The sequence below is a fragment of the Ananas comosus genome, linkage group 21, assembly GCF_001540865.1.
Source record: "Ananas comosus cultivar F153 linkage group 21, ASM154086v1, whole genome shotgun sequence".
NCBI lineage: Eukaryota > Viridiplantae > Streptophyta > Magnoliopsida > Poales > Bromeliaceae > Ananas > Ananas comosus.
The window spans coordinates 96,885-237,664 of record NC_033641.1 but is presented as its reverse complement, the minus strand read 5'-3'; the positions used below and the strand labels follow the sequence as shown (position 1 = coordinate 237,664).

The following is a 140,780-nucleotide window of genomic DNA, read 5'->3' as shown; positions in this document are numbered from 1 at the left end:
TTGGAGGGACATAATATTAATTAACATGTGACAGCAAATTAGAAATTCCCCGCCAAAGTTTTAACCAAAATTATCTATTAACATTGATCATTAAAAGGTCGCCTTATTCCATATCATCAAACAACAATACACTCTACAAATCATATGTTACATGGACACCAATAAAAATTATTCACACCTAATTAAATCTATATATTTTTGTTGGGGACATTATTAATAATTATTTATAGGTGTGAGAAAAGTCGTAATAATTAATTATAACCCCAAGGAAAATGAGCTAATTCATTACGTGGACAGTGAGTTTCATATGTTGATTTTTATTCAAAAAAGTAATTAATTTGTACTTTGGTGTGAATATATATATTTGTATTTATATGGATTGGGCAATGCACCAAATCAATTAAGTCGTTTTCGTGAATAGACCAATCACTGCATAAAGTTCACATTGAAAAAGACCATACAAATTATATATATATATATATATATATATATATATATATATATATATATATATAATGATGTGGATGGCTACTAGCTATCGGAGCAGAGCCTTCAGTGCTTCACAGCTCGTTTTCGATGTAGCGAACTTTCGAATCGTCGATCGGCTCGTTTAAACTTGATCTAGAGTATTTGGAAGTACCTAGAAAATAAATTTTATTATTTTTCGATATCATTGCTTGCTAGTGATCGAATGAGCTCAAAATCAACGGAAATTTTAATGGCCACGTAGTGAGCCGTTTGCAAAGTTTAACCGTGTAGAAATATCCAATCACGTGACAATTTTTTGATAGAAAATTCTTATCACTATAAAAACAAGTCAATATCTTTGATTTAAAATTTTAATTCATATTATAATTACATTTTGTAAGATTTTTATTTTCACCGTGATTTGAGCCCCTTCGTGGTCACGTTAAGCAAATGATATCGTAAAATCATAAAATTTATGTTTCTAGGTACTTCAAAATACTCTAGATCAAGTTTTAACGGAGCCGATCGAACGCATGCGAAAGTCGCAACATGAAAACGAGCGGAAGGCACGAAAGGCTCGCGTGCTTCCGATAGCATAGTAACCTGGCACTCTATGATATAATATATATATATATATATATATTATATATATTATATATATATCATATATATATATATATATATATATATATATATATATATAGAGCGCGGCTAGGATGCTTATGGAAGCCCGAAGGGCTCCGTGTTTCTACTTTGTTTTCGATGTTCGGACTTTCGAATCGACGATCGGCTCCGTTAGACTTGATCTAGAATATTTGAAGTATCTAGAAAATAAATTTTGCGATATTTCGATATCATTTGCCTAGTGATTGAAGTGGCTCAAAATCAACGGCTAAAAATAAAAATCTTACAAAATATGATGATATGACATTAAAATTTTAGATCAAAATTATTGATCTTGTTTTATATGGTATAAAAAAATTTCTATCAAAATTTCATGTGATTTGAATATTTCTACACTGTTAAAATTGCAACCGGCTCACCACGGCCATTAAAATTATTGATTTTGAGCCCCTTCGATCACTAGGCAAATAATATCGAAAAATCACAAAATTTATTTTTTAGGTATTTCAAATACTCTAGATCAACTCTAACAGAGCCAATCGTCGATTCGAAAGTCCGAACATCGAAAACAACTTGGAAGCACGGAGCGCTCCGTGCTTCCATAAGCATACCAGACGTACTATATATATATATATATATATGGAAAAGGACAATTTTTACTGGTAAAAATCTGTGGAGATCCCTCAAATGTAGGTTATTTTGAAATTTTGTAAAATTTATTAATGATTCTATCAAATTATATAATAATTTTAAGGTAAAACTGTACAAAATTTATTTGAATTCCGAACTATTTTAATTTATTGACTATTCAAATTTTCAATATTTGACTTTACTTTTTAATCTTCTAATTTACAATTGATTAGAGTCAGTTAGTGACACTTTACCTTTAAAATTTGAATGTATTATTTATCTTTACAGATTTATATAATTAGTATACCTCATTAAGGGTCAAAGTAATTCAAATCGAACAAATTGAAAGATTGAATTAAAATTAAAATTTTAAAAGATTAGACAATCGACTTAAAGTGGCCTATTAAGTTCTGTATATTTTTACCTAATTAAAAATGAATAAGTTAATAAAGGGTTACATATTAGTCAAAAAAAGAAAAAGAAAGAAAAATCAGATTACTTGAGGAGCCTATATATTTAATTCCAATATATAGGGACAAATCAAAGCTAGTTGAGGGGTTGTTATCTAGTTAATTAATTCTTTAGTTTTGGCCTATTTTATTACATGCATGTGGATGGAAATGACTAGGAGGCTACACCTACAAAGGCTTATTAATGTCCACATAAATATATATTTTAGGGTTAAATGCATACAGGTTCCTACAAATATAATAAATTATATATAAATATATTTCTACAATCTTTAATTTTTATATGTTCTCTGTACAAAAGTTCTAATATTTTCAAATATGTCGTTCTGATTTATTACCGTTAAAGAATTGTTTATATTTTAACAGTAAATAAGTAAAATATCAATTTTGCCATCACAAATATATATGTCACTTTAAAAGCCACAACAGTAAAATATAAAATAGGTAAAAATATCAAGTTATCTCATAAACTAATTAGGATTAAATATTTAATCTATGGTTAACTATATTTTTTTAACGGATTCTAGCTAATGGCAGGAACATATTTAAAAATATTAAAATTTTTATAGAAATATATTTATAATTTAATATATTTGTAAGGACCTGTATGCAATTAATCCTATATTTTAATTTTTCTCCCCTTTCCCACGTACGTCAAACAAAGCTGCTATTTATTTCACGAGGGTGCATGCATGGCCTTAGATTTATTCAGTTGACGTGTTCAGCAAACGAGGGCTAGGGCTTATATAACTCATATTTAATTTAGTAGTTGGGAACTTTGTATTCATTTTTGCTTCATGCATTATCTTCGGAGAGAGAGAGAGAGAGAGAGAGAGAGAGAGAGAGGGAGAGAGAGAGAGAGAGATTGTGAACTCGTTCGTGTTAAATTACATGAAATATATAAAATAATCTCTTTTTTTTCTTTTAAAAGTTTAAGCTATTATAACTTTATTAGAAATGTGTAACATGCGGACTGAAATTAAACGTGAAAATGTAAAACAACTATTGTTCTCGAAGAACTTAAGTTATCAGAAAGTAAATATTTAGATTTAATAGTTTGAGTTTTCGTAAAAGTTTAAGCGGGTAGGTGGAGAAATGCTCTAAACTCACATTATGTACAGATAAGATGAAATTGTTAAGTTGCTCGAATTAAAGAAAAATTTAAGCTCTTATAGAGATGGAGAAACTCTCTCTCGTGTTGTATGTAGTGAGGAGAAATTGCTAAACGGCCGCTCGAACAAAAGACAAAAAGTTTAAACTGATAGATAGAGAAACGCGCTTACGCAGAGTGTAACTATTGCCTAGCTAGATTTGGTGCATTCGCGCACATGATCTCACACACCGTGCATGTTTTATCAGCCTTTCATCGTAGCGTATGTATATTTTAGATTAGTTTAGAGTTTTTTTTTCTTTTAATCTTATTTAAAAGTTGAAACTGTGAAACAACCGTTGTACTCTAAAAGCTTAAGCTATTAGAGTACAACGATTATTTCACATGGTATCAAAACAGGAAGTCTTGAGTTCGAGTCACGCCAGGCTCTTAGCATATTAATTTCCTCCCATTTAATTTAAGCCCACGTCATGGGCCGACTAAAAAGTCTCGAACCCAGACGTGAGAGGAGTGTTAAATATAAAAATGTTTAAACATCGTTTTTTAACAGCTTAAATTTTTAGAGCACAACGGTTGTTTCACAGAAACAGCTAGATCAAAAATATGAGATAGAATGAAGGGCATATTGAGTGTGGTTGGTAAAATGGGGGGAATTCAGTGAATGTAGGCAATAACTTAGAGAGAGAGAGAGAGAGAGAGAGAGAGAGAGAGAGAGAGGAATAATCATACTTGTTTCACTACCCTATTTCAATACTAACTCCCACCTTATCTTTTCTCAAAGAAAAGAATTTAAAGACACCAACCTTATCTAGGTGCTATGCTAGGAGAGGAATATCTAGGTGCTATGCTAGGAGAGGAAAAAAAAAAAAAGGCTAAATTATATAAAATCTTTCGGTCAAAACCGATTTTTCGTTTTCCTCCTCTGTCATTTAAAAACCTACACTTTGCCCCATTGTAAAATAAAAAATATTCACAGGAAGATACGGTGTTAACTGTAATGATAAAATGACCATTTTGTCCCTCATCATTTTTATCTCTTTCCTCATCTTGCTCATTCGCCGTCTCGATCGATCGCGGTTCGTGCCTCAATCAGCTGCGGTTCCACTCTATTTTCTTCTCCACCTGCTCCCCTTCTCCTCCTGTACCCTCGTCGCTCCTCCATTTCGGTGACAATAGGGAGAAAATTGAGATGAGCGTGGGTGAAGAGGTGGGCAAGGGCAACGAGAGCGAAGGCGAGGTGGCAGAGGAGAGCGAGGGGGTGTTTGTAGGCTCGAACGGAGATGTGGGTGAAGGCGAGGCAGTGGATAAGGGCGAGGCGGCAAGGCGGAGAAGGGCGAAGCAGCAGTAGAGAAGGCGGAGGATATTTTTGGCATAAAAAATATCTTATAACCGAAACCTAACGGATCACTAACGGTAGAGGATGAAGTGAATATTTTTTACTTTATAAGGAGGCAAAGTGTAGATTTTTAAATGACAGGAGGGAAGTGAAAAATCAGGTTTTGACAAAGAGTTTTCTGTAATTTAGCCAAAAAAAAAAAGAAGAAAATGATGGAACTGAAGCTTAAAATATGAAATTAAAGAGACATAAGAGAGGAAAAAAAAAAAAAGGATGAAAAGAGAAAAATGAGAGAGAAGATACACAATTACTACACTAGAATTAAGATCCACTATTTATATATCACCACAAGCTTTTGTAGAAAAATGAAACATGTACACTCTGTTAGAATGGTGTAAGATTTACGCGAAACCAATCTAAAATTTGATAATAATTCGTAAGTATTAATCTTTAAATTAGGGTATAAAATTTACACCGTACATATAAATGTAGAGGTAACATTAACTCCTCTTAATAATATGACCACATTATGTCATCGATTACGTGTGACTATCTCCACTATTGATCCAAAAAAAATACAATAAAAAGATCAAATTGATCACTAGTAATTAAATAGTAAAAATAAATTAAGTAATCTAATAAATAATTAATGGACCGTTAGTGACAATAACCTCAGCAGTGCACGTTGAAAAAGCATAAACAAAGGAGTTGTTTAGAAGCAGAAAGTTGAAAAGTGAGAAACTCGTGAGTGTCGCAAATTTGACTTCGTCCTCCACTCCATGAAAGTCGAGAAAGTTTGAATTAATGATATTACGACTTCAGTGTCAAAACAAATGCCGACGATTAATTTTTTCAGAAGTTTAAGCTCTGAAATTCAAAAAACAAACACAACCTACCTTTCTTGAATATTTTGTAGAATCCTACCTATTCATTTTCATTTATTGACACAATTGAAATACTAATTTTATATATATATATATATATATTCTCAAAACTACTTATAAATTTATTCACTTTTGTGGCCAATAAATGTGTGAAAATGATGTGATCACGTCCCCACAATTTAATGCTTGCTTTAGTTTCAACATCATCATATTTAAGATGAGAAAATTTTACAAGTTGGTGCCCCAAAAAAGTGGTGTATATATGTGGACGTCCACTTGGATCAATCTCGGCCGTCCATTCGGTACCCCATGATCATGATCCAAAAATCATATACAAATTAAATTTGAAGGCTCAATTATACACAAAAAAAAAAACATAAATTACTTAATAATTAGTGCGTCTTTTGCCTTAGTGGTGAATGCGATCATAGCTATTTTACTAAAAATAGATCAAATTCATTGTATGCGATGAAATTTAGTAAGTATATAGCATCTAAATTTAATGTATTTATCCGTTAATAGTAAAATAAACTCCATTGGTTAAATCTCTATCATCAAAATTTTACCTCCAAAGAAATTAATTGTTACAATTTAGCTTACCTATGTTTGGCTTTTAGAAAATATCTTAAAAAATAGTTTTTTGACTTGAAAAATAACTTTCATCAGACCAATTTTTAGAAAAAAGAAATATTTCAATTTTTTCCCAAATTTTATAGAAAAATAATGTTTTTGTTTTCCAAAATTTTGATCAAAAATAGAAATTGTAAATATATATATATATTTTTTGATTTTTTAAATAGTTTTTATGCTTTTTTTTGAGGAATCTATCATTATGGGTGTCAAAGAGCCAAACACGAGCGAGCTGAGGCCGGCTTGTATTCGGCTCGTTTCATAAACAAGTTGAACATAAGCTGACTCGTTAAAGTATCGAGCTAAAAAATTCAGCTCGTGAATAACGAGCCGAACACGAGCTGACTCATGAACAATAAGTTAAAAGAAGCTAAACATGAGCTGACTCATAAACAATAAGTTAAAAAAAGCCGAACATGAGCTGACTCATGAATAATAAGTTAAAAGAATTATAAAGAATACGTATAAAAAATAAATTTATGAGATCTTATCAATTTGATTTTGATCTAATAGTTGAAATTTTATATATAAATAACTTTTTTATAATTGAGTTGGACTTTACATTTAGATTAAGCTAAAACCAAATAATAACAATAGTAATAATAATAATAATAATAATAATAATATGAAGCAATTAAATTTCGAAGTTGAAATTTCGAATACCAATCATCAATTTCGCAACTGTATACTCCAAAAATTATTTTTAAAAGAAAGATAGCATGTTATACAAATCATTCATTTTTTAGATATGAACTCAACTAAAAATATAAAATAATTAGGCATCAAACAACTACTAATAATTAATTTCTTAGCCAACTACACTAGGTACAATCAGTAATAGTCATATGCTTCAAAAATAAATTTATTTTTTTATTTTTTATATGTAAACTTAATTACAAATATGAAGTAATTGGGATCAATTCCACAATCGTATATTCCAAAAAATATTTTTTTAAAAAAGAGATAGAATGTTACACAAATTGTTCATTTTTTAGATACGAACTCAGCTAAGAGTATGAAATAATTAGGTATCAAATTTGGAATCTCAACTATTAATTATTAAATTATTTGCCAACTACGCTAGATACAATCAGTAATAGTCGTACACTTTAAAATTTTAAATATAAACCTAGCTAGAAATATAAAACAATAATCAATTTTTATCTAACTGCGTTAGGTACAATGGACACCCGTATGTTTCGAGAGTTTTCTTTAAAAAAAAAAAACAAAAGACAGCATGCTATTCGCTTCGCAGTTAATATTTTGTTATATTAAAACAAGCTTGGAATTTCAACTATCAAATTCTTAGCCAACTGTTCTACGTACAATCAGTAATAGTCGCATACTTCGAGAATTTAAATATAAACCTAGCTAAAAACATAAAATAAGAAAAACTTCAAATACCTCCCTGTGGTTTTGTACTTTTTCGCTTTAATACTTTATGATTTAAAGTGTGTCAAGTTGGTACCCTGTGGTTCCACAGGATACTAAAGTGAGAAAATACGAAACCACATGATACTAAAATGAGAAACTGTGAAACCACATGGGGTGTATTTGAAGTTTTTCTTATAAAATAATCACTCATCTTTATCTAACATTCTAACTGTGCTAGGTGCGATAAACGCACGCATGTGTTAAGAGTTTTTTATTAAAAAAAAAAGAGATAGCGTGCTGTTCGCTTTGTCGTTAATGTGTTGTTACATTAAATTTAATTAAAAAAATAAAATAATTAAATTCGAAGTTTCTCCTCGTCTCTATTCACCCCCTCTCTCTCTCTCTTTTATTTATTTATTTATTTATTTATTTATTTATTTTTTAATATTTTGTATTATATAATATGCCATGGATCCGTAGCCACACCTCCGCATTTGCTCTCCTTGTTGCGACGCACACGCACACGCACACGCACACGTATCACAATCGAAGGTCCTCGTCCTCGTCGCCTTCATCGTCGTCGTCGTCGTCGTCGTCCTCGCATCGACCTCTTCGCCATTTCGCCATCGCCTCGAGGTTGGCAACAATGGTGGGCTCGAGGTCGACGCTCCTTGCCGTGTAAAAATGACACCTTTTTCTTTTAATATTACCAGAGGAGTAGGTCAAAAAACCCCTACCTTCGGGCACCGTCGCGTTTAGGGGTTGTTGACCTCGTAGCCCTTAAATTCGAAGCCGAGGACGCTTCGGGCACCGTACCCTCGCCTTTTCCCCCCTCCAATTTCGCTAGGGTTCGCTTCGAGATTAGGGTTTCGTGGGGTTCCCCTGTTTCGCCCCCTGTTTTTGGGTCCCGGGAAAGGGGAGAATTTTCTGAGGGTTTGTGGATAAGGTTGTGGTGAAGGATAAGGAAATGGGGTTATAAAACGGTTGGCTAGGGTTTGAATCTCGTAATATTGGCCCTTGTTCGCCAAAATTTCCCAAATTTTTGGGGGGGATTTAAGTGTTTGATTGGGAGGTTTCGCTCAGTGGTAATGTCGCCGACATTGTTAGCTCGGAAGGGCCGCCACCGACAACGCTACGACAACAATTATCGGCTTGTCGCAGGGTATAACTTTTGCCCTATTTTTGCCTAATTTAGTTTCTTTTGTTTTGATTACTTTGATTAACATTTGTGTTTGTAATTTGGTTATTGTGATGTTTGTTTACTCCTCAATATGGAGGTTTATGAATGAAATGGTTGTGAAGCAATGTTCTTCAATCAATTCAATGTAAACGTAGTAAAAGTTATGGAACATAGTCAGTTTGATGAAATATTATGTTCCTCGCGTGTAGTTGAGGTTCTTCTATTTCTTCGTTTTTGCAGAAGTGCTGTTTGAAGAAGCACTTTCTCATCTGCGTACCCTTAACAACTCTGCACTGTAGCAAAAGTAGAAGCTCCAAATTAAAGCTTTTGCTTTTGTGGACTCAGAAACTCATTTTATCTAGCCACGGACAACAAAATGTTCCAAAATTTTTGTTTACCAACAGTTTAATTAACTAACGACTGCTTTTGGGAGTAGAGAAGCTACGAGTATTCCTTTTTTTTCATCTTTTTTCAAGTTATATAGCGTATGCATTGATGTATAAAACATTGACTTTTCATGTTCTTTCCCTTGTGGAATTGAAGTAGAAGAAGCCATTGTTCTCTCTCTCTCTCTCTCTCTCTCTCTCTCTTCTTTTTTTGTGCCTTATGATATAATCTTTGGAGCTATTTTCTTAATATTGGTCGCCTTTGGGCCACGCAGATGTATTCCTTATAGACTCAAGGAAGAAGGGGAGAGTCCCTGTTGCAATTTGGTTGAGAAGTTGGAAGTGCTAATGATCTCTACGCCGAATAGGAGTGATCTCGTCTTCCCGAAAGTAAGAAGAACACAACTTGTCACCTTCTCTTCTATAGTTTGTGTTCTATAATTGATTCATTTCGTATAAAAAGGGCGTTCTAAAATTGGTGGGCCTATTTTTGCCAGGGTGGGTGGGAGGATGATGAGACTGTCCACGAAGCAGCTTGCCGCGAGGCTTTGGAGGAAGCAGGAGTTAGGGGTAATATCAATGTATGTACTCTTTTCTTTTCTTCTTCTTTTTCTTTCTTGGAAGATGTATTTTGTTTTATTTAGATATATGACTTTAATTTGAAACCGTGGAAACTGAGAAATGATTTTTGATGGGTGAGAAAATGGGTTCTTGTTTTTGTATTTTGGTCATGATGATGTGAACTCTACATAGTTAAGAGTATATTTTCCTGATTGAATTATGCGTTCGTTCTACATTAGAAATATTTTTCATTTGGATAAGGCAGTTTCGATTTGATAATTTAGATTTGATAATTTAGCAGCTGAGAGAGGATTGTTTATAGGTTAATAAATACAGTTTTCTCTTTCCCTTGGATTTTGGTTGTGATCAATTTACTCGTTCATTTGGTAACTTGATAAGGAGTAGATGGCGAGAAAATTAGGGCATTTGCTTAATTGGGATACTCATATATTTGTATCGCAATTCATTTTCATACTATTCATACCATAGCTACTGAGAGAAGCTTTTGGTAGGTGAACAAATGTTCTTTTTTTTTTTTTTCCTTTTGGAATTATGTTAATAATCATTCATTCAAGCTTTGTCCGACATTTCGAAAACTATGGATGATTAAAGCAAGGGCTAATCAAGATACAAGAGCTCAAAACTTATCTCTCGTTTGTCACTTCAATAATACAAGCATCATCTCTAGGCTTAAAACGACATTTTGAATTATGCGGCCATGAGTTTTAATATTCTCTCTTAAGCTTTTAAAACACTTTAATTAGGCTAAAGTGTAGTATTTATCAAGTGAGGTGATCTTTCTCTCTTTCCAATAATAATACAACCTACTATCTAGATTCTCGAAGCAGTTTCCGGAAGAAAAACGAGAGGTTGACTTTGTCCACAAGTGGATTAACATCCAAATAAAGTACTTAATCAAACTCAAAGTAGCCATTCTAACTACGAAATTTTGCTTTAACACATAATAATAATTTGTAGTGATGTCTCTCTTAGCCTATTTTGACATGTCGTATTCCAAATCAAACGAGGCTTATCCTCGGAAATTATTTCTTTAACCTCTTAGTCAAAGAACCTCTTTGTCATTGATATGCTGACTCACCCAACTAATTTTCATGTTATATGCTTCCTGAGCTACCTGTATTTGTTGGGTGATGATGATGTTCTTGTTGGTTGTTGTAATGCCTTTATTTTTTTCCTTAGTTTTCGGCGCTGCAGTTGTTGTTTTTCTTTTTCTTTTTCTTTTTTTTTTAAGAACCATCGGTATCTTACAAGATGAGGAAGTTTCCTGGAAGCTTCATCTTGTTTTTTTAAGTACAATATATGGGACCAGAAAAGCTCTATTCAGTCTCAAAGAATAGTAAACTTATCTATCTTCTTACTAATAGTTGCTGATTTGTCAAGGAGGGTGACACAGCGATGTCGATCCCTTTTTTTAAAAAATCCTGATATAACTTTGAAACTTTCTTTAAGATTATTGATAGTTACGTGAAACCAGAAAAAGAAAAAGAAAATACAAAAAGAGGACTTGTCATGAAACTTTTGGTGATTACATAGTAATAATTACCGCCTTCTGTCGTAAGTTATCAGATATTACCGTCCATTGTATAGTAAAATTTTAATCAAATTAAGTTAAATTATCAATATAATAATGTCCTAAATTTTTTGTTATTTTTGTTGGCTTTAGGAAAATCCATTAGGAGAATGGATATTCAGAAGCAAGAGTAGGCAAAACAGCTGCAGCTCCGATGGAGCTTGTAAAGGTTATATATTTGCGCTAGAAGTTACGGAGGAGCTCGAGTATTGGCCTGAGCAGGCGAACCACGGACGACAATGGGTCGGTATTTCATAAATTTTCATCTTATATTGTAACCTGATATGTGCCTTTCCTCTCATGGCAAAAAAGTGAGAAACCCCAAGTTACTGTCTGTTTGGCTCGTCTGGGGTTTATACAGTAGCGCTTTTTGAATAGAGCTGGTAAAAGTAGCACTATAGTTTTTCTGGTTAATAACCTCATGTAAAGCATTTGTAGTGAAAAAAAAAAAAAGCAAAAACTTCAGATTGAAGCTTCTACTAGGCTTTTGCTTTTGGAGTAGAAAAGTTGTTCCAAAAGCCAGACCAAAAAAAGCATTGAAGCCCTTCTAACGTTTCTCCTCCATATCAATAGGTCCCTGCAGCCGAAGCCTATGACCTGTGCCGGTATGACTGGATGCGACAAGCTCTCGACTCATTCAAAGAGCTTCTCTCGAGGAAAGATCAGCTTCCGACTTCTAACCCTCCGGAATTTCTGGAGCTTCTGTCAAAGAGGGAACTGCAGTCTTCTGCTGCCGAAATACCCGAACCGTCGAGCTTGTACATGCTGATGCCTTCTGCCACAGCTGAGCACGCAATCGCGTTGTGCTGATGTAACACCTGCTTAAGCCAAAAACGCTTTTCTTCGAAATAACTCTGTTTAGCTCGCTGATGCTGGGGGGTCGGAAATGGGTGTGTGTAAAGTCTCAGACTCGCAGTCGCAGGCATTTTTAAGTCAGTCAGTTTGGAATTGGTCTGGTTTCATGGTGAGGGGCAAACTGGTGATGTTGAGAAGGCTCCAAACCATTTGAATGGTTGATCAATCCAATGCCTGTTACTGGGAGTCCATGAGAATCCTAATTGTGGTGGAGTGTGTTAAAAATGTTCACTGAAACATTTATTACTGTATCAGGCCATGTTGTATCTTATCTCACTATGTCTTTTAAGAAAATATTTCACCTAATTGCTACTGAAATGTGTATAAAGTTCTCCATTTTCGGTGTTTTATTTTGCTGCTTCTCATTTTTCTTGTTGAGTTTTTATCTCTTTTATGTATGTCCAGTGCATCAGCTAAGCTTCTACAATGCAATTCGATCCACTAATTTCAATTTGGTTCAAAATGACCCTCTTGTTTCTTATGTCAATTTGTTTTACTATTCTTGATTTGGCGAAAAAAAGCAAGTCACTAATTATGCAATGTTGCTACCTAATGTGGGCCAAAGTTTATTTGTTTAAATCAAATCAAGCCTAGTGGTATTAAACAAAATCCAGGAAGGTTTTTTTTTTTTTTTTTTTCTCCCACCGAATCAAGCTTTGTGCGTCACATTGCAAAAAATGGTAGGTATTTTTGTTGCATCAAGTTTAAGTTAGCGTGTCAAATTACAATTAGGAAAAAATAGCTTTGTTTGAATTTTAGTGCCCCTTTGGTATTGAGGGCCCCCTAGAGCTATAGCACTGAAGCGAAAGCATATAAAAATACGCTTCTTTATTTTTGGTGGGACCGCTGAGAATATATCTTAACCAACTCATTGCAATATGCACAATATAATATAACGTACAAAAACAAATAGAATAGTTTCCATCCCAAACAACGAAGCCTTAATTAACTGAGCACGAAAATCTAAAAAGGATTTCTCCTACTGGACTTGGAGTAAGTTTTGGGCTTCCAAAGCCTCATGAGGGCCCAAATCTAGGCTCTTGGGCTTTGCGTATTGGGCCGTTGACTGGTCAAAATCTTTTTCTTTTGGGCCCCCCCACCCATTAAGGGCCCGAATCGGTAATGTCGAAAAGTATTTTCGGTTCAAGCAATGTATATATAGAGGACCGTGTATAGTTAATTTCTAGTATGGCTCGAATTTGAGACTTCGGATGCGTAACTCAAGAGTTTCAGAGTGTTTTGCTTGTCCTCGCTATTATGTTCCAAGTTCCAACAAGGAATCTTTATAGAGAAATTGCTTTTGATCTTGGTTTCACATTTTCCTCCCGAATTTTTACCATTTCCGTAGTAAAACTTCTTATGTTCAGCTAAATCATATAATCCTTGATGCTTCTCTACGGAGTGATTTATGTAGTTTCTCTGTGTTTGCTGTTAGCGTGATTTACGTTCGTGTTCTTATGGTGCTCTTTAATTTTTTGGTTTCAACAAAGATTGATAGTGTGAGAAGCTCTCTAGCAGGTATGGATAGATTATTAATGATTAGATTGAGGGGACTTTTTAAATAAAATTGCATCACAAGGGATCAAAAGCTTGTGGTGCCTACTCATTGTTTTTCTATACAAAATAAAGGCAACAAAGTTTCCCCTCACATGCTTCCCAATTTGGTCTTTTGACTCATTCAGGCTCTCATGCTCCTCCCAAATCATTATAAAACATGGAATTTTTAATCATGTCCTTTTCCTCTTTTAAGATTATCTCTAAATCATTTTCAATCATACATGTTCAATAACAATATGGTATCTAAGTTGGTTGTAAGCCGCTTGATCGAAATACCATCTAATGGCATAAATCTCGCTATTTTCTGTCCTATTACCTCTCTTACGACTTATACAGCTTTTCATGCGATGTACGTGGTATGAGTCATCTGATTAATTTCTAAAATTCATGCGAGCAGATACACTAAGACTAGTCTTGAGTTGCTTCCTATCAGATTGATTTACTGGATAGCATCCTTCATGAACTTAAAAAGATTGAAAAGAACTCACTGGCTTTAAAAAAAGTGATGACTTACGGCTTATGGGACATATCATTGATTCGGGCTCAAAATGAAAGCACATGGATGGATAATTTTAATCATTTAATTAACCTAACTAATTAAAAAAACTTATACGTGGGATTAGGAACATGATCGGTATTCGCGCCCTCGTAAAAAAAATCACTTAAATGTACCTAATATATCTTTAATTCATTTCCTAACTACCAATTTCTTTGGGACCTAGCCAAAAATTGCTATGAATATGGTTGCTAGGTCAAAAGGAAAGCAATTAATCAATTTTCTCTCCTCATTATCCATATACAAAGTTAAAAGTAGGGATAATGCATCACTCCACATGATCTAGGTAGAGAAATCATAAAGCTAGATTGTTTCCCCCCACCTTAAAAAAAAAAAAAGAAAAAAAGAAGAAGATTGAAGAGAGAGAGAGAGAGAGAGTACATAACACAAGGAAAGAGAAAAACTAAAAGGAGCTAGAAGTTAATCTATATGTATATTATTTTTTTAGTTGGGTACAATGAATCAAAGGTTAGTTTGTGATCCAAGTTTGGACTTGCTCAAGTGTCACTTTAATTCACACTTTAATATATACTAGTGGGGACACCCGCACGATGCGGCGGGTAGATAATAGAAATAAAATTTTAAATTTTTTTTGAGGTAAAAAATAATAGGAAAAATTAAAATTTTAAAATGTACATGATAACGTAATAAAATAAAAAAAAAGATTGATTGTTATCTTTTTGAATTGAGGGTGCTACTGTATTTTTATGGTTGCAATATCTATCTCAAAATTGTACTAAAGGCCAACATTTAGAAAGATAAAAAAAAAAATTGTCTATTCCTTCATAAATAGGGTTGCTGTATTATTCAATTCAAAGGGGAAAAAAATCCAGAAATATCAGTCTCCTTTTTTTTTCTATTTTCTTCCATTACAAACTTTGAGAGGAAGAGAAAATAAATAACATTAAAACTATCATAAAGAGTTTTTTTTTCAAAAATAAAATGAAGTGGATAGTCTAAATTTTAAACCTACCTTTTAATGAAACTCATGAACTTTTACCCAACAATAAAGCAAATAAAAAAAAGTAACTTATAAACTTATAAGAATTTAGCCAAGAAGTGAAACAAAAATAAATTAAAAAAAGAAAAAAAGCAAAGAGAAGTAGGGAAAAACAAAAAAAAAAAAACAAAAAGGCACGCTCCTCACAAATGTATATAGAAGCAATAATCAACCTTTTCTATTCTATAAATCCTAGTTTGAATAAAATCATACAACAACGTTCATTTATAAACTTATTTCTCTATTGCCTCTAAAAAAAAGAGAAAATAAAAGCGAGAAAAAAAAAAACTCTGTAAGTTTCCTATTATCTCATAATATCATTTCATCTAATGGGGGATGTTGATGGTGCTGGCGACGACATCGACGATATTGTATTTAAAGTTGTTGCAATCGTGTACATTGTTTTTTATTGAGCTCATCATTCTCCTAAATATTGTATTTGTATTTTTCTCTCCTATTATATTACAAAAATAAAACAAAATAGAGAAAAAAAAAAAGACACTTTAGCCAATTCAAAAAAAAAATAAAAAAAACTTAATAATTTTTATTTTAAAATAATCTTACCTTGAGAATCTAAATATGGTTTTGTGGATAATAAACAATAGATGAGAGTTGAGGTGATAATGGTGAGCAAAGCCCAAAACCTGTTTAACCAAACCTCCCATCCTGCGTCCGCCTCCGCCGCCTGCGAGAGCAAAATTATAGGTTCAAATTATTTAGGAGTTACTGTATATATAACTTGAAGTAATTTTAAGAATGAATGAAATTTTAAAAATATAAATAATAGAAATAATGTTCCGTGATAGTTACTAAATAAGATGCAGTTTTAGAAAGAAAGATGGTGGGTCATTAAATAGTAACAAATAATAAATTAATTTGTGAAATATATTGAGAAAAAATATGGTAACTTGAAAAGGCTTATAATAAATTAATTTGTGAAATGTAATGAGAAAAAAATATGATAACTTGAAAAGACTTTCTTAAATGACAACAACTACGGAGCCTATTTTGAAAAAGAGAGATGGACTATATTTGGTATAATTTGACAACTAGTTATCATAGTTTATAATAATCTATCAATTGCAATTATGAGGATCCGTTTTCTAATTTAAAAAATTAATTGCCAATAGAAACGGCTAGTATTAAATGTAGACTGTTATGTGGAATTTGAAATATTATAATAATTGTCAAAATAAAAAAAAAAATCAGAAAAAAATTCTAAAAAAGAGGTCATACCACCTCAGCTTTTGTTATTAGTTATTATAGTTTACTAGTGTAGTGACCCGCGCAATGCGACGGGTAGATATATTATAATCTTTTAAAATTTAAACCCAAAATTTTAGATCTTATATTTCTATAAGTTATTTTGTAAAGAGTAGAACATATTTACTTTAAAAGTTTTAATAATTTTAAAATATATTGAAAAATATGAAGATTATTTTTTTTTTGAATATTCTGATTTTTAACACTAAAGCATCACGATAGGTATCAAACCACATCTATTTCCGAGAGCTTTATATAGATGTCTTATTATATAGGTAGTGACGTGTAGGTTTAATTAGAAACAACAGAAAATATATTTAGCAAATAAATTCCAACATATCCATTAGATTTCGCTAAATATGGCATTAGTCTGCGTAATAATTAATCATTTCAAAAATTCTAAACCCTGATATAAACAAATCTATCAAAATTTTCAATACAATCAAATCATTATATAATGGAGACAATATAATTTGTAAACAAAAATGAATATAAAAATTTATAACATAGTAACCAAAATAACAAAAATAAATATTAAAAAATATAGTAATTCTAAAAGAAACTTACCTTAAATTGAAAGAGTCGAATCCCACGTAATTTAAAATATACTATACGGTAGAAAAATCTAAGTAAACAAATAAAGCATCAAATTCAAATTAAAGAAGAACCTGATAAATATGGTTAATTGTTGCAAGTAGATGCGAACAATTTCTTGAGACAAAATAGATAGTATTTAGTATATCATTTCTTATTCATTCAAAATGAGTATAAGTGCAATCATTTATATAGACTATAAATGATCTTTCATATTCTAAGATGTCTTTTCATTTTCTTCTATTAATATATACGACTCTTTATATTCCAAGCTTTTTAAATAGGAAAAGAAAAAATTCAATTAATTAAAACAATAAAAAAATATTAATGAAATTTATTAATATATATGACTCTTCATATCTTCAAGCTTCTTAAGTATGACTTTTTATTTTCTTCTTATATATATATATATAATATTATATTATACTATTATATATATATATATATATAATATATATATATGACTCTTTATATTCCAGCTTTTTAATGAGAAAAAAATCAATTAATTAAAAAAAATAAAAAATATTAATAAAATTTATTAAATATATATGACTTCATATTCTAAGTTTTTAAGATGATTTTTATTTTTTTTTAATTAATTATATTATGACTCTTCATTATTCAAGCTTTTTAAATAAGAAAAAAAATTTAATTAATTAAAAAAATAAAAATATTAATGGGGAATCAATTAATATATAGACTCTTCATATTGCAATGCCAAGCTTTTTAAATTGAAAAAAAAAAATCAATTAATTAAAAAAAATAATAGGACCACATTTCCAAATTAAGGGGCGTTGCGTCACATCGCTTAATGAATATAAAATTTATAAATTTATATAGATTTAAAATAGGGAGAGGACATGTTTATAGAGAATTGAAAAATCACCAGGAATCCATTCATGGAGAGTGAAAAATATAAGATGGGCTCATATACCCTAATTATTAAGCTTACACATGGCCACGTGACAGAGATTAGAGAATTAATATAGGTTTATGGATAGATAATAAAATAATTTATCAATTGCAATTATGAAGATCCGTTTTCTAATTTAAAAAATAATTAATTGCCATAGAAACGGCTAGTATTAAATGAAGACTGTTATGTAGAATTTGAAATATTGTAATAACTATCAAAATAAAAAAAAAAATCAGAAAAAAATTCTAAAAAAGAGAAGGTCGTGGCCCTCAGCTTTTGTTATTACGGATTAATAAAAATAATAATTATATAATATATAGGACATGGCTACTTATACTATTATAAGTATTGGAGCCCTCGTATTCATAAGTTGTTTTCGATGATGGAGCTTCCGAAATCGACGATCCACTCGTTAAATATGATGTAGAGTATTTGAAACTTTTAAAAAATAAATTTCGTAAATTTTGAAATCATAATAAAGTCTATCAAGCGGGCATAAAGATGAACCGTCAAAAATCGAACGATGTCCTAAAAAAGGATGATCGGATCCTTCAATTCAAAGATCGGAGTTATTGATCTTTATCTAGGTAGTAAATAGAATTTTCTATCAAAATTCACAAATTCTGATTTTTTACACTGTTAAACTAGCAAGTATCCATTACGGCCATTAAAAATTGTCAAATTGTGACTCTTGATCGTTAGGTAAATGATGTCGAAAATATATAAATTTGATTTCTAGAAATTTTTAAATGGCTGTAAATAACGGTAACGGTATGGATCGTTAATTCGGAAGCTCTATCATCGAAAACGATTTATAAGTACGAGAGCGATGTATTCATAATAGATTATAGTAGCCGTACCCTATATATATATATATATATATATATATATATATGGGGTTGGGTGGATACTATGAATAATATTTAGACTTTTTTGTTATCAATTTTTTAGCCGTTAAATCTATATTTTAATCAATTTCTACCTTTTATATCACACTATTCAACCAACTACCCACTAACCCTAGCAGGACCACAACTAAACTCTGGGGGACCATTATCATCCTAACATATAATTTTTCATATAAGAATTTAAAAAACTCGATAGCAAAAGAGCCAAATACTATTAATAATATTCCAGTCCATATTATTTATATATAATATATATATATATATATTATATATATATAGAGCTTAGGCTGGGTATATATCAGGTAGCACGGAAGCTCTGTGCTACCAATGTTGTTCGATGATGCGGCTTCTAAATCGACGATCGGCCCGTTAGACTTGATCTACACTATTGAAAGTATTGGGAAACTAAATTCATAATTTTTCGACAGCATTTGTGCTAAGTGATCAAATGTATCAAAATTGACTATTTTAATGGTAGATGTAATGCGTTTGTGAATTTAACGGTATGTAAAATAATCTAAATCTGATGAAATTTTTTATAGAAAATTCTTTTCACTATTTAGAGTAAGATCAGTACTCTGATCTTAAATTTAAGTCTTTTATCATCATTTTTTATGAGATTTTTATTTTCAGCCGTTCATTTTAGACTATTGTTTGATAGGTAAATGAATGCCCGAAATTATGAAATTTAGTTTCTAAATATTTCAATTATATAGATCAAATCTAATGGAGCATCATCGATTTGGAAGCTGCGATCATATCGAAAACAACTTGGTAGCCCGAAGGCCCTCCGTGCTACCGATAAGTATACGGCGCCTAGTATTATATATATATATATATATATATGCTGGGGCTACTTATATCTTATGAGTATAGGCCCCCTTGTATCATAAATTTTTAACTGTGATTGATTTAGAATAGTTGTGGTTAGGTAATGATGGTCCCAACTTAAAATGATAGTGGTCTCCCATGGTTGAGTGGGTAGTTGTTGAATAGTAATGCATCTAACGGATGGAAATGATCAGTGTAACAAATCTTAAGGGCTGAAAAACTTATGAGTATAAAGGAGTCATACTCATAAAAGTATAATAGCGGACTCATTATATATATATATATATATGTAGGCGGTAGAATACTTTACAAGTGATACACCAAGTGATACTTGTGTGTTTTTACCTTGGATGGAGAGATGTGAGGTTGAGATGATGCGTGTGTAGGTGCGTGGTAGGTGGAATAGTAGTTTGATTCAAGGGCTATTTGTAATCAAAAAGTAGATCTAATGTTAAAACTGGATAGCAATAATGGGAATGATACTTGTAAAGTATCCTAGATCAACTCTATATATATAATATAGTTGAATGTACGTGCAAATGCACGTAACATTATTTTATATTTATTTCAAATCGAATAAATTTGTACATTATATATATCCAAAATTTTACAATAAAATTATATTTAAATTAATATGTTATATTTTATTAGAAAATATTTACAAATATCCTATAGTGTTCTTTTTTATATACATCGAAATTTTTTATATTACTCTTTGATTTTTGATGAATCAAATTAAATATGTGTTTTAACTAAGGCGTCAAAATTTAATTCACATTTACTTTAAAACTTAAATTTTAATTTTGATCCACTGTAATATAAAAATTAATTGCACTATTCAAATTTGATATCAAAAATTAAATTTAATTCATAATTTTAAACTCAAATTTTAATTTTAATGTAAAATAGATGAATAGGAATGCTATTTTTTAACAAATTGTTCATAACAGTTTGTTTTTATTTGAAATATTTTTAACAATTTGATTATAATCATTCGTAAGAATGAATTTATAGATGAATAGAAATGCTATGTTTTAAAAGATTGATCATAACTGTTATTATTTGAGTATTTTTTTAACAAATTGATTTAACCATTCGTAGGGAATATATTTTATTATAATATAGTAGAGATTTAATAGATTGTTTATAACCGTTTGTTTTATTTGAGTATTTTTAACAAATTAAATACCATTCGTCAGGAAATATTATTTTATACTTAATAGGGATCATAATCGTTTATTTTATTTGAGATTAATTAATAACCATTCGTAGATAATATTTTTTTATATTTAATAGATTGATCATATAACGCTTCGTTTTTTATTTGAGATATTTTTAACAATTAATCATAACCATTCGTAGGGAATATTATTTATATCCTTTTTGGATTCCGTCTGTCATTGTTGGAATTTCTACACGCTTTTATATATGTTTATTATATATATATACATATATATATATTATATATTATTATATATATATATTATTCATATATATATATATATATATAATAATAATAATAATACATCACTTTATCTATTTAATTTAATGTATACCTATAACAAGGAAAAGTATATGATTTTTTTTTACAATGCAAAGCATTCAAAAGGGCAGAGAGAATGCACATGCTAATCATTACAATGAGCCCATCTAATCATGTGGAAGCACTTCTAAAATAAAAGCCCCCTCCCCTCATCATGGGAAACTCCGTTAGTTGCATTATGAGAGAATAATCACAAGAGAGACTAACAAAGAAAATAAAATAAAAAGCTCAACTCCATCACCCCATTATTGCCTTTTCCCATGACATGCGCATTTGATGATGCAAACCATAGATTTTGTTGTGACAGTTTGGAAAAGTAGTTGATTGGGTTTTAATAAATCAAATCTTTTTATAATTCATATCTTTCCCCCTTGATTTATGTTATAAAAGTTAGGTAAAATGTATTAAGCGTTACTATATATATTTTTGGACTTATTTTTTGCGAGACCAATATTCTGATTAATATGGTATTAGAACAGTTTATTCTAAATTCCTTGTTATTGTAAGATCGCAGTATGACGATTTCTCTATTTACTTTAATCATACTTTACAAATAAATTATTATAATAATGAAAAGCTAACATTATCATTAAATTGAAAAAAAAAATTATTTCAACTAAGTAAAATGAGTCGAAAACCAAAGGGGAAGCAAAAATGATACGGATTTGTGTTGGACCTAATCTGAATCCAATAAGCCATTGCGCTAGTACTTGCAAATCAGAATTCCATCCAAAACGTAAAATATCGAATCCTTCTATCATTATTTTTTTTCGCCAATAAGCCAAAACTAAAGGTATAGGATCCAAATTTAAGTACCCGAATGCAAAAATTAAGGTCAAATTCAGTTTGGATTCGCATGTTAATGGGTTACACCTACGACCTTTATTTATAGACCCTAAACATCTTCAGGTGACTCAATATATGAGTGAGTGCATGTGCTTGGATTTAAATTTAAAAATTATAAACAATGTTATATAACAATATATATTTATATGTATATGCTCTTCAACAAACCAATATTATAAGAATTAGAAGTTTTGGTCGGTTTTGAACTTATGGTCCACTTTAGGGCTTCTAATAATTTCAAATTGGTCTTTGGTGGTCCAAGTTTTTGGTACAAGATTTAATATTAGGGTTTTCCATTGGAGTTGGAATTATGGCATCTAGGGTTTGATGCAAGTTTACCAATTACACGCGAGGTGTATCTGATCGGAGCGCAGTTTCTCTACAATTGTTGTACTCTAAGAGTTTAAGCTCACATCTGGACTCGATACTTTTTATAAGGCCTATGACATGAACTTGAATTAAATAGGAGAAAATTAATAGGGTTGAAGTCTGACGTGGCTCAAACTCAAAAACTCCTGCTCTGATACTAAGTGAAATATATAAAACAACCGTTGTACTCTAAAAAGTTAAGCTGATATAAATAGATATTCATATATTATTATATTTAACAGGATCACAATTTACAAAAAAATTCTCCTCAATTAAGTGCGCAAAATTTTTTATATAAATATAAAATTTTTAACATAATATTAGAGTTTGGTCTGTGCCGCATGTTAGTAGCATGTGACATGTTAGTTAGATTTATGTTACGTAACATTAATGATTTATAACATAAATAGAAAAAAGAATTTGATACCTTTGCTAACCAGCTTAAACTTTTGGCGAATAATCCTGTAAATTATTCATTAATTAAATAGTTATCTGTATTAATATGTACATAGAATATTATAAAATGTGTAAGTAGTTTTAGCATTACTCTGCTTATCATTAAATAAAACCTTATAAAATATTTTCACTTACAAACATCACACAAGGAAGACACTTGGCTAGTCCACGTGGCATTCTCACACCTGTCCAAATCATTTGCTTGACTGTGAGTGGAACCCCACCTAGTGGACCACACCAGCCACTCAATTATATACCCCCACACACACAAAACCAAAAACAGAACCAAAACTAATCATACAAATCATTGTTTTCAACTCCAAAAAAAAAAAAAAAAAAAAACTCCAAAAAAAAAAAAAAAAAAAAAAATCACACAATTTATATCATAAAAAACCCTGGGGATATTTTAGCAATCCACACAAACAAGTAAAACACTATAACTAACTAACTACTCTCCACATTTCCTCCTCACACCTTATATATTATATATATACAAACTATCCTTCGCCCTTCATGCATCTCCCACTCTCTCTCTCTCTAGTTTCTCTCTCTAAAACTAATGGACTTCTCCTACTTTTCCTCGTCGTCGTCGTCATCGCGGTCTTCTGTTTCGGCCTCCGATGCTTCTTCCTCTTCTGTGAAGAAGCAGTCGAAGCGCCGCGACGATAACCGTCGAAAACAGCAGTTGCAACATCACTTTCACAGCAGCAACACGACTACTGCTACTGCTACAGCTATTGCTGCTGCTACTAATTCTGAAGCTCGGTATCTGGGGGTGCGGCGGCGGCCGTGGGGGCGGTACGCGGCGGAGATACGGGACCCGGCTACCAAGGACCGGCACTGGCTCGGCACGTATGACACGGCGGAGGAGGCGGCGGTGGCGTACGACCGCGCGGCCCGGGCCCTCCGCGGGCCCCGCGCCCGCACCAACTTCGCCTATCCCGACTTGCCACCTGGCTCCTCCATCACCCCCTTCCTCTCCCCTGACCTCAAGATCACCACTCACCACCACCACCACCACCTCATGAGTGTGGTCGCGTCTCCTCACCCCCCAGTAAGCTTACCACCCCACACCACTCACCCCCAATATTTATGCAATGAGGAGGGGGAGGAGGATATGTTGACAAGTTGGGTCGATGAGTACACTCAATTGGGGGGCCCAATTGAGCCTTGTGAGCCAATAGGAAGTGGACACGTGCAGGCTGGTGGTGCGTCGGAGTCGCTGGACACCGGGGCCGGTCCCGTGGGGAATGCGGAGGAAGAGGCCGCGATGTGGTGGGACGGCGGGGGGCCGGAGCCGGGGTTCAACGCAGCGATGTACTTCGAGGAAGGGTATGTGCATAGCCCGATGTTTGGGCCGATGCCGGCCGCGGAGGACTCCGCGGCCGACGGATTCCAGCTCGGCGGCTCGGCTTCTTTTTTCTTTTAAATTAATTATTTATAGAGTAGATTTATTAAATCTGATCAAATAAGCATATATGGACATAAATGGTGTAGAAAGTCACTCCTGCGATGGATGGTTCAATATGTCTGCATGGACAATATATTAAACAATTTCATCGTTGAGAAATTTTCTATTAAATTTTATTAAAATAAACTTGATCAAATTTAATGCATCTTATCTTTTTTCATGAAATTTTGGTTTTGGTCGGCGCCCGCTGTTGACTACGGCGTGGTGTTCCTTCAGTGTGTTTTTGTGATTTTTTTTTGTTGGGCTTTTTTTGTTTTTTTGGTGTATCCCTGGGATCTGTAATGGGTTTTGCACATGAATATAAATAGTCGGCATTGTTTTTGCTGGCGCTACACATATGTTGAAATAATATAATGTAATACATACATACATACATACATACATACATACATGATACATACATACATACATATATATAATTAAAATTGCAACACTTTAGAAGTAACATTCATCAAATTAGGTTACATGGAAGTTAAGACAATTAAACTAAATAAGCCAATTAAACATCATGAATCATATACTATGCATGAAAATGTACTCTCCATGAAGCTCACCAGATTCAGAGTTCATCACCACTTGCATAAAACTTAATTTGCATCATAGCAGAAGTGCAAAATCCTGGGAAGGAAAGGAGAAAAGAGACAAAGCAAGAACCCGAATACAAGATGCTGTTCCTAAGGTTGCATTAAATAGCAAAGATTCCAATATGCAAAACTATTTTCTCATTATATAAATGATCTTACTGTGAATCCATCTTAGAGAGAAACATGAAATGACGAAAAGCTACAACCACAGATAAAGCCATATGAACAAATCCAGGTGTAGCTGCACCAACTGCGAAACAAAACAATATAGCCAACTTAAAACATCTCTTACTGAGTCGGAAAACCAGCATCAACACGCCAATAAGAAAACCAGCATATCATATTTAAGTTTCAATGTTGTTGAATCAGAATTCAATCAAACCACCAAGCTAGTTATTTACTACTGAAAATATAACGAGACGCAGAATCGAAGAAAGGTGCTGCATTGTCCAAAAACACCCACCACTAGAAGAAAAAAAACCAGTTAATTTTTTAAAAAAAAAAAGACAAAAGGAAATGAAACTGGAGACACTTTCACTTACACATGCACGAGGCGACTAATAATAAGTTCAGATAACAAGACCAATTATCTAGGGTTAAGTTCGAGGCTTCCTCAAAGTCCCACAACAGAGAGTTGACATATGTATTATTTGCTTCAGCTCTAGACAAGCTCTCTAACACCAGCTTTTCTACTGGCCATCCCTTCCGGGCACATCTCTTCCCTGGAAACCAGGTGGCCCTCCAGCATAGCCGGGACCTCCCTGTTGATAGCTAGGCCCGCCGCCCTGATAACCTGGGCCGCCTCCTTGATAAGGTGGATTACCTGGTTGATAACCAGGGTTGCCACCTTGGAAACCAGGTCCGCCTCCCTGATAACTAGGGTTGCCACCTTGGAAACCAGGGCCGCCTCCCTGATAATTAGGGTTGCCACCTTGGAAACCAGGTCCGCCTCCCTGATGATTAGGGTTGCCACCTTGGAAACCAGGGCGGCCTCCCTGATAACCAGGGTTGTTTCGTTGGAAACCAGGGCCGCCTCCTTCATAACCAGGGTTGTTCCCTTGGTAACCGGGGCCACCCCCTTGGTAACCAGGGCCGCTCCCTTGATAACCAGGGCCGCCCCCTTGATAAGGGGGGCCAGAAGGCGTGCCGGCTTGATAGCCCGGACTGCTGCCTTGATAACCATTTTGGTTAGGCATGTTCGGCGGCGGAGGGGGCGGCATGGCGTTGAAGTCGCGGTTGGGCGGCGGAGGGGGCGGCATGGCGTTGAAGTCGCGGTTGGGCGGCGGAGGGGGTGGCATGGCGTTGAAGTCGCGGTTGGGTGGCGGAGGAGGCATGGTGTTCTGTGTATTTGGCATAGGGGGGCCATCACGAGGGGGCATGGGAGGAGGTACGTCACGATTCTGGAAGTTCTGCATGTTTTCCCGCCTCCTCTCGAAGTTCCTCGACCTGTCAAAGTTGCGCGGGCGGTCAGTATTACGCCTGGACCTCTCATTCGCACGGGCATTGTTCCGGACCCATTCCTCATGGTACTTGGGGTCATAAGGAACGGCTTGACCATCAATGAAAGGTTCCCCTACAAATAAATAAATAAATAAATAAAATAAAAAATCAGAGCAAAGTAAGGATACCATCTTCAGAAATACAGTATCTATCATTGCTGTAGTGTGCATCAATGTGGGAGACATAGAGTTACATAGTAAACAAAGTCAAAAAGAGAGAAATATAGAATAGGCTCAGCAATATGGTCAAATAAGTTAAAAGCTAGTCGTTAGCTTAACAAAAACAGAAAGGATTGGCAGATTGACTATCATTCCTAAAATGTTAACAGGTCCGAGAGACATTAAAATAGAAGCGCCAACTAAACATTTAAAAGAAACCATCTTCTCATCAGAAATAGCAAATATATAGATGAGTAATGAGGATATTATTTCTCATTTCCAACATCTCAAAGGCATATGAGATACTACAGGCCTGAAAAATAATTCAAGCTTGGTTGAATCAACAAAAGTTTTTACCAGTTCAACTCTTAACTGTTTCAGGATATGTAACGAGTGATGGATGGAAAAGTTGGATTTTCCCTGATGGAGATTAGAACATTCTACACCTATCCTTAGTTTCATTCCAACACTTTCTTGTTTTGTTAACAAAACACTTCATAATCTTTCCATTTCGGCAGGTTCTATGTATTAGCATTTCCAGTGTTCCTGGTGGCTTGAGACACAGACCAACAAATGACAGAGAAGGACCATTAGCTCGGGCTAGTTTACCAATGGGTAGGTTACTAATGCTCCTAACCAAAATTCTATCAGTCATTTGTCCTGTTATAAACTATGTGATCAAGATATCTTCAGAAACCCAAAAAGATGAATATGATACAAAGTATATTCCAAAAAGGATATTGTGATTGCCGCTCACCTCCGTAATCCTTATTCTTGACATCCAAGTACGAATCAGGAAGGACCCAGCGCACCTTCGGCAGCTCTGCAATGTTGTGCAATGAGAGGCAACAATATCAAAATCTATTGATATATATGACGATACAAAGTTACGAAAAGAAATTTATTGCCAAACTAATACCTTTGATCTTGTAGGAAAGCTCCTCAGAGACTAAGCACCCAAAAGCAAAGTAGTGTCTTGTTGACACAGAGTATATCTTCTGCCTTGCTTCTTCCTCGCTGCAACATAACATCGATCGGAACACCAAGAAAGAGAGAATATACAAAGAGATGCAAGTAAAGTTAACTCAATTAAACCAGGTAACATAAGAGCCCTTAAATTAAATTTAACTCCATTAGTACTAGAGATTTAGAGAAAATATACACAATTTATGCCAAAATAAGTAAATAACCAGATAAATCAAAATTAACAAACATTTTACCTCAATAAAATCTCTCTATTCATCTATTACCGACACAAATGGCGAGTTCTAAACAAAAGGAAAAACTTTTTATACCTACTTCTATAACATAAAGCAAAGATCTCCCCTAGAGGATTTAACAAGAGAAAAACACCAGGAAAGCAACTTGACCACAATACATGAACAATAGGGCAAAATTAACAATCATTTTACATAAATAAAATCTCTCTATTCATCTATTACCGACACAAATGGCAAGTTCTAGACAAAAGAACAAACATTTTATACCTCCTCCTATAACATAAAGCAAAGATCTCCTCAAGAGGATTTAACAAGAAAAAAACACCAGGAGAGCAACTTGATCACCATACACGAACAATAGGGCAAAAAAGCACTGATAGTATCCCATTTTGATTCATATTTGCAACTAAAAATGCTTGAGAACATAAGAGAGGAGTTATCAACAACATCGACAAAGAGAATGATGAGAGAGATCGATCGAACCTCCCCACGACCATGGCGAGGGTTTTGATGTAGCTATCGATGATCTCGTCGCGGGGGACATCGGGGTTGCCCCCGGGGCCGGGGGGTGGCTCCATGACGACGAGCCAATGCTCGAAGTCGCACCCGTCGAGCAGGATCGTCTCCTTCGGGGGGCGGTTGCTCCAGTTGGGGGAGGAGTCGCGGAGCGAGGAGGTGGTGGGCTGGGTCGAGAAGCTCCGGGGCGCGGCGGCGGGATCGGGGAGGAGGCGGCGGCGGTGGAGGAGGGGGTCGGCGGCGAGGAGGGGGCGGAGGCGGAGGAGAGGGGAGGAGGAAGGGAGCGGGGAGGAGAGGCGGTGGAGTGAGGAGGAGAGCTTGGAGATTAGGGTTAGGGTTAGGGTTCGCGTCGCCATTTTTGCGGAGGAGGAAACGATGAGAGGAGAAACCCTAGAGACAGATATATCGGGGTTTCGGGGGAACGCGGCGTTTAAGAAATATCTAGGGGCACGTGCGAGTCACGTGGCAGTAACTGGGCCTGCTTGGGCCGGGGCTCTTTATTGGGCCGGATTAATTTTTTTCTGAGCCCATTTAATCCCACAGATAGGGACATCAATGTGCGCGGATACCGAAGTTTTATCCGAATCCGAACCCGAACCCCAATGGAGTGGATATATCTAATGCTAAACGGATATAGTTTCGAATATAGATATCAAACATGAAAACCCAACGAATTTGAATTTGGATATGGAATTTGACTGTACTCGATCCGAATCTAAACCCAACTGGAATTTTGAATTGTGTTTTGAAATATTGTAAAGAGAAATAATTGTTTTGGATTCGGATTTGCACGTTCGGGTTCGGATATCGAGTTTAGTAGTTGGGCTCGGGTTCGGATTTTTGAAAATCCATCCCGAATCCGACTCCTTGACATCCCTACCTATAGATATTCCGAAATAATCGGATCGGGTCATGTATTAAGGGCGTGTTTGGATGCGCCGAACTTTTAGTGCACGAAACTCGAGATCTTGTCCAAGTCAGTAATCCGAGCTTGGTCAAGTAAAGAAATGGAAAAACTCGAGTCCAAACTGGATTTCTCGAGGTCCGACCTGAGTCGACGAACTAGGTCGAGCCTGACATGACCCGCAAAAATCAAGTCGAGCAAGTCGGGTCGAGCTGCACTGGCCGAGTCGATGATGTTATGGGAGTTTTATGAGAGGTTTTCGCACTTACATATGTTCAATAATGTGAATCGTCGATTTAGATGCTCCATCATTGTAAATGACTCGATAATAAGTATTAATATATGTTGCCCAAGTCTATGCATGTAAGCTATAATTTGAAGGTATATATCAGGTGCAAGTTAAAACTTTTATGAGAGGAGATAAATATAATCTACATGTTGCAGAGAAGCTTTTGTGTGATCGCTTTTATGGTGTCTAATAAGAGATAAAGATATGTATTAATCTATGGCTACCATGTATTAAATTTGGCGTAGGCGTAGTTTGGCATTGATTAATTCCTCAAACGCAGCTGCTCTGATATTTTTACTCAACAGTAACATACACTAGAAGAAGCTTGAATCAATCTCAAAAGAGATACAAAAATTTGCACCACAAAAACATTAATAATGTTTACTTGAAAAGTACACCAAATAAAAACACAATCCTTAACACAAACTCATTGTTACAATCTTTTAGCCACAACAAAAGCCATGCACTTGTAATCCTATTGTACATGTGCTTCAAATTAACACCTCTATACTCAACAATTCATAAAACAACATGCAAAGGACACACACACACACACACACACACACACATATATATATATATATGTTTGATACCATAACTTAAATTTAGCACCATAGAGAGAGAGAGAGAGAGAGAGAGAGAGAGAGAGAGAGAGAGAGAGAGAGAGACTGAAGAAAGGCATGACCTTCCCTTTGCCTGTAGACTTGCCGAATAATTGTTGCAGTGTTTCATAATTATCACACCATGCAATATCCTCTTACCATATATATATATATAGATATATAAAATTAACTTGTAGAACATATAAGAGGAATAAGAGGCATGATATTATTTGGATTCAACTTATTCTGATCTATTCTTTTCTTCTTCTTCCTCCACATCCTTGAATGGTTGAGCATGAGAGATGTAGAGAGAGAGAGAGAGAGAGAGAGAGAGGCTCCTTTAACCCTTCATGAAGCTCTTTGTCTCCCCTTATAATAGCAAGGTACGTACAAATTAATGTGCTTAGACCCCCTCATCTATGTGTCATTCTAAGATGGGCTCCTCAACTCTAATTTTTTTGAGCAATGCTATGTTTACACTGTTGTACTCACTTATTTTATCATTTTTTTTTTTAAATACTAAAAATCGAAAAGGTTGTGTAAGCCCTAGGATCATTGGGTGTATTATGTACACCCTATAACATGGTGTACATGTAGCATTTTTTAAAATTTTTTTATTGGCATTTTCTTAACTTTTGGTGCTTCTTTTTATTTCACTGATTATGTATATTATATATAGTTTATTAAGTTGAAAACTTTATTAAAAATTTATTGAACTCATTAAATTCGAAGAAACCATCAAAGAATCTAATAAAATTTCCAATCTAATTAAATAAAGAGGCCAGTGTCAATTATAAAAGATAAAAGTTAAGATACCTTTTGCTACCGTTTGGTTCGGGGTTAAGGAAAAACTAGTTATTCCAGAAATAGGATTAAGTTTAGGGTTAAGGTGGGGTTAGAGTATTTTTTTGTTTGATTGGGGGTTGGAGTTAGTCCAGGATAGTGAAAAATAGTGTTTGGTTGGAGTAGGTGGGATAAGAAGGATAGTGGGTTATTATGAATAGAAAATAGTGTTTGGTTGGGGTTTGGTGGGGTTAAGTGGGGTTAGCTAATCCGGGATAACCCATTTGAGATGGGGTTAGCTCGGGTTAGCTAACCCTATCCATTTTTAGAAATGTTTGGGGATAAAATGGGAGTTAGAAAATAGTGAAATTGCATGTAGTGGGGTGGAGGGGTCTCGAACTCTCCATACATTTTTTTTTTTAAGTTATAAGAGATGCTCTTCTAATTTTTTTTTTCCTAATTTGGTTTAAATATACTTTTTAATAGTACAAAACTCATATGGTGGATTCTAACATATCTACACCCACTTATCCTTGAGCAATCATACTCCCAAACTTTTGGATTGTTTATTAGCCATTAGTGCATTAAAACTTGGCAACTTTTTCACTACNGGTTATCTCGGTTGTGTTACTTGAGATAATCATGAGTACGAGAAATAACGGTGGGGTCGAGCCCTGTCATTACAGGAGAGGGACTTTGTGATGCTTGATCCGGTGTGTGTTGAAACGTCTAGGGCATAGACGAATTAAGTCAGTGATGTGCTATATTAGTTGGGTGGTGACTTAATTTAGCACTCCTGCATGTGGTTCTTTTCGTCAGGTCGCACGCTCTATTACCCGTATGAAGAGACGAATGAGTGAGAGAGAGTTGGCCAATGTGGCCAAGTGGGAGATTGTTGCCATATGGTGTGTCCACATTGGCGGGTTATGATTTGACCCGATCCACATAAGTTATGGATCATGATTCATCCTAACAAGTTTAGGATAAGTATGAATTATATGTTTCTTATCAGTTAAGAAACATATCTTATAATGGATATTTATTATATGTTAATAAATATCCCAATCCTTATCCTAATCTATAGGAGATTCAGGATATTTAGGGGTTCCGTTATTTTATATATATGCCCCCGTTTTCTCCCGTAGGGACGACGATCGAATACGATCTAATTCGAGGATCCAGAAGCATCGAGACAAGGACGATCCAAGAAGGCTTGTAAAACAAGCAACCCGATCCGATTCCGGTTCCCGGATACGTTGGCTATCCGGTTTGTAAGTTTCCGCTGCTTATTATTTCCAACAATAGAAAAAAAAAGAAGAAAATTACTAGAATTAGTTTGAGAAATTGTGTGTTGCCTAGACCAGATCCACCACGTCAGCTGTGAATCGCTCATAGACCTACTTCATGTTATCCGAAAAAGCAAGCTAATAGAAACAAGTTCAGAAATAATTTTAACACTCTCGCTTGCTTTTATGATAGAGAGGAGGTGATAAGATGGCAAATATGGATCTCTTAAAAGAAAGTTGACTTTAATTTATAGAAAATGATTTGGCAAATAACTTAACACCGTCGTTCATGTGATTGGTGGAGATCAGACAATAAATGGTTGATGTGAGAATTGAATGTAGGATTTCATCGAGGAAAGCCGGTAATAAAATAGCATATGTAGAAATTTAACTTAGAAACTCTTAAAAGTGAAGGCGTGGAGGATTACTCTAATACCATGTTATGCAAATGATTGTTCTTACAAAAATGATTCAGAAACAGTGTTGATATATCCGATCTTTAAGAGAATTAAACATATAGAATTTCATCAAGGAAAGCAAGACAATGAAATAGCATATGTATATAAGAATTAATTTAACTTAGAACCTCTTTAAAATTGAAAGCATTGAGAATTGACTCTGACACCATATTATGAAATTAATTATTCGTATAAAAAAATAATTCAGAAAAAGCATCAACACATCCAATCCATTCCTACCTTTAATCCCAAGCACCTAATGACTAATCTTATCCAAACTAAAAATCATATCTTAGGATTAAAAGTATTTGTGGGGGCAAGACAATGCCTTGTGGGTGTCAATCACATATTTGGCTTTTGATCCCCCTAAAAAGAAAAGTACTTGTAAAGAAACCCTAACTAGGGCATAGCTCATATCTTGGAGATGGCCCATAGAGTAGCTATTGCATTCCAACCAAACTTTATCTACTTGTTAATTAACTATAATTCCAACTTGCTAAACATAAGCTAAAAATACTATCATTTTATTTTTTTCAATCTTATTGTCCATACATATCCTTCCCTTTTTCTTTAAATAACAATCACTCCTTCAAAGCATGCACTTCTACTAAATTGTACTAAAAAGTGGCCTTCCATAGTGGTCATCAATCATGCATGCCTAAATATAATATTCTTTGTTACATATCTTCTTAATTTTGATCTTTTATGTTGTTCATTTTTTTGTTTTGTGGTTTGTAAAATGTTATCTTGTTTCTTTGTTTCAAGTGGTAACACAATATTGATATGGAATACGCTCACTTGGATTTAGATCAAAAATGCTTCCTTTTATTTGTGACACTTCTATTTCAAGTAGGATTGGTTGAATTGTGATTGAATTAAGTCTTGTCCCCGCGTAAAATTTATTATTTATAACCAATTCTGCTGAGGATATAATGTTTAAAACTGAAATTTTTTTTTCTTTCATAGAATATTTTTCACTATCGCTGTAACAGGATTACTCAAAATAGAACGCTATATGTTAAGTTTGCTAGCCTTGTTTTACCTAATTAATGATATTTTTATAAACTTCACTGAAAATAACATTTTCAGTGAAGTTTACAAAAATATTAGTACACTGCTTCTTTTAACATCGCTGTTTAAATAATATTTTATCGAACAATACTACACTCGATAGTAAGCTCAAAGAAGCGGAAAGTATGTGGAGCAAGCCGCAAACTGCGATTACTTCAAATTACCAAACTACCCTTTGTGTGCCTCTTTCGGGTACCCATAGTGGGTACAGCACACAAAATCACACACTCTCTCTCTCTCCCAAATGCAAGGCGTGCCCAAAAATGTCCCCCACAACCTCACCCACCACCACCACCACGCCGCCGCCGTCAATGGCGGCGCCGCCGCGAACCCCTTCGATCCCGGCGCCTTCCCGTCCCTCCTCTCCGCCGCCGCGGCCGCGCGCCGGCTCCCGCTCGGCCGCGCGCTCCACGCCCTAACCCTAACCCTCGGCCTCCTCCCCTCGCGCCGCAGCCCCCTCCTCTCCAACGCCCTCCTCGCCGTGTACGCCGCGTGCGCCGCCGCCCCGGACGCGCGCCGCGCCTTCGACGAGGCCGGCGCGCGCGACCTCGTCTCCTACAACACCCTCCTCGCCGCGTACTCCCGCGCGGGCCTCGCCGCGCGCGCCCGCGCCCTGTTCGACGAAATGCCCCGCCGAGACCCCGTCTCCTGGGGCACCCTCATCTCCTGCTACGCCCGGCGCGGCCTCCCCCGCGAGGGCCTCGCCCTCCTCCGTCGGATGCTCGCCACGCGTACCCCTCCCGACGACGTGGCGCTCGCATCCGCCCTCTCCTGCTGCGCCCAATCGGGGGCCCTGGACCAGGGCAAAATGATACACCGATACGTAGAGCGCCACAGAGGCTCCCCCAACGTGTACGTAGCTACGGGGCTCGTCGACATGTACGCCAAGTGCGGGTGCATCGGTGAAGCCACACGGGTGTTTGAGTGGAGCCCACATAGGAATGTGTACACGTGGAACGCCCTCATTGGCGGGCTCGCCATGCACGGCCACGTGGACACGTCGCTGGCCTACTTCGCCCGGATGCGCCGGTCCGGCGTCCGGCCAGATGGCGTCACACTATTGGCCCTCCTAACCGGGTGCAGCCACGCGGGCCGGGTCGACACGGCGAAGCGGTTGTTCGGAGAGATGGAGAGTGTCCACGGCGTGGCCCGCGAGCTGAAGCACTACGGGTGCATGGCCGATTTGCTCAGCCGGGCGGGGCTCATAGCCGAGGCGGCGGAGATGATCGAGCGAATGCCGACGAGAGGGGACGCGTACGTGTGGGGCGGGTTGCTCGCCGGGTGCAGGATACATCACGGGAACGTCGGCGTGGCGGAGGCCGCCGCGGAGCGGTTGCTCGAGTTGGATCCGGAGGATAGCGGGGTTTACTCGATCATGGCGGAGATTTATGCGGCAGAGAAGAGGTGGAAGGATGTTAGGAGGATGAGGAGGTTGATGGAGAGGGTGAGAAGGGATGCAGGTCGCAGCTCGATCGAGGTGGATCGGAATGGATTGGTTTCGATGGACGACGACGGTTGATTACTAAGATGATGCGTCATTGTGTGATTGGACTGTAATACATTCTACGTAAAGTACTCTATAAATCAACAAACACAGCAGCATCAACGAGAAAGTTTGGAGCGTCGGCTCACTGCAGCAATAGCAGTTTCGACGAGAAAGTTGATGGCGTGCTTTTCAATAGCTCTGCTTAAACAGCATTTCTACATAGAGAGTTTGTTCGCAAAAGCAAATTTAGAAGAAGAAGAAGAAGGGGCAGAGATAGGCTTGGCTATAACAAAGAGTTTATTATAAATTAGCACATGTTTCCTAACAAAATTCCAATATTAAATAACCGGGATGTACAAATATATTAACAACCAAGAAGGAATGTGAATATATCTCTCAATGAAATAATGCCCTCGACGATTCTGGTTCTCGCGTCGACGACGACGAGCCGGCGAACTCCTGTTAATGGAGAAGTGTTAAAACAGTAGACAACTTAAAAAATGTATATTTGTGTATATGTATGTGGACATGCATGTCTCTCTAAATACTTGTAGAAGCAAACTCTAAATGGTTCTGCTCCTTTAACCGCTAGATTCGTCTCGAGATACACAATCTCAATTCACATGAAGATGGAGAGAGAGAGAGAGAGAGAGGTTTCTTTTTTTCGCTTTTTTGGTGGTGAGGGTGAATAGAAAGGTACCTGGATTAGATAATTGTTGCAAAATCTCATGGAAAGTTGTTGAACGGAAACAAGTGTAACACCGCCTGTGACCATTTACCTGGTACACCTGTTCCAGAGCCTGGGAACACAGATACATGGAGTGGCCTCATTATCTCAGAGACCCAGAGAGAGAGAGAGAGAGAGAGAGAGATATCATCGAGACAACGCAAGAATTAGTAAATGTATGTATATGCAAGGAGTGTGTGTACACTTACATGCTCCACGGTCATTTGTTCAAGCTGAATTCGAGCATAAATATTGTCCTTCGCTAGAGCCATAATGTCACTGCATAAAAATTAGATAAACAAATGCTTTAGGAGTTCTAGAGTTTAACAAGTTGTGGCACAATCTGGATCCTAGCTTCAATCTCCATCTTCCTCTTGAGAGAATACCCAACTCCAAAAGAAAAAAAAAACTTTATAATGTTTTCCTTTTGTTTTTATTAAAACATTGATGACTATCACGATTTGCACTTTACCCTACTCAAAAATCAAAAGCTGCGTATAACCACTCGATTTATAAGAGAATCATTCACTTTTCCCTGCGACAAGAGGAATAAGGCGCAAACATTGTAAAAATCTACAGGTCTATAAGTAGGTTATGATTATCGAGGGAGGTAGATTTCATATGGCAATATGTCCAAGCAGCTTATCGCATCTTAGACTTTTTTTCATTATCACCTAAAGAAAAGAAGACAATTTATGAGGAACACTATAACAGCGAAAGCATGTGTAGATATATCCATAGGAACAGCGGAAGCACTGATACCTGCGAGCGTAGACATCAAGCAACGAACCATTCTCATCAACAATCGGAATTGAGCTTACTCTAGCTGGATTAAATATAGCATTCGTCAGAAAGCATATCAAACAAATAAATATACAACAACTTCAGATTTATATAGCTGTACGATACAACAGCACAAATAAGCTCACATAGTAACTGAAGTAACAAGATTGATAGTATCTTGTGAAACTTGGTAGAAGAAAGAGATTTCTATGATCTAGCGACTCAGTTTAATGAACTTGTGCACTTCTAGCCTTTCATTTTAAACAGTCTTGATTTGTCTGGATTTTCAATACACATATCCAAAGTGATTTTGAGTAGAAGTATCAGGACTCAAAGGGCTGTAGGTTTTGATTACCGAGAAGGGTAAAATGCGGAAGAACAGTATGCCTAGAAAGTTTTTTTGCATTTTAGTTGTTAATTTACCTTCAAGAAGCAAATTAAGTGCAGAACTTAGAAGGGCATCCCGTCGCAGAATCGACAGCGGGCGACCGCTTCCCCTACCAGTAGTTGGCAGCCATGTGCCGAGAGGAATGGCAGATATTTGAAATTGCAGAAGCGGGAACAGTTGAATAAGTTCCGCAGAATTCTTGCAGATGACTGTATGATGCAATCATACAGGAGTGAGAAGTAATGAATCTGAACATGTGGCTGATAAATTAAAGAAAAGGAGAAAGTAATTATTGTACATCTCAAGATCCCAGGGAGGCTTGCGAGATTTAATAATGGCATGGATGATGCGTCGTCTAGCGAGGATTTGAATATAGGAACTGAGGATATCTCATTCTGTACAATCTTTAGAGCCACATCTTTTAGACTCTCCAAGTCGCCAACCTGTAAAAAAGAAATTACGACGCTTAATAAATAGACAAGTAAGAAACAGGATCAAATTAGTGAATCATCAGAATTTATGCGACCCAACAAGAGAAAACATTTAAAACTCAAATGCAAGTTACTCTTTCTCACCTGAACTGTTTAGTTAAGTGGTACTCTTTTGTCACTTCCCAGTTGTTTTTGCTCTTATCACTTTCATTTTAATGGAGTCATAACAGGGCGGTCAAGTTGGCAAACTGACACCCGTTGACCGACAAACATAACAGTGACCAATCAACCATCTTCACATCCAATATAAAAAACAAAATGTTGCCTACTTCTAAGACGAGAAAAAAAATAAAAGAAAATGAAATGAATTAAAAATAAGAAAAAAAAAAAAAGCATCCAAGTTAGAGGAAAGTAAAATATTACATGAATTAGCGGCCTTCTATTCACTCCAACAGCTGCATCAGGTTGGCCATAAAGCTGCAGCTTGCCTTCTTTCCAAGAAGAAATAGAATGCATTTCAAGCTCTTCATTGGCGAGAGCTCGCATGTTGTTCTGCAACTGCAAAAGTGACAGGTATGATTACAATCTAATCGAGAAAAATAAAAAAATCATAATTAAAAGAAAGAAGAAGTTTCTGGTGGCTATAGATACTGAAGTTTCAAATTTATGGCATCACATGAAAAGATAGAGAATAAACGAAGAAAGTAAAGAGTAAGAATGTATTTCGTAATGATATAAAGTTTGCAACTAAGTAAATCATACCTCTCTAAGTATTAATATGAAATCAGAAGGCGTAAGCATCCCAGTTATGTTTCCCCTGCTATCATCCCAAAGAGGGACTACAGTGAAGCCCTGTAAGCAGCAGCAGTGTCAAAGTCAAACAAAACCGCAATCTCCCTTAGCAAACAATATTTGAGCGAGACAGAAGTTGGAAACTTTAAAATCCTTGGTGAAAATCTTATACCAACATAAAATTGTTAAATCGGAAAACATAGAGAGAGTACCAGTAAAGAAAATGATTCCTCAGATGCTTGATTTTTGTTTTTTTTAACAGAAGATTACATACAGTTACAGTCATTTTGATCGACTAAAAGACTGTTTTGTTAGCTGTTAACATAATCTTTTCGCATGTAACAGAAGCATCATCCCAGCGAGAGAAAAGGAAAAGTTTAATCAAATAAAAAACATTAAAGGCTGATTTAGAATCATGTGTGCATGTGGTTTCTGTTTTCAAATAAACAAAGGAACAGGAATCAACGCCACTTGGAATGTTTGACCGCATTATTTAATACTCTTGGTTTGCAACTTTTATGATTACCCATTATTCAAGTAGGAAACTAAAGTGGTGCCAGATGTGTTTTCTTTCTTTCTTTCTTTCTTTTAACCAACAAAACAAGAAGAAAATGTATTGGCACCGCAGTATATGTATATATACATATAATAAATACAAACAGAACATGAATAATGACTAAGAAAGAAGAAAATCAATTAACGAGATTGCATACTTCTTCTGCCATTATATGGAATGCTTGTTTCACAGGCAATTGAAGATCCATAACTGAGACCTGAGAAGTGAAAAAAACTGTGTCAAATTATGCATGAAGTGTTAAATATAAAAATGTTTAAACACCGTTCTCTAACAGCTTAAGCTTTTAGAGTACAACGGTTGTTTCACATGGTATCAGAGCAGGAGGTCCTAAGTTCTAGTCACGCCAGACTTCTAGCATATTAATTTTCTCCCATTTAATTTAAGCCCACGTCATGGGCCGACTAAAAAGTCTAGAGCCCAGACGTGAGGAGGAGTGTTAAATATAAAAATGTTTAAACACCGTTCTCTAACAGCTTAAGCTTTTAGAGTACAACGGTTGTTCCACATGAAGGTCCAAAATGTTTACCGATAAAAGGAATTCATTCTGACCTTGCTTGACACCGGAATAATGTCAAAAATGTTTTTTTCGGACAACATTGCAGACACCCAATGACGAAAACTCTCTATGCGTATATCTGATGTCTGAAGCAGTGGCTCTGCAGGCATCTGTGCAAGGAAAGAATTTAAAAGTTGAAATGACAAAAAGGAACAAGGTTTTGGGTAGATAAAAACAATAATCCTTTTGCATACACATTCCTATAAGATCATCTTTTTAACATAAATTCTCTTATAGAATCCGATTTTCCATATTACCCCGGGAAATGCAGTTTTGACAAAAAAATGAAAAAAAACCCTTATTGAGAGTAGAGAGTCATCCAATTTGTCTGGACAAAGTTGATTTGTTATCAGAAGGCATTTCTTGACAGAGTCTGATTATCATGAGCACAAGGGTGCATATGTAAGAAATTAAGTTTTTTGAAGAGAATACAGGAACGTTCAAATTTTGCATATCTACATAATATAAGTAAATAGATAAGTCCTCAGGGGTATAATAGTAGAAATGTTCAGAAAAAGAAAAAAAAGTTGTTCTGAGGAAAAAAGTTCTAAGAAGAAACATAAATTGTTGGAACGTACTGTTGACAAAAGAACACCATCATCCATATCCATGCCTCTGAAAGCTTCATGGTGAATAACCGATGTCATAGGTTCCTCCACGAATATAACATTGTTCAATATCCCATATTCATTAGTAGCACAAAGCTTCTGTTCGTCACACCTCCACATACCATCAACCAGAAACCGGTACTGAAATTCACCATTATTATTAGTATAACTAGGCAATTAAGACATACCAGGCCAAAAAAAGAAAAGGGAACTGAAACTATCTCACGGTCCAAAAGAGCAGGCTCACCAACCAAATTATGCGATTAGTCAAGTCAGTAGAATTGTACTCTACAAATGCTGTATACCAAATACTAACCTTTGGCAAGTCAACTTATCTCGTAATAGCACAAAATTAGATGAAGAGTGAGCAACTTTTTGATTTAGGCGTCTACTACCATTTCAACTGTATAGCCAGAAAGTCGGAATTAACACAATAGAGAGATGAAAAGTTAAGATCCTTTGGGTATAAAGAGAAATCACATAGTATTTACTTCAAATAGATTTTTTTTTTTTGGATTGTAGATAGTTGGTAGGTTAGAGTTGCGACAAATACGTCGCATTCTCCCTGTTAAGATACTAGCAAAAATTACTTACTTTAGATGGAACATCGAGGTCACCCTGTGTTTTAATTTTGGATCCTTAATTCGCTCATGTGGGCCATAAATTGATATTGATATTGACAAAAATTTTAACAGGTCTTGACAAAATAACACTCTAAAAAAAGAGGTATTCGGGTTATTTATATTCCCAGTCTGTCGAGATTAGATGATGACCGATGAGAGCTATAAGTGTTGAGGTTTTGACACAAAAATTAAAAGAGCTGATTACATATGATAGGAGGAAGAGAGAGGAAGAGAAGGGCGATGGTTATGGACCTTATGGTGACATATCACATTATCTCTAGAGGCAATTAACTATATCAAGTTTACCAAGGGTTACAGTTAAGTAACATTAAGTGACTAAGACATGGTGTAATAGTTGATAAGGAAAGGAGAAATTGGGCAGCCATCAATCAAAAAAAGGAAATAGAGACCACCTGAACGTGCGAGGGAGAAGAGCGCTTCACTCTCATCGCTTCTTTTAGAACAAAAGACACACTTCTGCAGTTAGCTCGAAAACTCTATCAATATTAGCATATTGACTAATGTCATAGGAGAGAAATCGCACTAACGGGTTGGGCTACAACTGACCTAGACCAAAACCTATTACAGACACCAAACAAAACCTATCTGACAGGTAATTAAATAATAGCAAATTAGTAATCAGACCATTAACATTTTTTGCAAAAATTTGTACCATATACGACATAATCGGTCAGACAAGTCAAAGCCCAATTAAATGAGATGCCTTAATGACGTAGCTTTCGGAAAGGAAAAGTATATGTGGATGCAAGGCATATCTGTGCTTTTAATGTCGAATTTAAGTAAGCGGTCTCTTCTCATCGTTGCATCCAAATTTACTTCACTGTTATTTTTCGTCCTGGATCCATCTAAACAAGGTGAGGGTTGATCTTCAAGTTGCATCTCAAATACCTTACAACTAAAGGCCTGCAGTGAACCATGCCTATTACTTATTAAAAGCTCCGAATTGATTTAAGATGTCCTTGAGACGGAACAGAAAATCTACTGGGCCTATAATTGAGAGACATGGCATCTAAATCCAAAAACAAGAAGCAAAACACTATTTTTAACCAGTAATCTAACAGTACGAAAAATTAAATTCTATAAGTAATGTTCTCAACATTGAAATCTTTGGAACCTACCATAACCAGCCTCAATAATGTGCCCTGCCCAAGTGCCCATGAATGGTGGAAAAAAATCACTAAAATTACAATCACAAATAAGCAATTATTTATTGTCCAAATTCGCCATTACCGAGCTTCCTGTTTCTCTTTGAAGCATTTCCCCACGTTATTAACTCAACAAAACTCGCATGCAACACAAAATTACGAACTTTTGAAACCTAAATCACTTGCCACACCTGATAAACCCCAGGGGGGAGATCGAAAATCGCCTGGTACTCCCCCATCGAGCCCTCGACGAGCGCCATTTGATACTGATCGACCCACCTACACAAAAAAGCAACCACAAGATCACACCTTCTCACCCCGATTCCACCAAGCCGAGCCATCAAAACCTCAAAATTAAGCACAAGCCACGAACCAAAATCACCAACCTCGTGAAGGAGCCGCATATGGCGACGTGCCGCCCCCCGTAGGGCCACGAGAACCGCGTCAAAACCATCGAAGCGCCCCGCCTCCACTTCTCCGGAGGAGCAAGAGGTTTTTGGGCGGGTTTTGAGCTCGGAAGCTCAAAATCGGAAGCGGAAACTCGTCCGAAACCCTAGATTTCTACATCAAGGGGTTGATTTGGAGGGGGATTGAGTGGGAAATTGGAGAGAGATGGGCGGAGCGAGGGGCAATCGCATCGAATCTATCGAAGTCTCCGCCGAGAAGAGAGAGAGAGAGAGAGAGAGAGAGAGGAGAGAGAGAGAGATGAGGGAGGAGAGAGAGAGAGAGAGAGAGAGAGAGGAGGGAAGGATCCGTGGTGAGTCGCGCGGTAAAAAACCATAGAATATAATAAAAACAATAAAATAATTTTAATACAGTAAAAATATTAATAATATAAATAAAAAATAATATTTATATATAGGGTTTTTTTTTATCTCTTAACAAATTTTTTTTTTGCAAATAACCTTATAAAATATATATTTACAAAATTGGTCATATCTTTGTCACAAACACAGTGAATGATTCAGCGTAATCCTCTTCTATCCCTTCTACTGTCAAGTCACCGTGGATGTATGGTAATACTGGGTCTCCTATGAGACCTTTGAGGTCATGAAAAAAACTACCATGAAGGACGGTGGAGGAGGAGAGAGGAAGCAGTGGGCGACGGACAGCAGCCGCAGAGAGCTCAAGGGGGGCACAGAGAGAGATGGGAAAAGCTCGAGGAGAGTGAGGGGAAAAGAGAGATCATGCGTAGGGGTTATAGATAACGCTTGAATACGAAAAATTATTCACCGTATTTGAATATGATAAATCATTCATCTTATTCAACTTAAACTTTCAGCATCGCGCTTACATGGCAGAGATTGAACTAATTTTGTAAATATAAATTTTATAGAGCTATTTGCAAAAAAAAAAACTATATAGAGAGAGAGAGAGAGGTAGAGAGAGAGAGAGAGAGAGAGTTGATCTTATGTGAGCTCAACATAGTTATGATTTTTTAGCATCGGATAATCTCAATATTCGTACAATATTAATAAAGAAGATTTAATGAAACACACGGTTAATAATATTATAAAAATTTTTAGGCAATCCGTCGGCTAAAAAATTACAAATATGTTGAGCTTCTGTATTTTTAAAAGTATACGAGCTCAACTCTCTCTCTCTCTCTCTCTTCTCTACATATCTTAAATTATTGTGTGCAATGGGTGTTTTCACATACACACTATGCACCGCACATTATATTTGGTGTTTGCGTGGATGAAACTGTAACCAATGTGTAGTTGAAAAATATATACAGTACCTATCTCTCAATATATATATATATATATATATATATATATATATATATATATATATATATATATATATCACTAGCAGATGAATAATAGAATTTATTATCACGTTTTAAATGTTATTCTTGCCTTTCCCATTAAATTTAAGGCATTTAAAAAGTAAAAAANGAGCTTCCTGTTTCTCTTTGAAGCACTTCCCCACATTATTAACTCAACAAAACTCGCATGCAACACAAAATTACGAACTTTTGAAACCTAAATCAGTTGCCACACCTGATAAACCCCAGGGGGGAGATCGAAAATCGCCTGGTACTCCCCCATCGAGCCCTCGACGAGCGCCATTTGATACTGATCGACCCACCTACACAAAAAAGCAACCACAAGATCACACCTTCTCACCCCGATTCCACCAAGCCGAGCCATCAAAACCTCAAAATTAAGCACAAGCCACGAACCAAAATCACCAACCTCGTGAAGGAGCCGCATATGGCGACGTGCCGCCCCCCGTAGGGCCACGAGAACCGCGTCAAAACCATCGGAGCGCCCCGCCTCCACTTCTCCGGAGGAGCAAGAGGTTTTTGGGCGGGTTTTGAGCTCGGAAGCTCAAAATCGGAAGCGGAAACTCGTCCGAAACCCTAGATTTCTACATCAAGGGGTCGATTTGGAGGGGGATTGAGTGGGAAATTGGAGGGAGATGGCGGAGCGAGGGGCAATCGCATCGAATCTATCGAAGTCTCCGCCGAGAAGAGAGAGAGAGAGAGAGAGAGAGAGTGAGAGGAGAGAGAGAGAGAGAGAGAGAGAGATGAGGGAGGAGAGAGAGAGAGAGAGAGAGAGGAGGGAAGGATCCGTGGTGAGTCGCGCGGTAAAAAACCATAGAATATAATAAAAATAATAAAATAATTTTAATACAGTAAAAATATTAATAATATAAATAAAAAATAATATTTATATATAGGGTTTTTTTTATCTCTTAACAATTTTTTTTTTTTGCAAATAACCTTATAAAATATATATTTATAAAATTGGTCATATCTTTGTCACAAACACAGTGAATGATTCAGCGTAATCCTCTTCTATCCCTTCTACTGCCAAGTCGCCGTGGATGTATGGTACTAGTGGGTCTCCTATGAGATCTTTGAGGTCAGGAAAAAAACTACGATGAAGGACGGTAGAGAAGGAGAGAAGAAGCAGCGGGCAACGAACAGCAACCGCAGAGAGCTCAAGGAGGGCACAGCGAGAGATGGGAAAAGAGAGATCGTGCGTAGGGGGTTATAGATAACGCTTGAATACGGAAAATTATTCACTGTATTTGAATATGATAAATCATTCATCTTATTCGACTTAAACTTTCAGGATCGCGCTTACATGGCAGAAATAGGATTAATTTTGTAAATATAAATTTTATAGAGCTATTTGCAAAAAAATATTTGTTAAGAGGCTAAATGCAAAAAAGAAACTATATAGAGAGAGAGAGAGGTAGAGAGAGAGAGAGAGAGAGAGTTGAGCTTATGTGAGCTCAACATAGTTATGATTTTTTAGCATCGGATAATCTCAATATTCGTACAATATTAATAAAAAAGATTTAATGAAATACACGGTTAATAATATTGTAAAAAATTTTAGGCAATCCGTCGGCTAAAAAATTACAAATATGTTGAGCTTCTGTATTTTTAAAAGTATACGAGCTCAACTCTCTCTCTCTCTCTTCTCTACGTATCTTAAATTATTGTGTGCAATGGGTGTTTTCACATACACACTATGCACCGCACATTATATTTGGTGTTTGCGTGAATGAAACTGTAACCAATGTGTAGTTAAAATATTTATACAGTACCTATCTCTCAATATATATATATATATATATATATATATATATACTAGTTTGAATGGCACTTTAGTATTTATATTGAACAACAGTTATAATTATAACTATTTTTTAAATATTATATATAATAATTATTTATCTCCAAATAGATATATTATTATTAGAAAATTGTCCCTCATGTTTGAGCTCTGAGACTTTTTGATAGGCTCAACATGTGCTTTGATGTCATATTAAATTTTATGAAGCAATTTATTTTCTCTAATAATTTAAGTTATCAAAGAATGATATTTTTATATGCAATAATTTATTTGCTTTGTGCAATTCTTTTTTTTAAGGAAAGGTAGCATACTACGACTTCGAGCTCGAGCTTCAAAACTTCATGTACCAAATACAGTAGACGACTAGTATGTGCCGATGCAAACACTTTACTTAGATTTAATACAATTAAAACTATAATATAATAATATACTATATATATATATATAAATTAGGCTACTATACTATCGGTGCACGCGACGCTCCGTGCTACCAAGTTGTTTTTGATGATGCGGCTTCCAAATCGACGATCGCTCCGTTAGACTTGATCTACACTATTGAAAGTATTTAGAAACTAAATTTCATAATTTTTTGATATCATTTACCTATCAAACAGTAATCTAAAATTGAACGGTCTGAAAATAAAAATCTCATAAAAAATAATGATAAAAGATTTAAATTCAAGATCAGATATACTGATCTACTCTAAATAGTGAAAAGAATTTTCTATAAAATTTTCATCGCATTTGGATTGTTTTATACTGTTTAAACTCACAAACACACCACATCAGCATTAAAATTGTCAATTTTGAGATCTTTTGATCACTAGTTAAATGATGTTGAAAAATTATGAAATTTAGTTTCCAAATACTTTTAATAGTATAGATCAAGTCTAACGAAGCGATCGTCGATTTGGAAGCGCATCATCGAAAACAACTTGGTAGGACGGGAGGCCCCATATATATATATGCAATCAAATAATCCCTATTTATGATCTATAGATAAAAAAAAAGTAATGCACCTTTGAAAGTTTCCAAATCTTAGACATTGGTGAGTAGCTCGAAAATTAAAAAATTGAAAAAGAAGCATTAATTATTTGATTAACAAAAATTAATATATTCAAAATTAATGATTATGATTTACAAGCTTTTTAAATGTTATGGAACACATCTCTAATAAAAGAGTTTAAGTTATGATTCTCACTTAACCCTGTCTCAGTGTTTTTGTGGCAGGTGTATGAGATGTAATTATACACCCAGTTCAGGGACTTAGTTCTCCATTGGAGTTTTTATTCGTACGGTGTATGAGATGTATTTATACACCCGGTGCACGGCCGCGAGGAAAAGGAGATTTTTTTTTTTTTTTTTTTGTTGTTACTTGTGTTAGTAGTTTTTGTTAGTTTATCACTAACTTATTTTTCTTTTAAAATTTCTTAGCCTTTTTAATTTTAGTGTATATATATATTTATAACAAAATTTAGTAGGAATGTTTGCATTTTTTTGTTAGCACAAATTGCAAATACTTGATTCATGATAAATCATCCATTTATAATTTTTTTTATATTCATATAATTAGTGATATTAAGTAATCTTAATTTTTTAATAGATGTACATAAATAGCTTGGCAGACAGAAAAATTTTCAGATACATAGACAAGTGGACACACGGGTAAGGAGATTAATGCCATGCAGAAAGACACGTTGCAGATATATAGAAAAGATAACGGCATGATAAGTTTTTAATTCATTTGTTAGTATGCGAATTTGAAGCGTGCTCTCCTTATAAGCTAAGCTTTTAATAAAGTTGCTTGCCACATCATTATAACAAATGAAAATATAAATCCTTCATTGTATTTGTGAATTTATATCTTTCAGTATATTTATATAATTAGTTAATAAATTTATTATTTTGACATGCATAGTTAGATAGTGCGACGTATAGATTGGTTTACAAATAGATGGACAAAAACTTTGCAATGGTGCCGAGGAGATAACAGCATAATTAATTTTCAATTCATCGATTAATATGAGAATATACCGCGCTCTTTCTTTACTTGTAACACTATTATAACAAGCAAAAATAAATCATTCACTCCGTTCTAAATTTATATTTTGTATATATTTAGCGTAATTAGTAATACTAAGTGATCTTATTTTTTGACAAGCGTATTTATATAGACCGACAAAATCACAAATAGAATAGTGTACTTATAGATAGATAAAATACACTATTAATTTTTAGTACATCATTTGCTGTGAGAGTTTAGAGCATTCTTTAATTCTTTAATAACTAAAATTTTAATTGTGCACCTAGCCTCGTTGTTATAACAAATAAAAAAAAACAACTGCACTATGTTTACAAACTTATAACTTCTTAATATTAATATGATTGATGATATTAAACAGCTTTATGTTTCGATCGGTGTATTTAGATAATTTAATACAACAATAAAAAATATTTTAAGAAAATTGACACTATGCAGAAAGACAAGTTAACAGTGTAGAAGAGATTACCATGCAATTAATTTTTCATGCTAACTAACTAAAATATAAAAAAAAAAATTGTGAATATTATTTAAAAAATACATATGAGATTTTTTGACTGGGTGCATAAAATCAACAAAATAAGATGTAGCTGCCGGGAAAATCTGCAGCAATACTTAAGTACAAAAAATGTTCAGCTGTGGCGCACGATTTACGAGGCAAGTCAATAAAAGGACAATTTATTACCTGTACCTTGTCTATAATTTAGTCTCATACGCATACGCACCCTACCATTAAAATTCTACAGTAAAGTAACATTTAATTTATTTGGTCGATTTTATAATATTAAAAGATTTATACGTCAAAAATCATAAATTTAGAATAACTCTTTCTCTACCATTAATTTTTGAGGTTATAGATTTTTATAATACATATTTTTTTTATACGTACTATATATATATATATATATATATATGATAGATACTATTAATTAAAACACTAAAATTCAAAAAAAAAAAATGTTGGGGGTACAGAGTGTATGTATACATGTGGTTCAGGCAATTATATTCTCCCTTTATTCCCACTTCAAAAAAGCATTAGCCGAAATAGCAACAGGATTAGCCATGAATTAAGAAACTAGAGGATGCTATTTCTTTTAAGTATTTAACTTCTTTTTTAATGATGCATTTTGCCACATAATCAAAAAATAAAGGAAATAACAACACTATATTAACGCGATTATTTCTCTCTTCCAATTTTATCGTTTTAGTTACAGAAAATAATGCAATAAGTAATTATACTACCACATAAGAGAAACTAAGAACTCTTTTTTACATATTTGTATAAACACGTTTACGAAAATGGACAAGTGGATAACTAGATTAACTATTTTGAAGACTCATGCCGTGCATGCAGGTAAATACGTTGCAGTGCTATACAAATAAAAGCAAGAAAGAGCAACACAATTAGCATCGACTTTGTCGGCTAGTACGCGAGATTAATTAGAGTGGTCCGCTTTTACGACAATAGTATTTAATTACCATGTTGTCATAATAAATTGAAGAATTAAAGTTTATACTACATTAGTGTGAGAATTCTTATTTTACTAGCCTTATTTAGTGTAAAAACAATAAATAAGTGGTTTCATAAGCACTTAAGAAAATGAGAAAACAAAGAACAGATAGATAAACTATATACTAGATCTATTTCATAGATATGCGTAAATAGTGGACAAGTAGAAAGACAGATAAATAAATAGTTATTTTAAAAAAATTAACATTGGTGCTAGCTGTTAGTGTGATAAATCTGTTAGTATAAGAGATTATGATGCAACGTATTTTCCATCCATTTGAAGCCGCGAAACATGCTCGATCACTAACTGAGAAGGAACCAAAACTTTTGGGTTTCATAAAATATTACTCGTATAAATCATTTAGATTTTGTTAAATAAATGTGAATGAAGAATCAAGTAAGCAATAACTAGGATTTGTTGTTTGGTTTATACTATGCTCCCATATATATATATATATATATATATATATATATATATTTTATTCTTTTCTCTTTCTCATTCAACATTTTTTTGGTATACAAAGGAGATTGGATTCTTGATCATATCATAAAGAAGGTTTTTTCTATTGGCTTAAAGGACCAACATTCTGTCCTATGACGGAAGGTCGAGTTGGATTGAGTCGAATCATATTGAAAGTGATGGGAGGCTGATTTCGTGAGTGCTATATTTGTATATGTTTTAAGTGAATTATTTAAATCATTCTAATACCTCAGTATTTGGAATTAATGATTAACACAAACAATCCGACATTTTTCATCTCCCATACTTTCAAACCATTTAGTATAAATTTACCTGCAGGGTGAAAAATACACAGAGATTATCAGAACTACAAGCTGTTTGTAAATGGAGACAAAACTTTAAACACTTGCATTTTTTAGGGTCCTAATCTTTACAGAATCTTAGGGCATGTTTGGTTCATGATCGGGATAGGAACAAGAAATGGAATTGGATTGTTTTGGAATGGAAAATGGAATGACGAATCATTCAAAAATATTTGGTTCATTATTATTGGCATGAAAATTTAAAATTTTTAAGAGAGGGATTTGATTAAGAAAGAAAAAAAGTGATGAAGGGAGAAGAGATAGGTATTGGTGAAAGAAGATTTTGAATAGTTTACTTTCGAATGAGTCAATTCGGAATTCAAAGTCGGATTGGATCATAAATGGATTTGGCCATTCTCATTCCACAATGAAATGAAAATCGAAATCCGATTCCTATAAAACAAACAGCAACTATCGGAATCAATGAATTCCATTCCGATTTCATAGTTTAAAATAGGTGAACCAAACATGTCCTAATTTCTTCACCTCATCATTCGTAAAGCTGTCCAAAAAATTATTGCCACTATCTAATTTTCATAATAATTTTAAATTTTAGATGGTTCAATTAAAAGTATGAGATGATATGGAAAGAGATAACACTGCATTCAAGCAACGGTCTCTCCTGTTGTTGGGGATAACATCAAGGTACTGAAATTAGAATTTCAAACAGATTTTGAGTATCGAACCCAAACTTTAATAAAAATTTAAACATGGACATTAGGTCCTGGATGATTCTGGACATTCGATCGTGCTAGAGAAACTGGAAAGGGCTGTTTAATAAGTTTTTTTTGGAGTCTTTTTTAGCTTCTTTTTTTTTTTTTTTTTCCCTTCTTTTCTTTAGCTTTTTCTTTTTTTCTTTTTCCCTTGCTTATCTCAAGGCCCAGCTGCCTCACGTTTGTTTCACTTTCCTAAATTAATGGCTATCATCATACTCTCTAAAAAAAAAAAAAAAAAATGATAGTTCAAGCTACTTTTATGTATTTTTCTTAAATAACTCTTGAGTTCTATTGTCCGTTACTAGCATAAGTGACAAAAAATTTTATAGTTGAAATATAAGACTTCAATTTTGAAATCTAATTGCTTTACATTTTAAATAACTTTATTTCTTAAAAAAGTAAATAAGAAAATAATATACTACCATTCTCTCTCTAAAAAAATATACATATATGTACTCGAATTCTTCATTGTTCCTACAGGACGGCCCTGATGACTGGTTCAACCAGAGAAGCCCAACAGCAGGTTTCACTACCAAGTACCAACCGGCCGACAAGGAAAAGATTATTAGAGTATAACAGTTGTTTTAAATATTTTTATATTTAACACTTTCTCATCACATGTGGGCTCAAGACTTTTTTTTCTAGCCGGCCCATGACGTGGGCTTGAATTAAATAGAAAAAAATTAATATGCTAGAAATCCGACATGACTCAAACTCGAAACCTTCTGCTCTCATACCATGTGAAACAACCGTTGTATTCTAAAAACTTGAGTTATTAGAGAACGATGTTTTAAATATTTTTATATTTAACATCTTTAGATGCAAACTTGTACTATTATGCCATGAAGACCCATTTGGTATGCAGATCTCAATAATACTATTAAATGTAGAACAGATATACTTTTTTGCTTTCCGATGGTACTGCAAAAATTAGATTTTTAAATGATTTATTGCAACATATACAAGGTGATATTACCTACGGAAGCAAAGTAATTTTAATCTTTCTGAGGCATATTTTCAGGAAAGATAACACTAATGTGATTGGAAGTGCCAATTTGAAGGCGTTGAGTTGGGGTTTTGAGAAAATTACAACCAAACCCAAAAACTAAGACCGAAATTCAAAAGCCAAAATTAAACCAAAAGTGGCAGCAGTAGCATTTAAAACCATAACCAAAACAGTGATGAACCAAAAACTCAAAACCCTTTTGACAATAACAATTTGCGGCTTTTAATTCAGATTGGGAAGTAAGAAAAATCACAACTTTTTTTGGTCCCCTCACTATAAAAAAATATAGGGTAAACTTTAAATACCCTTCTTATGGTTTCACACTTTCTCACTTTAATAATCTATGGTTTAAATTGTATCAAGTTAAGCCCTGTGGTTTCGCACTTTCTTACTTTAGTACCAATTTAAGGTGTATCAAGTTAGTACCCTGTGGTTTCGTTTTTCTTTTTCTATTATTCATTTCATTAATTTTTTTCGTTAAATCAGTGACAAAATTAAAATTAAAGGATACTAAAGTGAATATTCGATAAACCTAGATAGAGTATCTAAAATTTTTTGTATATAATTTAATAAAATATTAACAGAAGAGCTGACAAAAAGAAAAAAATGAAACCACAGAATACTAAATTAATGCACTTTCAACTACAGGATATTAAAATGAAAAAGTACGAAACCACAAGGTACTAAATTAATACACTTTAAATAATAAGATACTAAAGTGAAAAAGTACGAAAACACATGAATGATATTTGAAGTTTTTCCAAAAAAAATATTTAACCATTTGACCATGCATTCAATATCACATATTAAAGTTTTTTTTTTTTGAAAAAAGAAAACATGAAATACGGAATTAAAAATCCATCTGAATCTGAATATTATGCAATAGTTGGGATTAGATTAGATTAACTTGAGGATTTGTGTAATCAAGATTTTGGGGAGTAGAAGTAGATTACCATAAGATAAGATTACGTTGGAGATCTCTCTACGGCAATTTGGTCAGTTCAATGGTCCTGCAAAAAAGTGACCGAACCAATCAACTAAACACCGTCACCATTTGTTTGTATCCCATTCACTCAATCATTTGAAAATATATATATTCATATGGGCCCTGCAATATCTTTCACGTAACATTAAATAAATAAATAAAAAGACAAATGAGGGTCCCAACCCTCAGCAAAAGAGGTTAAATGAGGAATTAGGAATACAACAACTGACAACAACTGACCCCTAACATTTTTCTTTTTCTTTTTGTGTAGAATGTTTAGATGGTCCCTATACTGTCCCCATACAGTAACTTGATCTTTGTAATTTTTATTTAAGATCTTTACATCCCCAACTTTCTAATATATATATATATATATATATATATATATATATATATAGAGAGAGAGAGAGAGAGAGTAGTGTAGAAATTGGGATTGAAGTACTATCAATAGTACCAAGGCTCCGGTACTGTAGTCTNTAATATATATATATATATATATATATATATATATATATATAGAGAGAGAGAGAGAGAGAGAGAGAGAGAGAGCTAGGCCCCTATACTATCAATAGTACCAAGGCTCCGGTACTGTAGTCTTGTTTTCAATATTAGGATGTTCATATCAACGATCCACACCATTAAAACTGATCTAAAATATTTGATGTTTTTAAAAATAAAATTTTATATTTTTTCGATATAGTTTATTTTTATGATCAAACCATTTCAAACTTGTCAATTTTCAATGACTACTATGACGAGTTTGTAGTTTAATAATGCAGAAAAATCTAAATTCATTCAAATTTTGATAGAAAACACTTTAAACTATCTAAATCAAGGTCAACATCCTTAATCTTGAATTCAAAAGTTCTATCCTTAATTTTTAAAAATTGTTCAATTTTCATCGTTCATTTTGACATATATTCCTAAGAACTTCATATATTCTAGATTATATTTGACGATCGTTGATTTGAACACCCTAAGATCAAAACGAAACAATAGTACTGGAGCTCCGGTACTATAGATAATGTATTAGCCTCATTCTATATATATAGAGAGAGAGAGTCCGATTATGGTGCTTGTAAAAGTACCAAACAGTTAGTGCTTGTAAGTTTTTCGTCATTAGATCTACCCGTTTGATTATTTCCACCCGTTAGATCATACTATTCAACTACCCACTCACTCAACCCAAAGGGACCACTTCATTCTAACCGCACATCTCTTAATTCAAGGGTCAAAAACTTACGAGCACCAATGGCTTAGTACTTTAACAAGCATAGGAGCTCAATTATATATATTGTGCTTTCAATCCCTAACCATTCAAAAGATTAAAATATGTAGTAAAATAACATTTAGGCCCTCTTTGGATGCATGAATATATCTTTTTTATTTACTCAAGAAATATATAATAGATAAAAAAACATAATCAAATGTCTATAATAGATAGTATATCCGACCTTCGAGTCATTTTGCCAGAATAAAATAAAGCATCTCATAGATGAAATATTCTATCCAAACAAATTATGATTGCTATGACATTTCAAGGAATAAAAATCAAATTCCTAACTTTCAATGACAGAAGAAAATATTCATCCTGAATTACTTACCATTATATATCTTATTTAGCAAGCAAACAGACACTTAATCATATCCAATGTGAACTAAAATAAGTACATTTTTATAGAAGATCAAAATAGTCATTTACTAAAAATTTTGGTTTTTTAATATCTTTTCAATATGAAAAATACAGGAACCAAGTTGCTATATTGATATACTACGGGGCTAACCATATATTTTACCCTTTTTTGTTTTTATTCGCAACATAGTTGTTTGAGAATATATTATTAGCCAGATAATTTATCAACATTGTCTCTTCACACGGTTCTCTCCCTTGGCATCCTCCTTTGTCCTAGCAACGCCTGTCACTATCTACTCATTCAGTTTTGTGTATCACTACATCATTGTGTTTGCTTATGGCAAAAGCTACAACCCAACAAATAGGTTAACTGCTGATATCTAAATTCTAATGTATAAACCACAAATAGTAAGACAAATAAAATAAAGCTATGATAAACTCATCATGCAACTCAGTAATAAATGCTTCTGCAATAGCATTATGTCAACTTAATTTGAGCTGATTATTTTCTCTCTCACCACCATTTTATACAAAAAATTATGAAAAATATGATATAACGAGACTGAGTTCACATTAAATATTGCTTTGATTTTTGGTAAAACCTTATGAAACCAACCGGAATTATGACCCGTTTGATTCGACGACTCAATCTTTCAAAATTTTAATTTTGTTATCCATTTGATGTCTTTTTTACTACAACATTTGGATGTATCATTTTATTTAACATATTTAACTAAAGTGTATCAAATAATTCATGTAATTATATTTTCATCGAAGCAAGCAATGTGCTCTAATCTAATTTTGCAATCGAAGAACCATCAAATGGCTCAAACCACATGATATGAAAAATTGGATAGCAAAATCAAAATTTCAGGAATTGTGTAGTTAGATCAAAAGCGGCCATAATTTGGATAAGTTTCATATATTTTTACCTTAATTTTTCCATTTGAACATGTTAAGAATATAGGTCCCAAATTAGATGGAAAATAGAATACTGACATGAGTATAATACGAAAGGTTTCTCTACCTACAAGCTTTTTCTTTTTTCTTTTTTTTTTTTTGATTAAACAGGGGGGACCCTATTTGAGAGAGTACAACCTCTACCTACAAGCTTAAACTCTAGGGTTGGCTTGAATCCTTCAACAGAACATAGAATGGACACTGTAAATGCATTAAAGGATCATCAACTTTTTCAATAATTTTTATCTCCTATTTTAGTTGAAAGAAGAAAAACATTTACCCTTATAACTTTCTGTAGACTCTTCACAATCCATTTATGTGGCAGTTTTCATTGGCCTATTTGGACTCAATAATTACCAATAGTCTGGTTAATCACAATCATGCTAAGTTAACCATTAACACCACTCAGCATAAGAATTAGGTATACCTAGATATGTGGTGTCCTTAATTTGTTTTCTATTTTTCACTTAGTTTATACTTTTAACCTGATATATATAGATCATGGTTAACTTGGAATCTCACCTCTTCAATTTCTTACCCTTGTGGTTGCACTACTCTTGTTCTCTCTCTAGCCTCTACCTAGCAAAAAGACAAACAGCAAAGCCCTAGAAAATCCATGCAGTGTGAAAGTTCCTTTTAGAACAAGAACAAGGCAATCCTCATGATGAGGTAATCAAATTCTCAGCACCCAAATTAATATCAATACTTGGACTGCAATCTAAATAGGGATCACAATTGGAATTTACCTTTTTCTGCTTGTCGCTTTTTGATCCTTTGCCTTGTATATATCATCAGTTCCCCTTCTTCCAACTTGAGGAAAACTCGAGTTCCGAAAGAATGTCCAACTCCTCCGAGGAAGAATCCCACAACAATTTGCAGCAGAAACCAATTGTGCCATCTTCAAGTAAAGGTGAGAGCGCGCCAACGGGAACGAAGAAGAGGCGAAGCCTTCCAGGAAATCCAGGCAAGAAGCATTGGTGAATTCTGCTTTATCTCAAAAAAGAAAAAAAGAAAGAGAAAAAAGAGAAAATCATACATCTGGCAGTATTGATGTTTTGCTGAGCTTTATAAATTTAGCACTTGATTATTCCTTTTCTTGTTCTGACCAGTCCACTTTATCCATGCCATGTTTATAGATCACCTACAAAATAAGGTAATTGTATAATCTTTCTGACAAATATTTGAGACATATGCCTATCTATCATTAAGTTTATCCACTTCTTTTTTTTCTTTTGAGTAGAGCTGTCTAGTCCACATTAAGATTCCTTAGAGAAAAAGTGTTCTCAGCTGAGTGACAAAATAAAAGTTTAATGAACCAGATGAAGCAAGACATACTAAAAATGAATTAGAAACAATTGGAAATTCTTTTCCTAAGTTTTAAAGAAGAATAACTGTACATACCTCCGATATGTAGACCCTGATGCGGAAGTAATAGCTCTCTCGCCACATACACTCTTGGCGACAAACCGCTACATATGCGAAGTGTGCCACAAAGGTTTCCAAAGGGATCAGAATCTTCAACTCCATAGGAGAGGCCACAACCTGCCATGGAAGCTAAAACAGAGAAGCGGTACAGAATCCAAGAAGAGGGTGTATGTGTGCCCAGAGGTCAGTTGCACACACCACGACCCCAGCAGGGCTTTGGGGGACCTCACAGGGATTAAAAAGCACTACTCGAGGAAGCACGGGGAGAAGAAGTGGAAGTGTGATAAGTGCTCAAAGAGGTATGCGGTTCAGTCGGATTGGAAGGCTCACTCAAAGATATGCGGCACCAAGGAGTACCGCTGTGACTGCGGAACAATTTTCTCGAGGTAATTTTCTGTGAAACTGATCATCTATCTACTCCTTTTCATCCACATTTGCTCTTACATATTTGCACTGACAAATTAAATATTTCAAACCTATTTAAAAAGACTATAAGGATAAGGCTACTACGCACTCGGATTGAAGCTGAGGACGCATTAATACATATCAGGTATAACTTGGATACTAAAGGCAGATCAATTAGAAAAAGTGACCAACCTATCTTAATACCCCAATGCAAGCCTATGAAAAGCCAGAAATATGAATTTTACAACTTTTCAAGAAGCATGCTGAAATGTTTATAGTAGTGGCAAATTTAAGAGTATGATTGTATGGCATTCCTTGTAAAAGGAGTTACTCAGTATGATCGTATGGGATTCCTTCTAAAAGGAGTTACTCACTGTTTGTTGTTCAGATATTACTGCATATACATTTTCACTATATAATGTTTGAAGTCGTAGCAATTTAGCTAGTTAGTTAGTTGGTCCTTGTGCATATACACTCACCTTTGTCGGCCTCAGAACAACCTCCTTGGGGTCCACAGACGCCTTCAGATACAGAAATAACCATCTGAGGGAATTGACTAAATAGGTCGATGGCTCACTTCTGTCACATGAAAAGAGAAACATAATCATCACATCCTCATGATGTAGGGCCAAAAGTACAAAAAAAAAAGAGGTTCTTCTCCACCCAATGCTTCCTTTCCAGATAAGGAGGTTGGATTCCGCAACAATGTCTCCTTGCACAATATGGATCCCAAAGGACTCATGGGTAGGTTCAGTAGGTTGGGGTTTGCATTTGGTGTTACCATTCAAAGAGTTCAAAATTTAACAAGCTACGAAACACATTTAGTTGATTTTCACCATTCACTATCGCCAAGTAGTGCTGCAGTAATACCTATTTTTGTCGCTCCAAACTTTCATTAAATACATTTAAAAGTTAAAGTTTCTGTTACGATAACTCAGGAAGGACAGTTTTGTGACACACCGCGCGTTCTGCGATGCATTGGCAGAAGAGAACGCCAGAGTCAACCACAGCCTCACGACCATGGTGGGAAATTTGCAGAGCCAACCCCAAGACATGCTTTCCCATTCGATGCCTAGTTTAAGTTCCTCAACTGCAGATACGCTTATGAACTCTTCTACTTCTGACCAGAATCCTAACAACCCTCTTCGATCTTTATCACTGAATCCACTAATAGAAAGAAGCTCTGAGATGTTATCTAGCCAGATCGCATCAAAAGATTCTTGGTTCCAACTAAGCGGAGGCGGTTCGAGCAGCCATTATATGCCAATGGGTTCTGCTTCTGCTTATATGTCTGCAACTGCTTTACTACAGAAAGCTGCAGAGCTAGGAGCAAAGGCCAGTGATGATTCGCTCTCGCCTATACTTCTGCGAGGCTTCACCGGCTACTCAACCACTACAACTAGGTTTCCTCGGTCTGTGCAAGAGCCTGTCAATGATCACTTCGAAACTTCCGGATTGATGTGGAACGTTCCTAATTTGGGCAATCAAAGTACCTTTCAGACGAACTCAAAAGGGAATAGAAATGATAATAACACTCATGAAGGAGAGATGCAGCAAGGTAATAATTTTCATCAAGAAATATCAAGGGAAAGAGATGTGAGAATGACCCAAGATTTTTTGGGACTAGGGCCTGTTGGAACTATTGGAATAAGTGGTCATAGCTACGACAACGACCCAGTAGTACTGAATTATTCTGATGGACAGCAGGAGAATCAACAGGATATCTATTCTTATCATCAGATGCCTCATGGTTCGACCGCATTGGAGAAACCAATGTGGGATTTCTGAAGTAGTTCATTTTGTTCATTTTAGCTCTTATCCAATGCGGGAATTCTGAAGTAGTTAATATTAGCTCTTACAGTTGCTCTTGCCATTTCCCATAGAGTTTCTTAACTGGCTGTTGACAACCAGCAGTTCGAACAGTAATCTTACACATCCTATTAGCACTAAATAATCCTGTCGGTGGTGTTTACAATCAAGTGGATTTCAAATTGGAAGTTAATTGGAGTATTATTCTTGTGAACGAAGAACATTCATTTGCCGAATTGGAAATCAAATTGACTTAGAAGTTGTTCTTACCTGTTAAATGTCAAGGACTATAGTTCAGATATTTATCTTGACACCTGTAGGAAAAATTGATATTTGTGATCAAACATATGTGAGAAAGCATAACACATATTTCTGCAGTTGTTTCTGAATAATAGATAGATTAATGCTCATTCATCAATAAAAGCAATTGAAGTACCTTAAAGTGTGTATAATGGTAGGAGAGTGACTAACATGACATTACCGAAGACAAGGTCTTCTCTTGTTTCTCAAGTCCCTCAAAAGTTCCAGAACTTCAAACAAGACAAAGGACTGAGCACCTGCACCTGATAAATCTTTTTCTCTTTTTTTTTTTTTTCCCCAAAAAGAGCACATAGGCAATCTGACCATTCTTACTTCACATGGGTAAGATTGTACCATGAAGAACCCTCATTCTCTGAGCTGTTTTCAGTAAGAGATGAACTGTATATCTTAGTAGCCCAAGCCCAATTTTTCAAGTGAGGCCAATTGGCCTAGCCCTTCACCACTTCTAGGATTATAATTATAGTATAATCGGAGTCCATCTTAGTTTAAATATAAATCCTCAAAAAAATGACTTTGAGAGAGATAGACAGAAAGCCGATTGGAGTTTGCCTCAAAATTAATAAAAATTGAAAAGTGTGGATCCAACTAAACACAAACACATAAGCCAGATCTGAATAGTAATTCCCGATCAATTTACAGCAAAAAACCATCCTCCCCCAATGACACCCAGCTCCAAGCCAAGAATGAAAAAGTGACAACTGAGCTGGCGCTCAGGATTTTAAGTGGTGGCGTAACACAGAGGTCAGGTTTTGCAGCTTTGAAATAACATCAAATAACTTTTGCTAGCAGATTATCTAAAATAGAGACAGAGTAGATATGGAAATTTGGTAGAAGGAATAGACTATCAAGAGTTGGACAATAGACAAACTGGGAATCTCTAGAATAATTGTCAAGAAGTAGTTAATAATAGCTGAAAGAGATTTACAAAATAATGTTATCACAACATTACAAATTCCAGGGTGGAAACGGATATTAGGAATCTGAACAACAATTTCAAACATTAATTCAATAGAAACAATGGATGTATTTTTACCAAGAAGAAGCAAATTAAAATTTTGTTAATGATTGTTGCACATAACAGATCAACAGCTGCATCAAACCCTCTTCACAGGCAGATCATATGTGGAAAATTACCTCGCCAAATTGTTGGAAAGGTGACATAATAGCAATTTGCCCAATAGCTATGCCCTTTGGTCACAGCATATCCCAACATTCTCCATCGCCAAAACAGATGAATGTACCCTTTCGGGGTTTATATACAGACTAAACCTTCAGCCATTCACGAATATATGCTTGCATTTTATCACGACTTGCAGCATTCCCAATATTGACCGTGGGAATTATCTTCTCAGGTCTCAAAAACTAACCAAAAGAAAAAAAAAGCAGAGATAAAAATGTCAGGCCATAACTTAGAAGCTAAAATTGGTATTAATAAGTCAACTTTGTACCTTCACAAAATCTCTAAGCTCTGTGAAACTTGAGTGCTCGCTGTAAGGAACACCTGTAAAAATAAATAGCTTGTCTCACAAGCCAAACCATAGTAAAAATGCCCCCCCAAAAAAAAACAAATCAAATACCAACAGCTGCAGTTCAGTAGAAAAATCCTGACACTAAACAGGGGGGAAAAAATCATTTAGCCTACGACATTTTTGTTTCCATTTCATCTTCTTTATTTTCCTGAGCTTGATCACATAGAAAAGGACTAGTCTCCTTCTTTCTTAAACAAATAGAGTAGTCATTGTCTTTAGCCCTTTATATATGCAACTGTCCATTCAACACTTCCGGAAAGTACAATTGAAACGACATTGTTGCATTTAAGTAAAGCAGAATGAACATAGACAAGATAAAGGTACCATATATAGTCACATTGCCCTTCGTACTTGGTTTGATTAAATCCAGCTGGTTTCCAGTTGACTCGGAGAAAGTCCAACCTAAAAAAACAATAATAGAAAAATGGGTCAAATATGTGCCCCACGCACACACACACACACACACACACACACACACACACACACACACACACACACACAAGCTAAATGATTCACCTGTGGGTCGGAAAGCCAAGATGGCTGTGAACCTTTTGTTAAGAGTCTTCAAGTACTCCTTCAGGTTCTAAAATACAACAATTGCAGGCTGATAAGATGATATAAGAGAAACTTGACATTGAGAATGTAAGGAAATTTAACACCAAGACCTCATGCCGCAAGAAAGAAAGAGGTAGAACATGAAGTGGAGAACTCTGGCCACTTGAACAAAGCCTTCCAGATAACTCAGGCCAACCAAATGACTGAAGAATCCGTCTCCTTGATGCATTTGCGTATATAGGGACCTACAACAGTAAGAATTATCAACTAGAAAATGCCAGTAAAAGTTCATTTTAACTGCGAGCAGGCATGAGATCATCAAGACGGCAGAAAACCACCTAAAGAACTTAAGGGCTGCAGATGTTTGGTTCAACTTATGTTCATTTTTCAAGTACAGGAGTACCATATTATACAGCTATGTACATAAATTACACATAACAAGGCTCCTATGATTCTCTATAAACAAGAGCTCTTACGATTAATTAACCCATATATGAGATTGTTCATTTCGTTTCATCTAAATCCTTTCAAGTTAGTGTGGTTATTTGGGGTTCCAAATTTTGGCCAAGGAACAGGCATATGCTACTACACATAGTTTTGGTCATCCCGTATTCAGTTTCATAGATGCCACAACAGTAAGTCTAAGTAAAAGGTTTTTCTTCTTTAAAAAATCCCTTTCTCAATTATATCTTAGTTTATTAAAGATCTGCATTTTTCTAGTTAATCTCTTTCTATATTTTCAAAAGTTAATATGCAAAGATAAAACAAAGACACAACTGCCCTTTTCCATCATATGTACTCGTTTGCAAAGTACAAAATTGATCCGAAAGGGCATCAGAAGATGACACTTATTCTAGACAAGGATCAATTCAGACTTGGAAGAATGCAACCTGATCTCAAATTCAAGAGTTTTTACTTCTTCAGTTTTCCTAGCTACTACACTAGTCTTTACCTCCAAAGACTGAGATATTGCAAGATAAACATTCTCTTTCCCAATGCTATATGCCCCAACAACAACAAGGGTCCTCGGTTGTTTCTTTAGACAGTTATGAGTTTTCTTCACAACAAAATCCACAACATCCTCTTTAGGTGGAAACCTGAAAAAAAAATCAACCTTGAGTAACAATTGTTGAAAGGGAAAAAAAAAAACTTCTAAAGAGTTCACAAATTCACCTATACTTAGGGTTCAAATACGTTGTATCCAGGTAAAGAACATTAATTCGGTGATTGAGAAGAAGAGGGTGGGAGTGCATCAATTTACATGCCCTGAAATCTCCGGTGTGTAGATAGGTTCTTCCATCACTTAAGCGGAAATGAATAACAGCTGCACCGGGGCAGTGGTTGGCATCTAACATTGTTACCTTGACTCCCTCTATGTCATATTCAGTATCAAGCTCCAGAGGACAAATATAACTGGAGAAAACCCAGTTGATCAATAAACCTTAACAACTAGAAGAGACACTTAGTAGCACTTTTTGCAATTTGTAAAGATACTGAAATAAGCTGTAACAGGGAAATCAGCATATAGAACTTCTATAGTGAGCAGTAGTGCTGAAGCTTACAGTGAATTAACCGAGAGGCACATTTTCAGCAAGCGAGCTGTGAGTGAACTGCAATAGATAGGACCATGAGACCATCTCTTGCTCAAGCCACCATAATGGTCATGATGAAAATGGCTCAAAAAATATCCCAAGCATCCCTCAATTTGTCCATACCGAAAAGCATCCACAGTAAAAGGTGTACCTACAACGATTTGAGATGAAGAATGAGGATTATGTTGCGTCTTTTGCAAGGGAGCACTCATATCTAATCATTATAACAACAAGTATCCATACAACGTTACCCACCCTGCGTCGTAGAAACAAGCAAGATTAATTACTCTGAAACTATTTTAGGCATAATTTGAAAACAGCAAAAATAGGAACACTACCAACATAGAAAAGTTCAATGCCTCTTCCATAGTCATAGCTTAATCAACTAATACAGCAAAAAAAGCATCATCGTCATCATCATCATTAACATCATCATTGACCTACGGAAACTAGCGATCAACCTCATCTCAAGCATGCGATAGTATTTCCCGAACTCCATTTCCCGTCATCTGTTAGAAGCACGAAGAAGAGATTAGCAATTAGCGATTTCACCTGGGATCTTCTTATAGAAGGGGCAAACACGAGGCCGATCAAGCTTCATCTCCTGCCCCTTCCTTCGATCAACACGGTCCACATGCTCTTCACCTCCCATCGCGCTCCTTCGCCGCTTTCGCCCTAGATTCCGAGCCATACCTCCGGACCCCTCCTCGTACTCCTTCGGCTTCTTAATCCCCCACATCTGGAGGAGGCTTCTCTGTACAAGCCCCCCCTTCTTCTCCTTCCTCCCCTCCTCCTCCGCCGCCACCAAGCTCGACCAATCCGTCCCGCTCCCATAGAAATCGGCGGCGAAGGTACTCACCGCATCGGAGGATTCGTCGGCGATCGCGGCGTCTTCTACATCCCGACCTTCCCCGTCGCCATCGCCGTAGCCTTCATAGTCGCCATCATCGTCGTCGTCGGTGGAGGAGGATCCAATGGGGAACCCGTTCTCGTCGAGCTCGTGGGAGAGGGGGAGAGGATCGTGGGGGGCGATCGCGATCTCGGAGTCCATCGGAGAGGAGGAAGAAGAAGGAGGTGAAAGCGTTGAGCTTTGAAATCGGCGGCGGGAAATGAGGGATTTTCGGGCGAGGGGGGCCGGGGCTTTTATAGTTGGCGTGGTGGAGACGATTTCGATTTGCGGAGCGCTGAGGGACCGACACGTGGCGTGTTCTGAGCGGGCAAAAAAGTGGGACCCCGGTAGGCATTTGGGAGCGTGAAAGCGAGCACGTTTTAGTTTCATGTGAATTTATAAAAGTGTAAACTTCAAACACCACCCCTGGTTTCCCACTTTTTTATTTTAATATTATATAATTTAAAGTTTATTAAATTAGTATCCTTTATTTTCACTTTTATCTTTTTATCAGTTTTTTTGTTAATATTTTATTAAAGTATATACAAAAAATTTCAGATATCTAACTTAGGTTTATGGAATATTCGCTTTGGTCCCCTTTAGTTTTAACTTTATCATCGATTTAATACAAAAATTAGTGGAATCGATAATAAAAAAATAAAAATAAAACCACAAGACACTAAATTGATACACTTTAAATCATAGAAAACTAAAATGAGAAAGTGCGAAATCGCAAGAGTGGTATTTGAAGTTTTTCCTTTATAAAATGTTTTGTTCCTTACAAGGCCCAATTAGTGAAGAGTGGACCGAGTTGGGCCCCAATGTGGAGGTTTTAAAGTGATATTTTTCGCTGATTTATTGTTTTTTTTATGAAATTAATAGAATGCTTTTTTTTTATTAATAAATATAAAGCAATTAGTTTTAAATTTAGGATCTTATCATCAAATCTTTTTCCACTCACACTAGAAACAATCAATTTATTTAATGTAAATTTCACATTAAAGGTTCTATGTGTGAAACTCATAATAACTTATAACTCATGCAATTGTTTTAGACTTTTGAAATGTAATAGTTTTTTTATCACATACATGTTAAATTGTAAACACGGCGGACCACATATAGATAGCAAGTTTTCATTGAGTGGCAAGAATTAAGAACTCATTACATTTCAAAAGTCTAAAACAATTGCATGAGTTATAAGTTATTATGAGTTTCACACATAGAACCTTTAATGTGAAATTTACATTAAATAAATTGANGTTTTTTTATCACATACATGTTAAATTGTAAACACGGCGGACCACATATAGATAGCAAGTTTTCATTGAGTGGCAAGAATTAAGAACTCATTACAGATTTTATTTGGGTGTAAGAGTAAATTATCGATAAATAATTTTTTTGATCATAATTTTTTTTGTGATTATAAATTAAGAGTTTGATTTAAGCTCTTTGGGAGGTCATGACATTCACAATTTCAGTAGGACAATGTATTTCACCTAGATGATAATTTTTTTATTGTAGAAAATGATTTAAAAACTTAATTCAATATGTCTTTCAAAATATTTAATCATTTAGTGAGCATTTATCAGACTCTATAAATTTATTGAATAAATTAAAGATATATATTGAATAAATTGTTCGTAAAACATACGATCGTAACGCATCTTAAAATTCTCTCAAAAACTATTTATATATAAGTTAATCATACAGACCAATTCGTAAGCGGATCAGCATTTGCCCTCTAAACTTAGTCAACGGCATCAACATCCCGTTGACTGGGAGACGCATATATGTTGTGTATGTTGTAAGCATTATTCTCGAAGCCCAACGGTCAAAAGATTCCAACAAACTAGCACGACAAAAAGATTCGAATATCATTTCGCCGCCGCTCATTTATCATTTAATTAATTAATTAATTATTATTGATTCATTCCACATCACAATTTGCACGGATCTCGATGAATGACGTGGCGCGGCAGCGCGAAAGGTATTTAGTTCGATCGGGTGCGCCCGCCTCTTCTCGTTAACCCCTTCTCCTTTTCTGTTTTTTTTTTTTTTTACCCCCTTTTCCCCCCAAATCCCGCACCCTTCGCGCGAATAGAGAACTAGGGCTAGGGGATTTGATCTCTATCACACTGCGAGGAAAGGGCGAATTAGGGTTTTCGATCTCATCATTTGATTCGTTGCCGAAGCTTTCAAGGGTGGATTCCGCGACGAATCTCTTTGAAAGGTAGCTTTTGTTGACTATTTTTGAGTGTTTTTGATGATTCCGTGTAGCATTTTTAATCATTATTGGGATTAAGATGCGATTATCTCTGTGCTTAATGCGAGAATATGGGAATGGAATGCGATCGAGTGAGTTCATTGATGACTCTATTCGGTTTTTCTCCCAAGAATTTGACGAAGAAAATGATGAGATCTGACATGTTATTGTTGTACATAACGAGGCAGTTTCTTTTTTCGTTTTTTTTTTTTGACATGTAATAACATAGGGTACTGTTTAAGTTTCTGTTCATTAGTTGATAATATCGATATGCAGAAGTTTGCAAATTTCCTTTTTTGTAAAAAAAAAAATTTCCGCTTTCTGTAGGTTGAGTATTTACTTATATAATCTTACAAATCAGTGGTGAATTTGGGTTGGGACTTTAGACAGTTGATCGGGGCATTAAATCACATCCGCTTTTCTGCATCGGTGCGGCTTTTGCGTACTTAGCTTTTTTCTATTTGTTCATTTATGAAGTCATTTTAATATCTAGCAGCATAATATATGTCTACATTTCCTAATTCCATGGTATTTCAATTTGAATTAATGCTTTCAATGAGGAAATCCGTTGGCTTACTGATACCTCTTTTGGAATAGCAGAGGTCCTTCCAAAGCTTTCTCTGCTACACTATTACTTAAAACATAATGCATTAAAGTTGAGAGAGCAAACATATACTAAAGCCGTGCCTTAATCTTTATGTAGGAGGTGCTTAGCATTTCAGACCAATGGGCGAGTGGGTTATTGGAGCAGGGATCAACATAATTGGGAGCATTACCATAAATTTTGGGACTAACCTTCTAAAATTGGGCCATGATCAGGTACATTTTATTTTAGCTACTTGCACTGTGGACAGTTATTACACTTTAAACATGCATATAAATGGTTGATTTTGACATAGCTCTAACCGTTTCAGAAACTTCTTTTGGCAGCGAGAGAGTCATTCCATTCCCTGCAATGTTGAAGATGATGGCAAAATTATCTGCAAACCAATTGTATATTTTCGGACATGGAGAATTGGTATATTTCATTTAGTCCATTTTGTAGTTATCACATGAAACTGTGACCAGAAAAAAAAAAATCCAGTTTAATTGATTGAATACTGAAATATTTTGCTGTAGGTATTCTACTTTTTGCCCTGGGAAACTGTCTTAACTTCGTCTCATTCGCATTTGCAGCACAGGTTATGTTACTTTAATTTTTATTAACTTGTAACTTAAAGATAATAGTAATTTATTCGAATTACAGCTAAAAGGAAAATATTGATATCTAGTATAGAAAGTAATTGCTACTGAATGTGTTAGGTACCTTGGTTCAATCCTTGAACGTTCTTGTTGTTTTCCTAAAAATGGGTTCTCTCTCTGTGTTTTCTTGCAGTCACTTCTTGCAGCTCTGGGATCGATTCAGTTTGTATCTAATCTTATTTTTGCTTACTTTGTGTTTCACAAGAACATATTAACAAGGTAGCTTATCTTTTAACTTGATGAACCTTCTTTCGAAGCCTACCTACTTTGAGATCATTGATGAGAACTTTGAACTTCTTTCATAGGGTTTTGTTAGGCACAGCTTTTATTGTCTTCGGCAACATTTTCTTGGTTTCATTTGGCAATCACCAATCACCAGGTACAACCTCAGCCTTCTAATGCCTAACTTCTGAGTGAATATGAATTCAATGTCCTAAAGTGCAAACCAAAATTCACTGAACTATTCAATTTTTTGTCAGTTTACACATCTGAGCTATTGATCGCAAATTACAGCAATTCAGTCTTTCTTCTTTATTGCCTGTCTCTGGCGTTGGTTGTTGCTCTGAATCAATATATCTATAGGTAAGTTCGTATTAATATTTGCCAATATTTCTATTATCTTGGTTCCTATTTGGCTTGGCTATTGGAATAGCTTCTCTACTCCAATAAGCAGGAGCTTCCAGAATTTTTGTTTTTGGCTTACAAATATTCCGGAGCTTTTGCTGTGACCGGAAGCTTAAATGAGCTTTCAGGGCCCAACAATGCAGAAGCTCCCATTAGAAGCTTCTGCCTCTCTGCAGCTGGAAGCTGTGGGGGAGATTCCAATGAGACAGCTACTAGTGCTTTTCCAAACAGCTCTAGCCAAAAAACTCTTCTGCGGATAATCCACTCGAGACCCCCTCTATATAATTTATTGTTTGCTCCATCTATGATGCTCTTGATAGCAACTAAACATATCAGTTTCAGGAAAGTAAAAGCTAATCTCTTAGCTTTTGGGCATGATTTTAGTGCCTATAGGCATGCTTTCCTCCCATTTTCTTATGCCGTTGTTTCTGGTGCTATTGGATCTTGGTCAGTGTTGTTTGGGAAATCATTGTAAGTCGATCAGCCCATTGCTGATTAACCTATCTGCTCATTTAGTGGTAGTCACATCAGTTTTGTTTTTATATTGTAATTTCTCTATTTCTGGTAGAAATGTGCATTTATATTTCCTTTAACACTCAGGTCCAACATGCTAAGATTGACAGTTGGAAGCAATTATAAGCTGGATAGCTGGTTTACATACTTGATGCTTTTACTACTCTTTTGCACGGGAGGGTTTTGGGTAATGATTTTATGAGCAAAAAAGCATCAATTAATGTATTTCCTTGTTTCCGTGAAAAATGTACTGGTAGCCCCTAAACTTCTGGTCAATTGCAGATACCTCAACCAATCTTTTTTTTCCTTTCCTTTTTTAATATATGTAACATGTGTGATATTCAGGCCCTCTGATTCCCCACCTATGTCAATTTCATTTGCCGATTATGTGAAGTTTATTGTCTAAAATTTCCTGGAACTCAATTGGGCATGTAAAAGAAGCATAAGATACCAATTCTTTTAAGGATTGTGTGACAGTCTGCCAGAGCGTCAATACTTTTCTTTTCTTTTCTTTTTTCATAGATATACGGCCAATACTGAAAACAGTGAAAAAATAAGGGTAATACGGATTTGAGGCATCGGATTGTTTACACCAGTTATTTTGTAAAGATAACGCTGTGCCTATCTTTAGATCACTAATAGTTCAGGTGGTACCAGTGCGTTTCACTCTTTAATTCTATTTCTGCATGTAGTTTTTTGTGCTTTTTTAACTTGACATGTCTAATTACTTATTCCCTACATCTCAGATGGCAAGATTGAATGAGGGGTTGTCCCAGTTTGATGCAATATTCATCGTTCCAATGTTTCAGCTTGTATGGACCTTCTTTTCAGTTTGTACAGGATTTGTATACTTCCAGGAATATCAGGTGGGCTTCTTTTCTTTTCTTTCCTTCTTTCTTCTTCTTCTTCTTCCTCCTCTCTCTCTCTCTCTGAAAAATATCTCCTTTTGTAAGTCCTCTACTAAGAAAACCTTAAATTGCTTCTGACAGGCTTTTGATGCAATTAAACTAACAATGTTTCTACTGGGTTTGGCATTTGTATCAATTGGCATTTTGTTGTTAGCTCCTGATGATGCTAAAGGTTATAGAATCATGAATTCCTTCTAGTGCTGTAATTTATAGAGTCATTCGTTAGAGAATCAAACTAACTTAGCGAACGTAATTTCAGCAAATGATGGAAAGCCTTCGTCCACCGCAAGTCAAGTTGTTGCAACAAATGTAAACAGGTATTTCTTTCAGTCATCATCTATGTTCATCTTAATCGCGATAAGAAATGTAATTTACCTGCTTTTACATGGTTTCTTGTATGTTATGTTGTTTATACTGGAAAAAATATGCATGAATACTTAAAACTAATATTTCAGGCTTGCTAAACTTTCGATGGAGTGTGAAGCCAATGATGTGGACTCTTTTGATTATTTGGAGAAGGCGAAGACAAAATCTTTTTTAATAAAGGCGAAGGTGCTTTTGTCTATATCACCATTATGATATGACCCTCTCGAAAAGTTTTATTTCATACTACTTGGTTCAACATGCAGGCGGCTTTCTCCCTTTCATTAGGCCTGTGTAGAGAGTCTGCTACTGCTTTATCCGCACTGGTTGTATCTATGGTCTTTTCGACGTCAACGGGCTTCGTGGGATCTACGAATGATCGGACAAAGTACACTATTCAGAAAAGCTCTAATTGGGGCAGTACGTCAATTGACGACGATAAAGAAACACAGGAAACGGGATCTTTGCTTCCATAGAGCTGCAGAAACAACGGTAAAGTCTATTGCTTAGGGCCTGTTTGGATGCACGCATATTTCGTTCAATATTTCTCTGTTCGTTTACTCTAGCAGAATGTGGTAATTGTTTGCTAGAGAGTAGAAAAGGAATGCCTCTAAATCAATTTTCTCAGAATATGTAAATCGCATCATAGGTGGGAACTACCATACCATCCTAAGAGGATAGAATGAGTAAGATTGCATCGAGAACACGTTAACCGGTGACAACTTGCTTCTGACAGGCTTTTGTATCATAGAAAAATGTAAGTTTTAGTAATCTATGTCGAATAAGTTTTACCACTGCACCATTCATATTCTTTCTTGAGTTTCGTGATCAGATAATAAAACAAAAGCATCTAAGAGTAAAAGCTTTGCCTTGCTGTGCTATTACTCCGTGATTTACATGTATTATTCATGAGCAACAAGAAAGCGTGTTATATTCTTTCGCCCTCTTATGTTTCTTTCCGGGAAAAGCTTTTAGATAACCTTGTACTACAGCCCAATTTGACTTTAATATTCGTGCATCTGTCTATATCACTGATATGATTATTTTTCTGATTGCCCACTTGAAATTGCTGTCCAAATAACGCTTGTGATGATTGCGTGACTCACTCAAACACCGCATATATTATACATATATAAAAATAAAATAAGATATTCGCATTATTATAACATTGAGAAAGATGAGTAAGGTGTAAAAGTGGAACCTCACATCTTGGGAGTCACTCGCATTGTTGGTGACTTTGTCCATATTTAAATTGATTGTGTTAAAACAAGATCTGCAGAAGATCTAATTTTGAAACTATTATATGCTGTTAAAAATAGTGGATGTCCTTGTATTGCTTATACATACATATGATGGGCGGAGTATTGATTGATTTATGACGTTACATAAATTTATTACTATATACATCAACTCATAAAGCATTTTCTTTCTAGAATTGATAGGGTAAATATTGAGTTTGGGCCAAAAAATCCTTCAGGATAATTGATGTGCTGCCTAATTGATAGGGATGCTTATATATTCCTATGAATTTTTCGACTTTCATATTTATTTATTTTTAGAAGGCTAATATGAAAATTACTCTTCTAAAGCTTTGTTACTCTAAAAAATTTTCTTATAAATATTTTCTTTTCAAATGATTGTGCTCTTATCTATGGGTGCTTCCCATGTAACCAAAATTATGAAATCTAGTCTTAAATATACAAAAAATCATTACTAATAAAGAATAATAAAATAATAAAAATCTTATATTTGAAATGGATCAAAAGATTCATGTCACTCTTGTTAGAAAGTTAAACGAGGGGGAATTGGGAAGGATATAAAAAAAGGGCAAAAATAATATTTTACCTCTATTTTAACTTGGATTGAAACATAACCGAGATTTAACTCGAGATGACCTAACAACTACTAACAGTAAGGGTATATTTGAATAACGAAAATAATTTTATAGTAGTATTTTTGAAATAGACAGAAATAAATAAGATATTTATTAAGTTCGGAATGATAAGTAGGCAATAAGTATACTGAATATTACACATCTCAGTTTCCTCACAATTTCATTTCCTTTTCCCATTAATTAATTTGAAATTGTCAATTGGGTTCGGTTTCCGGGTATTTTCAGTTACGGCGCCCCACCACTATTCTGATCCGTCAAAGTCAACGTAGATCCCTTCCTCCTCCCCACACCGCGTTAAACACTTCAACTTAAAAGTGTAAACCCCTCCCTCTCCCTCTCCATCTCCATTTCTCCTCCACACTCTCGCTCACGCAAAACCCTAAAAAATATCATGAATCGGGGGTCCATCGATCTGAAGACGATCTCGTACAGGGACGTCGCCTCCTCGTTCTCCTTCTCCAAACCCGCGCTCTACGTCACCATCTACCTCCTCGGCCATGGCGACGGCGACGAGAAGCCCCTCCGGGGCGTCCGGCAACTCCGGCACCGCCACAAGACCCCGCTCCTCCCCCACCGCCGCGACCCGGAGTGGGACCACCCCGTCCGGATCTACATCGACGGCCCCGACCCCCTCCCCCACCTCCTCCTCCTCCTCCGCTTCGAACTCACCGCCCGCGTCCACCTCCTCCCCGACCGCGTCGTCGGCGCCGTCTCCGTCCCCGTCGCCGACCTCTACGCCGCCGGCGCCGGCGACCTCGGCCGCGCCAGCTACCAGGTGACCTCCCCCGACGGTAAACCCAACGGCGTCCTCTCCTTCTCCTACATCATGAACACCCCCTCCCCCGCCTCCTCCGCCGCGGCCAAGGTGGCGGCGCCGCCTCCTCCTCCGCCTCCGTCGCCGCCGCCGCCGAAGGTTAGTCTGTATCCGTCATTGTTGGATCTGATTCCCGATCCGCCGCCGCCGCCGCCGACGACGGAGGCGGAGCCGCATAGGGTTTGTTACCCGGCGATAGATCCGGCGCCGCCGATGGACACGGTGGTGGCTTACCCCGCTCCGGCGCAGTTTAGCGGGTGGTGCTATCCTGCGCCGCCGCCGCAGTGTGGCTACTGCGGCTATTTTGCGCCGCCGGGGAGTTGCGGGTGCCCGGCGCGGAGATGAGCTTCCAGAAGCTTCTTCTCTCTGAAGTGTTGTACAATTGGGGGAATTGGGTCCACGTGGCTAGCTTTGATTGGGTAGCTATTTATCTGTGGCATATACTAACAATATTTTTTTTATATAAAAAGCTGTAAAGTTTTAATTGTTAACAAGAAAGCTAATGGTGAAAGAACCAATTGAAAAGTTAATAATGTTCCATCAGTAATCATTCGAGAAAATCAGCCATTGACGTCAGTGTTATATTATTTACTTATCACTGCTTAGCGCAGTTGGTTGATATTTTTATGTCAGGATGTGTGTGTATTGAAGTCGAAAGGCATTGGTAAAAAAAAGAGAAAAATGTATTGTTATTACTGGAACTATTTATTGGCTAAATTTATTCTACAAATAGTAAAACCAGTTTTGTTAATAACACCATCTTCTATGATTAAGTGCATGATAAATATTTCTTATGATTTAAGCGTGACAATGTAATTTGGCTCTAGCCCAAGTAATATTTATACAATTAGATGCTCATCACTGGTGGTCTTGAACAAGTGGAATTAAACTTTTTTAAGTGCAAATTCACAAAGCAATTGAACAAGTCAAAGGATTATAAGATGCTTCTAAAGGATTATATGGGCTTTTTAATTATGTGAGTGAGCTCTTTAATTTACTACTAATATAAGTTTTAAAAATAAAAATAAAAATTGTGTTGGACACTACTCCTCGATCTCTTGTACACTTGAAGAGAGTTCTTTTTCTCTTTCTTAAATTCTCGACAGTTCGATCCGAATGCATCAAATGAACAATTGAGTGTTCATCTTTTAGGTTAAACTGTTCAATTGTTCAAACACTCAACAATGTGATCACAATAACAAGACTAAATATGGAGGACTTAAATTCCAATCACAAAAGGATTACCAAGGACCTTGGAGAGCCACTCCACAATTATTACCAACAAAATATTTCTTCGAAAAATATATATATTAATTACCAACAACACAAAAAATTAATGATCTTTATACAGTAATTAGGGTTTAGTTAAAGATGCCTTGTTGACAAATTCTTTATACACTTTATTCCTACTGCGTACCCTGACATTACAGCACTTATGAACAGGATTTCCAATGCCCTTATTAATCAGGGGCAGGACAGTGTACACTGGCGTTGGAGCACTGACGGACGTTTTACGGTGAAGTCAGCTTATTCAGCTCTGCGTGACGGAGGCACGAGGGATGCACGTACGAGTAGGATTTGGTCACTACGCCTACCCCTAAAAGTTAAAGTGTTTTGTTGGCTTCTGCTTAAGAAGAGACTGCTTATAGCTGACAATTTGGTTAAGAGGGGATGGATCGGCAACACGAAATGCATGCTCTGCGGATTGGAAGAGGAAACAGTCGACCACTTATTCGCACAATGCATAATTACCAGATTCCTTATGGTAATGACCCAAGAGGATATCCAATTAGGAGATCTAGGTGACGAAGTGCGTCAAGTCCGGGATAGATGGGTAGGAAGAACAAGAACACAACCGACCGCAACCGGTCTTATAGGAATTATAGCCTGCTGGTGGGTCTCTTGGGACTCTAGGAATAGAGCGATCTTTGGAACGACACAGAGCGACCCATCAGTCGGTATTTACAAGATTAAGCAGTTAACAGACCTGTGGAGGAACCGACCGTCCCTAGAGCAAGTGGCAAAGGGCTTGGTGGTTGGTACCCGAGACCCAAGTTCGAATCCTAGTTGATTCACATATTCAGCTAAGTTTATTTCTAAATGAAATAAACGAAGCGGGTAGCGTGCTACCTATCTCTCAAAAAAAAAAAAAAAAAAAAACGAACATGTGGAGAAAACTTAGTCTAGTAGAGTGACCGTACTTCTTTTCTTTTTTTTTTTTTTTCTTTTTTTTCTTTTTTTTTTTTGCCTTCCGTCAGGCTTGCTGCTACCCATGTAGCTTAATTCACTTAGGGCTGTTTGGTTGTACGCATTTGCAACTACAGTGCAGTTGCAAATGCGTCTGCAGCCACAATCCTTTGTTTGGTTAGTGTAGTTGAGTTCAACTGCTGCAGTTCAACTGCACAAGAAGGCCAAATGCTGCAGTTGGAACTACATCCAATTGGTCGTAGTTCCAACTGCAGCAGTTGGTGTAGGGATAGAATCACCCAGAAATTAATATATAATAAATAAATAAATAAATAGCTAAATAAATATATAATATACGTATATAGTAAATAAAATACTTATAAATAAACTCATACTAATAAAGTTTTTAGACAATACAAGCTTTGTGCAAAAAAATTAATTTTTTAAATTTATTTTATTTAAAATATAAATATAGTTTTTTTCTAAATTTTTATAGAAGTGATCGTGTATGTTAATTTAATAAGTTAATTAATTATAATTATTAAATTTGATAAAAAATGAGAGAATCGCTTAAATTTTTAAAGTTTGATTTACATATTAAAATTAAATAAATTAAAAATTTTAAATGTGTCGATTAATAAGTTGAAGAATTATTGAAAAATATAAAAATATTATATATATCTACTTATTTATTTATAAATAGTAAATTTAAATAATTAATAAATTTATACAATTATTTTATATTTAGTGAAGGCAACCTCACAACTCTATCTGAAGAGGTGACAAAATTCATAAATATAACTATCAGCTTCATATTACCAAACAGAAGAAATGTAATTGCAGCAGTTGCAACTGCGTAAAACCAAACAGACTAGGTGTAGTTATAACTGCAGCATTTGCAACTGCATGTATTTTCAACTGCACTGTTTCTGCAACTACATCCAACCAAACGGTCCCTTACTGAATGAATGAAGCGGGTAACGCGCTACCTTTTTCTCAAAAAAAAAAAAAAACACTTTATCAAACCATATTCAAATTAATAGATTCTCTGGTACAAAACATACATTATCAAAACATATAATCTTCAAACAGGAAAAAAAAAATAAAATTGCAGAATCAAATTAATTCCATAATTTACCAAAACACTTGTGTCAAATACAACACCATACAAAACCACAATGAGAAATCAATCCTCTCCAACAATGAACACAACTATATATATATATACACAACTTATTAAACAATTAATGCATCTCCTCCTCCTCTTGATCTTGGTATTGCAACAAACCTTCAATCTTTTGAGCCCTTAACTCTTCATAGAACTTCTCGATGAACTCCTCCGCCATATTGTCGATGTCGAAGCCGACTCCGCCGCCCCCCTCCCCCTCCGAAGAGTAGTTCGAGACCCGAACCGAGAACGGAGTTTGAGGATACTCGCATTCGTGCGAATCCTCAACCTTCAATTTCGCGTAAACCGAAACAGATTTGATCTCCACCTCCTCGACGTCTCTTTCGCTGACACATGTAAAGAAGTGGTTGTAGCTTTTCGCGGGGCTGCTGCTGCTGCATGAGAACTCGTAGAAGCCGTGGCGGCGCGGAGAAGCGATTCACATGGCTTGGTGAGTGAACACAGGGCTCTCCAACAGCAATGTGTTCCACAAGTGCTTCCACTTGGATATCACATGGTTAATGTCTTTAACTAGCTTTTTTCTTGAGAATGAGAGCTTCTTTATCATCAAGAAGAGAAGCTTCAACAAATTCCATGGCTCTTTTCTCACAGAAACATAATTTGGGAATCCCATAATTGGTTGAAGGAAAAAAAGAAAAAGAAAAAGAAAAAAGATGGAGCATGCAACTCCTAAGTTTTTTTTGTTGGTTGTTACTTACAAGGCATTATAGCTCTAAACTAGGAGCTTTTGATCACATATATATATATAAGAGAAAGGTATAAATGTATGGAGACCCTTTCAACTTCTTTTTTTTTGTTTTTTGATTAAGAACAGCTCAGCTTCTAAATTTTTTATTTGAGTTTCTATACTCAGTTAGGTTAAAAAATTTATCTAATTTAATGACTATAAGTTATAATTGTTAATTAGTGCAGTTTCATTTACTAAAAATTAATTAAAATTGTTAAATTTGGTGAAGTCAACAATGAATTTGAGAGAACCCTCAAATTTTGGGACTAACAATCTTCGATTTCAATATTATCTACACAGATTCTGTGACATTCAAATGCTTGATTCTTAATTTATTCATAGATACCTTTTCTTAAAACTGCTTTATTGTTTCCTCATTTATTCTTTTTTGTACAAAAATTTAATTAATTTAGTAGAATGGAGATAGATTCTTTTAGCAATCTAATTCTATCTCTTGTTTTTTTTTCTAATGGGGAATGTTTAGTTGACTTGAGGGTATAAGAGAGTTTTCCGGCTTATGAATTTTTTTTAAAATTTTTTTATATTTAGTATAACTTATACTAATAACTAATATACTACTACACTTTTATTAGATTTTTTTGAGTACTCATAACAAAAAAATATTCAGAATAAGCACTGTCTTTGGATGGTGACATTTACAATATTATTTTTTGCTTAGAAAATTATGTAGGGTAGCTAATTAAGTTGCCTACTAAATTCTGATTGCGTATTATCTTTTCTGATAATGATGTTACTTGCAGCTTAATTTGATTGCATGTCTCGAGCACAAGTGATCGACTATAGGTTTCACTACAATAGAATTACATTATACAAACACATTTTTGTGATACTTTTGTATAAGTGTCAGATTTATATCAAAATTTTGTCACCATGCAAAAAAAAAAAAAAAAATTGTCACCATGCATTATCATTACTATTATTATAATTATTTTGATTTAGAGAGAGAGGGAGAGGTGGGGGGAGAGAGAGAGAGAGAGAGAGAGAGAAATATAATAAACTATTCTTTTTTAAAAAAATGAATTTAGCTAAAAATGTGAAACAACTAGACTGAAAACATGTGATCTCAGATATCATGCATAGTATTGTTCCAATTAGAACTTATATGGATTGCTGCATTTTCTACTTAATATTTATAAATACGTGCTACCAAATAAGTTAGATCGATGCATGCAAATCTGGGCTGGGCCGCATCTGTCTAGTCGTTTTGGGCACTGTTTAATTTTTCAAGGCCGCATTAATTCAACCCAACCCAAATATTTTGTAATATAAATATATATATAATTAATTATATATATATAATATAATTTAAATTTTTAAATTATTAATAAATATATATATATATATATATAATATATATATATATATATATAAAGCAGGGCTGCCTCGTGCTCTCAGGGCACGGAGGCCTCCGTGCTCCTGAAGCCGTTCGATGATTGAATTTTCTAATCGACGATCGGTTTCCTAGCACTTGATTTACCGTATTTGAAAGTTTCTAGAAATAATTTTTTGCGATTTTTCGATATCATTTTATCTAAATGACGAAAGGATTCAAATTAATAATTTTTAATGGTTGATATCTCCGTTTTTAAGTTTAACGGTGAGAAGTAGTCAATAAGATGAAATTTTGATACGAACATTCTTTATACTATCTACAACAAGATAAAATATGTCCGATCGACAAATTTTAGTACTATATCATTCAACTTTTTAAGGCATTTTTATTTTCAAGGCGTGAAAAATCTACTTGATTTTGAATCCTTTTCGATTACTAGGAAAAGATATCGAAGAAATCGCAAAATTATTTTCTAGAAACTTCAAATATGCTATATCAAGTCTAATGAGCTGATCGTTCGATTATGGAAATTTCCAGTCATTGAAAAGGCTTAGAGCACGAGCGCCTCGGCCCTGATAGCACAGCAGTCCGCTTCTCTTCCTCCTCTCTCCACCCTCGAGCTCTCCTGCCCACCGACTCAATCTCTCTCTCTCTCCCTCCTCTCTCCTCTCTGATCTCTCTACTTATACATATATATATATAATATAATAGATGGCGGCTTTAGGGTGCTTTTTGGGAAGCACGGAGCGCTCGCGTGCTTCCACTTTGTTTCGATGTTCGTACTTCTCGAATCGCATCGCTCCGTTAGACTTGATCTAGAAGTATTTGAACAGTATCAGAAAATAAAATTTTGCGATTTATTCGATATCATGTTTGCCTATGATCGCAAGTGGCTCCAAATCAAACGCTGAAATAAAAATTCTCGCAAAATATGATGATATGACATTAAAATTTTAGATCGAGATTATTGATCTGTTCTTATATGGTATAACGAATTTTCTATCAAAATTTCCACGTGACTTTGAATATTTCACACCGGTTAAACTTGCAACCGCTCACCACGCCGTTCAATATTGATTTTGACCCTTCGATCACTTAGGCAAATGATATCGAAAAATGCGCAAAATTTATTTCTAGATACTGTCAAATACCTCCTAGATCAACTCTACCGCCCGATCGTCGATTCGAAAGTCCGAACATCAAAACAAAGTGGAAGCACGGAGACCATCTGTGCTTCTAAAAGCTACCAGCACAACTCATATAATAATATATGTATATATTATATATAAATATATATATATATATAATAATCATTATAATATATATAATAATCACACCACTATATATATTATATATATATATATATATATATCGAGCTAGATCAGATCAAGTACTTCGGATTGAGTTGGGTCAAATAAACAAATCAAAAATCCGACGGCGGCCGCATTTTCTTGAGCCTCAAAATTTAGATCTGATAAGTCGGGCTAAGCCCGACCCGATCTGCTGAAGGTTGGGTCAGACAGATCGGATTGAATTTGGTCATGTCTAATTAATATATACTATCAATTACTATCCATATTTTTTTGCTAATAATAACAAGAGACATGTTTGAGCAAAAGAATGCATAAATTATAAAGCACAATAAATTAATATACCATATTTTCTCCCTTTTTTTTTTCAAAATAAAATGCAAACTCTAGGATTAATATTGCATGCATGTATGTATGTGAGCATGCATGCATGAAATTACATGAACATGAAAAATACATGAGATCAAGCTAGTATAGTAGCAAGGCTTTGTGCCCTTAGCTGCTCATAGAACCTCTCAATGAACTCCTCCGCCTTGTCGTTGACGTCGCACTCGACCCCCTCCTCCTCTTCCTCTTCCTCTTCCTCCTCCGCTTCTGACGAACAACTCGAAACCCTAACCAAGAACGGCGATCGGCTAGGGCTAAGCCCTAGCCGCCTCTCCTTGTAGTTACTACCGTCGATGAAGCTCGACCCATAAACACACCGCGGAGAGTACTCCAGAGTAGGGAACACAAAGACCGGTGCCACGCTCTCGTCGTAGCACCCCGCATTGAAGCATGAGAAGAGGCTACTCGTGTTCCCTCTACGCTTCGATCTCGACTTGAAGAAGATGAGGTTAGGAGTATTACTGCATGAGAACTCATACTCCATTCTTGTGGGAGGTGGCAAAGCTTTTCCCTTTGGGTGGTTGATGAGGGGGAGGAGGTTTTTCATTGCTTTACCCAAGAGTTTTCCTCTCTTTAGTATGAGACCCATGATCATGAGCTTTTTCCTTGAGATGATGAGGCTCTTTTTGATCACCATGAAAAAGGCAAGCCTTAGGAAGTGACACAGCTTCTTTGCAGCTTCTTGGGAGTGCAAAAGCTCCATTATATTGTGAGGTGCTTTTTGAGTGAGCACTTAATTAATTCCCAATAATGAGCTCCTGAGGTACCTTTACTAGTAGTACATATCTCACTGCTCATTGTAAATGAAGAGAAACAACTTATATATACACAATATGTAGAGATCTAGAGATCTAGAGAGAGAGAGAGAGAGAAACAACAATTGCATTATTCAAGGAAAGAAAGGGATGGTTGAGTAGGGAAGCAAGGTGGGGTGGGGACAAGAAGTTGCACCTCCCTCTTACATAATTTTTTTTTTGTTATATATTGGGGTAAAATTTAACCATGAAATATATATATATTGCACACTCCACCTATTTGTTTTAAAGTTTCATTAGTTAAATGTCTCAACTTTAGTTAATTTGTTATCAATTTACCACATTTAATCCTAACTTTTGTTTAGATCGAACCACTATACACGAAACTCTATATATTTACTTATTAGCTAATTTAGCTGTCACGTCATCTTAAAAGAATTATTAATCTACTTAGGCATATATCCTATCATATCATTTCGCGGAAAATTGTTAATTAATAGTCATATCATATCATTTCGCATACAATTCACCAAATTGAGTAGTACTAGAACTAAATAAATTAAGTTTGATGATTGAAATAAGATTTTAGGCAAGTTCATTGTTTCTGATGTAATTTACTGTTTGATGTTGGCTTCATTAATTGTGAGCCACTGTTGAATAATTGCAGGTGGACTAAGGATAGGGAATGTAAGTTCTAAACAGCTATTAATTGGATATGTAAGTCAAAAAAGGAATCAATGCAGGTTCAAAACAGCTAATGATAGTTGGTGAAACAATTTAAAAATTATTTACAAAACAAGCAAAATTACCACAGTTTTGGGGATTAATTATTAATTTTCTTTCTTATTGGTCTTTCTCTCAAAACTAAATTGCTTCTGAGTTAAAAAAAAAATAAAAAATGTATATTTTTTCTGATTAATTAAATTGCATAATTAAATATTAAATATATATATAATGCAGTAATAATACTGGCCTAATTTGACATTAATAGTCGAGTTACAATGCATTTGTATAATTATAATAAAAAAATAATAGTAAACTACCTACCCTACACCTGCTACTAAGAAAAATAATCGTAAAAAGAATAATGAAAATTATAATAATAAATAATACTAATAAATTTCAATCAGAAGATTGTTACCTTAATTGGCCATGAATGTGCTCTACTTTAGTTTCTCTTTAATTTTTGACTCAAATAAATTCTATTTATCAGTTGATCTTAACTAAATATTTCTGAAATAAAAAAAAACGAATATTCAGTTCCAGCGAAACAAGAGTTTAATTAATATATATATACACTAGAAAACATTTTGGTGCGTACAATAAATTACTTATAATCATTTACTGGTTTGGCCTGCTAAAGATTGTGCGAAAATTAATGAATATTTGAGTAGAGCTACTCAAAATAAAGACTCAAATTAAAATAAGAGGTGCAGTTATTAACAAAAGGCTCCAACAATTAATCTTAATTATTATCAACATTTCTCTAACAATTTTGCTCATTTTAATTTGTAAAATTGAGAGCAATATATATAATTAACTTTATTAGCAACTAATCTATATATGTAGCGTGCACTAGTGCCCACACATGCTGAATTACTGGGTGGAGACATTGACATGCATGGATGCTTTGCTTTGACCCTAACTCTCTCTCTCTCTCTCTCTCTCTCTCTCTCTCTCTCTCTTGCGCGCGCACGCATTTTGATTTTATATAGTTGTAACTGTACAGCAGTTATAGCTGCATGGAGATCTAATATCATGCATTTTAATCTAGCCGCTGCAGCAGTCTACATGTGACAGTTCCAACTGCAACATTCCAGAGAGAGTAACTTTTAAATAAAAGATATATATATAAGCTTATCCTCTCTAATCACTTTTTAAATTATAGAAACATTTTTTTATATAATTAGGAGATAATCCCATGATCCTACATATGAGACGAGACAAATTTATAAATATGTTTCTCAACATGCATGTAACTGAACAAATTATTTACAATCACAGTAATTTTTTATTGCATCCAACTAAATAAGATGTATCGGCTACGTCACACCCCTCCCCTCTCCCCCCCAATAAGAGCCTTAAGCAAAGTAGGCTAAGTTTTTTATTTGTTGTAGCTTATTCCTACTAATGAAGTAATTGACTCTGATTGCGTGATTTACAAGCACAAATCTTCAAGAATTATGATGCATATATAGTTGATGATGATCACAGTGGGAGTTGGGCTCGAACTAATCGGGCCCAATTTTTCGCGGGTCGGGTCGGGCCCTTCCCGGTTCGTCGATCAAGTCGCATGCATCGGTCCTCGAAGTTTGAGACTTTTGATCGACGCGGCCCCGAGGCTTTAATGTTTGACCTGGTCCGACCTGATCATTTTGGACTGGACCCAAATTCGAAATACGCGTAAAATTTTAACAATTCGGGTTCGAGCTGGGGTGAATTTTCTTTCTTAATTATTATATTATATATATTATTATATATATAAAAATATCTAAAAAATCCAGAATTTAATTTCTTTGTGGGGCCTATTGGGCCTAATGGGCCGGCCCAATAGTCCAAAAAAGTGGTTCAACCTCCCCAACAAAAGCGATCCGAACTTTCTCGAACATGATCTCTCCCTCCATCCGTCCAACCCCATTCACCATACGACACGTGTTCCCCCCACAACCAATACACGCACATGGCACCCGGTGGCCCCCATTTCCCCATAATTTTAAACTAACAGCAAAAAAACCAATATGACGTGGCGCGATTTCATTGGGGGACTATACGTGGTCTCGGACGTGATTGGTCGAAACATGTGGCTCGGGAACTTTTTATTTACTCCCCACACCCTCTTACGCTTCGCGTGGAAAGAAGAGGTCGTAGGAGTGGGGAGGAGGAGGAGGAGGAGGAGGAGGCGACCCCGTGATCTCATCTCCGCCGTTGGTTTTCTTCCTCGCGAGATCTGGTACGTCGATCCCTACCCCCTCCATCGTCGAGGTCGCGATCTAGGGTTAGGGTTTTGGGGCCGATCAGCCCATTACTCGATCTCGAGCTCCTCCTCCTCCTCCTCCTCCTCCTTCGTCTACCTCGTCGATCTCATCGTGATCGTTCGCGTGTTTGTAGGGTTGTGATGGATCGGAGGCGATTCGGGCCGCCGCTCCTGGCGCTGTTGATCTCGGCGCTCGTGCTCCAAATCTCCGCTTCGGATCCGGTGGGTTTCGATCTGAATCTGATCCTCTTTTTTTTTTTTTTTTTTTTGAATTAAGAGATCTGAGTGTGAGATTGACGGGGTTTTGTTGTTCCAGTTGTTCTACGAATCGTTTGATGAGAGCTTTGAGGGGCGGTGGGTTGTTTCCGAGAAGGATGATTACAAAGGTATCGCCTTGATCTCATTTCTAACTTTTTAATGTAGCGAGATGTGTTGATCAATACTAGATTAGAAGTGTAGGGGTGTAAAAATTTGATTTTTTTTTTCTGTTTTTTTTTTTTTTAAATCCGATCTGTTGGATTTTACCGGTCTCGGAAGGGTTTATGGGTAAAGGTCGTAGATCCATGCGAGATAGGAGAAAATTTTGCGCCATTTGATTCAGTTTGTAGTGGGATTACTGAGAACTAGGGTTTAAGGTTTAGTTTCACATGTGAGCTGTAAATGATGATTGGAACATCTAAATGTTTCATTGAACATCACCTCCTAATTTTCCTATTATAGTATAGACAATCATTCTGTTAGAGATGGTAAACACAATTTAGCATTTGGGATTGTAGATCCGTTGCTATTTATACACTTTACACGAGCATTGTGATTCATGAACTATCAAGCATTTAATCATAAGTTTGTTTTGTAGTATACAACCTCTTTAGTTTACAGATGCCGAACGCATGTTAGCGACATGAGATGATAGATCTGTTAACCTTAGCTCGCATTATAATCCATGAACTGTTAACCATTTTATCAAAAGTTAGTATTTGGGGCAAAATTGGCTACATATTGTAAAAGAATGAATTTTAGGAATACTGGAAATGTTAAATAGTAGATAAGTTCGTCCTGCTTTTATGCGTAAAGTTGGTCTCTTGACTTTGTTATATATGCATAGGACTTTACGAAGTCAAATAAAATGTTTTCTTGCGGCTGTTATAGTAGCTATTGATGTTTTTGGTGGGCTTTGACCTATGTAAACACCACATTATGCATGTTCATTACACTTATCTAAGGTTGGTTGCGTGTACATTTTGTTGCACATGTATTCTCGCGCTGTAAATGGTTTTGTATTAGAGTTTTTAATGCTCCTTTTTGTCTCATGCTCCCTACGGAAAAGTAATGAGTGAGAGATTCCTTTCAGAAACTTAAAGGATAATATACACCAAAGTTGTCGAAGGTGTGTGTTCAAGTAGCTAAATATGTTATGAAAGTTGTGCCATGAACTCAAAGAAAATGCGTTATTGGACCTTCCTGACTCTTCTTTCTTAGGCTAACTATGCGCGATAGCTTTAATAACTCCATCTCCATTTTGGTCAACTTTGATACTCTCCTACTATTTCCTTTTCTTGCAGTCTATCTCTTTATTGTCAGTATATTTAAACACAATCTCTTATCCAGGTGTATGGAAACACTCCAAAAGTGATGGTCACGAAGACTACGGCCTCCTCGTCAGTGAGAAGGCAAGGAAGTACGCCATAGTCAAGGAACTGGATGAGCCCGTCAATCTCAAGGATGGATCCGTCGTACTCCAGTTTGAAGTCCGCCTCCAAAATGGCCTCGAATGTGGTGGAGCTTATCTTAAGTACCTCCGACCTCAGGAATCGGGTTGGGCCCCGAAGGATTTTGATAACGAGTCTCCTTACAGTATCATGTTTGGACCTGACAAGTGCGGATCCACCAACAAGGTCCACTTCATCCTTAAGCACAAAAACCCGAAAACTGGTAAATTCGTTGAGCACCATTTGAAATTTCCCCCGTCGGTGCCGTACGACAAGCTATCCCACGTCTACACTGCTATCCTTAAACCCGATAACGAGCTGAGGATTTTGATCGACGGAGAGGAGAAGAAGAAGGCGAATTTCTTATCTGCGGACGATTTCGAGCCGGCACTTATCCCGCCTCAAACTATTCCGGATCCTGAGGATAAGAAGCCTGAGGATTGGGATGAGCGGCCCAAGATTCCGGATACCGATGCAGTGAAACCCGATGATTGGGATGAGGATGCCCCTATGGAGATTGAGGATGAGGATGCCGTTAAGCCGGAAGGATGGTTGGACGATGAGCCTGAGGAAATCGACGATCCAGAAGCGGCGAAGCCAGAAGATTGGGATGATGAGGAGGATGGAGAGTGGGAGGCACCGAAAATCGATAACCCTAAGTGTGAGGAAGCTCCTGGTTGTGGTGAGTGGAAGAGGCCCATGAAGAGGAACCCCAACTATAAGGGGAAGTGGCATGCTCCTTTGATTGACAATCCTAACTACAAGGGGATCTGGAAGCCGAGGGATATACCTAATCCTGAGTATTTCGAGCTCGATAAGCCCGATTTTGAGCCTATTGCAGCTATTGGTATTGAGATTTGGACAATGCAAGATGGTGTTTTGTTCGACAACATTTTGATCGCCGATGATGAGAAGGTTGCTGAGTCGTATAGGGAGAAGACGTGGAAGCCCAAGTATGATGTTGAGAAAGAGAAGCAGAAGGCAGAGGATGATGCTGCGGGCATTTCAGACGGGCTTTCTGGTTTCCAGGTGATGTCTGTCATTCGATTTTTTTTTTTCCTTATTTAGTTTTAGAAGAGTGAAAAATGATGTTTTGCACGTGATGATAATATTTCACATTCTTGTAAATTATGTTGCTTCTAATATGTATTATGATCACTGCAGAAGAAGGTGTTTGATGTCCTCTACAAGATTGCCGATATTCCTTTCCTGGAGGCATACAAGATCAAGATTATCGTGAGTACCGAAACAATATTTTTAGTTCCTTGTCTCATGGATCTAGCTATTCATACATTTTCTCGTGTTCTTTTTCTTGTTTAGCTACTAATTCTACCATCGCACCCAAGATATTCGTGTATCTATTTTCTCGCAAGTCTTTGAACTTGAATAAATAGTTTTGCCCTTCCTCTTTGCTCCTCCTTTCTTCAGTTGCTTCTTAATATTGTCCCTTTTCTTGAGGCTTAACTCTATTTAAACTCTATACTTTTATCCGCAGGATGTGATCGAGAAGGGAGAGAAACAACCTAACCTGACCATCGGAATCCTGGTCTCTGTTGTGGTTGTTTTCTCAACCGTTCTCTTCAGAATTTTGTTTGGCGGCAAGAAACCAGCGGTAAGTCTTCAGCTTGACTTGTTGCTTCTTCATTTCGCTGCTTTCAACATAATTCTTAGCTTCTACCTCTTTTGCTTGTTTCAGGCTCCGGCCAGCAGCACTTCTGAAACAAAGCCAGCTGCAGCCACGGCTGCCGAGGCTGCTGAGGCTGACGTTCCGGGAAGCAGCGGGGAGAAGGACGAGGACGAGAAGGAGAAAGAGGACGCCTCAGCCCCACGCCCTACTCGGAGGTCGAGGAGGGAGACATAAAATGTTTTAAAGGACTAGGGTTTGTCTTCAATTTTTGGAAGTGTTATTTTCCAAGTACTATGATGCACTTTCCTCTCTAAAGTTTTTAGGATTTTGAGTAGATATGAGATTTCTGATCAAGTCGTTTCTTATAAAACAGTCAAGTACTAAGTTTTTTTTTCCTTTTTTTTTTTCTTTTTTTTTTTTTTTTCNTTTTTTTCTCCTCCCTTTTACAAAACGGTTTGCTTGGTAGTTATTAAATCTGGATGTATTTTTAGACTGTGTTAAAAGGGATCTTATGAATTAACTTATGATCTTCTTTGCATTCTTGGTAAGAGGTAATGATTCGTCTTGGAACATAAACTTGCTTCATCATGTCACTGGAGATTTTCTTCCTAAACCGCATTGATGTGGTGCGGGCAATGTGAAATCTTTTTGCGGAAACAAACTGGGGACTTGATGAAGTGAATCGCGCTTGCAAACGCGCTCTCGATTCTACATGAAATGAACCCTAAAACTGTTGAAGTGATAATTGCATGATGATAATGAGTATTTTGTTCTTTTGGTTTGTTGCGGAAAGTTGAGCTATTAATGAGCTAGAAACCCTCTTCGTGCGTAACCTGAGAGGTTAATGTTATAGATCATGGTTGTGACAAAATGGGTAATGTTTTCTGTAGCCATATGTAACTAACATATTACACTATGCAAGCATAACTTGGACCTGTACTCGTCATTTTCTGGTGTTATCTGCTACAGTAATCCACAGTATTGTCTGCTGACATTCAGGGCTTGGGCATGTAGGCATGTAGGTTATTCCAGTGGTTTCTACAATATAGAGCCTACTGGCAATGTCAATAAAAATAATAATATGTTAAGCATAACATTTGATAAATAAACAAAAGATAGCTGATTTTAGGTCCGAAATTATGAAAATAGAGCGAGAAGTTTTAATTTGAAGCTTCTTTCTTGGGCCTAAGGTAAACTTTTAGTGGTGCAAAAGAAATAAGAAAGAATATGCTTCTTAAGTTAGTGCAAAAGAAATAAAAAAGAATATGCTTCTTTTAGTACGTCGTAGGATGTTGTTGATGGAAAATAAGTGCTGCATAAACAGAAAATGATAATGCACCAATAAGATTAGTTTAATGACTAGTTTAAGCTCTGCTATCACCAGGTACAAAAAAAAAAAAAGAAGAAATGTTCCTCACAGCAACCATATTAGCCCAAGACTTCATTATTGGATGTATTATTGTTCGAGCAAGTGTTGTTCAAACAATACTGTTATTACAAAGAAGAAAAAGACCTATTAGGCATGTTTAGAAGTACAAGATACTTCTATGTAGCAGAAACTTCATGTTTTTCTTTTTGGCAAATGCTTAGTGCGAATTGTTTGAGACTTGTGCTATTGGCGTTCATAATCTCACGTAAACCTTTTTTCTATAGCCGAGGCTTTAGACTTCTCTGTTTTGTCAAGGTGCTTACCAAAAGCAGCTACACCCAAAATCAAAACCAAAGTTTCGAGCAAAAGATGCAATTAATGCACGTATAAGACTTTTTTAAGTCTCAAATTTTCCCAACCAAACGCAGGTACGAACCGTTCAAAATTTCCAGGCTCAAGGAAACTTTCCGAACCCCTTCTTTCTCTGTTTCTTCTAATGTTTAACAACTAACCTTACAAATATCAGGGTGGGTTTGTCGATGAATCTACAAATCACAAATCCCGCTCGAATTCGGCCTTCACCGCTACATATAAAGCACTGAGGACAAGAACTTCAAAACATAAATGTTTGCCTTTGAACAATGCAATTACAAACTAAACCTTATCAGATTAGGATCAGAAACTTGGTTTTGGAGGCTGATTCGAGTAAGAATCTGAATCAGATTAGTCCCCCAATACTTTGAGCCCGTTCAGCTCAGATTACGCGCAAAAGCAATCTCTCCCTGTAGGACTGGCTGTTTTTTGTGTGCAGCAAAGTGTAACAATTGACAATGGTTCTGAAACTAGAGCTTTTGCAGATGGCAATGCTAATGCATTCAGATATCAGAACGCATCTGCACAGCCTATGAACCCTAAGTCAAAAAAAAAGTGATAAAATAAATGCTTTAACGAACAAGCATTAGGATCCTATTTAGACTCTGACCCATGAAAAATGGAGAACATTAGGGTCAAATCATAAAAATCCACAGCATAAGCCCTTCCTGTCTCGTTTCCTACAAAGATTATAACGCTCATAAACAATTAATCATATACTATTATCAACAAACAAAAGCAAATCAATATTTAACCGAAGCAGTTTAAGGGCATCGAAAGCGCAAATCATGATGTTTTATATTTGAACAAAGGAGAAAATATCGGTGCCAAAGGTATCGGGAAAAGAAATAATTATTTGTACAGTCAATGCCAGATACCGAACAAACATGACTTACCTTTGTTTTCTTGACGACAACACAGAACTAATGACTTTGGATAAAATCGATGACAAGGCACGGCACCTGAATTGATAAGTTAACAACAACATTTTGTTGTTCTTTTGAAGAACACAGATAACACATTTTTTTTATGGTCTTATTGTTTACGGGAAAAATAATGTCACTTCCTCAAGCTTAAGATAAAAAAGCAAAAGCAAGATAAAGAAGAAAACAGCCTAAAAGTAGGAATAGCTCTCTAAGTTTGTATTTAAACTCTGCCAAAACTCTCTGAACCTAATAAAAACTTACCATCACGCCAGATTTGGTAACTTCTCTCTCTCTCTCTCTCTCTCTCTCTCTCTCTCTGTTTCTGTCTCTGTCTTCTGTCTATCTCTCTCACTCTACCGACGACCTCCAGCTTTCCTCAGTGGCGGAGCCGATTCTTCTTCATCTGACTGAACATCTCCGTATTGCCATATATTAAGCCTCCCCTTTTTTGCCTTCTCTTGGATCTCCTCAAGATTATCCAGAGCCGCCTTTCTTTCTTTGGTTTCCCACCTTTTCCGTCTTTCTAGTTTAGCAAGCCCTTCCTGCAAATAAAACGGCTCAAAAGTGGTTAAAACTGAAAAGTTATTACAAAAATAAGTGTCTGGCACCTTCTATCGGCCGTAATATTAATCCAAGACAAATTTCAGATTAACCAAGGATTTCCAAGAATTTAGACACTAAACATACTTCACCGAGTGCTTGACAAGTCATATGTGAATGTTAGATTTTCCAAGGCCGCATAAATAGCGTGGAGAATACTGCAAGCTAATAGAACCAAAAATAAATATTTTATTCAAGGTGCACGTCCTCAAAGTGATTCAGAATGGGACGTAATATAGTATTTCATTTATCACAGTGTTTATTTGTTAGTGACCTTTTCTTGAATATTTCCCTAGTGGCCGATAGACAATTCATCATTTATGGCAGGATCAAACTAAAACAACCCATGCTGCAACATAATTGCACGCCACATTTTTATTCATTGTTTGTTAACCTTGATGACATATGTAGTAAAAAAAATGTGCAAAGATGAGCTTAATCATCTATAATTTACTCCTGAAATTATTTTGAACAAGTTTTCATATCAATAAGAGTAATATTTACAGGCAATAGTTAGATGCTAAGCAAAGCGCCAAATTAGTGCAGAGCGTCTAAAATAAGTGGAGCTCGTGAGATCTAGTGTTCGTACCTCTAACATGGCAGCATTGATACTGGTTTCGGCTTCCACATCAACCAGAGTAACAATTAGAACTGTTCCGGTACCCTGACCTTTGACTTTTCCGCCTGAAGTATCCCTGTCCTCAATCATTGCCCTGTACTCTTTTGTGCTGTTAAGAGTGTGCTTATATAAAAACTCTGCAGCTTCATGGCCAAAATCGTCATTCCAATCAGGGACTTTTATAAATGCGAGACTGCAGAGTTGGGCCAGCCCAGGTGTTGAGGAGATTGAAGGGTCCAAAGGTCGCAAGCGGCTGTATGGAACCGTTTCCTGGTTCCCGTAATCAATGTAGAATACTTCAAATTGGTCATTTGCAGACTCCACTGCACCTCGAGGTCCGTTTACAATCTGTAAATGGGAAGCAAAGCACACAATGATGAGAAAGGACCACGTTTTTACCAAGTATACATGGGTAGGCTTTAAACTACAACCAAGGATTTATACTATTTTGGACAGTTTCACATTGGATCTGACCACCATAAGCACTCATTGCATTAGGACAAGTAATTGTAAACAACAAACATAGAAAATTATTTGTAACTGCACGAAGATCTAAAAGAGAAAATTATTTGCAACTGCAAGAAGATATAAAAGAACTAATAGTTGCTCAAAAAACAACCCCAGAAATATATTGGTTATATTTATGCAAGCAGATCGGTGGTGTTCAGAAATTAACCAACTAGATTTACATGATATTAAGTTGTAGACAAGACATAATCCAGTATGTAAACCCCATATAGGATCAATTGCATGACTGCATTTTATACTTCTGTAAAGTGAATTTCTCTCGCTCAGCCGGTTATAGTAAATTAAGAGCAGGTAGTTTTCAGTATGCACTTTCTGAAGTAGGAAATTTTTATAAATTACCATGGCTCTATTCCAGGAATTATCATAGGTGAACTGAGCAAGGACGATATCGCCCTTTGCAGGATTAAAAGCACCAACAACTGGCGCCTCATGAATTTTCAATGAAGCAAGCTGCTGCTGAATAGCTGCCACCCTCTGATCAGCAACTGTTTGAACGTAGAACTTTCCACCACCCATGACTTCCGTGACAACAACCTGAAAGAACAAGTGAGAAATATAGATAGCATTAGTACACTTCAAAATAGCAAAAAAGCATACATGTGTCACACTCTTGTGATTCATTAAAATGCAGCACCTTGATAACTTCTTTCTGTTTATTTTCAGCCGTGGAGCCATTGGAAACTTCCTCTCCTTCAACATATTTCTCCCACATCTTCAAACAACAAAAAAATGTCAATATCGATATATATGGAGAGAACTTTATATTCATACTCCTAATTAATCTATTAATGTCTACTAGCAAAATCTGAAATTTTGTGAATGACCTTAGAAACCTAATTTCAAACCAATACATCCCATACTGAGTAGTTACAAAAGCCTTCAGAAAACTTTCCCTAATATGGAAACCAACCCCCTCCTCCCCCCAGGAGTGCATGACCCCAAATTAAGGTAAGGGACTTTTGTACAAAACTTCATTTTCAAGACATCTATGTACAAGAATGTAGACATTAAAGGGTCATATGTGTTCGATAATAAGTTTGCAGGATAGAAAGGTAATAATGTAATTATGTAAGCACTTCGTACATATTTCAGAAACTACCATACTTTCAATTTCTGTTTCTTTGCAGACTCTTCGGCTCGTGAAAGGAGGTGAGCATCTGGAATCCTGTCTGAAGCAAAGGAACCCTGAAGCCTTGCAAGACCTGCTTCCACAAGAGTGACAGCCATGTTGGTCTTACCCTCCCACAAGGAACCTAAGAATGTTCCAGTCCTATCCACTGTTTCAACTTCTATCTGCAAAATAAATACAAACCAATTAAGATAAACAATACAAATAAACTAAAAAAAGAACCTAAAATATGGTAAATTATGTCACCTCAACATCACGCTGCAAAATCTTTCTTCTCATTAATGCAATAGCTTCATCTGAATAAGGCTCATCTCTACCCGGGCACCTAACACCAGAAAATGAGAAGGCAATGCTACAGGTCTCCTTAGGGATAAATAGTTTAAATCGATGACCGCTAAAGACATAGTCAACAACAGCAGAATGCCTTCTGTTCCTTTGCAAAAACGGCAAGAAGTCCCTAGCTTTTTTAGCTGTTGCCTGAAATTAAACAAAAAACAAAAGTTACAAAACACTGGTGATTAAAAACAAAAGAGATATTAAAATATATATATCACAGTAAAATTTTCCATTTACATGTGTATCTCCTTCAAAATCTGAATTTTCACATGCTGAGAAAAACTTAAAGTTCTTACGTGCGTACCTTGTGCTTACAAAAATGAAACAATTTAATGAATGGAATGATTCCACTAACCGTTGTGAGATCTGTTACATGCATGACTGGAGGATCCTTGTTAGAGTGGATCCCCTTTTTCCCATTAATAGCGCGGGACTCAGCTGCCAGCAAAGCATCGTAATGGTTCGACCTTTCCTCAAAATCACGGTGCCTGACAACTGTAGCAAATCCACGTGCAACAAGTAATTCCGCAACATTTGCTCCGCCAGAGGCCGTAGTAGAGGATGAGTCATCACCCTCAGCCTTCGACGGTGAAGCTAAATAGATTGATCCGAAATCCATCACTCTTGAATCAGCTGAGTTCGATGCAACCGCTGGATTGGGCCCATCAGCTGTACTTACTTTTCTAGAATACTCCATTGACACGTTTACCTGGAAAAGGGAAAATAAAAGATGTTACCAAATAATTAATTATGCCCAATTTCCACTTTGATAAGGTAAGGGAAAAAGAGAGTTAATTTCAAATTCACTCTCTAAAGTTTCACTCTCAGTAGCTTCATCCTGTACTTTCAATTGTCACCGTGCAATTTGATTTTGATTCCAAATTCGTCCCTAAACTTCTAACTAAGTTTCCATTTCATCCTCAAAGCTTTTTAGGCCGTGGACTAAAGGAAGGGCATACATTTTACACATAACAAACTTTAGGGCTAAATTATTACACTTAAAACCATGGACCAAGTTAAATCTCACATCAAGCTTCCGGGGACAAATTTGTAATTAACCCTAAAATAACATATCATACCTGGCGGCCAATAAGACGAGTGCGTAAGAATTCCCTAGCCTCACGAGCATAGGGTGCAGGTTTTTCATCTCTACGAGGATTTCCCATCTTAGGGGCTCTAATGCTCGAGAGATTAACCCTTCGTTCTGCTGACGGGGTGCCATAGGGAACAGCATCATCAGCAACAATTATGCAGTCCCCACTCACGACCTCCACCACCTACAGAGAGAGAGAGAGAGAGAGAGAGAGAGATAAATAAAGGATCCAAACATCTTTGATAAGTAGGTTCATTGTGAAAAAAGAGAATATATAAAAATTGAAATAGAAAACCTACTTTTCCTGTGAAGTTCTGGTCGTGGATTGCCTTTGAATTGGATGCTGGGGGAACATAGTTTGTCCAGATTCTCAATCGGTCCTTTTTAGCTTGAAGGTCAGCAGCCTTTAACTTCCGTTTTGCTTCATCCTCCATCATGTTTGCACTCCATTCTACATACTTAGCAAGACCCTGCACAGCAAGATGAAAAATGTTATTTTTTTATGATGCATTAATAAAAAATTTACCAGCTTAAGTGAATAGTTTAAACAAAATTGAACTTTCTCCAAACTGAAAATACAATTTTTTTTAATAACACTATCTTGTTCTTTGATTATCAATTTTCCGTGAACATGCAATGGAAATAAAAACATACATTTTGTACAAGCTCCAGAGCCAAGTCCTTTGCGGTATCACCATCAGGATAATATACTGAACCAATTAAATTGCTGAACTTGTCTACACCCTCCAAAACAATGCGGACCTACAAAACTCCTCAAATAAGACAAGAAGTACACTTATAAGAGAGAACTAATAGTAGAAAATATCTCTTACATCTCTGTTCAAAACACGAATCTCTGTGAAGTGTTTAGCCTCCCTCCCAAATGGATCTGGCGCAACCTCAGTAGTCGAGACAGTGGAGGCAGCAAGTCTCTGTGCTGTGGTTAGTGATGGTTGAGTTTCAGAAGAAGTTTCAGCATTTGCATCATCAACAGTCACTTCAGGTTCAGGAATCACATCACTTATTGCCCTTCTTCCCATTGATGGGGCCTATTCAGAAGTCAACCAAGTTTTTTGTCAAAAGGAGCAATATATACAACAGAGGATTAAAAAGATTACGTAGACGGAGGATTAAAATGATTACATCAAAACATGCATCAAAAAGCGAACCAATTTGATGCACATCAAGATTCTCGCTTAAAGCAGGCTCCACAATGCACGCACTTATGTATGATATTTTGTATGTAGGCCTTTCAGGTGTATGATATTTTGTATGTAGGCCTTTGAGATGTTGTACATCACCCCAAATGGTTTGAATGATGTTTGAGAGCCCTTAGGATTTTGCACTCATGCACAAAAATGCATTACTTAAAAGTGCTAAGTTGATCTTAATCTATATATCATGGACACTTCTATAAGCCTCGCGTGTCCGTGTCGGATACATGTCAGATATGGACTCTCCTTAAACAAGCGTTCAATGCCGATCCATAGCACATACACCTAAAAAAAATATATACCTATTTTTATTTTACTTTTTCTATGCATATATATGTAAGATGATAAATATTTTAGCTTTTTTATGAACGCATACAATTTTTTTTGACAATATAAAAAATTATGTATGGTGGATAATTTTTTTTTAAAATATATGAACTATCAATGAAAATTTTACTAACTTTCATTCTTACAAGAAATATAACAATATTTTAACAAAATTAATATTTTTTATATAATAAAAATATATTATATTATATTAATAATTATTTTATTAATAATATTATATTTTATTAGTGATGTTCATGCCGTGTCCGTGTCCGTGTCCTAATTTTTTGAAAGTTGCCGAATCGTGGTGTCTGAGTCGTGTAGTGTCTCGTGTCCCGTGTCAGTATCCGTGACGCCTAGATCCTAATTCACAATTGTGCAACTGAGTGTGTGTGGGTGTGTGTGCATGTCAATCCTGTATGATGAATTACCTGTACTCCTGCAACAAAAACTTGAACAAACTGGAATTCTGGGAGCAGGTACACACGAACAGTACTACCATCACGGACTTGCTCAACAATGGCTTGCATGGGCTTTCCCTTATTTGCAGCTAGCAGCCCCATAGCATCCAAATTGCTAGGATCCCCAATAGCTGAGGGAGGTAGGTCCCTTATTGACGCTTCAGAAGCACCAGGTGTCTGCTACAGTTAACAAAGGAGAACATATTAATGATCCTTTCAACATTTACTCTCCAGTCCCCTCTCTTAATCAATAACTAACATTAAAAATTAGGAATATGGAAACATTTGAAATTTGAATGTTTGATCAAGAATGACTGTCAAGTTCTTCATCCATTAAGGAGCGATACACGTCACGTAGAAAGATCATGCATTAAGGAATGCCAAGTAGAAAAATCATGCATTAAGGAGTAAGAAATGCCATGTAGAAAGAGGAGGTGAAAGCAAGAGGATATTTCAAAAAGGATCTTTTTTTTAAAAAAAGAATAAACTTTTAAAGAAAGATACTAGCCTTGCTCCAACGACCTAGCCCCTGTTGCTTAGCTTGCTCCTCTAATCGCTGAAGTTCTGCTAAATAAGGGCTCGCTTCACCTTTCTGTTGGCCCTGTTCTCTCACCTGATCGATTTACATGACCAATCAAGAAGCGATGACAAATGGGGTGTTAGACGGGCAAAGCAGTGAGATCAATCAGAGGAAAAGAGATGTAAAATATTTTCTTGTTTACCTTGGCCCATCCTTCAGAAACAACTAAACATGCAACATTCTTATCGCCGAGAAAAACAGAACCAAATTCTCGCCCTATGGATGGAACTGTGTAGTCCACCTTGAAAGTGACTTCCTACAAAAGTTGGAAGAGAAATGAGTGTAAGCTTCTGCCGTTGAATAACAAAAAGCACGGCAATGATTAAACGGAGACATATATGGCTTGAAAGGATGAAAGAAAACCTTCCCGATGCAGAGCTTCCTTAGATATTCTCTGCTGTCCCATGCAAAGGGTTCGTCTATTCCACCTCGACGAGCCTGTAACATAGTTTCAGCATCAGAAATAAGAAAGAGAAATAGCCATCAGCAAAAAGATACTTCGAACCGAACGAAAACCTATTTGCAGATACCACTCAGAAACCGAAATTTCTCATTTTTCACATTACTGAACAGAGACATAGAAGATCAAATTTTGTTCTTTTTTAAGGGTCAGGAGCATTAACAAAGAGAGAGATAAATGTAAGCATCAAATCTCTTCCATTTCTCGAGCCTCTAATCGAATTGTGGATCCTTTCCATACCAGTCGAGGGGCGATGAGAGAAGACAAAGTGATGGTCTTTTCGGGAGGGATCTCCGCCTTTGTGCTTCCCATAATCACCAAGCAGTCGCCCGAAGGAACGGCTTTCACCTTCCCCCTCAACCATCCAGTTGCTCCGGTCGTCGTTGCCATCCCTATACCCTGCTTCAAACTAAGTAAACCCCCATTATCATTATCAATAATAGTCTCCAAAACATAGTTAAAGATATCACCTTTCTGTCAGAACTACTATTATTTCATAGCAAACAATGCAATTAACATCTAAAATTCGTATGCATGCAAGCAAAGATATTATCTACAAAAGGAAAATTAGAATTAAGTTTCTGGAAAGAGCTTTATCACTGGATCATCACAGAAACACACACAAAAAAAAAATCAACAATCTTTTCCCGATCCGTGGCAAGGAACCAATTTTTGTTAAATGACTAAAAAAATACTAAACATGATCACAGTTCCAACAATAAGAAAAACACAGATCGGAGCACGAGACATCATAAGCCTCAGATCGGAAACAACACAATCAGAGATCCATTGCTGTACATCACGAAATTGATACCGGATCACAGAGAAACCAAAATTCCTAACGCAAACAACATTAGAAAGGGAAATTTTTGACGAAAAAGAGCCGGATCTATCTCCATTTCTGCGTAGATCCGTAGATCGGGTTACCTCGCGGGCTCTAGATCGGGGATCGGGGATTAGGGATCGGATCGGAGCGCGACTCCTCCCTTCACGCCTCCTCCGCGTTAGAGAGAGAAAGAGATTGAGAGGAGAGAGACGAGCGTTACATATACGAGGAGGAGGAAGGTTTTAGCACGTGAAAAGACGAAAATGCCCTTTCCCAATACCAGTATTACCTGCTACGCCACTGCCAGCATGACGCAGGTGTTGTGGGCATTTAAACCCGGCCCATTTACTCATAATTGGGCCTAGTTGTTTTTTTTTTTTTTTTTTTTTTTTTTTTTGTGTAGTGCACTAGAGGGGTGTTTAGTTGTTAGTTGTTACTAATACTGGAATAAAATGTGATAATAGTTTCCGAGAGATTTGTTAAAACTTAAAACTATGTAATTAAATGACTAATTTATATTAAAAAGGTTTTATCCCCGAAATTGTATTGCGCAAAAAAGCTCTATATATTTTGATGAATGTCTAAATCAGGATGCTTATTCTTACAAAAGTAACAATTATTAGTAGTTGTTACACTATAATATGACAAAATATAAAAAAATCAAACAAAAAAAAATATATAACTCGCTGCAAAAACCACTTAGGTAAGCGTGTGTGGTTTGAACCAAAACGTCGTGCTAAGAAATGGGTTCGGTCCATACGTGTAACGTCATTGCATCCAATCACCGCGCGACACGTCAGCCGAGGTGCTAAATGAGGCCAATGGGAGTAGGAGAGGCTGATGTAAGTTCAGTTCCTGCACGTTGAAGAGCAGGCCTGGGACTACATGAACGTAGACCGGTTCTGCCACGTCATCCGTGGACAGGATCATTTGTACCGTACAAAATTTTGGATTTTGATTCGTTCTTTGACCATAGTTTCAATCACACGAGTCTTAATATATAAAAAAAAATATAAATCGCTTAATAGCGTGTATTATAGTTTTTAAAATGATCGTATAAGAGGTTCGATCTTCGTTTGTGTTTCACAAATAAAAATTCGTACAACTTTTTTTTTTGGGATATAATGTAAAAAAAATGATAAATAAATGATTAGTGTCTTCTATTTTAGAAAGTTTCGATTAATGGCATGGGAGGTAAAAAGAGAGAAATAGGGTGGGCATATTGGGGAAAATGGTAAGGTTTTTTTTTAGGTTTTTGTTTTTTTTTATTATTATTTAAGCGAACGTGCATTAATGATTATGAGGATGATGATGACAATGCCATAGGCGATATGGACGAGGAGGATTCAATTCGTGATAAAATCACGAGCGTTGATTTAGACCGAACGTGACGCAAATCCAAGTGAGATAGATTTATACCCTTTGTAGATATTCTTTGCTATTTTTGGCACCCAATTAGTGGTTTTCTAATTTTGGTTAAAATTGGGAAAAGCCACTAATTTTTTTTTCCTTTAATTGCAATATAATTCATAATTCTATGTATCAAAAAAATTCAATAACTTGTTATTTTATCAGAATTTGTTTGTTAAGCTTGATTTGATGAAATGCCTACTAATTACCTGTTAACTAAGCTAATTAATAATTTGCTAATGAGGTTTTATAAACCAAATTGAACTTGGAATAATATCAAATTGAAATTTAAAAATACAATAATGATAATTTAGCTACTTTAAAAAAGTTTGTAAATTTTAATGATGTTAACCCTTCTCAAATCCATTTTTCCTGTATAAAAGCTATTTAGACTCAAAAAATTTCCAAACCAAGACTATTACACAAGACATTTTCAAACCTCTATAAAGATTCATCCTCTCATAGTTTTATTATTCTTTTTCTTTCTTTTTTCTTTCTTTGTGCCACAACAGGATTTATAGCTAGTACACAAACTGTTTCACACAATTTCAGATGATGGAGAGAACTTGGTGTACTCTTCAAGAAGAATCTGATCCACACACTATGGTTTAGTATTAGGCGGAACCGGAATCTCGTCGTCAGGTCCGAGATCGTCGATGGGCGGCCGCTGCAGGTGGTGATCTGTAACTGATTGGTAAGCCATTGCCAGAGCTAGAGCCTGTCATAAATGAATGGAAGTTGAATCTTTTAAGTTAATACAAAGATAAGCTGCTCTACTGAGAAAAGAAACTGAAATCCAGTTCCTCTGAGCTCTAAAAACACTCTTTTTGGGGTCTTTCTTATGAAATAGACTGATCGAAATTAGGTAGCTAAAAGAAGTTACGGAATAACCCGGAAAGATAAAAGCTTACGATGTGATCCCGGTCGGGAGGAGCGTATATGCCGGTTGTTACCGTGGTTCGCCGTCGGGTCCCTCCTTTAGGCGGATCCTCGATGGTCGTGAAACCTGTTGGAACGACCACCACCGGCAGGCCGACGAGATTTCCCAGGCAAACCAGTTCCCAGTCAGTCGCATTGCCGATGAATGCGTCTACTTTAAAGCTCTCGCGAACTTCCCTTATCAGTTTTCCTCGAGTTCTCTGCGCCTGTGAGTTTTATGATTAAAAAGAGATCATACTGTGTACCCAAATTACTGATCTAAACTATGGCCTGTTTGGCGCGAATGCAGAACTTCTAAAGAAGTGCTTTTGACTACATCTCTTCAAAACAAGCTTTGTGTTGTAGCTAAAGCAGAAGCTTCCAACTTGAGCTTCTACTTTTGGGGCCTGTAAGAATTTTCGCTTTCCACCACAACGAAAGCTCCAGAGTTCTCATTTACATAACACTTTGGTTTCTGGAAGCTAGGCCAAAGAGGGACTTGGAAAACAACAAAATCACAGTTTAACTAGTAAATTATTCACAAAAAATGAAAAAAAAAAAAAAGTAAATAAAATTATGATAGGAGAAATGTACTTGTATATAGTCAACTGCAGGCACCAATCGAGCACGACGAAGCTCCACGGGCCACTGATCCTGGGCTTCGTATTCATCGTCGTGCCCTAACCGTTGCCACTTGTCAAAATGTGCGAGCATATCAACATCCATTGTTATGTTAAGAAGGGATTGAACTGACTCAACCGAATAGTTCAATTTGAAAGGAACAAGCTTAACACCCATGGAGGAAAGAACATCCACAACCTACATAAGAAAAAAACGAAGTTTATAATACCAATTCGATGGTGCTATACTAAGCTAAGGACTTGTTTGGCCGCAGAAGCTTCAAATTGGAGCTCAAAAAATTCCTTCCAGCTTCCTGTCACAAGAAAATCTTTAGTCCCAGTGTACCAATTGGCCAGTTTGTAGAAACTTCCGCTTTCTAGAGAAGCTGCTCGATAAGCCAGACCAAACATGCACTAGATATATCTGGTTAGGAAATCACCTCTATCTCGGCACTTTCGAGATACCCAACAGTTAGTTTTTCGAGGTCAACGTGAAACGGGTCTTCAAATTCGACATGACGAGAAGAGAGGTCATCTGGGTCTTTCCCACGGATTGTGTCTATGAGAACAGCACAGTCTACTGCACTTCTGCAGAAAGGACCAAGCTTATCCTGTTATAAAGATCTGCCATTTAGCCCCATAATTAATCATTATTTCTCTTATCTTCTGTAAATATTTAAAAGTGCTATCGATAAAAACACGTACCAAACTCTCAGAAATACTCATGACTCCACTTCGCCCGACAGTCCCAAAGGTCGGGCGCAAGGAAGTCACTCCACAGCGAGCAGCTGGATATGTTATAGATCCTGCTGTTTCCGATCCAATTGCAAATGGAACCAGGCCTATAGCAGTGAAAAGAATGTGCACAAATCGGATACTTGCTTCTATCTAGAAAGCTTGTTGACTTTTTTTCTTTTTTTCTTTTTTTCTGGTTAAGGACTATTTGCAAAAAAAAAAGAAAAGAAAATCCAACTTTTTTTTCGGTTTGAAAAGGGCGGACTCTTTCCACAACTTCAAGTTTAGCCCTAGCTTGCTTTTCAACATTAAGGAAAAGATGCCTCTCCACTCGAGTCCATGATTTGTGGTTTTGAACAACAGTTTCATTCTTTTGAAATCATGCAACAATTATGCAAAACTTTTCATCATCAGCACATAGCAAAGCAGCAATTTAGTCATAAAAGTTTAAAAATAAGCTAAAGTTACCAAAAAGGAAAAAAAATATGTTTTTTTGGGGAAAAGAGCTGAAATTAATTTGATAAGTTGCTCTAGATGTTCTGGCACAAAATCAAATGAAGAACCTGCAGAGGTACTAGCCGCTGGTCCTGCTGATGAACCAGTGGAGAATTCCGCAATATTCCAGGGGTTCCGAGTTCTTCCACCAAACCAGATATCATCATAGGCTAGTGAACCTGATACGAGCTTAGCTACAAGAACGGCTCCAGCTGATTTTAGCCTTAAAAATTAAAAAGAAAAAGGAAAGAAACTCGCATTGAAAATGATTGCTTAATACATCTTTTGAACATTGATGAAAGATATAAATTCTGAACTCAAGAAGTACCTTTTATAAACCCAGGCCTCAATGTCAAGAACTTGATCTTTGAATGTTTTTGAACCCCAGGTGGTCTTATAGTGGGGAACTGCTATTATATCTTTTAAACCATAAGGTATACCGTGAAGAGGGCCTGTAGTTCAGTCTAAGCAATTAAAGGTCATAAAAAAGTTTACCTGATCAATGTTATGCATACAAATTCAAACATAAAAAACGTTGACAAATGACAAAACAAATTGCAGAACTATAATCTAGATATTTAAATACCCAAATATTTTCCTTGTTCAAGCAACTCGTCTGCCACTTTTGCCTGACGGTATGCCAAATCCTCGGTAAAGGTGATCACAGCTTCAAGAACAGGATCATACCTGATGAAATCCCATATTTAACACACAAACCCATAGAAGAATTTTAAATTTCATTTAGAATTTAATTATAGATGGCAAGGTACAAATTAAGATGAGATATCGAGACGACATTTTATTACCTCTTTAATCTCTTGAGGAATATATCAGTAAGTTCTCGAGAAGTTATTTGCTTAGTCCTGATAAGCTCTCCTAGTTCAAGTACCTGTAAACATAAAAGTTCAAGTATTGTACAAGAAACAACAAGGCTACAACCTTTACATGAACCAACTTAAAGCATGGTAGGCATATAACTAACTTACAGTCATAAAGGCAATATCCTCATCATTACTTGGCCTCTTAACATTACAGAGACAAGGATAATCAAATCTTTTATCTTGGGGTGCTTCTTTCCCGCCCCACGATGAATTAAATACTAAAACTGATGGATTATGCAAACCTCCATCAACAGATGCAACCAACTTACGGTTCACTCGAAACGCGGGTACGTTAAATTCCTCTGCACCCTCTTCCATTTCTCGTAACTAAAAGAAGAGAGAAGAAGGTAACTCAGAGATTTAAAACGGGTAAAAGAACAATGATGAGGTAATTTGCAATCAGAAATTGATGTTAGTGTACCTTTGAGTCATTGAAAATATCGGCATCGAAAAATTTCATTGCATCCTTCAAGACAGGCTTGCCGCTAATAGCCTCTTTAATGGAGGAATCTTTCGCTGGAAGAGCCTCTTTACTTCCCTGCTGAAAAAGAGAAAGTAAATATAATTTCAAGACCGAGGAAAAGAGAGGAACAAATGAAAACGGAGTATGTGCTACCTTCCAAAACTTATGATATCCGGAAACGCGAGTATGAGAATGGCCATGAGCTTTATGTGATAAAAGAAACCAGATGCATTTTGAAGAAAGTGCCTGCTGTTGCATTAGTCAGTGGTATGCACTTTCTATTTGAAAAATGCAAAAAATTTTACAAGTTTCTATGCCTCGGAAGGTCGATAAGTACATGAATATTTAAAAGCTAGAAGCCTAACTATAGGTACATAAATACTTAAAGAGTTCAGTTGTTTATGTTCATCCTCAATAAGAAATGATGAACCGCATCACACAAGAAGTAAATGAAAAACAATCAATTTTCACACAACCATGAGTCAGCTTCTAGCGAACTTATGCTCACTTCGTGTCCTCTAGGACTCTTTCTGCATGTAGTTCTTCTTTTTTTTCGCTTCAACGAGGCCGGGATGCCTCAGTTTGTAGTTTAGTTCATTCTCCTAATGAATGAAGCAGTAGCAAGCTACCCATTTCTCAAAAAAAAAAAAAAAAAAAAAATACGACGAAATATCGATACCCTGTCTCTGAATATTTTATTATTCATAATTCTACCTCCAAAAAAAAATGTTCTTTACAGCACCACCAAAGTAAAAACTAATAAAATGTGGGGAAACGCAAGAGTTTCATAGATGCAGTGAACTCTCATTAATAGATAGAGGAGCAGTAGATAGAGTAGGATGGTTGTGCCTTAAACAGATTCTGGTTCAACTTAAAACCTGAAACCAGATTATTAAACAAATGTACTACATTTAATGCTCCATAATTTTTGTAGGCAAAAAGGAATCAGTTATTGGTCCAATTTCGCCTAATTCATTAATTCCTCAAGGTTAAACCTAGCAATCAAATTATCAAGCATCTATTTCTCTCAACTGTAAACTACAATTCTACCCTTGAAAAAGACAAAAAAAAAAAACAAAAACAAAAATTCAAATATTTATACCATTACTTTTTATCTCTAACTTCTCTGTTTAATCTCTGATTCTCTCCTGTCATTTTATATAAACCCTAAAGCGTAAACCTTGTTTAGATATCTACTATGTGGTAATTGATAATAATGATTTCCTCCGATTGAAATGAATTTTAGTAAGTATATAACAAAGCCAATTTGAGATCCAATATACTGTGAGTTCACTTTTACTTGTATTAAAGAAAGATAAAAAAATTTATCCTTTAAAATATCATTTCTAACTGGCCCTGCTTTAATTTGCTTCTGCTTTCAGTAACAGCAGCTTCTGAAAAGGGAGGGACCCAAAAAAAAAAATTTAGAGCATTTACTGCAAAAGCTTCAAAAATGGAAGTTCCAATTATAAATTTTAAATCCTGCTGCGAGAAGAAGCGGCGGGAAAAACCCTAGAAGGTAGAAGAGGGAGCAAATCCAATTCATTTCGTTTCGAACAACAAATTCGAATCCCAAATCCGAATCAAAGGATCGATCGAAACCTCTAAAATCGCATCTACGAACGATCCGGAGTGGTGGGGGATTACCATTTCGAAGCTTCTCTCTAGGGTTCGGGATTGGGGAGGCGACGGAGGGGGCACGGCCTCGGCGGCGGCGACGACGACGACGACGACGACGACATAGAAGAGGGCGCGGCGCCACGTGGCCTCCGCAACCGTCGCCACGTGGAGGTGCGGCGATGCGGTGGCGCCACCGCTACATCTGAGTGCTCTCGCAGTGGTGAAAAATGGCATCGTGATTCGAGCTTTTTATGATGTGATTTGGGGCTTCTTTGGAAAGCACAGCCACTCACTCTTCTCCCTTATTGCGAAGCACTTTGTTATTATACAAAGAAGTTTCTGTTATTAGGTGAAATATAATATTACCAAGGCATAATTTTATGTGGTTTGTAAATTTAGATTTTCTTTTTTGTTGTGGCTTTTTTGTTGTTTAGCACTAGAAACTCTTTTGACTACAATTTCTAATTTTTAAATTTAAATGCTTCTCTCCTAAAATAGTATTTTTGTCATGGTAACCTGCACCATAATTTACAAGTTATGCTAAAATAAAGCAGCTAAGTTTGTTAGAACTTGCAATAAAAATACAACAGCAACAAAATGAGACCGACCGTTCATAGAGTAAGTGACAAAAGGTTTGGTGGTTGGTATTCGAGACCTAAGTTTGAATCCTAGTTGATTAATATTTCTCGTTATTTTTATTTTTAAATAAAATAAACGAAGCGGGTAGTATGTTGCCTAAAATTTAATGAGAGTATTAGCCACAAAAAAATATTCATGTCAAAAGAAAGAATATATATCAACTTAATATTTTATAAAAAACTTCTTAATATTTTTTTATAAAAAAGTAGTAGTAGTGCTCTTTTATTTTATTAATAATATCAACATGTTGCATGTGAAAGCAACATTAGATGCGGGAACAATCATGCCGAACTAAAAAAATTGTCTTATGCCGTAGCTTTCGACCTACCACACAGTGTTATCCAAAAAATTAGGTCCCCACAAAAGCATAACAAAAATAGAAAAAGTTGCGGAACTTATCCGAACTATAAATTTTTTTCAACCAATTATCTAATTTATCAAAAAATTTAATATTATTATTTTTTTTAAAATTTATTTAGTTTGAGTTATTAGACGGTACTTTGGCTTTAAATTTTAAGCTGCTTATTTATTTTAATTAATATATAATTGTGATAATTATAGAAAATATATTAACTAAGACCGTAAAGACAAACGAAATATTTAATTTTTAAAAATTAAAATATCATTAATTAGTTCAAGTAAAATAAATTAAAAAATTAGATGGTAAAATCAAATGAAAAGCCAACTTAGAGTAGTCAAGAAATCAAGCATATTTTAACCAAAATAAAAAATAGATATTTTAATTTAAATATTAAAATTTTATTTAAAAAATACAACTTACATAAAAAGCCCATGATTAATTAAAAAAAGGGTCAATGTAACTAATATTCTATTTGATTTTGTATTAAAACACAAAAAAATATTGGCTTGGTCTGACAGTTTATCCTAATAGAATTTATCAGCAAATTCAGTCTAAACAATAGAAATTTAGAATTTTACAATCATATAAGATAATAATAAAATCAGTGAATATAGGTTTTAAATTAATTTTAATAATTTATTACACTATGTCGATGTTCTAAAGCTTATAATATTCGTGAAAAACTCTCACACCTGTATGTCCTTTTGAATTGATTCTTCTACCTGTCTTATTAATATTTTTTTGATTTTATGTTTTAATTTTAGTTTTTCATAAATTTTGTTAAGGCTTTTTTTAATTCTTTTTTAATTTTAAATTTTTGTATAAATTTATTAGTTGATTAAATCGAAAAAAGTGTTGAAAAACTTGGTGGTGCAAAGGTGACGTGGTGAACCTGGCTCACCGAAATCGGAACTCACCATGTGATCACGTGGGCCCCACGTTTAATGGCGACACCCGTGAGTCGTGACGCACGTATCCGTTACACCGAGAGAAATCCCCTCCCTCTCCGCGTCTCGCTCATCGTCTCCCTCCTCCCACCGCTCGGAGCTCCCATCCATGGCGTCGCCGCCGACGCCGCTGAGGGCGCCGGAGCACCAGGTGGCGGGGCACCAGGCGGCGGAGGGGCGGCTCGGCCCCCTAGTCGACGGCGCCGGGCTCTTCTTCAAGCCCCTTCAGGGCGACGGCCGCGGCGACGACGAGGTCTCCTTCTACACCCTCCTCTCCTCCCTCCCCTCCTCCTCCCTCCCCTCCTCCTCCTTCTTCCCCTCCTTCCACGGCACCCGCCTCCTCCCCGCCTCCGACGGCTCCGGCCCCCACCCTCACCTCGCCCTCGAGGACCTCGTCGCCGAGTTCTCCAACCCCGCCATCGTCGACATCAAGATCGGATCCCGCACCTGGTACCCCCAGGCCTCCGAGGACTACATCCGCAAGTGCTTCGAGAAGGATCAGCGGACCACGAGCGCGTCGCTGGGGTTCCGGATCTCGGGGATCCAGATCCGGGACGGATCGGGGGCATGGAAGCCCGATCGGGGCGAGATCCGGAGGTTCTCGCCGCGGGACGTGCGGATCGCTCTGCGGCGGTTCGTGTCCTCCGATCCGCGCTCCGATCCCGACCGCGCCCTCGCCGCCGCGGTCTACGGCGGCGCCGACGGGGTCTTGGCGAAGCTGGGGGAGCTCAAGAGGTGGTTCGAGGAGCAGACGCTGTTCCACTTCAACTCCGTGTCGGTGCTGGTGGTGTACGAGAGGGACGCGGGGGCGACGCTTGGGAAGGGGAAGGTGAAGGTGAAGTTGGTGGATTTCGCGCATGTTGTGGAGGGGAAAGGGGTGATCGATCACAACTTTTTGGGTGGATTGTGTTCATTGATCAGGTTCATCTCGGACGTTCTCACCGGATTGGATGAGAACTGCATATAGAAGCCATCACCTATGATTGCCCATGGAGAATGGGGTTTGACGGAGCGAGAGCAATTTGGTAAGTTTCGGCCCCTGTTCCATTTGTTCCTTTATACTTGTTGTTGTGTATACTGATGCTGTAGGACACGGATAAGCTTGTTGGGGTTTCTGTATCGTTGCAATCAACTAAAGTTGAAGTTTTTTATGAGGTTTAGTCATTTTCATTTGGCCATGCTTATTATATGATAATCTCCATCGCTTGCATTGATGAAGGAAGCTTTCATCCTGTTACAATACATGTTGCCTTGGTTTGCAACTGTCAATGAAGAACATGGCCTATAAATACAAAATAACTTTTCGTTTCTTTTACGGTGACTGTTAGTGAAGTTTGGGCCTGTTCAGCAGATGGAATCTGGTTCGATAGGATGAGTTGAGAGAGCTATGTTGGGAGAGGATCGAGGCTTAGCAACTTGAAGGCCTTTGAGGTAATCCTCCCGGATGGGATTAGGTTGGGGCTTTAGCGGGATTGGATTTGAAAAATCCCCTTGTATCCCACTGGCTCCACCCCCTACATGTTTTAACCATCAACACCTCTGAGTTGCTAAACCCTCCGTGACTCCGTCTCTCTCGACACCTTATCACATCCAATCCAATAGTATGTACCAAATAGGCTGTAATGAATAGGTACAAGGTAGTAGCAATAATTATCTGAAGGGGGTTTTTCTCAAAGTCAACAATCAACAGATAATGACATTTTTGAAACAAGGAGGTGATAGTTTTTCTCCCTTGCAATTAAGAGCTGCAAAAGGAGATGACAGTAACCCAACAACCAACTTCCACTACCCACAAAGAGATTACTTAACTAATAAAAAGCATCTCTTTTATTCTTTTCCATCATTAGCTTAGATAGTAAGCAATTAATATTTGAAAGTTAGACATGGCAGTAAGTGAAGAAGTCGCTGCATATCAAACGTTTTGAAACTTTGTGGGACAGAAGGACATTAGGATTCTTGTGCCTTAGCCTCTTTTAAAAGAATGCTTTTAGATAATCGGGGATTTTAGATCACTTTCCTGTGATTCTCAAATGAGTAGCCCTTTTCGGTAGCTCACCTTTTAGCTAGGAGTGGCATACTTACAGAATGTTGTAGAGGCATACTTTTCAGGAGATATCTTCTAGTTACATACCGTGGCAGAGAATTGCAGCTCCCTTCTTAGTGCTTTTCTTCAAATCGGTTATTCTAAGAGTAATGGTGGAATGGCTTAAGTGAAGTAACGTGTTTTTCTCTTTGCGATGAAACAACAATATGCGAAGCAGCTGTTCTAGTTTTAGGGTGGGATAAAGCCTCTAACGAGACATGCAAAGAATAACTAATCTAAGAGTGCCTAGTGGGCTTCTTTCTTGTTGCCTTCATCTTCTACCTTGCTATGATGGCAGAGAATTTTCTAGGCTTCAGTCCCGTGCTTCTCTTTATTAGCTTTGCCAATTTCATTCTGCTTGAATTTTCTAGGCTCTGGCCTTGATAAATACCCACCGCTTTTCCTGAATTTTCTAAAAATCGCTTTATGTCTTTGACAAGGCTCATTATGTAGTCTTCTCTTTTATAATTGTGTACATAAAGTTACTTTAAGCTCAGCATCATGGAATATTTCTTCTTAGCTGGACGTGGCCGCTTTTCCAATTTTTACAACTGTACATAATTCAAACTTTGAAACGGATCTTTGTATACTTATTTTTTCATGCAGTGACATACAAATTCCCCGCCTGCATTTAATCTTTCATCACGGAATATATCATTCTTTCTCATTTTCCATGTGTTGCAGGAATCATAAATGCGGAGATTGGTGTGCGAACTAGCGCCATTCTGAGGCAATTTTGAACTGATTCAACATCCTTTTTCATGTGGAATTTCTAAACAAGCTCCTGTTACTGCACTGAAATGTAACTCTCTTGTATTTTTATACTTCTAATTTACATGGGGCAATAAAGCACAAGGGGGGTCCCTAAGCTTCCACCCTTTAGTTTCAGTCCAAGACCACAAACTTTTCGATGCAGTCCTATTGTGCCATATCAAACTGAACTGGGATTTCCATCTGCTTGTCGAATTAATCAATAACCTCCGCAATGTGCGGCATCTCTTGCCTACCAAATGCCCCCTTTCTGAGAAAGGAAGATTAGTTGATTGGGCTTGTATTGCAATTCCATCCATTTATTTTGTCAACTGGAATGTAATGTCAATATCTTAAGCAACATAGTTTGCAATTTTTATGTTATCTCTCAAGCAACAAACAGTTGTGTTTCGCTATGCTTTGTTGATCTACAACTGTGTGACTGCACTGTTTGATCTTTTCCCTTCTACTAATTTGTTTCTGTTTAGAACAGTGTCGTCTCTGTGCTATCCATAAATAATTCGTGATCTAGTATCTGATTAGAGCAGATGCAGATCTCCAAAGTTAGACATGTTTATGTTTAACAGAACTTGGACGAAAGTATATAAAACATATGCTTTTTCGTTTTTTCAGTAGAATTATAGAAAATATATCGAAGAAATATATTTTAATCAACTTATCGAGATATGCAAAGTATAATATTACTTACGGAAGTAAGCTGGTGTTNATATAAAACATATGCTTTTTCGTTTTTTCAGTAGAATTATAGAAAATATATCGAAGAAATATATTTTAATCAACTTAGTGAGATATGCAAAGCATAATATTACTTACGAAAATAAGCTGGTGTTTTTATATCCTGTAATTGATCAGATAGGTCATTCATGGTTGATACGCTATAACGTTCGAAGCATAAAGAAAAAGATGGATACGTTATAAAAGTCTACTTGAAATGGAACTCGCATGTTGTGGTTGGACGTGTCGACGACAAAGTCGTCCGTGATCCTTAGTGCGATGCCGTTTTCGTCGTTATAGACTTTTCAACCAAAGTGTAATCCATCCAATGCCCATTTCAGTTTCAAAGTCGCTGAAGAAGGCGTTTCCGGCGCCGACTTCGGGTTGGGCTCAACTCGTCAACACCTTTCACGCGCCCATTTTACTCGTTCAGAAACCAGATCCGGGCCTAGCACCATCACCTACCATTCTACCAATCCTAAAATGCCACGTGTACTGACGCGATCTCTCTTTTGTCCGTGTAGTCGAATTAAATAAAGTGTAAAAAAATCAATAAAAAAAAATCCGTATATTCGTGTTGGTTCACCCGTCCTTTGTGATCAAAATAATAATAATAATAATAATTAATAATAATATAATAATATGCAACGAGCCATTATTGAATATTAATTAATTATTTATTAAATTTCGTCTCCCTCACTCCATTTTATCCTTATTATTATTTTTTTATTAATTTTCAACAGAAGTTTTTGGTGCAATAGTCTCTCTTTAAAATTTTATTTTAAAAATAAATCTGTTAATTTTTTATTTATAAATATAGTCTTATAAAGGTAATGAATAATTTATCGTTTTTAAAAGCTTCACCATTTTTTTTATTTTTTTTATAATTTTACGATCATTCACCGCTTTTATTATTTTTTTACTTCAAAACAAAAGTTATAAATACGGTGGATCATCCATCTTATTGAAAGATCTATTTTTATAATTATTTTTTTAAGAAAATTATTTTTATAATTATAAAAATCGATAGGATTAGTTATAAAAAAAATTCTTTGTAACTCGTTCGACCTCTTCTCCCCCTTCCTCGTCTTCTTCTTCATCTTCCCCAATCGCCCGAGTGCACACGCTAGAATCGATCGGCGTCGTTTGGAGGACGGATTCTTCGAAGCTTCGCCCTCTCCGATTCGTCTCCGTGGGATCCATTCCCCTTCTTAATCCTCTTCGTCGTCGCCTTCGATTTCGATTTCGATTTTGATTTCGAGGTCGCCTCTCCTCGGCTCCATTTCCTCTCCTAGGTATTGCTTGATCTCTGTTCATCATCTTATTTTTTTGATTGTAAACATTGTTCATGGATCTTTTGCTGTTGCTGTTGTTCGATCTCAAAGTTGTTTGGATAGGTCTAGCTTCGCATTTTTTATCGATGTGATCAGGTCGATTTTGCAGAAACTAGAGTTTAGAACGAATTGATTGAGAAATTAGCTGCATTTAGTTGAGAAATTTATGTGTGTATCATGAAGTTTATATAAAGTAGTTGAAAGATCCGAAAAGGGAACGATGGTTTGCTCGTTTATGATGATTAGTGTATTGCCGAAGCTCGTGGATCCAAACGCAATCCAATTCGATTCCAAAATGGTAGCTTTGCGGAAATGGTAGTGATACGAGCTTTTATAAGGATATGCTGGGTGGATGAAACTAATTAAATAAAAGAGAGATGCTCTTAAGGGTTGATACGGTAATAGGTACAAATGTATAATATGTTTTAGGTCGAAAATTCTTTCTGTCTACAAAAAGCTGAGCTAAGAGGTTGGATTTTGAGTTTAGGAACAGGAAAACAAAAATGAAAGCTATATTCGGATGTTGATTATTGAAACAAGTACAGCTACAATGACCATTGTTCTCTCACCTGCTTCTTCTTATGTCTTTCCTACTATTTTAGTGCAACAAAATCATTCCTTTCTCCTACATCCTTGTTTCTATTTCTATTGCCACTTTCTCTCTTCTTCTTATCACTTCACAGTGCCCCACACTGCTTGGTCAATATTACTCTTCTAGGCAACACAAATGACATTTATCTCACGCTACTTTCAAGCATTTGGTAACGTAAACAAATTATAGTTTTGAAAGACATGAACTTTACATTTTATCCAATTTTATCCAATTCACTTTTTTGGGACAGACGGACTTTTTAGAGATGTGGCCATATTTGGCATTAAAAATAACATTTACTTGTGTACTTTGATCACTCTTTCCTTGCTTATACTCTTAAATCTTTTCTGGTTGGCCAGGTGGTTACTGGTTACAAACTAGGACATACGTGGATCGAGATTTTAATTTGTGTCTCCCATCACTTGATTTTTCTTTTTCTTTTTTTGAATGTCATTTTACATTTTCATTTGCTTTATACATGCTAGTAAACACTTGTCTTATGGTACTTTTTGTTTGATTTTAGAGGCTCCCAATTCTAGATTATGTGAACAATCCTATCAGAGCTTTACTATTTGCTTGATCTAGTTTTAATCTTCTCATTAAACACGACTGAACATCTGTGAGTATTGCTTGATCAAATTTGTTACATTATTATACTCAGGGTGCACCATGGCGCATATGATGCAGAATGAAGGTGCTTCATCTAGTTCAACTTCAACCTCCCTGAGCAGCCAGAAAAGCGAAACAGATGATGATAGGATGATAGCTATTGTCCTTTCAGAAGAATATGCCAATTTAGATGGTGCAATTGCCAAACGCCTTTCCAACCTGTCTTCAATTCCTGTAAGTTAACTGCAATTTTTCTTCATGAATTCTCTGCTTTCATGTTCTTGGGAGATTGAAATCCTATTCAGCATCTGCCCTTTGTGTGTGCCTTCTTTCTTGTCCTTCAAATTACCTGTAGAAATTCTTGTCATTAATTTGATATGGTTTCAGCAGGAATTTCAAAATGCTATCTTACTTAGAGGCTTTCTTACAGTACCTTTTTGAAATGGAAAATTAAACAACTAAAAAAATTTTCATGTTTGCGTAACAAAATAGGTTCTAATGTATAAAGATTGTGGAAATAAATAACTCCCTTTGTTCAGAAATCAAAATCATCCATGCATGTTGCTATCTATCAGTGGGTGGCTTTTCAGTTACAAGGCAAATTCTGTTTAAAGATTCTGGAAATAAATTACTCCCTTTGTCCAGAAATCAAAACCATCCATGCATGTCACCATCTACTAGTGGGTGGCTTTTCGGTGTGAGTTGTACAACTCATGAAGCCATATATACTGTGAAATGTCTGATATTCTTTATGACTGAACCTTAACAACGCGTTTCCGTCTTCTTTCTTTGCTTTTCATCTAGTTGAATTATTCATTATTACTAAATTTTCCGGTCTCTATTTGTTTGCTCACCGATAGTTTTGTACTTGACCGAAATGAGGTCATTTTGATATTTCTCGATATATGACATCTCTGCAGCACGTTCCTCGGATAAACACATTTATTCCAAATTTAAGTGATGCCAGCCTAGATCATCAGCGCCTTCTCCAAAGGTACCTACCTTCTTGAAACGTTTTGCACCAAACATGCTGCAGCCTTCATGATATCTAGCAACCTAACCTATTTATGTTCCCTTCTTGTTTATCAAGTCTACTTGTTTTTTTTTCCCATTTACACTTATGTAGTACATTTTTGTTTTCCTTCGGATTTTCTAGCTTCTAGTATATAGTGGCTTCATATATTTCAAGTTCCGACCTAAGATCTCTCCTCAATACAATTGAAATTAAATGATCAGAATACATATCCTTTCTGATAATGTAGCATAGAGTAAAGACATTGGTATTGTTTATTTAAGTTGTTAGGCCAACAGTACTTTTATGTGAGGAGGATAAGCCTTTTTTTCCTTTTCTAATGATGACAATAAAACTCTCTAAAGTTTCTGTCATGTGGCCTCTTATGCTTTTCATGAACTTACTTGTTTCTGCACATTTAATTTACTTTACATGCAACTATGCCCTTTGAGTACGAAGATATGTTTCCACAGCCATGCAGGATATCATTATTTTCCTTCCATGTATGCCCTACTATAGGCTTGCATGATTTTTCTTCAAGGCCAGGGCTTATTTATGATAATGCAGCACAGAGTAGAAAATTATAGAAGAGAAATTTCTAGCAATCATCTAATTCACACCTGCAGCCTTGTGTTTGCTTTTAATGCTTCAAAATCTGATAGGTTACAAGCTTACGGCTTATGGGAAGTGAAGGTCTCTGGGGACGGCAACTGTCAGGTTCATAAATCTGTGGCAGCTTTGCAAGCTCTGTTCGTTTGGCATATGTTAGACTTATTTGAAGGGCTACCTATGCAAATATATCTGGAAATTCTTGTTTGAATTTTTCTAATTGGCGTCGGTATTTTGTAGTTTCGAGCACTCTCAGACCAGTTGTACAGATCACCAGAGCATCATAAACATGTCCGGAAGGAAATAGTAAAGCAGGTATTTTGTTCTCTATTATATTTCCTGACAGTATCATATCTATTTATTAGGCTAAGGCAAAGAGAAGTTTTGGAGTCATAGCAATTCTCCTTTATTCTCTTTTAGCCATGGCAAGTGGGTTTTGTGAGAAGAATTATTGTCTTTCCTTTCATGGGTAGGTTGAAATCAGCATTCTGTTCTCATGCTCTATTTAGTTAATTCTGATTATTTTGTAACATATTGGGTGGAGGCCCACTAATATTACGTTCTATTAAATCAATTGAAGTTTCATTTTTTTGTGCTGTATCTTTCAAGATAAATGCTAATTCTCATTGTTACATGTTCATTTTCTTTTTCTTATCCAGCTTAAAGAGTTCCGTTCTTTATATGAAGGTTATGTCCCCATGAAGTACAAGCAATATTATAAGAAAATGGCTAAGTATGATATTTCCCAAAATTTAACTTGTGATATCGGTGATTGTATTTTAGCCAATTACTTCGCTTCTGTTTGTTTGTTCCTTATAAAGTGTGAATGAAATAAAATCTTGTGTCCGGTATTAACGCATTACATATAACAGATCTGGTGAATGGGGAGACCATCTTACACTACAAGCAGCAGCTGACAAGGTCTAGTATTTTATGCATTGTATCATAATTTCCTTTTAGATTGAAAACATCAGAATATGCCATATCATTCTTCATACTTTTTGTTGTGGCCTTTTTTACCACAAGATGCCTATTAAAAAATATAATGTGAGTAACATATCAGCAAGTAATGCATCAAAGATTCTATTTGTTTTAGTGTTGTGATAAATCAAAACAAAAAAAAGCAATGAGTATGCTCAGAACAGTTGGCATAAAAGAGCTTTTGCTTAATTTTTACTTCTTTGTCATTTTGTTTGTCTATTGATTTCATGATTCTATTTATGTTAGCTTTTCCATTTGCTAGCTATGATGGCACAGCAACTTGTAATGCACTACAATTCCTTTTGTGCTAAAATGTATCTATAGTGTTTAATTTTGCTTTCTTTTTTGCAGTTTGCAGCAAAGATTTGTCTTCTAACATCATTCAGAGACACCTGTTTCGTTGAGATTGTCCCACGAAATCAGCCCCCCAAAAGAGGTAATATAAGAGTGTTGTAGCTATAATCACCGATCTTAGGCAACGGCACAAATTTTAAATTAGAATTGCTTCAGATGTGATTGGTGTAGTTGCACATTTTCTTTGAGGAGCTGAAGAAACAATTGAAAAACTTTAGCTTCTAGACTACAACTGAAGATCGTCTCCTTTAGTAAACAATTAGCCATGTAGTAAAATATTGGCGTAATACTACTTTACAGATAAAGAACAAATGTCTCTTTTCTTTTTTCTTTTTTCTTTTTTCTTTTTAACATAATCACTATCATGGAGCTTGTTTTGACCCTGAAAGGTTCTTATTTTGACACAGAGCTATGGCTAAGTTTCTGGTCTGAAGTTCACTACAATTCAATATATGAAGCCCGAGGTCAGAACTCAAATTTCTCTTATTCATTGCACATTGTGATATTCTACATGTATGGTTCTTTTGAATATCAAATATTACATTATATCTTATTAATATCTCTCTCTCTCTCTCTCTCTCTCTTGTGAACATAATAATATCTGATTATCCACCTTCTCTGTTTCTTTTTGTAGATTTTCCTGGTCAATGCAAGCCCAAAAAGAAACACTGGCTATTTTAGATGCTTGTGTGATACACACCATGAAAGGGTGCTTCTTGATGCAGATAGCATTTACTTTATTTCCTTATCGAGCCTTTTGCACTGGGATGCCCTCATCATTCATACACATTGGTGGTCAAGGAAGTTACATCTGCTGTGAATACATATAAATGCCTTCTTTAATTCTTTTTTTCTTTATTTTCTTTTTTTTTTTTTTTTTTTTTTTGTCTGCATATACTTTGTATTACTCATGACATATGTTCCAATAACCATAGTCATATTCTTCTGTTGTATTCTCTTACTCATTATAGTTTATTTTCATGACCTTAATTACAATGTATTATAATATTGAGACAGATTAATTTGTGGACCTAATATAGCAAAAGGGAAGGGGGATGCGGTATGTTTGGGGAAAATGAAGACCTATCTTCTGACCATTATATGGGAATTGGAAATAGATTTTTTTTGTAATCATGGAGACAAGGAATTTAGTTACTGCAATTTTTATATTGTTTCTATTCATTTCAAATATAACCAGCGATTTCGTTTCGTCCAACCTGTTTGAGCAGGTGGAAATTTAGCTGAAGTGTTATTTGAATCGAGCTCTTTGAAAATGCCCTCAATAGTTTTTTCTCGAAGCTTCAAATTTGTGCTTCTGTCATTGGGATCTAAAAGTTTATTTAGTCCTTCATTCGGAAGTTGTAGGCTTATTCTCACCAAACACTTACATGTCCCTCTTTTTTTCTTTTTTTGAGTAGAGAAGTTACTTTAAAAGCGTGGCTTAGAAAACAAATGGAACTTCCTCTTTTATTGTTTCCGAACTAGTCGCTAGTCATTCTCACAGGAGTAACTTGGAAAATTTTATATCCCAGCCTCTTGTTTTCTAATTATGCGAGAAATTGATTTCTTCATAGTAATAGTAACTGCCTTGCTGTCATATACTGTAGGTTTTTGCTGCTCTATAAAGCCATTATCATCTTGGTTTTATTTTCTGTAAGTGCTTGTTACTAGTGCATGAATAACTTTTATACAGTTGTTATATTCATTAACTGAAACTTCTATCGGTAGGATAATCACCTGCTAAGAGAATGTAACTGCCTTGCTGTCATATACTGTAGGTTTTTGCTGTTGGTTTTATTTTTGTAAGTACTTGTTACTGGTGCATGAATAACTTTTATACAGTTGGTATATTCGTTAACTGAAATTTCTATTGGTAGGATAATCGCCTGGTGTAGTCATTATCTAGCCAAAGAGAATGTTGTTGATTTTGCACTTTTACCATGTACAAAGCATATTAAAAGAATATTTCTCCTTCACCCTCTGTTGTTCTTGATATTACTAGAAAGCTCTTAAACTGTTCTTGTTGATATGATATGTTATTATGTGATTGATGGATTGATCCGTAATACATCGTTTCTTAAGTTATCAGTCATTATGGTACTAAACTTTATAGAAGCAACCTTATAGAGTATTTTTGTAAGGAACCTAAGGCATTTTCAGAGGGTGGTTAGAAAAAAAAAAAAAAAAACTCCTATTATAGTTTATTATGTGCTTGAATGATTAGATTGCACACTAACTGGAATTAGAGTATGTGGTCTAGGTAATGTTTCGTAGGATAAGCTCCAATTGAATCACTTCTTAACTTGTCCAACTCATGATCAATCATGGGGTTCTACTTGGTTTCTATTTGATGCAAAGTACATAGAAGGTGGTTGAGATTTGTCTACTCCCCCCCACAAAAGAAAGGCAACTAACATGCCATTGTTGGATCTGCAACTATTAAGTTGGTGGTCTATAGCAGTCATCAACTGACACTCTGTTTCATTAAGTAATATGGCAAATGGATTGCTTTGAATAATTTAGGTACAAGTGCCAACTAAGATATCAATCTGACACAACATATGAGGTAAGATGTAAGGATTTAATTCATAGGTGTTTACGGTGACGATTAAACCCACAATATCACAGAATTGTACAGTTTATGATCAACCTTGATACCATTTTTACTGGAAATTCTATATAACCAGAAATAACCCAGAAATAGTCTTAATGACCAGGTTTTTACAATAACATTATATCTATTAGATAGAGGGGTGGTCGAATTTTTTCTGAATATGTTGATCATTTTCATGAATAGTGTGTTGATAAATGTTGATGTCTTGTCATGAATGTAATCTCCAACTAAGAAAATTAGTTGACCCATCAAAAACAATTGGGCAATCACCATTTGAGTACAAAACCATGCATGCATGCTCATGAAGGTAGGTCTAATTGATACTTTTTCCATCTCTTCAAATATTTTCTGAGCCCACATCATCAGTATACACACCGACAACGCTTGTACAGTGCAGAGGCTTAATGAGGCCTCATACCAGCACATGTGGGTGTGAACAACACATGTAATGTGGATAGAATACAACTGAAGATGTCCAACCATGCATTCATGCATATATCTTGTTGAGTGCATGATTGATTCAGTTAAGAGACTTAGCAAAGGGTAACAACAAAAATGACATTGTTGGAGAGGTTTTTTTTTTTTTTTTTTTTTTTTTTAAAAAGTTCATCACCTCTGGATGTATTGGAGACAGAGAGACAGAATGTTAGGTGAGCAGCCTCTAGGTCCCATCAGGTAATGTGATGTGATGATTATTCTACTGGTTGGCTCAGTAGTGGTGCTTATCTTGTGCTGTGAAATATTTGTGATATAAGAAGAAGATACAGGAATCTTCATACTTTATGTGGGTAGTTGAATTTCTTTTCTTTTCTTTTCTTTTCTTTTCTTTTTTAACTAAGGAGAAGAGGGCTTAACATATTTAGGTTATCATTCTCCATGTTGATGCATATGTAATTGTACTTGTGGAATGATGATATAAGGCAATTCTACTGCTATGAGAGATCTAGGAATTGTGGCTTTGAATGAAATAGAGGGACTAATTCTGAAAGAATGAAACAGTAATGAATTAAAATGTTCATACAAAGCAAAAACAAATCTCTCATTTTTACACCAAGTCGGAATCATAGTCAGTACAAGAAATTAAGGATGATGTGTTTGAACAGAAACTTTAATAAAGGTGTTTTGTGCCGATCAGAAATTACGTGGAGATCGAAAGGTTGTTAAAATAAACCACTTTTTTTATTTTTTTTTCTGGCTGTTGATCCTTATTTTATTCAGATCGATTGTCGTGTTTTTCGACCATTTTGTCTAAGATGGTCAGTGAGATTTATGTGCTCCCCATCCATAATATAATGAAGTTTTTTTTTCTAGTCCCCTAGCAAGATTTAGTCTAGCAATTTGATGCTTTACGCAGCGAATAGAGCTTGGGGATAATTAACAATTAATAGATGAAGGTTCATTGATCATGCATATCCTTTGTCACATCTTTGTCTTAGGTGTTGTATATCTATATATATATTAGCTCTTTGTGGTCCTAGTAATAAAAATTAGTGTAGTACGTAGTTGCTAGTACTGCAAATGTTATATTAGTGTTCAAATGAACTTCATTAAGTGTTGATCTTCATGATGCCATGTGGTGGGGTGTGTGTGGAGTCTAAGTAGTTTTGTCCCAGTTCTAACCTGCTCCAGTTGAAGCAGAAACAAATCTTATACTAGATTGAGCCTAATTAGTGGGAGTTTAGTAACATGGGAACATGTGATGCTCTTTAATTTGCTCTCTTTTGGGCACAAAGATAGATAAAAAAAAGAAATTGTAAAATGCATCTGACGGTGAGTTAAGAATCACCTCTCTGTGAATCAATATACTGATTCGAATCATAAAGCAACAGAAACAGCAGCGAAAGCCACGGATGGATCTCCGGTCACACTAATAGTGTGTGTGAAATTTTCCCCTGCTAGTGTGTGTGACAATGACTCATGAAATACTCTTCTTATTTTGTCATGCTATTTTTAGCTTCCAATTTTAGTGTTCTCGCACTGCAGCGATGAACGATCATGGTGGAGAAATATTCTGTCAGATCGGCCTTATCAGATGCATCTTTCTCCTCCCTTGGGCGTAAAAATCTAACGATAGTAAAGAGGTGTGTCTAAAAAGATCCGTGTAATAGAATTTTTTCTCATTATGGGGCAGTGTAATGCTTTCTATAACCATTAAAGATACACATGGATGGGATGAAGCCTGAGTTGAGGTGAAAGGGCGGAGGAGTATTTAGTTAGTTTTAAATTTGTTAGCGTGTCTTTCAGCTTGAATCAGGCTGTGCATTTTAAGAACCGTCTGATGCAAGTTTTGAATTTTTGAGCGCATAATACTTTTAATTTGTGTATGCACATGGATTTCTATCCCAAATCCCAAGGCAACATACTCTAACTATGAGTTGGTCCCTCTATTTTCGTAAAGATATTAATTTAGTTAATGAAGTCATTAAATTAAGGGGCCCGACACAGAAAGCTGTGGACCCTCTTATCAACCGCATTCACGGAGTCGGTGAATGTGGCATCACCCCATGGCAAATTGTGATATGTACTCATAGCATTGGCTAGTAAGAGATTAAATTATCAATTCAGAAAAATGCAATGACTCATTATGTCACGCCCCGAGCCCCGCTTATTTGGTCGGATTCGGGCACGCCAACAGACCGCCTTGGACGTACAGGATTTCTCCTGTACCACGGGAAAACCCTGTACGCCTAAGGCGGTCTGTCGGCGTGCTCGAATCCCACCAAATAGGCAAGGTTCGGGGCATGACATATTAGGTAAAAGTTAAAAAACCCTGCAAATAATATGTCTAAAAGAGCAGGGGACAAACTTATATTTTAACTTTAGAAGGGAAAAGAAAAGTGGATAAGAGTATGCTTCCATTGGGATATAATCAAATGTAATGCACATGAATGGAGGAATAAGTAATTGAATAAATGATAGTCCTATGCTGTCATTGACTGCTGCCACTCAGAATCTCACATACTGGAAAATGAGCAAACACTTATACTCACACTCATTTATCTCTTCTGTTAACATTATTTCTGAACTGTGGCATCATAGTTAATTTTAACTAAGTCCCCTCAAATATGTAAGATCTTTGATTCTACTTCTATATGATTTGCCATTTAAAGATATGAATTGTTACATATTATACCTCTTATTAATGCACATAGTATGATCTATCTGATCTTCACCATGCATGTGATATAGAATATTGTTAAAACTATTCGTGAATCATTTTATATTTAGATTGATTTTTTGGGTATTGCCTTTGGCTAGGAAAATAATTAATTGTTTGGATAGCTGTTACCCAGCAAAGACCTACACATAATAACACTCTAAGTTGCACCACCACAACATTTCTCCTTTTATTATATCACATCTTGGTCCCAGAATGACTACAATATGTTCATATTTAAAAATGTTGAGCTCACTCTCTCCCTCTCTCTCTCTCTCTCACCCTATATATAGCTCAGGCTATAGCAGTTTCCATTCAGTGACGATAACCTTTCTCTCTATCTCCTTTCCTTGAGAGAGAGAGATTAAGAAATGGCTTCTTCAACTTTGGCTTTTCTTCTCTTGCTTTGTTATCTTGGTTTGGTGTTTAAGATCACCATGGGAGCAGCACCAAGAAAGCCCATAGATGTGCCATTCCAAAAGAACTATGTGCCCACATGGGCTTTTGATCACATCAAGTACATCAATGGTGGAAATGAGGTCCAGCTTTACTTGGACAAAAACACAGGTAAATATAAATTGCTGCAACACAACAAAAAAAAAAAAAGAAAAAAAGAGAAAACTCTAAGATGGTTTATAACATAGACAACTTTTCTGAGTGTTGAAATTGCTTTTGGTGTTTAACTACTACTTTAACTCCAGGAACTGGGTTTCAGTCCAGTGGCTCTTACTTGTTTGGCCACTTCAGCATGCAAATGAAGCTAGTCCCAGGGGATTCTGCTGGCACAGTAACTGCATTTTATGTAAGTAGATTTCTTTTCTTTTTTTTCTTTTTTTTTTTGTATTGACACTCCTCCACCATGTAATATTTTGGTTTGAGTGACTCTAAATCAAGTGAATTGTAAATAGCATAAGTGAATTCAACAGTAATTTTGTTAAATTTAATTAACTACAGTAAAACTACAATAATTAATTAATGATTGATAGCTCATGTATCTGTCAAATTTAATAAAGCTCTTATTTTAGTAGAACAACTCAAATAAAAAATTAAATTTGAGGGATCTTTTAATAATGTTGGGAAGAACTACTTAAAAATCTTTTTTTAGTGAGTCTATTTCCTTCTTTATGAATTGATTTTTTTATCAATAAAAATGATGTATTTCTTGGTTTTTTGGGTTTCAGCTATCATCTCAGAACTCAGAGCATGATGAGATAGACTTTGAGTTCCTGGGCAACAGGACAGGCCAGCCTTACATACTGCAGACCAATGTGTTCACAGGGGGTAAAGGGGACAGAGAGCAGAGGATATACCTCTGGTTTGATCCCACCAAGGATTACCATTCCTACTCTGTTCTCTGGAACTTGTACCAGATTGTGTAAGCTACAAACTCTTCCTCATTTATTTATTTATTTTTTTAACCTATATTTGGAGAAGTTACTAATTAACTATGTTAGTTGATAATTCCAATCTAATCCTATATTCCACCCTTGCCATCCTAGACTAATTAATGAGGCCTATTTGACCTCTCTTCTGCTTTCTGCAAAAGCGGCCTTCGATAAGATGTTTGGCAGAGATAAAGTCTAGATACTTTGTCGCAGCAGGCGGAAAGTAAAAATGGGTTTCTTAGTCTAAAAAGTAGAAACTCTAATTCAGTACTTCTGATTTCGTTGCAATACAAAACTGCCGGCTGGTATGTTAATATAGTGCTTCTTGTAACAGTAGTACTCAAACGATATTTTATCAAACGACACTACACCTAACAAGAGAGTCAATCACTGTCACTGGTTTGGTTGTGACTTGGTGGTTCTTTTGGGCTCCACGAAACCGGCCTGCAGGTTCTTTGTGGATGAGGTCCCAATCCGGGTGTTCAAGAACTGCAAGGATGTCGGCGTCCGGTTCCCGTTCGACCAGCCGATGAAAATCTACTCCAGCCTGTGGAATGGCGACGACTGGGCCACCCGCGGGGGCCTGGAAAAGACCGACTGGTCGAAGGCCCCATTCATAGCCTCATACCGCAGCTTCCACATCGACGGCTGCGAGGCCTCCGTCGAGGCCAAGTTCTGCGCCACTCAGGGCATGCGGTGGTGGGACCAGAAAGAGTTTCAGGACCTCGACGGCGCGCAATACCGCAGCCTGAGCTGGGTACGCGACAAGTACACCATCTACAACTATTGCACCGACCGCTCCAGGTACTCGTCCGTGCCGCCCGAGTGCGCCAGGGACAGGGATCTCTGAACCGCAGAAAACCAATTAATCTTTCCGTTAATTCATTAGCTTCATATATATTCAGATCATTGCGTACGTGTTGTTGCATCTCCACGTGACTCGCGTGATTATTATTTATTTATTACTATTATTATTGTTATTTATTTATTGCTCTACCATGCATGATCCTGTATGTGTCACTTCATCTTTCAAAATGTGATCGAGTACAAAGTCCTCTATATATATACATGTCATTTTCAAATTATTTATTGGTGTAGATGTAAAACAAGAGGAGCATTAATTATATATTTGTGGGCTTACATCCTTTGCGTTAGCAATTGATGTATTGGTTGCATCTTGTTATATACGCATTGGTGGTAATAAATAAATCAAAGGGAAATTTGTTAATTTGTTCGTAGTAAAAATACTTATTAACCTCCTTAAAATCTAAATGCCATTTTTATTTTATAAAGATTTGTATTAAAAAATATATATATATTTATATATATTAACTTACTACCACCCCAAATGGAACGTAGATATGTTCATCGAGTAGCACCCAACTTTTTGGAAGGGTCACCCATTCTAAAACAGTTCTAAATCTAACACGCTTAACCCTCTTACCTTCTTAGACCGAGCCACCGCTTAATATACTGTAGACGGATTAAAAGATTTAGTCCTATATACCTTAATCATATATAGGATAATTTCAAATCCTGAGGATGCGTCACACATGTGGTGCCTCAAATTACACGCGTATTCGAATCAAAATATCTTTACATCATATATGTCAATATATTGACAATAGTTGAGCGAATCTTCTCGGGTACCCGTAACATCACTCTACACATAAAAGACAAATACTCCATGTACTTCTCAAAAGAGATACCATGTGCTTCCTCTTTCTCCACCCACAAGCCATTTGGTCCAGTTCCTTGGACCTCTACATGACCAAGAGATTAAAATATATATATATCTACACAAACTTGTATTGGATATACAATTTAAGTGAGGTCTATAGGAAATGTGCACAATTTTAAAAGGGAACTTAGAGGTGTTCTCTAAACCCAAGACCAAAATATATATGTATATACATATATAATATAATATAATNGTCATTTTCAAATTATTTATTGGTGTAGATGTAAAACAAGAGGAGCATTAATTATATATTTGTGGGCTTACATCCTTTGCGTTAGCAATTGATGTGTATTGGTTGCATCTTGTTATATACGCATTGGTGGTAATAAATAAATCAAAGGGAAATTTGTTAATTTGTTCTCAGTAGTTTTGGCAACTTACAAGCCTTAAAAATACTTATAAAACTCCTTAAAATCTAAATGCCATTATTATTTTACAAAGATTTGTATAAAAAAAAATTTAACTTACTACCACTCTAGAGTGTGACCACAGTCAAATTCGCTTTTTCTTGAATGAAGGACACACAATAAATTCAAAGACTTAATCAAGAATTTAAAATAAATGTGACATGTTCAGCGGTTGAAATTGAGCTTATGATGGTTAATATATTAGTATAGAACGTAGATACGCGCGCTGATCGAGTAGCACCCAACTTTTTGGGAGGGTCACTCACTCGAAAATAATTCTAGTCCTAACACGCTTAATCCTCTTAATCTCTTAGGCCGAGCCATCGCTCAAAATACTGTAGATGGATCAAAAAATTTAGTCCTGTTATACCTTAATCATATATAAGATAATTTCAAATCCTGAGGATGCGTCACACATGTGGTGCCTCAAATTACACATGTATTTGAATCAAAATATCTTTACATCATATATGTCAATACATTAACAATAGTTGAGCGGATCTTCTCGGGTACCCGTAACATCACTCTAAACATAAAAGACAAATACTCCATGTACTTCTCAAAAGAGATACCATGTGCTTCCTCTTTCTCCACCCACAAGCCATTTGGTCCAGTTCCTTGGACCTCTACATGACCAAGAGATTAAAATATATATATATCTACACAAACTTGTATTGGATATACAATTTAAGTGAGGTCTATAGGAAATGTGCACAATTTTAAAAGGGAACTTAGAGGTGTTCTCTAAACCCAAGACCAAAATATATGTATGTACATATATANTTGAAGTGGATAAGGATGGTCGACTGCAAAATACGACCGTATTTTTTTCTCCTGTAAGTAGGAAGGTGGTTCATTGGAACAAGTTCTGTCCGCTGGTTCAACCGTTAATCTGCTAGTTTGGTGCATTTGAATCAAGCTGCTGCAGTTGAAAGTGTACGAGAAAGCTCGACAATCACGACTGATTTGGTGCACTTAAATTTTTTAAGACATTTTTGAATGGGTTTTTAGTTTTTTTTTTTTTTAATTTGATTTATCAAGTTCACTTCTTGGAATTTACTTGGAATATTAAGTGATATCATTGTATTAAATTTTATTGTATATTTATAAATAACTATATATATATATATATATATATATATATATATATATATATATATATATATATATATATATATATATATATATATATATATATATATTATCATGGCATGCTAGAGTTTTGCAGGAAACAAGGATAGGGCACATGCAAGTGGTTTGAACTTGCATTTATATATTGACAAGATTCACTGGCTGAATAGGACAAGGAAATTAAACCAACCAATATTCGTCTTGTTCTAAGCAACAAATCCCTTAGTTTAATTTGGATCTAAAATTTGCCCTTCTTTTATATTTTCAGAATTCTCTAACATTTTGATCTTTATAGGCACTTAGGCCCCATGTATGAAGGTGGAACTCAAAGGAGTACTGCATGTTCAGCTCCGTGATGTAGTGTGCAGTAAATTTATGTACACAAAAAAGGAGGTTAATTAATACATCTCTATCTTTAGAAACAATGAAATTAACAACTAGCTAAATAGTGTGATCTCGCAGTACAGCTAAATCCTGACTTTCAATTAACGATCAGATCATTTAGTGAGCAAATTAAAAATGTCCTCCACGACGAGTTGCAGGAAATTTTCTCCTCGTCGACTTGACAAAAGATCCGATAGGAACGGGACATGTTAAGAATAATAGTCTCATATTGGATATATATATTATCTCTCCATATATACAAGGAGTTTTAAACCTTGAGGATAATATGTTAAATGGTCTCCAAGAAGGCCTAGGCTATGTACTATATAAACTTGGGCCTCCATTCGATTAAGTCAAGAGGCCCGATAGTTCGGCCTGCATCTGTCGAATGCCCATTTTACTTGTACTAAGGTCTAGTTTGGTAGTGCGGGATCGAGCATTGCGTTTGCAGCGCGAAAGCCCAATAAGCCCTTGAATCTCCTTTGAGTAGAGGAACAAATGCAGTTCTGAAACCGCAATTTGATCGAAAATTAAGTTTACTATGAATAAAAATATTTACTTCGCCATTTACTATAAAGAAGGCGATCGATAACTGCGAAAAACGATTTCAGTGTTACTTAAAAAATCGATTTTGTAGAAAAATATATTAGAAATAGTCTTTACGCTCTGCACGTGCATGGAGAAGATCAATAGGGTGAATTGTCCCAACAGAAGAAACCGCCTTTCTTTCCATTTTTTGTAAATTTGGGTTCCAACCAAATTACAATCATATCAATCCAATCATATAAAATATAAAATAATTTTTTATTTCTCAGAGCTTAAAACTATCAGATAATAGTGCTTTAAAATTCTATATTCAACACTTCGCTTTGACACTTTTTAATAGATTCCAGAGGTGAACTTGAATTAGACAGAGGACATGCAATATGGGATGACCACTTATTGCTCAAAACTCAAACAGTAAAGTTACCATGTAATAGTATTTTAATAATCTATAGGCTAGATCATACTTCAGGTCCTCAAACTATAACACGCATAATATTTTGGTGCTCAAATTTTAATTCGTTATAATTTTTGGCTCGAACTTTATTAAGTTGCCATAATTATATCTCACAATCCAATTTAGTTGACTAAATATTAATATGCCGTTGATATAAAAATTATAATCTCTTTTAATGATTGTCATCTTATCAATGACACATTAGTATTAAGTTAATGAAATTGGATTGTGAAACTAACTTACAATAATAATTAAAAAAATTGGATTGAGAGATTATAACATATTAAAGTTTAAATATAAAAATATCATGCATCGATCACACAGTTTGAGGGCCAAAAAGTGACCAATATCTTTCCATTAATTGACTCAGCAAAGTCTCGCAGAAAAAGGAAAAGTGTTGTGGGAAATGGAGGGAGTGTTGGGTTTGGCTTTTCCACGAAAGTAGCGCGTCACAAGGATTCATGAATAGGGGGTCATGAGTCAATTCAAAGCCATATTCATACCTTGCATGAGTTACTTGAAGAATAAAAAAAGAATGCCCTTCCCAATAGTAAGTAAACGAAGAGAGAGAGAGAGAGAGAGAGATAAAGAAACACGCAAACACAGAAAAGGTAAAAAAAAAAAAAAAAGGAAAGAAAAGAAAACAAAACGTGACATGATTGAGTGGTGGCATCTTATTTATCGGTCAACAAAAACTTTTCTACAATGCACTTTCTTTTGTTGTAAAATTAATTTTAAAAATTTATTTGACTCTGCAGAGTGTATTATTAGTTAGTAAACTATTATTTCAATTTCGCTTTAGTAAAAAAAAAATATTATATATATATAGTATTATGTTACTATCGATAGTATAGTAACCGAACTCTCTCTCTCTATATATATATATCATTACAATTAATGCTTTGAAATGTAACTTTCAATTTTGGAGATTAAAATTTTATTCATCTTCCCAATAAAAATGAAGTTTAAATTTTTCGGTGTATATGAAAATATAAACGAAAACGAGATTGACTTGGGCACAGTGGATTACAAGGACGACGACAATTCTTAGAAAAAGGAAAAAAAAAAAAAACATTTTTATTGTTAAGTGCATGCCTTTAGCATGTTCTACATAACCCATAAACTTTTCTTTGTAGTGTATCTCTCTGTACACACACAAAATTAAGTAATAATAATGACAATTTATGGTGATCTCAGGTTGTTAATGGATGTTGATTAATTAATCTTAAGATTAAGCATCTTAATTTAATTACATTTGCACAATAGGTCAAAGCAACAAAAATATAAGTCTCATCACTAGGCATCATGAGGTATTAGTATATCATGCATGCATGATTCCATTTTTCCCTCACAAGCAATGTTAGATTACTGTGTTTGAGTCAATTTAATTAATAGACCCTGATTAACCATGCAAGTAATTAACTATATATCATAAGTGGATTCCTTTTTTTTTATTTTTTCCTTTTATTTTTTTCTGGCCCCTTAATAATTATAAATTATATATATATATATATATACAAAGAATGGCATGATTTAATATGTGAACATGAGAAAATTTTGATCAATGGGGACAACACTATGCATGTTGTTTGGTACTAGTCCATGTCACACTAAGAAGAATTATTAATATTGGTGTCAGCCATATCTACATCCACCCATGTTACAAGGACAGAGGTTCTTTTGAAGGGAAAAATGGCCAAGTCCTTGGACAACTACACATTAGAGAGGAGCACTATACATATATAGACTCTAATAATTAATGAGGACAAAACAACTAAGCACTATCAGTGGATGGGCTCAATAATTGCTTCACCACTGAGCTATAGCTCATGCTTCATATTTAATTACTACATAGATCTAATTAAGTAATCTAATTAAGTAGCTTGGGAGTATGCATCATGCATGTGAAGGGATATATATATATATATATATATATATATATATATATATATATATATATATATATNCGTTGCAATAGTAAACAAAATGAGTTTCTGAAAATCAGAGCGGCTACAGAAAAGAAAGCTATTGAGAAACTTTTTATTGGAAAACTTATTGGTCTTTTTTCAATAGTATGTACCACGCAAACAACAAAAAGATCGTGCAATTAGTTGGAGAGGTGAAAATAAGAAAATTTGCTACTAAACTTTAATTTTCATTACTACCTTTTTCTTTTTCTTTTTTCTTATGAGCAAAGCTGAGATAATGGCCTCTACTATTAGGATCTAGCTAGGACCACACAAAGGCCTAATTTATATATGATGGCACCAGGCAAGGTGTGCCCACATCATATGTGAGCTTGACTCATTAATTAGGAAATCAACCACTAAATGCCAAATGGACAAAGAAAAAGCTCATCTCTAAGATATCCATTTTCAAATTAGCTTTGAATGTGTCCCCAATTAATCCTACTCACACTTATGATCCGCTTCATTCATTATGTTTATGAACTAAGCTACAGAGCTGCGACAATGCTGATCACATTTTTGTTGTTCCCAAAGGGGATCATGTTGAACACCACTGCAAACTACTAACCTCTTGCATGTTTTGAACACCTCACACCCACATATGCCTTATGATATAACTTTTCTAACAAGTGCCATTTCGGCGCTTGTTAATTAAGATTAATTAATCCCAGTATAATTAATACCACTATACCATTTGAAAGTAATCTGATTATCTTGTATGTATATAATAGAAAAATTTTATAGATATAGATTCTAACTGCGCGTAGATCATTAATTTATAGTTAATTAGGGCAGCGCTTTTCTACAGTATCCAAACAACCTCTAAAGCGTGTTATTTAATTTGTATGAAACCTTTTGAGTTATGTCACCAAACTCATTAAAAAATAGAAAAAAAAAACCAAAACAATCTAGAAATTTGAGATTTCCAACTCCTCAAAGCCTGCAAAATTAAAGGTGCATGTCTCTACTCTCTTTATATTACATTGTAGACCTATGTACGTAGCAAGATGGGTCCCCCAGTTTCTATATATTGACCTAATAATTAAATGCTTTAATTTGCTTATTCTTTATTGACTCAACCAAGTCCCCACAGCATTGGACAATGGAATTTGGTTGAGTCCTACGAGCCAGGGGTAATGAATGTGACAAGTACCCAATTTTCCACTAGACTTACGTGGGGGTGGAGTAATTAATAAAGGGAGTAATTTTACACCTCCTTACATTAATTTTATAAGTTATATTCAAGTTAGTTATGGTTTCAGGTTCAAGTCTCGGGCTTCGCAGGTATAATATGAAACAACTATAAATAATTTTACTAAATTAAAATGACAAAATCTACATGCAAAAGTGTTATATGTCATCTAAAATTTACATCCAATCAATCCTATTGATTATGTCATATATATATATATATATATATATATATATATATATATATATATATATATATATATATATATAGATTGGACTGATTATAATATACAAAATTTAACCAATTATTTTACCAGCTTTTTAAGCACATTGGATCAATGCCTTTTCACATTTTATCATTGGATTAAATACCTAAACCCACCAGTGGGGACCACCACCTAGAAGACCACTCAACTCTAACGACTAATATCACCTAACCCATAATGTCATCCAACGTTAAAACTTGATTATAACAAAAATTGCTTACTACTAATATATTGCCATCTATTTCTATATATATATTATATATATATATATATGATAGATGTGTCCAAAAAAATAAAATAAATGCACTTATTTTTCTATAAAAAACCGTTAAGTAAAATGTGTTTTACTCCTCCCACTCGCATAATAAAGCTACATATATACAGTACATAGCTATATATAAATTAGTGGTAAATAGTTGTATATATACATCTATGCTTGACCCAAAAGTGCTTCTGGAATGGAACACCCGATATTATATACATATAGGTAAAGAACTCCCTGACGAAGCCTTGAAAACAGCACTACTCTCCCACCACTACACCATTCTCAGCATTCATGCAATACTACTCCCAACGTAAAACGTACGCACAACATTAATTTTATTTATATTAATGATCACACTTAATAACATAAAGTAGCAATCAACTTCCACAGATAAAGTCTGCAGCAGCAGTAATACACGAATTTGCTTAGGTTTGAGTATACGGACGTGCCGCATATCGTTAGTTGATCAGTAATAAATTACAGTTAACAACGGCATCAATAGTAGTCCTTCTCCGTAATTAATAAATAATAACACTTATTTATATATAAATTATATTGATATAATAATAATAAGCTGTTATTTTTTACTATCTAGCATAACCTAACAATAAAAATTAAGGATGATGTGAAGCATTAATGCAGATTAATAGATAAAGAGAGAGAGAGATTGATACGAAAAGAAGAGATGCATGCCATAAAAACGTTTGCGTTATCTTATTTACTAAATATATAATATATATAATATATATATATATATATAAGTAAGGGAAAGAAATCGCGTAAATATTTTATAAGTAACACCAAGAGACATGAAATTAAAAAAAAATTAAAACAGGAGATAATGGAAAAGTGTAATATATATTAGTATAATAATATAATAATTATTATTACATACATACCGGATGTACTTGAATTTGATTTCACTGCTTGAAATAACCAATTAATCTAGTATAAGCAACACACATCTCCACTTTCTCAAGAATTATATATAAGAAAGTACATCCTCGCATGTCAAAAATTATTAATTTTTAACTAATTTGCACCATATTTTTTAAATATCTAAAGTTAAAAATTTTTGCATCCTCCAATAAAAAATATACAAATTACATCAACATTTATTGTGTCATCATTCACCCTGCTTCGCGAGAAGGCACTCCAGCTAACTATGTGCTAGTCAATAATCATGTGGCCCCAAAATTAATTCGATACTCACCTATCTTTACATAAATAAGGTATCATAAAACTATTTTTGAGATATAGATCCCGATCCGAATTCTAATCGATTCACATTTTCTAGCTAAGTTTAATTATCTATATGAAATAAACGAACAGTAGTCCGTAACATCTATCTTTCAAAAAAACTTGAAAAATAAGTAAAGCTAAGCCACTGACTCCTAGCTCAAATCGTATACGGTCCTTAATTGATCTTCCGATGGCCCCAAAATCATTACACTTTTAATTAATAACTATTTTCTAGTAATGGCCAGCCAAATAGACTGTTAAAGATATCACCGACTTAGATATTGAATTTACAATATAAATAATTAAATAAGAACAAATAATATTAATATACATTGCTGTTCTTAGCGACTATAAAAGACCTTAGAACTCCACATACACATTTAATTCTAAAATAATAAATATAATGTGCACTGTTTTTGCGAATAAAGAGAGCTTGTAATATCTACATGAAACATTTAGTTCTAAGTTAAAAGTGTATAACATTTTATGATATGCAAAATAAAAGAAAACTCAACTATCCAAAAAAAAAAAGTAAAAAAAAAAAGAAAAAAGAAAAATTCTATTGTTGCGGGTCACGTACTCACTCTTCTCCTCTTTCCACGTATGTAACCGTTACACGTCCGCGTGATGCATGCATCATATCACGGTTACGACCGAGGCAAAAGAAAATATACATTTTTAAATAAGATTTAATTTGTCTTTTTCTTTCTCCCACTTTTTACGTTACTTAAATTAGTTTAGCCGCTTGGTCACGCTATTGCCATTGCATTTAATACCGTGCTGTTACAACTTCAATATACATAATGATAATAATAATAACAATAATAATACGTAGTTACGTAGTTATCCTACGTGGTTAACTAAATGAATTATAATAATAATGATAATAATAATAATAATAATGAGTGGTTTGTATTATTATGTGCTTATCGACAAATTTGGGACTCCACTGCGGTTGCAATTAAAAGGGAGAAGCATTCACATGCATCATGCATGACACAACCATTAATAACTCTAATGTTTATCCACAGATTTTTTTTTTATATTAATACTTTTATCTGTCAATAATCGAATAATAAAAAAGTTTAGCCATTGAAAAAATTTTTTGTTAATTGTAACGTACGTGTATTTAATCAATGTAACAATATATATATATATATATATATATATATATGATATTTATTGTAAATATTGTTTACTCTTTACTCTTTCACTTGCTTAAACAATATTAAAAATTAATAAGATAAAGTATGTTGAATTTATCTAAACTATATATCTAATATTCAAAAATTTTGATTTCGCCACTTGACGTTTTAATTCTTTCAGTATTTAATATTTTTTTAAAAAAAATATTAAATGTGCCTTCATTTTTACTGGTTTGATTTACATATTTTACATAATTTATGCATTACGATCCTATTAAAATAAATAAGACGCTTAAAATTTATACTAAAAGAGCCATCAAACAGCTTATATATATCAGATAATTATAAAATGCATACATAATTAATAAATAAAAACAGACCAAAGTTTAGATATATATGTTCCACACATTTTTAGTAATTAACAATCATATGCATAATTTTACCGACCGTCCCTAGAGCAAGTGGCAAGGGGCTTGGTGGTTGGTACCCGAGACCCGAGTTCGAATTCTAGTTGATTCACATTTCTAACTAAGTTTATTTCTAAATAAAATAAACGAAGCGGGTAGCGTCCTACCCATCTCTCTAAAAAAAAAAACAACCATATGCATAATTTTGAAGTAAATTAATTTAGAAGATAAAGAGAGGAGGAGAGAGTTTGTTAAGACCTCACAATTCGTTGTTGTTACGTATTAATTTTATCTCTATCTAAAAATTATTTTTTTAAAAATAAAAGGCCAATTTGCATAAAAAATCCGCTTATTTTGGGTTTTTGCAAAACCGGGCCACCTTTTTCATTTTTGCAGATTCGGTCCGCTTTTTCAGCAAACTAACCAAAATACCCTTATACTTTTTTCTCTCTCCTCTTTTTTTTTCTCTCGTTCTTTTTTTCTTGCCCAAAGATGCGATCGCGCACACCGCACTTCTGTCTACGAGCCCTACTGAGGCTTCGACCGCACTTTTTTTTCCTTTTTTTTTCTGACGATGACGTCTCTTCGTCTTCCCGTCCTTCTCATTTTTCCCTCTCCTCCTTCTCTCGCCCGACGCACACATTTTTAGCGGCGCGCAATATGCTGGTTCGCTGCACACCCTTGCATGCTCCTGCTGACCCCCTTTCGTCTTTTTTTTCCTCTTACTTCTCTTCATGTCTCGACGACGACGTTTTGCCCTCTTGCCTTCTCGTCTCTGCGTCCTCTCTCTGCCACCTCCGACACGATGCATCTATCGGCCGACACCTGACCATCGATAGTGGGTCACTTGCGGCTCTTTGCAGCTTCGGGATGTGTTTTTGGTTTTTTCGGCATCGTTCGCCTTTTTTGAGGTGATCAATTTTATATTTTTTTTTAAGTATAAAAAACGTGATGAAGATAATTGCCGTTTAATTGCCCAAAAAAATTTATTGCATACTTAAGAGTAAATTATAGTTTTAAGTATAAAATTCACTCTTTAAACGAAAATTTACTCTTTTGTGTATTTAACTTTTTTTTTTCAGTATAAAACTCACTCTACTATTTTTTAAACAAGTTGCTTGATTTTACATTTTACTGTTATACATATTTTTTTTAACTGACCTTATATGGTATTATTTGTTTCTCTGTTTGCATTGTTTTCTCTGTTGCATATTTTTCTCTTTGTATTATTTTTATTTAAACTGATCCTTAGAGGAGAGAAAGTTAGAGAGAAATAGTGCAACAGAAAAAAATATTAGGGAGTAAACGCAGTATAATATCTCTTAAATGAGTATTTTTTAATTTTTAGTGTAAAAAGAGGAAAAATGGTGCTTTGCAACAAGAGAAAATATTGTTATTTATTTAAAGATTGTACTTTATCTTAATGATGTAGTTTGCAGTTTTAATCATAAAAAAATTAGAGAATGAAAAAATCTTTTGTTTAAAAGTGTAATTTTTTTTACATTTTAAGTAATACAACTTTATTTTTTCATTTTTTTGTCCATTTCTTTTCATCCTTATTTTCTTATTTATTTATTTTTTTTTTTTCTTGTTGTTTTATATTTGTACCTCGATTCTACCACGATTTTTTTGATGCGCGCGGATCCTCGTAGAATCTCCCGCTTCCTTGGAACGCCATAGTGCACCTTCCACATGTCTGTCTGCGGTGAAGCATCGTGTCGGAGGCTGGCATTGAGTTGGAGAGTGGATTGGATGAAGGCAAGGGTTTTTGCATGAGTTTGTTTGTCGTCTGGAAAATTGTTGGAGGAGGTCTGAGCGTAAAAAATAAGTAGTCTACGATTTTGACCTCGCAGTGTCGGAGGCGGAGTTTAGTCTGTGTAAGATGCGCCTCGGCATATTTATTCTTTGTTTGTCGTCGTCGAGTTTTTTTGCAGTTATTGTTTAAGGGAGAGATCGAGGCGAGAGGACGGGAAGGGTGAGAGATGGGTGTCTCGTCGAAAACGGGAAGAGCGTTTAAAAAAAGTGAGTGCTAGCTGGAGGTCGTGAGAGAGGAATGTTCTGGGATTTGTTTTTATGCGAGGTGTAAGATGCGCCGGAAATCGCCTTCTCACTTTAAGAGTAAGAAATTATATATGAGAGAAGAAAAGAAGAAAAGAAAAAATATATTTTATAAGATTTTTTGATCTTTTTATGAAAGCGATTGTTTTCTTTTTAAAAAGATGCTTATTTTACAAAGCCTATTTTTTATAAGTTTTTTATAAAATTTGTCATAATTTTATTTAATAATGTACCTTTGTAAATCGAGATGCTTGCTATCAAGGCAGGTAGTTTTAAGGTGTTGGTGTTGCATACGTATTATGTGTCGCTCGTTATTCGTGCGCTCCGTTTCGTTTGGCGTCGTGCACGTAAATGGTTCTCTCCCACACTTACCCCAGATATAATATTAATTGAAAATAAATTTAAAGTAAGTATACAAAAAAAAAAAAGCAACCCAAACAAATGTCAAGGAGAATCATAATTTAATTGTTTTGCGAGTGCTTATTAAATGTTAATTTATTATTATATTTATTATTTAGTTTTATCACAATTTTGCGGCTGTTTCGTACCGTCACCGTCCTTTTCCGTAGTTATAGCACGTTTTCTGCTGTGGAAATTTCGCCTTGTCCGTGACCTGTCTGTCTCGTCATCTGTAAGGTGAGATCGTCTCGACCTTACTCCGAATTGTTTTTCCCCTTTTTTTTAACGAGTGACGTAGTGTGACCGGTTATGGTATCCGCTTCACATATTCGTTCCGATTTCCCTTTTTTTTTTTTTTTTTTTTCTCTCTCTTCCCTTATGTCGTTATATTATACCTCACCAGTCCGTTCTTTCTCTCTCGTTTCTTGCTCTCTCTTCGCTCTTCTCATGTAGTAGTAATAATTACGCTCTATATATGTATTTTTTAACTCCGTGGATAGCGTCTCGAGGCTGTGTTGCGTGGGTTTTATCGTGTGATTTGTTGGAAAACAGTAAGGATTGGCCGGTTGAGCCCAATTTTTTCAATAATCTTTTTCTCTTTCTCTCCCATATATATATATACCCGGCACAGAGTCCCGCTTCTTTCTCTCTCTTTCTCTCTCTCTCCTCTCTCTCTCTCTTTCAGAAGTAGTAAAATATCACGCTTCGTATATATGAACGCGATTAAATCTCTCTTCTGTTTTAATCTCCGTGATCGCATCATCGAGGTGGGGTGCGTGCGTGATTGTGGAAACAGTAAATGGCCGTGCAAGCCCAATTCCCCTCCAATCCCCCCCTCCTCCTCTCCCCCCATTTCCGCCCCAGGTGAGCTCGCCTCTTCTTCTTCTTCTTCTTCTTCTTCGTCCCTCTCTCCGCATCCGCTGTAATTACTTAACCTCTCCTTTTTTGTTGATCGATCGATCGATCTAAAAAAACGATCGATTGATGGACTGTAGGGCTCGCGACGATGTGTTGCTGGACGAGATCCACATGATCCACGACCGCAGCCTCCTCCGCGCCCACGCCCACGCCCACGCCCAATTTGGTGAGCGATTCGCACAATCTCCCAACTCCAATCCCTCCTCTCTTTTTTTTCTCCTTTTTTTTTTTGGTGTGGTTCTCAGTACACTCCGGATTCGAACTGATCCCCTTTCTTTTCGATCGGCGCTTTTGCAGACGCAGCTTACAACAACAACAACAGCGGCGGCGGCGGCGCATGGGCGGAGGAGAACGAGCTCGTGACGCCGCCGCCCCAGAACGGCCCCGTCCCGATCCAGGCTAGGGTTGTGGCTCCGGCGATCGACGTCGGCGGCGGCGCATCCACCAGCGGCAGGCCCGCGGGAGAAGATGTGGTGTCGCATCTGCATCGGCAGAGCGCGGAGATCGACGCCTTCGTCCGCCTCGAGGTGCCGATCCTTCTCCATCTCGATCCTCGTCTTCGTAGCCTCTATATGTATCTATCTATATATGTGTATGTTTCTTCTTGTTGTTGTTGATGATGATGATGATGATGATGATGATGATGATGTTGATGCATCGATGGGATCAGAACGAGAAGCTGAGGTGGGGATTGGAGGAGGCGCGGCGGAGGCACAGCCTGGCGCTGGCGTCGGCGGCGGAGCGGGGGATGGAGCGGCGGCTGCGGGAGAAGGAGGCGGAGGTGGAGCGGGCGCGGCGGCGGAACGCGGAGCTGGAGGCGCGGGTGCGGGAGATGGCGGCCGAGAACGAGGCCTGGTTCGGCCTCGCCCGCGCCCACGAGGCCACCGCCGCCTCCCTCCGCGCCTCCCTCGACCGCCTCCTCCTCCTCCCCCCCACCACCTGCAGCACCAATCACCCCCCATCCACCGCCGACGAGGACGAGGACGAGGACGAGGGCTTCGCCGACTCCTCCGCCGACCCTCTGCTCCCGCAGCCGCAGTGCTGCAAGGCGTGCGGGGACGGGGAGGCCTGCGTGCTGCTGCTGCCCTGCCGGCACCTCTGCGCTTGCGAGGGATGCGCCGCCGAACTCGCCGCCTGCCCCGTCTGCCGCCACGTCAAGAACGCCTGCCTCCGCGTTCTCAGGTCATAATAATAATAATAATAATAATAATAATAATATCATTTCCAGCCTTCCAGGTGTCGTTTTGCTGCTGCTGCTGCTCATGCTGGCAGCACTCGTGAAAAAAAATCGGTTTTAATTTGGTTCTTCTAGAAAAGAAAAAAAAAAAAAAAAGAGTTTTGGTTTTGGGTGTTTCGGGTGTTTGTTTTGGGTAAAGAACTGAAGACTCGGTTCTTCTGATCGATGCGATGATGTGCGATAGCGAACGATTTGGGCGAATCGGTGTTGATGTGGTTGAGGGGGGGGCGCGGGGGTTGGGTTTAATTAGTTGGCTCGCCGAGACCTGCCACTGGCCCAACCCATGTGCCTTCATTTTCACCACTTTGGTACCTACTAATAAACAACCTCGCTTTCCTTTTTTCTTTTTCTTTTTTTCTTTCCTTTTTTTCCTTAATCTTGTGCGTGTGTGTTTGCAGTACTAGTAGTAGTAGTAGTAGGTGCTTCATTTTTATCAGCTAGATTTATGCAACTATATTATTGAGCAACACAACAGAGCATCAATAACACAACTATAAATAATTTATTTACAAATAATTAGTCCAATCAAGTAAACAATATATAATTATAATTATTTTACTTTTACCTGCATATACCTCCAACTATACTATTTACAGTTATATTAAACCATACTGCCTCTAATAACTATCTAATCTACGAAATTAACAATACTTTTGACCGTGTATATAGAAGCACGGGACGGGGAAACTGAAAAATTAATTGGCAATAGGAGTGGTACAAATCAAAAAATTGCCCTGTCGGTATCAGCAGAGGGCGTGAACCTGTGTGTTATTAATATGGCAATTAATCGGCTATAGGAGTAGTACAAATCAAAAATTGTCCTGTCCGTATCAGCGGAGGGCATGAATCGGTGTGCTATCGATATGGTATATTACGCTGACACGTCTCGACACACATCTTATTTTTATGTCAGTATTGCGAAAAATTAAATTCTAGAATGCATCGGGTGCATTGATGACGTGGCGTAACAAATCAATCAAATATTTATTTTTAGAGATATATGTCCCATCATAATTGTAAAAAAATATTTTTATTATACTTTTGTTTGAAAAAAAAAAATATAATTGACTTGTCATTGATAACGTGGTGCAAGTGTGACAGTGTAGAATTCCTCCAGCACGGCATGGTTTGCACGGTCCGCAGGAGGCAACCTTTGGTACGAATAGTCATGTGTCATGTTTCATCTTTTAATTTCACCGGTCAGGAGCAGCGGAGAGAGAGAGATTGTACGGAGATCTGAATGGTTTGAAGCAGTGAGGGAGTTGTTTTGGGTGGTGAATGTGCATGGTACTAGACAACGACAACAATGCGGGTTATAAATGAGCGTGCGTGCGACTCGCCTATATATGCCCCCGGACAAAAATTTGCTGGGCAGCGTGCCCAAACTAATTAGTTTGCGGCACGCTGCGGATCGGGGCCGCGTAGTGTCGCGGCGCCATCCCAGCCGCTCTCTTCCCCCCTCTCTTTCTCTCTTTCTAAAAAGGGCCCCAACGTGTTTTTTTTTTTTTTCAATGGTTGCAATGGCGCCGCGACACACGCGGCGCCCATCCGGCAGCGGTTTCCCAAACTAATTAGTTTGGCGCCTGCCCAGCAATTTTTGTCTATGCCCCCTCTATAGTACTATACTTGCATAATTAACCTTGGGTGTTATTTTGCTTCTGAATGATGCCGAATTAACTTGCATTATTTCTTTCTCAGTAACTTATTGTGTTATTCTCAAAAAAAAAAAACTTATGTGTGTGATGATTACAAGCATTAAGAAGACTAAAGTCAAGAAATATAACGAAAAAGAAAGAGATGATAATGTAACTACTCATTTAAACAAAATAGAGATTGATTTGAAGAGAAAATTATGATCCTCTCTCTCTTTCTCTATCTCTTTCTATATCTGCCGTGGCAGTTAATTGAGTCTCACCAAGGCACGGTATTCAAGCGTTGCATGCTCTCTTTTCTACCAAGGAACGAGAATCCCCTGCGATTTACACTCGCTATTGAGGGTGACACACTTTGCACTGTTCAATGACCACTTTTATTGCTTATAGTTCGAGTAAACATAAATCAACATCAACGGTCGATTCCAATAGTCGATGGGATATTCCTTACTGTGCATGTTCTGCGTATTTGTTTTGGCAAAGTTTTTTTTGTCCCTTTCAAATCTAGCTAGTAACTCTCCCTATTGCATCTTATATTAATATTTGGTGATTCATACCAAACAGTGATTATATAGGTAGATAAAGTTTGCATAAAGTAACGCCTCTTCAACGTGTTGCAACCGGGACTTGACCAGACATGCTTGAATTGAGCTTTTATATATATATATATATAT

The 140,780-nt window shown here is 36.0% G+C and overlaps 17 protein-coding genes and 1 long non-coding RNA gene across 30 annotated transcripts; 11 read left to right on the top strand and 7 right to left on the bottom strand.

Annotated features, from left to right (window-relative positions):
• LOC109726616 (nudix hydrolase 12, mitochondrial-like) lies at positions 8,011-12,452 on the top strand. The gene is made up of 5 exons (XM_020256322.1): positions 8,011-8,689; positions 9,369-9,483; positions 9,591-9,674; positions 11,339-11,488; positions 11,819-12,452. The coding sequence occupies exons 1-5, from the start codon at positions 8,616-8,618 to the stop codon at positions 12,053-12,055; spliced, it is 660 nt and encodes a 219-aa protein (XP_020111911.1). The 5' UTR covers positions 8,011-8,615; the 3' UTR covers positions 12,056-12,452.
• Positions 23,304-24,447, top strand: LOC109726696 (ethylene-responsive transcription factor LEP-like). The gene has a single exon (XM_020256458.1). The coding sequence runs from the start codon at positions 23,499-23,501 to the stop codon at positions 24,366-24,368; it is 870 nt and encodes a 289-aa protein (XP_020112047.1). The 5' UTR covers positions 23,304-23,498; the 3' UTR covers positions 24,369-24,447.
• On the bottom strand, positions 25,317-28,800 carry LOC109726497 (multiple organellar RNA editing factor 8, chloroplastic/mitochondrial). The gene is made up of 4 exons (XM_020256110.1): positions 28,356-28,800; positions 27,572-27,669; positions 27,410-27,475; positions 25,317-26,567 (listed from the first exon to the last, which is right to left on the bottom strand). The coding sequence occupies exons 1-4, from the start codon at positions 28,742-28,744 to the stop codon at positions 25,684-25,686; spliced, it is 1,437 nt and encodes a 478-aa protein (XP_020111699.1). The 5' UTR covers positions 28,745-28,800; the 3' UTR covers positions 25,317-25,683.
• On the top strand, positions 33,938-35,782 carry LOC109726579 (pentatricopeptide repeat-containing protein At5g61800-like). The gene has a single exon (XM_020256245.1). It carries the CDS (start codon positions 34,026-34,028, stop codon positions 35,298-35,300), a length of 1,275 nt encoding a protein of 424 aa, XP_020111834.1. The 5' UTR covers positions 33,938-34,025; the 3' UTR covers positions 35,301-35,782.
• On the bottom strand, positions 35,547-44,439 carry LOC109726578 (sucrose nonfermenting 4-like protein). Of its 3 annotated transcripts, none has more exons than XM_020256244.1 (13): positions 44,120-44,439; positions 43,925-44,012; positions 40,100-40,270; positions 39,515-39,631; positions 39,102-39,161; positions 38,359-38,448; positions 38,020-38,154; positions 37,464-37,608; positions 37,201-37,374; positions 36,757-36,820; positions 36,204-36,273; positions 35,968-36,067; positions 35,547-35,726 (listed from the first exon to the last, which is right to left on the bottom strand). In XM_020256244.1, exons 1-13 carry the CDS (start codon positions 44,185-44,187, stop codon positions 35,632-35,634), a joined length of 1,377 nt encoding a protein of 458 aa, XP_020111833.1. In that variant the 5' UTR covers positions 44,188-44,439; the 3' UTR covers positions 35,547-35,631. The 3 variants fall into 3 exon arrangements, 2 of the variants coding, with proteins under 2 accessions (XP_020111833.1, XP_020111832.1); XM_020256243.1 differs by lacking the exons at positions 43,925-44,012; positions 44,120-44,439 and adding exons at positions 42,110-42,197; positions 42,305-42,630; XR_002220564.1 differs by lacking the exons at positions 35,547-35,726; positions 43,925-44,012; positions 44,120-44,439 and adding exons at positions 42,110-42,197; positions 42,305-42,633 and having other exon boundaries at positions 35,988-36,067; positions 36,204-36,668.
• LOC109726212 lies at positions 52,384-56,721 on the bottom strand. The gene is made up of 4 exons (XR_002220446.1): positions 56,589-56,721; positions 56,224-56,328; positions 55,934-56,135; positions 52,384-52,619 (listed from the first exon to the last, which is right to left on the bottom strand). It is a non-coding gene; the product is annotated as an uncharacterized LOC109726212 (long non-coding RNA).
• On the top strand, positions 55,783-59,082 carry LOC109726210 (protein indeterminate-domain 2-like). The gene is made up of 4 exons (XM_020255699.1): positions 55,783-55,856; positions 55,983-56,151; positions 56,602-56,998; positions 57,956-59,082. Exons 2-4 carry the CDS (start codon positions 56,025-56,027, stop codon positions 58,803-58,805), a joined length of 1,374 nt encoding a protein of 457 aa, XP_020111288.1. The 5' UTR covers positions 55,783-55,856; positions 55,983-56,024; the 3' UTR covers positions 58,806-59,082.
• LOC109726235 (DNA cross-link repair protein SNM1) lies at positions 59,965-63,918 on the bottom strand. The gene is made up of 9 exons (XM_020255730.1): positions 63,376-63,918; positions 62,794-62,974; positions 62,405-62,644; positions 62,184-62,328; positions 61,342-61,476; positions 61,193-61,259; positions 61,001-61,078; positions 60,596-60,648; positions 59,965-60,509 (listed from the first exon to the last, which is right to left on the bottom strand). The coding sequence occupies exons 1-9, from the start codon at positions 63,872-63,874 to the stop codon at positions 60,411-60,413; spliced, it is 1,497 nt and encodes a 498-aa protein (XP_020111319.1). The 5' UTR covers positions 63,875-63,918; the 3' UTR covers positions 59,965-60,410.
• Positions 65,752-70,487, top strand: LOC109726149 (probable magnesium transporter NIPA8). Of its 5 annotated transcripts, none has more exons than XM_020255595.1 (14): positions 65,752-65,942; positions 66,679-66,794; positions 66,906-66,993; positions 67,095-67,156; positions 67,351-67,436; positions 67,523-67,596; positions 67,697-67,799; positions 68,226-68,312; positions 68,442-68,541; positions 69,101-69,220; positions 69,344-69,434; positions 69,522-69,579; positions 69,718-69,814; positions 69,892-70,487. In XM_020255595.1, the coding sequence occupies exons 2-14, from the start codon at positions 66,702-66,704 to the stop codon at positions 70,099-70,101; spliced, it is 1,269 nt and encodes a 422-aa protein (XP_020111184.1). In that variant the 5' UTR covers positions 65,752-65,942; positions 66,679-66,701; the 3' UTR covers positions 70,102-70,487. The 5 variants fall into 5 exon arrangements, with proteins under 5 accessions (XP_020111184.1, XP_020111183.1, XP_020111182.1 ...); XM_020255594.1 differs by having other exon boundaries at positions 68,184-68,312; XM_020255593.1 differs by having other exon boundaries at positions 68,178-68,312.
• Positions 71,960-73,310, top strand: LOC109726151 (formin-like protein 3; the record flags this gene model as incomplete). Its single annotated transcript, XM_020255598.1, is given in 1 exon segment — positions 71,960-73,310. A coding segment is annotated over 1 exon segment (719 nt), but the record flags the coding sequence as incomplete, so codon positions are not given.
• Positions 79,432-80,190, bottom strand: LOC109726724. Its single transcript, XM_020256509.1, has one exon. The coding sequence runs from the start codon at positions 80,188-80,190 to the stop codon at positions 79,564-79,566; it is 627 nt and encodes a 208-aa protein (XP_020112098.1). The 3' UTR covers positions 79,432-79,563.
• On the top strand, positions 83,011-86,947 carry LOC109726537 (calnexin homolog 1-like). The gene is made up of 7 exons (XM_020256167.1): positions 83,011-83,192; positions 83,351-83,438; positions 83,533-83,602; positions 84,825-85,954; positions 86,090-86,161; positions 86,421-86,537; positions 86,622-86,947. The coding sequence occupies exons 1-7, from the start codon at positions 83,041-83,043 to the stop codon at positions 86,784-86,786; spliced, it is 1,794 nt and encodes a 597-aa protein (XP_020111756.1). The 5' UTR covers positions 83,011-83,040; the 3' UTR covers positions 86,787-86,947.
• Positions 89,128-97,618, bottom strand: LOC109726305 (ribonuclease TUDOR 2-like). Of its 2 annotated transcripts, none has more exons than XM_020255836.1 (17): positions 97,494-97,618; positions 96,807-96,975; positions 96,470-96,544; positions 96,249-96,362; positions 96,035-96,139; positions 95,497-95,703; positions 94,358-94,573; positions 94,179-94,286; positions 93,824-93,994; positions 93,511-93,708; positions 92,787-93,140; positions 92,342-92,572; positions 92,071-92,259; positions 91,601-91,678; positions 91,306-91,500; positions 90,409-90,786; positions 89,128-89,761 (listed from the first exon to the last, which is right to left on the bottom strand). In XM_020255836.1, the coding sequence occupies exons 2-17, from the start codon at positions 96,954-96,956 to the stop codon at positions 89,573-89,575; spliced, it is 2,958 nt and encodes a 985-aa protein (XP_020111425.1). In that variant the 5' UTR covers positions 96,957-96,975; positions 97,494-97,618; the 3' UTR covers positions 89,128-89,572. The 2 variants fall into 2 exon arrangements, with proteins under 2 accessions (XP_020111425.1, XP_020111426.1); XM_020255837.1 differs by having other exon boundaries at positions 96,807-96,965; positions 97,494-97,588.
• On the bottom strand, positions 99,206-104,849 carry LOC109726375 (glutamyl-tRNA(Gln) amidotransferase subunit A). 6 transcript variants are annotated; one of them, XM_020255916.1, is made up of 13 exons: positions 104,562-104,849; positions 103,068-103,163; positions 102,873-102,992; positions 102,557-102,778; positions 102,377-102,459; positions 102,157-102,257; positions 101,899-102,022; positions 101,639-101,793; positions 101,046-101,182; positions 100,781-100,951; positions 100,315-100,539; positions 99,714-99,947; positions 99,206-99,520 (listed from the first exon to the last, which is right to left on the bottom strand). In XM_020255916.1, the coding sequence occupies exons 1-13, from the start codon at positions 104,766-104,768 to the stop codon at positions 99,404-99,406; spliced, it is 1,992 nt and encodes a 663-aa protein (XP_020111505.1). In that variant the 5' UTR covers positions 104,769-104,849; the 3' UTR covers positions 99,206-99,403. The 6 variants fall into 6 exon arrangements, with proteins under 6 accessions (XP_020111505.1, XP_020111506.1, XP_020111507.1 ...); XM_020255917.1 differs by having other exon boundaries at positions 102,873-102,989; XM_020255918.1 differs by having other exon boundaries at positions 103,068-103,160.
• On the top strand, positions 106,320-109,731 carry LOC109726376 (inositol polyphosphate multikinase beta-like). The gene is made up of 2 exons (XM_020255922.1): positions 106,320-107,506; positions 109,249-109,731. The coding sequence occupies exon 1, from the start codon at positions 106,591-106,593 to the stop codon at positions 107,446-107,448; it is 858 nt and encodes a 285-aa protein (XP_020111511.1). The 5' UTR covers positions 106,320-106,590; the 3' UTR covers positions 107,449-107,506; positions 109,249-109,731.
• On the top strand, positions 111,116-116,674 carry LOC109726158 (OTU domain-containing protein DDB_G0284757). The gene is made up of 10 exons (XM_020255607.1): positions 111,116-111,344; positions 112,637-112,818; positions 113,505-113,578; positions 114,259-114,313; positions 114,446-114,520; positions 114,865-114,938; positions 115,078-115,126; positions 115,538-115,622; positions 115,948-116,004; positions 116,175-116,674. The coding sequence occupies exons 2-10, from the start codon at positions 112,645-112,647 to the stop codon at positions 116,219-116,221; spliced, it is 690 nt and encodes a 229-aa protein (XP_020111196.1). The 5' UTR covers positions 111,116-111,344; positions 112,637-112,644; the 3' UTR covers positions 116,222-116,674.
• Positions 121,524-123,838, top strand: LOC109726204 (probable xyloglucan endotransglucosylase/hydrolase). The gene is made up of 4 exons (XM_020255694.1): positions 121,524-121,878; positions 122,013-122,113; positions 122,493-122,686; positions 123,147-123,838. The coding sequence occupies exons 1-4, from the start codon at positions 121,683-121,685 to the stop codon at positions 123,544-123,546; spliced, it is 891 nt and encodes a 296-aa protein (XP_020111283.1). The 5' UTR covers positions 121,524-121,682; the 3' UTR covers positions 123,547-123,838.
• LOC109726218 (probable BOI-related E3 ubiquitin-protein ligase 2) lies at positions 137,042-138,802 on the top strand. The gene is made up of 4 exons (XM_020255704.1): positions 137,042-137,163; positions 137,295-137,383; positions 137,515-137,744; positions 137,888-138,802. Exons 1-4 carry the CDS (start codon positions 137,099-137,101, stop codon positions 138,404-138,406), a joined length of 903 nt encoding a protein of 300 aa, XP_020111293.1. The 5' UTR covers positions 137,042-137,098; the 3' UTR covers positions 138,407-138,802.

What these genes read in the sequence shown, in the direction of transcription:
- LOC109726149 (XM_020255593.1), top strand. Translation starts at nt 66,702, where the DNA reads ATGGGCGAGTGGGTTATTGGAGCAGGGATCAACATAATTGGGAGCATT. An exon ending in GTGTTGTTTGGGAAATCATT is followed by an intron (nt 68,313 to 68,441) that starts GTAAGTCGATCA and finishes TTTAACACTCAG; the next exon opens with GTCCAACATGCTAAGATTGA. An exon ending in TATACTTCCAGGAATATCAG is followed by an intron (nt 69,221 to 69,343) that starts GTGGGCTTCTTT and finishes TGCTTCTGACAG; the next exon opens with GCTTTTGATGCAATTAAACT.
- LOC109726376 (XM_020255922.1), top strand. Translation starts at nt 106,591, where the DNA reads ATGGCGTCGCCGCCGACGCCGCTGAGGGCGCCGGAGCACCAGGTGGCG.
- LOC109726578 (XM_020256244.1), bottom strand. Translation starts at nt 44,187, where the DNA reads ATGGTTTTGACGCGGTTCTCGTGGCCCTACGGGGGGCGGCACGTCGCC. An exon ending in ATGGTGTTCTTTTGTCAACA is followed by an intron (nt 39,632 to 40,099) that starts GTACGTTCCAAC and finishes TTCCTTGCACAG; the next exon opens with ATGCCTGCAGAGCCACTGCT. An exon ending in ACTTAATTTGCTTCTTGAAG is followed by an intron (nt 36,821 to 37,200) that starts GTAAATTAACAA and finishes TATTTAATCCAG; the next exon opens with CTAGAGTAAGCTCAATTCCG.
- LOC109726375 (XM_020255916.1), bottom strand. Translation starts at nt 104,768, where the DNA reads ATGCCATTTTTCACCACTGCGAGAGCACTCAGATGTAGCGGTGGCGCC. An exon ending in TCGAAAGTGCCGAGATAGAG is followed by an intron (nt 100,540 to 100,780) that starts GTGATTTCCTAA and finishes TTTCTTATGTAG; the next exon opens with GTTGTGGATGTTCTTTCCTC. An exon ending in CTGCAGTTGACTATATACAA is followed by an intron (nt 99,948 to 100,314) that starts GTACATTTCTCC and finishes TAAAACTCACAG; the next exon opens with GCGCAGAGAACTCGAGGAAA.
- LOC109726579 (XM_020256245.1), top strand. Translation starts at nt 34,026, where the DNA reads ATGCAAGGCGTGCCCAAAAATGTCCCCCACAACCTCACCCACCACCAC.
- LOC109726158 (XM_020255607.1), top strand. Translation starts at nt 112,645, where the DNA reads ATGGCGCATATGATGCAGAATGAAGGTGCTTCATCTAGTTCAACTTCA. An exon ending in CATCAGCGCCTTCTCCAAAG is followed by an intron (nt 113,579 to 114,258) that starts GTACCTACCTTC and finishes AAAATCTGATAG; the next exon opens with GTTACAAGCTTACGGCTTAT. An exon ending in CTGGGGACGGCAACTGTCAG is followed by an intron (nt 114,314 to 114,445) that starts GTTCATAAATCT and finishes GGTATTTTGTAG; the next exon opens with TTTCGAGCACTCTCAGACCA.
- LOC109726537 (XM_020256167.1), top strand. Translation starts at nt 83,041, where the DNA reads ATGTGGCTCGGGAACTTTTTATTTACTCCCCACACCCTCTTACGCTTC. An exon ending in AAATCTCCGCTTCGGATCCG is followed by an intron (nt 83,439 to 83,532) that starts GTGGGTTTCGAT and finishes TTGTTGTTCCAG; the next exon opens with TTGTTCTACGAATCGTTTGA. An exon ending in CGAGAAGGATGATTACAAAG is followed by an intron (nt 83,603 to 84,824) that starts GTATCGCCTTGA and finishes TCTCTTATCCAG; the next exon opens with GTGTATGGAAACACTCCAAA.
- LOC109726210 (XM_020255699.1), top strand. Translation starts at nt 56,025, where the DNA reads ATGTCCAACTCCTCCGAGGAAGAATCCCACAACAATTTGCAGCAGAAA. An exon ending in AAGCCTTCCAGGAAATCCAG is followed by an intron (nt 56,152 to 56,601) that starts GCAAGAAGCATT and finishes TCCGATATGTAG; the next exon opens with ACCCTGATGCGGAAGTAATA. An exon ending in TGCGGAACAATTTTCTCGAG is followed by an intron (nt 56,999 to 57,955) that starts GTAATTTTCTGT and finishes ACGATAACTCAG; the next exon opens with GAAGGACAGTTTTGTGACAC.
- LOC109726616 (XM_020256322.1), top strand. Translation starts at nt 8,616, where the DNA reads ATGTCGCCGACATTGTTAGCTCGGAAGGGCCGCCACCGACAACGCTAC. An exon ending in AATTATCGGCTTGTCGCAGG is followed by an intron (nt 8,690 to 9,368) that starts GTATAACTTTTG and finishes TGGGCCACGCAG; the next exon opens with ATGTATTCCTTATAGACTCA. An exon ending in CGAACCACGGACGACAATGG is followed by an intron (nt 11,489 to 11,818) that starts GTCGGTATTTCA and finishes CCATATCAATAG; the next exon opens with GTCCCTGCAGCCGAAGCCTA.
- LOC109726696 (XM_020256458.1), top strand. Translation starts at nt 23,499, where the DNA reads ATGGACTTCTCCTACTTTTCCTCGTCGTCGTCGTCATCGCGGTCTTCT.
- LOC109726497 (XM_020256110.1), bottom strand. Translation starts at nt 28,744, where the DNA reads ATGGCGACGCGAACCCTAACCCTAACCCTAATCTCCAAGCTCTCCTCC. An exon ending in GCTTTCCTACAAGATCAAAG is followed by an intron (nt 27,476 to 27,571) that starts GTATTAGTTTGG and finishes ACAACATTGCAG; the next exon opens with AGCTGCCGAAGGTGCGCTGG. An exon ending in CAAGAATAAGGATTACGGAG is followed by an intron (nt 26,568 to 27,409) that starts GTGAGCGGCAAT and finishes ATTTATTTGTAG; the next exon opens with GGGAACCTTTCATTGATGGT.
- LOC109726724 (XM_020256509.1), bottom strand. Translation starts at nt 80,190, where the DNA reads ATGGAGCTTTTGCACTCCCAAGAAGCTGCAAAGAAGCTGTGTCACTTC.
- LOC109726305 (XM_020255836.1), bottom strand. Translation starts at nt 96,956, where the DNA reads ATGGCAACGACGACCGGAGCAACTGGATGGTTGAGGGGGAAGGTGAAA. An exon ending in CTCGTCTTATTGGCCGCCAG is followed by an intron (nt 93,141 to 93,510) that starts GTATGATATGTT and finishes TCCCTTTTCCAG; the next exon opens with GTAAACGTGTCAATGGAGTA. An exon ending in ATTCCTGGAATAGAGCCATG is followed by an intron (nt 90,787 to 91,305) that starts GTAATTTATAAA and finishes TCCCATTTACAG; the next exon opens with ATTGTAAACGGACCTCGAGG.
- LOC109726235 (XM_020255730.1), bottom strand. Translation starts at nt 63,874, where the DNA reads ATGGACTCCGAGATCGCGATCGCCCCCCACGATCCTCTCCCCCTCTCC. An exon ending in TGCCTCTCGGTTAATTCACT is followed by an intron (nt 62,645 to 62,793) that starts GTAAGCTTCAGC and finishes GGTTTTCTCCAG; the next exon opens with TTATATTTGTCCTCTGGAGC. An exon ending in CTTGGCTTTCCGACCCACAG is followed by an intron (nt 61,079 to 61,192) that starts GTGAATCATTTA and finishes TTGTTTTTTTAG; the next exon opens with GTTGGACTTTCTCCGAGTCA.
- LOC109726218 (XM_020255704.1), top strand. Translation starts at nt 137,099, where the DNA reads ATGGCCGTGCAAGCCCAATTCCCCTCCAATCCCCCCCTCCTCCTCTCC. An exon ending in CCACGCCCACGCCCAATTTG is followed by an intron (nt 137,384 to 137,514) that starts GTGAGCGATTCG and finishes GCGCTTTTGCAG; the next exon opens with ACGCAGCTTACAACAACAAC. An exon ending in ACGCCTTCGTCCGCCTCGAG is followed by an intron (nt 137,745 to 137,887) that starts GTGCCGATCCTT and finishes CGATGGGATCAG; the next exon opens with AACGAGAAGCTGAGGTGGGG.
- LOC109726204 (XM_020255694.1), top strand. Translation starts at nt 121,683, where the DNA reads ATGGCTTCTTCAACTTTGGCTTTTCTTCTCTTGCTTTGTTATCTTGGT. An exon ending in TTACTTGGACAAAAACACAG is followed by an intron (nt 121,879 to 122,012) that starts GTAAATATAAAT and finishes CTTTAACTCCAG; the next exon opens with GAACTGGGTTTCAGTCCAGT. An exon ending in TGGAACTTGTACCAGATTGT is followed by an intron (nt 122,687 to 123,146) that starts GTAAGCTACAAA and finishes ACCGGCCTGCAG; the next exon opens with GTTCTTTGTGGATGAGGTCC.